This window comes from Amphiura filiformis, chromosome 6 (assembly GCF_039555335.1).
Source record: "Amphiura filiformis chromosome 6, Afil_fr2py, whole genome shotgun sequence".
Lineage (NCBI taxonomy): Eukaryota > Metazoa > Echinodermata > Ophiuroidea > Amphilepidida > Amphiuridae > Amphiura > Amphiura filiformis.
Genome location: NC_092633.1, coordinates 20,979,516 through 21,123,694, shown reverse-complemented (window position 1 = coordinate 21,123,694; position 144,179 = coordinate 20,979,516). Strand labels below are relative to the sequence as shown.

Here is a 144,179-nt window from a genome sequence, read left to right as displayed (position 1 = left end):
TTAAAAATATTGTTGTAGTGTGTTTTCATACAAAACGTGTTAAAACGATTTCATGACCTTTATAATAACCCGACATTTTAATGTTATTAAAACGTTTTTACCTAAACCAAAACCCAAAATACAACTTATTTAAAGTACGGACTAGCCAGTTCTAGTGTAGTTCTTGCTCGGATCTTCAGAGAGGTTTGGAAGGTCTCCGTGCAGCTCTTTGCTACTTATGTGCTGTTTCCCGTGTACGTTATCATGTTATTGTTATTTCTAGGCATTCATAGTAAGAGGCATCCAGATCTTGGATAGTTTTGGATTCGTGGTCCTGGCTTAACATCCATTAACACAGACGCCACTGTTGTACTGAAGACACGCAGGTTTTCTTTGGTAGGTCAAGCAGACTTCCAGATCTTGCTTAAGTTGTTTCATGCTCGCCAAGCTGCTGTCTTATATGTTTGACATCATGATCTGTACTATCCATCCATTGCTCCATAATATTTGAAGTCTTTCAACTTATCTAGCTTTTAGTTTGTAGCATTATTTATGTTGATGTTAACCTGTTGATCTTGAACATAAACCATGTTTATGTCTGCATTGTCTTATCCACGGCGATATATTATTTTACTCCAGCTTGGAGCATTTGGAATGAAGTCCACGTCAAACCCAATGGTCAGGTTGCACAGAAAATAATTTTGTTGGTATTATGTTTTTAATTGATTTTGAAAAGGCATTCGACAAACTTGAATGGTCCTTTGTGTTTAGGGCATTAAAATTGTTTAATTTTGGTGATGATTTGATTAATTGGGTGAAAGTTTTCTATACAGATATTACCTCGTGTGTTATGAACAATGGACATGCTTCTGATTTTTTAAAATTGTTTTGTGGACTTCGTCAAGGTTGTCCACTTAGTCCGCTGCTTTATATAATTAGTAGTGAGATTTTGAATTTGGCCATCAGAAATGATAATAGTGTTAAAGGTATCATGGTTGAGAATACTGAAATTATTATTAGTGCTTATGCGGATGATACCACTATTTACTTAAAGGATGTTGGCTCCCTTCACAGAGTTGTTCACATTCTTGAGACTTTCCAAATTTATTCTGGCTTGAAAATTAACTTGGATAAATCTGAGTTACTCCCTTTAGGTTTGTTTAAGGATAATCCTCCTGATTTAAACAATGATGATTTACATTTTACTGCCAATCCTGTTCGTCTTTTGGGTGTAGTTTTTAGTTCTGATCTGAGCAATATTTTTGAATTAAATTTCGTTCCAAAAAACTCAAGGAAATCTTGCGAATTTGGTCGATGAGAGATTTAAGTCCAATTGGTAAAATTACAATTGTTAAATCCTTGGGTCTTTCTCAATTAATTTTTCTGTTTTCTGTTTTACCTAAACCACCTGATAATTTTTTGAAGGAGGTTGACTCGATAATATTTAAATTTATTTGGTCAGGAAAACCAGATAAGCTCAGCAGAAAGTCCATCATTGGTGACTATGAGAAAGGGGGCCTCAAGATGGTTCACATTCCCTCAGTTATTAATGGGCTTAAAGTGGCTTGGGTTAAACGTCTCTTGGATGTGAACAACAATGGTAAATGGAAATGTTTTTATATGTTTTATATGAAACAGATTGGTGGTAATCTTTTTTGGGAATGTAACCCTAAACCAGAGGAGAAATGTATTAAGCTTTAATATTAAGAATGTGTTTATTGGTGAAATTCTCAACGCTTGGTGTACAATTACTTATGATTCTCCTTCAAGTCATTTTAGACATCAAATATTATGGAATAATTCATCTATTGTTATCGCCCAAAACACTGTTTACAAAAAAGTCTGGCATGAGAAAGGTATTAAATTTATTTCTGATATTTTAAATGAAGATGATAGTTTTCTTCCCCTTGATATCTTGAAGACCAAGTATAATTTACAATGTAACTTTCTGGAATATTTTGCTCTAATCTATGCCATTCCAAATGTATGGATCAGAAGTGTCGAGAGGGGGGAAGACTTGGGAACTGTTCAGAATGATCATGATGATATGCTTGCTCTTATCTGTTCCTCTAAGAAGGTCTGCAAATTGGTTCACAAAATTTGCGTTGACAAGTTGTTTAAGACGCCCAAAGCCGAGGCCAAATGGGCTGTCTTTTTTGATGATATGAATTTAAATTGGAACGATATTTACAGGATTCCCTTGTCTTCCTCCCTATCAACCAAACTTAGGTATTTTCAATTCAAAATTCTGCATAGAATTATAGGTATAAATGAAAATCTATTTAAATATGGTTATGTTGATTCAAATCTTTGTACTTTTTGTAATCAGGAGTTAGAAAATATCCCACATTTATTTTGGCAATGTGGTACTTCAAACCCAATGATCAGGTTGCACAGAAAATAATTTTGTTGGTATTATGTTTTTAATTGATTTTGAAAAGGCATTCGACAAACTTGAATGGTCCTTTGTGTTTAGGGCATTAAAATTGTTTAATTTTGGTGATGATTTGATTAATTGGGTGAAAGTTTTCTATACAGATATTACCTCGTGTGTTATGAACAATGGACATGCTTCTGATTTTTTTAATTGTTTTGTGGACTTCGTCAAGGTTGTCCACTTAGTCCGCTGCTTTATATAATTAGTAGTGAGATTTTGAATTTGGCCATCAGAAATGATAATAGTGTTAAAGGTATCATGGTTGAGAATACTGAAATTATTATTAGTGCTTATGCGGATGATACCACTATTTACTTAAAGGATGTTGGCTCCTTCACAGAGTTGTTCACATTCTTGAGACTTTCCAAATTTATTCTGGCTTGAAAATTAACTTGGATAAATCTGAGTTACTCCCTTTAGGTTTGTTTAAGGATAATCCTCCTGATTTAAACAATGATGATTTACATTTTACTGCCAATCCTGTTCGTCTTTTGGGTGTAGTTTTTAGTTCTGATCTGAGCAATATTTTTGAATTAAATTTCGTTCCAAAAAACTCAAGGAAATCTTGCGAATTTGGTCGATGAGAGATTTAAGTCCAATTGGTAAAATTACAATTGTTAAATCCTTGGGTCTTTCTCAATTAATTTTTCTGTTTTCTGTTTTACCTAAACCACCTGATAATTTTTTGAAGGAGGTTGACTCGATAATATTTAAATTTATTTGGTCAGGAAAACCAGATAAGCTCAGCAGAAAGTCCATCATTGGTGACTATGAGAAAGGGGGCCTCAAGATGGTTCACATTCCCTCAGTTATTAATGGGCTTAAAGTGGCTTGGGTTAAACGTCTCTTGGATGTGAACAACAATGGTAAATGGAAATGTTTTTATATGTTTTATATGAAACAGATTGGTGGTAATCTTTTTTGTTTTTTTAACACTAAACCAGAGGAGAAATGTATTAAGCTTATTAAGAATGTGTTTATTGGTGAAATTCTCAACGCTTGGTGTACAATTACTTATGATTCTCCTTCAAGTCATTTTAGACATCAAATATTATGGAATAATTCATCTATTGTTATCGCCCAAAACACTGTTTACAAAAAAGTCTGGCATGAGAAAGGTATTAAATTTATTTCTGATATTTTAAATGAAGATGATAGTTTTCTTCCCCTTGATATCTTGAAGACCAAGTATAATTTACAATGTAACTTTCTGGAATATTTTGCTCTAATCTATGCCATTCCAAATGTATGGATCAGAAGTGTCGAGAGGGGGGAAGACTTGGGAACTGTTCAGAATGATCATGATGATATGCTTGCTCTTATCTGTTCCTCTAAGAAGGTCTGCAAATTGGTTCACAAAATTTGCGTTGACAAGTTGTTTAACTGCGCCCAAAGCCGAGGCCAAATGGGCTGTCTTTTTTGATGATATGAATTTAAATTGGAACGATATTTACAGGATTTCCTTGTCTTCCTCCCTATCAACCAAACTTAGGTATTTTCAATTCAAAATTCTGCATAGAATTATAGGTATAAATGAAAATCTATTTAAATATGGTTATGTTGATTCAAATCTTTGTACTTTTTGTAATCAGGAGTTAGAAAATATCCCACATTTATTTTGGCAATGTGGTACTTCTGCTCAATTTTGGAAGAAGGTTCAAGATAATATCTTTAAAAAAAGAGTTACTCTTACCATGAAGGATGTTCTGTTGGGCATATTAGATGTTGATTATTGTCATTATAATTTTGTTGTTCTTCAGGGGAAAAAGTTTATTTATAATGCAAGATGTAATAAAAATAAGCTGGACATACAAGGTTTTAAAGGTATGCTTAATACTGTCGCCGAGACTGAAAAACACATTGCAAACAATAAAGGTAAAATGTATGAATGGAATAAAAGATGGAACTCTATAAATATGTAATAACAGTTACTTTCATCAATGTAATATTATTGTTATTATTCTGTATAATTGTGGCTTTTATAACTATGTATAACTGAGATCATGTTTGATAAATAAATACACAGGGCACCTTGTGTGCTCTGTGGAAAGATAAAAAAAAAGTTGCACAGAACCTTTTTCTTTGATGTGTGCACAATAGCAAAGGGTTTATTGTACACAATTCTACGCGAATTTGTAACGAACAGGTGCAACTTCAGACTTATCAACTATGACTTTATAAATGAGCATTGAAACACAATGACAACTCAAATCTTGGTTTATTTTCGTCTTATCTACTATTCAAAACAGTTAGTATATATTTCTTGTATTTCTCAGGGTTTTCTTATAAGATTTATATGTGTTTGGTCTGTGTTTCTTAAACCAATAATGATTAAGGATTAGTAAATAATTCACTTATTGCGATGCAGGCAGGCCTAATTTTGTGATGAAGACAATTTAAGATAAAAGAACCGACCATATCATAAGGTAAAATATTTGTAATTGAATATCTAGAGTTAATGGTTTGTCATACTCATGTGAATACAAAGCACACAATTGAATCTTGACTTTTGTTAATCCCTATTCAGGACTGCGTAATTGGAGAAATGTATTGCTTTATTCCTCAGAATTGAAATTACATTACCACTTAAAAAACCCTTAGCAAATTGTAGCATATCCTCATAAATATACTATAGGTTTTATGGTACAAAACTGCAAATTTGGTGCCATTCTTAAGGGGTGGGGTATGAACGTTTAGACAGTATTTATTGTGGGACATTAGAGCACATCAGACATATCGAATTGCATTCTGAATACGAAGAATGTCCTTCTGATATCAAATAATTTTGATTTTTTGAAATTCGCAATGTAATACACATTTTATGGCAAATGATTGAAAATTGATATTTTTGTTGAAACAGCACTCGAAGTAAACTTTATAAATCTGATGATTTATACTTAAAGTGTATGTAGGTGGGATGAAAGGTCAAAATTTTCAATTGATCGTCGGCTTTACCTCCTAGCTACATACACTTTAAGAATATATCATTAGATTTATAAAATTTACTTCGAGGACTGTTATACATGTATATCAAAAATGTGAAAAATATCAAATTTAATAATTTGTCATAAAATTTGTTTTATATCGTGAATTTCAAAAAAAAAAAATTGATATCAGAAAGACATTCTTCGTATTCAGAATGCAATTCGATATGTCTGATGTGCTCTCATGTCCCACAAAAATATTGTCGAAACGCTCAAAACGCTCATTCCAGATCCCTTAAGGTTATTTATTGTTGGTAATTCACAGTTATGTTTAAATTATACAAAAATGTTGACATGTCCAGGGTTGTAGTAGGATGGTCATATTAATGTCTGAGATCCGGCACGGATCATTGCATTGCGATTGCTTAAAAATGGTTGATAAATTAGGGGAATGCTCTTAAACCATTTTCATTTCAGTAATGTCGACAAAATATGAAGAAAACTGACAGGCTCCGTCCGTCGTTGGGATCGCGTCTCCCTTTGTACGTATTTTTTCTTATGACCGCCTTAGAGAACTTAGGATTTTGAAAATACAGTGCTTAGCTGATTCATTGTAGGGATTACTTCGTTAGCACGTATTAAAAAAGCGACATGTGTGGGGAATGTCTGAGTGTCGACTTTGTTTTAACTTGAACAGAAACTACATAATTTATTGTATACAGAGTATTATTAGTTACTTTGAAAACCACTTGTAAGTTTGCTTGCATGCTTAAGGCATGTCCGGAGGCCTTCTCAGTGGATACTAACAAATGAGGTTTAAAATATTGATCAGATGCATTCCTGGGGCTGAGTAGCTCCAAGAGTATGGAGGAATATACAAAATAACATAACGAAACAAAACACACGAGAAGTGCATATTGTAGGTATGTTATTTTTAACTGAATTTAATCCGAGACTTTGCTGTAAAAATACAGACATACGTCGGAGCAGTAGGAAGCTGAAAGCATGATGTATACACAACGTTATATGATGTTGATCCATTCAAAATATTGGTTAAGCACCATGGACTATTGGCCCCGGTGGATTTAAAATAACGCAATGGCTATTTTGTGTTGGGCAAAAATGAAACCCTTTTAAAAAAACCTTAAATAATAAATCCACACACGTGGAAAAGAGGCGGTAAAATATAAAATAAATAAAACATCTTCAAGAAGTATACAGTTCAAATAAAAAATAAAAATAAAAAAAATCTAAAAAGAGTCGTTAAGGTAAAATCGTAACCCTTTCACTAAACATGTTTATACTTAAAATTATAATTAACATTATCACGGTTATTTAATATCGTTTTTTATATAACGCATGTAGCTTGAGCCGTTTTCCAAGGTCAAAGAGAAAGAAAACTATATCGGGCTACTGACCGCATCCTTGTATGGGGAATCATTAAGGCAGCGTAACGTTAAATTTTCGTCCTTGTCCTTGTCAATTCAGACAGTGCTTCCAAATGAAGTATTATTTGTACTGCTTGTTATTAATCACAAAAAATGGTGAAGTATTTTACAGACATTAAGGAAAATAAACGTTGAATTGAACTCCTGTAAGAATATCGCCTTATATGAGTCTAATGGCAATATTCGGCGAGACACGACAAGGAAATTTGAACGGTTGCTTGCACTAAAATATTCAATCATACATGTATTATTGCCTTTTGATCTTTGTATGAGGTTGCGAGCTTACTATTTCATTAACACCTGTCAGCTCATGATGACTTGTGGTATCAATTTGTGTAAGCCTTTATATATTGACACTGAAAACATCACTTTTAACATCACTTTGTAAGCTTTTGCATAATGACACTGAAAGCATCACTTTTAGCATCACTTTGTAAGCTTTTGCATAATGACACTGAAAGCATCAGTTTTAGCAATACTTTGCCAGCTTTTTGCATAATTACACTGAAAGTTGCACTTTTATCATCAATATGTATGCTTTTGCATAATGACACTGAAAATTAGTATATAAGCCTTTGCACAATTACAAAGAAAACACCATTTTTAACATCAATTTTTAATCTTGTGCATAATGACGCTGAAAGCATCACTTTTAGCATCATTTTGTAACCTTTGTTCTTGAAAATGGAAGAATACCGCCTTAGTAGTCTAACTTGGCAATATTCGGCGAGGCGTGAAAAAGCGGACTTACAGTTTCATTGGCACCTGTCAGCACATGACTATTTTTGGTGTCAATTTTTGTAAGCCTTTACACAATGACACTAAAAGCATCACTTTAAGCATCACTTTGCACTGAAAGTAGCACTTTCAGCATCAATTTGATCAGCATCACTTTGTAACCGTTTGCATAGTGACACGGGAAGCATTACTTTTAGCTTTAAAACAATGCCACTGAAAACATCATTTTTAGCATCACTTTGTAAACCTTTGCATAATTACACTGAATGTATCATTTTTAGCATCTAGTTGTAACAATGTGCATAATGACATTGGAAGCATTACGTTTAGCATCAGCATTACTTTGTAAGCTTTTAAATAATGACACTGAAACTTCATTTTTAGCACCACGTTGTAAGCCTTTGCACTGTGACACTGAAAGCATCACTTTTAGCACCACTTAACCCATTTGTAAGCTTTTGCATAACAATGCTGAAAGCATCCCTTTAGCCGCACTTTGTAAGCTTTCAAACAATGACACTGAAAACATTATTTTAGCATCACTTGTAAACCTTTGCATAATTACACTGACTGTATCATTTTTATCATCTAGTTGTAAGGGAGGACAGTTTTTATGGTCTACTTAGCTCAGCAATGCTTTGCTGTCTTCAATAATGGTTCATGTACGCTAGAGCGTTCGATAGGAACAAGCGAATAGTATACGGGTTTGCTGATATCTATCGGAGCGTTCAGCAGAGCAGCAGGATTATAAACACGGTCGATGGTAAAACCATAATCAATTTCCTTTGTGTTCAGTAAGTACATAACGACCCACTTAAATCAACTACTCAAGTGGTCATTAAATAAGCATGTCTGGGGTCGTGTTTTGTGGTCAATAGAAAGTCAATAATGTGTGTAAGTTTAATTTTGTTTGTGCCTGACCAATACATAAAAATTAAAAGTGGTGCAATTAGGTTTCAAGGGGTTAATTCAAGCAGGGTCGTAAAATAGATTCGATTGATATTTGGTCAACGTGTCGTATCGGAGCGGGGTGGACAATTGAGCGGAGCCTGACAGAGTTGGCTACATGCTTTTATGGTTTTGGGCTTTGATAAAAGCCAGGTACCTCTCCGATACAATGCGCTATCGAAGACGCAAAGAATTGCTGAGCTAAGTAGACCATAAAAACTGTCCTCCCTAACAATTTGCATAATGACATTGGAAGCATTACGTTTAGCATCAGCATTACTTTGTAAACTTTTAAATAATGAAACTGAAAACATTATTTTAGCATCACGTTGTAAACCTTTGCATAATTACACTGAATGTATCATTTTTAGCATCTAGTTGTAACAATTTGCATAATGACATTGGAAGCATTACGTTTAGCATCATCATTACTTTGAAAGCTTTTAAATAATGAAACTGTTAACTGATAACATCATTTTTAGCATCACGTTGTAAACCTTTGCATAATTACACTGAATGTATCATCTTTAGCATCTGCTTGTAACCATTTGCATAGTGACACTGGAAGCATCACCTTTAGCATCAGCATCACTTTGTAAGCTTTAAAATAATGACACTGGAAACATAATTTTTGGCATCACGTTGTAAGCCTTTGCATAATTACGTTGAATGTATCATTTTTAGCATCTAGTTGTAACAATTTGCATAATGACATTGGAAGCATTAGGTTTAGCATCAGCATTACTTTGTAAGCTTTTAAATAATGAAACTGATAACATCATTCTTAGCATCACGTTGTAAGCCTTTGCATAATGACACTGAAAGCATCACTTTTAGCTTTCAAATATTGACACTGAAAACATCATTTTTAACACCACGTTGTAAACCTTTGCATAGTTACACTGAAAGCATCATTTTAGTATCACTTTGTAACTATTTGCCTAATTACAGTGAAAGCATCACTTTTAGCATCACTTTGTAACCTTTTATATAGTGACCCTGAAAGCATCACGTTGTAAACCATTGCATAATTACACCGAATGTATCATCTCATTGTAACTATTTGCATAATGACACTGGAAGCATCACTTTTAGCATCAGCATAACTTTGTCAAAGTTTAAATAATGACACTGAAACATCATTGTTAGCATCACGTTGTAAGCCTTACACTGAATGCATCAGCTTTAGCATCACTTTGTTTGTATAATTACACTGAAAGCATCACTTTTAGCATCTCGTTGTAACCATTTGCATAATAACACTGAATGCATAATTTTAGCATCACTTTGGAGCCATTTGCATAATTACACTGAAAGCATAACTTTTAACATCGCTTTGTAAACTTTTATATAATGACCCTGAAAGCATTACTTTTAGAATCACTTTGTAACCTTTGTAAGCTTTTGCATAATAACGCTGAAAGCGTCACTTTTATCATCATTTTACAAGCTTTTGCATAATGACACTGAAATAGAAAGAAACTTGACCTTAATTTACTCTATCAATCCATTTTATGGCCTGATGATAAGATCATTGGGTGTTTTTTTGCTTGTTTATGAGCAAGTTTGTGTTCTTTTCCTCAACTTAGTCAACTTATTCATCCCTGTTATTAGACCACATTCCTTGTGAACATTACAACACAAGATTCCTTATTGCTTTTCGTGTAAACCAAAGAATAAGAAAATGTCTTGTGTTTTTGTGTTTGTTGACTTTCTTCTTCTTATCGTGTCTTCACACGCTAGATATTGTGTTTCAATCAGAGCTGGACACAATTCTTAGCAATGTCATTGTTCTCTGCAATGTCTCAGCTTTGCATTTTGTGTTTGGGGGAGAAGGTTGACATTTCGCACGGTTGTTCAGGGAACGGAATGCCTATGCTAGTACTAAAGTTGTTACTTAAAGTCGTGGTAAAGAAGAGTGGTAGTATGAAATATGTGGTGGGTGTGGGTGTGTGTGTGGGGGGGGTGGGGATGGGGGTGTGTGTGGTGTGTGTGGGGTGTGTTGGAAGGTGGTGATGTGGTGGTGGTTGTAGAGAGGTTCGTGTGTCTGTCCTTTGTATAGCTGTACATACTGACAGCAAAAAATTCCTCTTTGAAAATCCACGCGATATTTTCTGGTACCACTCAGTATTTGTCAGTATAATACGCGTTAAACCACATTTGTAAGATTAATTAATTGTTTTACATAATGCATAAATAAAGATATCCTTAAAGAGAAGTTTTCAATTTCATAGTTGCTTTAGTAGTGCAGAAGGTTAATACAAAATGCAACCGAGTTTGCGGCCTGACTGACAGGTGAATTTCTTCAACTTGCAAATTCTTGAAATAGAAGCAGACATACAGTAGATTATCTAACAGATATTCGAAACGAACTATTCTTGTACTCATATTGTTGCTCTATTGATTTGTCACAACTATACCAAATAGAGAGTACATATGAAGCAGGTCAGGTTCATTGGGAAGAAAGATCAACACAAATTATTTTTAAATCATTATTTCTATGACGATACAGTTTATGTTTGAAGGAGGTAATGCACATTGCAGTCGCTGTAAATGATGCCTGTATATCAATGAAATATGTTCATGCACTTAATCCAAATCAGACAAAAATGGTTACTAGGAAGACCAAAACGAGGTCTTAATGACATGTTTTGTAAACATATTTCGAAAACCAATTTCAAAACCAATATTTTGTAGCACTTTTTTAGATCTAATCATCACAAAACCCTTCTTTCTGCAGGTTGGTTTTACATATTTTTGGAGTTATTATTAAGTAAGGTCATTGCAAGAAGGTGACAAAAATATCCCACAATTTGTCCATAGCTATTATATAAATAGTTTCAGGCACATGTGATTATTATGTGTTCAGCATGTGTTCGGAATGTATTGCTGAACTCTGTCTTTTTTCTTAATGTTCCATTAAATCTCTATCTTTTTCTTTCCTTGTATACATATTGTCAAATTTGGCTTCACAGGAAGTAATTATGGATTAATAATGAACTTAGATGTGAGAAATACCTGTATGTATATATTATATATAATACGGTTATCTGCACAACAAAAATATTTGAAGCAGCAGTACTGAAACAAGAATGGATAACAAATTCTACTATATAGCATACTGCTTTAATAACGCGTAAGTAATAAAACAATGTAAGGAATAGTATCAATTCGTCGCAGAAGTAGTGATGTAACAGGATTAATTACCATAGCAATGGATTTACACTATTTTTTTTTATTGTATTGGCCTGCGCAAGTCGCGTTACGCCATTCATGCCGTACATGGATAAAGACCTGGATCGTAATTATTTAGAATTAGATCATGCTGATCTCCAACACCTGTAAGATTAATGTCTTTGAAAAGAGCGGTATCGTAGTCAATCTATCATTGCAAACATACACAGATGATTAGTACATCCTGCATATAGTGCAGGACATTAAAGAATAGTGTAAACCCATTGCTATGGTAATTAAACCTGTTACATCACTACTTCTACCGATCTATGTAAAGAAAGTAAAGGTTCCTTAAATTAACCATAGAATAGAGTGATCAATGCCTCACATCAATATCACGAAGCTAGCTCATAAAGAGGAGTGTAGATGTTTATTTATAGACTCTGCGCCATATATAACTGTATCTTTAAAGAATAAGTAAATCTGCATTGTTTCTTTTAAAAGATCGGTAAAAGCCATAATATATGAAAAACATCCACAGATAACCAGAAAATCCTCTATATATTTCTTAAACCGGCCATGTTATGTTATCAACCAGGAAGCCCCGAGATGAGCTACAACTTCGCGATAAGGGCTCAAACAAGTAAACGAGAAATATCAGACGGCTATCCTGAAAGGCTATTATAAATTGGGAGGGACAAATTATAAGTTGAGTGGGTCCTCAACTGCTTTATTAGCCATAGAACCAAGCAACCTGCATATTAAATCAACATCTTGTGGGAAGAGGAGTCGATACCAATTTCCATAATGAGGATACCATCATCTAAAAGCTCGATGTAAAATGTTATTTTGAGTATGTCACAAGTATTTTCATTAGTGCTGTAAGTTATCATATCTATACTCATATGGTGCAGTGGTATCCCAGAGACGTACCAAGAACCTTTGGTCGCTTACGTGAGTGAATATAAACACGAAGTCTTTCATAAAGCGTAACAACAAGTAGAATTGATTTTACAACATTAAAATAAGTTCATGTAATTCTTTTCTGCTCATATATTTAGTATTGATGAACCATGTAAAAGGTGTTCAATGTTTCGCTAGTGTTAATTTTGCTATTGAGTAGTTTGTTGACATCCTGAGGCCTGTATAATTGGTTATCTGTAACTAGGACATGATGACATAGCCAGAGGCCAATAGCATATGCTTGTTATTGCTCCAATTGCCAAGTCACAACCAAACCACGCCACTTTGTAACACCATAAACGAAATCGATGTTAAGTCGATGCGTCTCTTAGCAATTGAAGCTTTATGTGCTGCCCACACGATATTCAGTTATCTACACGAGACCTTGCTCTGGACATAGCTTCACGTCTAGATAGATATTGAAATTGATATCACCCCAAGGCAATTACGTTTAAAATTTCATACAGTTTGCATTTCCGTCAAGAGTCTATTTTTCAAGTTTCAATAGGTTTTTTATTACTTTGCTTTTAAGTGCATTTTCATTCTGGCCAAATTAATTTTTATAACATTGTGACAGCGGAAATGTTACAAGACTTCAGGAGCTAAAAAGAGGTTGTTTTTAGTTATTCTAAAAAATATGTAATGTTATTACACTGTTATATCGATCGCAGACGATATCATACCTATTATATTAAAGCCTGTAATAGCGGTGACATGCATTAGTAATATTTAAAACACACCAGCAATATTGAAATTAGCAAAATGAGATGGTCTGGGCGTCTTACTCTTTGCTGTATTAAACCGAGATATGACTAGTTAGTAAATCTCTGGATTCACCATATTTACTGGCCTGAATACGTGTAATTGAGAACACCACCTCTTTTCTGATATTTCCACGCTTTTGAAGAAGTTTGTAATAGCCGATATGAATGACCTAAATTGGTTCCTCATTCCAAAAAGGTCTCAGTGGTGGGATTACGGCGGCGAAATATTTTTTCTCATCAGTGGAGCGATTTTGTTTCGGCTCACTATTAGTCGAAGTTATTTTTTCACAACAAATCCCATGCCCCCTGGAAATCAAATGATGTATATATTCAATAAGTTTCTATTTTTACCAGGTGGCAGACGAGGTTAGTGCAATGACTTTTATCACGTGAAGTCTGACTTTTGAGTACTACTAAAAACAAAGTCGTTTATACCGATAGTTTACTACATCTTGCTCTTTACGAATTGAATGAATAGTTTATTGTTTTCTTGGTAAATATGATATAATAGCTTATCAACCTCTCTTTGGTTTAACCAAAACTGAGGCTGCTTAAAATCTATAAAACGTAAGTGCCAAATGAATGTTTGAAGGAAATTATTCAGAGAAAATATTGTTGATAAAATAGATGAAATTATTTTAATGCTGCAAATCTAATTTCAATCTGTTAGCGATACAATCAAAACTCGACGGCCGGTTGACCGGCAGTTATCAGCGGTTGAACCGCGCTCCATTGTTTAGAACAACAGAAACCGGATCAAAGCGGACGGAACCGGCCGTCGACCACAGGACGAGTTTTGATTTCATCCCTAACATAATAAAGATCCTATTACAGGGATCTCATACACACTAACTGGTACTTGGCAGAAGAAAGCAAAGGTTAGTATAAGTACATGTACGTAATTATCGACATCAGCTAAACTCTTTTTGAATCTGAATACTGATCATCTCGACCGCCGAAAACATTGAACTCAATACACCCATGCACTCACTTAGTACTTGATGAGACGATAACGATGGGGGCAGTGTGACATAAGTGTTGTGTAAGAAGTTTCGAACACCTTAATATGTATAAATGTAGTACCTAATTGAAACAGAGTAGCGGATTTTCTTCAGAAGTGATTGCGTCAAGCCTTAGATGTAACCTATTACAACATCAAACCGTCTTTCATTTCTTGAACATGAAAGAATATGATCATAGGTCATTTTGTTTTTAATCGTCATTGAATAAAACTCGATTTGGAATACAGCGGCGGAAATGTCACCCAATGTTACCAACAATAAAAATAAAACCTGTGGAAACATTATTTATACAAGAACGTGTTAAATTACGCTTAGCATGAGAAAATAGTTACATATTCCAACAACGACAAAACCTATTTGGTCAATAAATAAAACAAAATGGAACTACATTGAGGTTATTTCCAGTGAACGCAAATCAACAACATTCTTTAGTGAAGCTTTAGAAAGATGACATAAATCTTAACATTGTATGACTTTCTAGTGTCAAAATATCAAACCATGACATATTATGATATTAATTCCACTACGTTTTTTGGTCATAAATATAAATATCCAGTTTCAGGATCTCAAAGATCTGGAATAACCCCATTTGAAATAATGGGATGAACCTCTGTAATACATGTACACATCAACAGGGAACTGTATTATAACACCTGCCTATCTGCATTGTCACTATCCATTCATTTACCATTACACAATAAACCAAGCCTAGTATATCCGTGTGTCTCCTAAAGTTTACTTCTTAATCCGCGTCTGAAATTCCTTCCTGTTTGTTTCCTTATGTATTTTGCATGTCTCGTCTACGTGTCCATTTATAACATTTCTTGTCCCTTTTTCCTTTTCTTTTACCTTTGCGGAATATTTACCCTACTAGAGGTTTTACAATAATCCTTATTCTACAACATGTTTACTTTAGTCCTACAGCGATATATTATTTTTCTCCAGCGTTGAACATTGGAATGAAGTCCACGTCAAAACAATGGCCAGGTGGCAGAGAATTCTCTTCTTTGATGTGTGCACAATATGGCAAAGGCTTTATTGTACAAAACTTTACGCGAATTTATAAGTAACAGGTGCAACTTCCGGGTTATCTACTATGACTATATTATGAATGAGCGTCAAAACAGAATGACATCTGAAATGTACATTTTTCGTCATATTTGCTATTCAAATCAGTTAATTGAATCATGTATTTCTTATGTTTCTCAGCGTCTTCTTATAAGATGTATATGTGTTTGTTCTGTTTTTCTTAAACCAATAATAATTAAGGACTATTAATTAATTCACTTATCGTTTAATCCGAGTATTCAAGTGTGATGTTGGTAGACCTAGTAGTTTTGTAATGAAATCCAATTTAAGATAAAAGAAAATATAATATAGAGTTAATGGAACAAAGCAAACAATTGAATCTTGACTTTTGTTAATCCCTCTTCATGGTCGTAATAGAATAAATGTAGTTATTTATATCTAAGAATTTAAATCACACTAACACTTAAATAACTCTTAGCAAATTGTAGCACATCTTCATAAATATTAAATAGGTTTTATGGTACAGAACTGCAAATTTGGTGCCATTTAAAGCTTATTTACTGCTTGTATATAATTCACAGTTATGTTTAAATATACAAAAAGTCAGAATTTGACATGGTTGTAGGATGGGTCACATCAATTTCAGATATTCGGCAAGGGCCAAAATGGTTGATAAATTGCTTAAAATGATTGATAAATTGGAGGAATTCCCTTAAACCATTTATGTTTCAGAAATGTCGACAAAATATGAAGAAGACTGAAAAAGTTATGCTCGTCTTTGAGATCGCGTCTCCTTTTGCACCTAATTTTTTTATGACCGCCATGGCCCGCCATAGATAGGATACATGAAGAGTTGACTTGCAAAACAGCTTACGTCCACTTTTGGTCAAAATGAGTTATTACGGCGGTCAAAATACATATTTTGGTACTTATTTGACTTTTATACCACCTTCCTTTACTGAGATATCGCTATTTCCCTTTCGGGAAATTTCGGGAATTTCTGGAAAATGTCAATTAAAGTTGTCTAAAATCTAGAGAAAATATTTTTTCTTATAATGTTTTGAAGTTTTATGATAGCATTTAATGTTCATTAACGTTTAAAATCAAAATGAACTTTTTTGGCCATTATAATTGTAAGAATTACTAATTAATTAATGAACAAAAGTTGGATTATTGAAATGACGGAAAATGGCATTTTCACGAATTTAATTAAAAAATCGTAATTAAAAAAGAAAATGAGATTTTTCAATTTTTTCTTTTGATTTTAAAGGCATTGATCAAGATGCATAAAGTAGACGTCAAAGCTGGAATCAAATTGAGTTATTACGTCGGTCACAATACACATTGTGGTGCTTGTTTGACTATCATTTCACCTTCCCTTACTGAGATATCGCTATTTTTCCTTTCGGGAAATTTCGGGAATTTGTCAATTAAAGTTTTCAATTTTCAATTTTTCAATTTTCAAGTTTCAATTTTCCCTTTTGATTTTAAAGGCATTGATCAAGAAGCATAAAGTAGACGTCAAAGCTGGAATCAAATTGTACTGCAAAGGTGGTTTCTAGAGAAGTGGTTATTTTGTTGAATTGCAAAACTGCTTACATCCATAAAATCCAAGAAATAAAAGAAATAATAAAATAAAACTGAAGACTGAAAATTTGCATCAAACTTATTATTTTAGTTTCTATCCATGGAAACTTTAACCCAAGTCAAAATTAATCAAATCGAAGGGAATTGCAAAATCACAAAAACACGTTTTTCTCCTTAGCAATTCAACTCTTGAAATATGATTTGTTTCTCTTGACATGAAACACAGTTTAGTGTTTAGCTGGTAGGGGCTAGTTCATTAGTACGTGTTTATTTTTTTTTTAATGCGACATGTGTGGGGAATATTATGTCTCGAATGTTTCGTTTTGAACTGAACGGAAAGTACATTACAGACTTGACATTGTATGGACTATTTCTTCACGAAGTGCCAAGACTAATCTGGAAGGGGTCAGCATAAACCGCACGGACTTAATATTAATTGGGGTGTGTCGGGAGATGGTATAAAATAATTGTTTTATAGAAATTGTGTTTCCCCATGAGATTACATTATGGTGCTCAAAATGTAGTGCATTTGCCTAAAATGGCGGATTTAAAGGAATGAATTTGATCTTTGTGGGGGATACAATTTCGGACTTAATCCAACATTGTTATTGTTATTATCAAATTCATTGGAGTTTAAGGTGATATTTCCTTTTTGGCTTTCATCAGAGCTGAAATGTACTTGCAATGCGCAATTTTCTTTTAAATGGGAGGAGCTTAAAATATTTTTCCTAAACGTGGTACGTACTCGGCGTCAAAAGTCAAATGTTATAAACTTACGGTACAAAAACAACTGCGCGGATTTCTGGTTGTCCAATGAACTCACGTGTTTCTTTGTGCACAGTAAGTTTATAACATTTGCCCCTAGGGGCCATTCAAACACTCTTAGAAAAAGGGTTCTTCAAGGGTTCTTCAAAATGATATAGGATTCGTTTAAGAACCATGTGCGCTTGAAGAACCTCTAGGCTAGAAGTCTCAATGGGGTTCTCGCAGTGAAAATACGATTCTTTATGGCTTTTGAGTTCCACAAGGAACCCCTAATTTACTTGAAAAGGGTTCCTAGTGTATTACATATACGACTGAAACGCAGGGAAAACGCTATTTTTAAATAGCCACGGATTCTATATTTTCAAGCAAATATATAAAATTTTCACGGATTTTATATTTTCAAGCAAATATATAAAATTTTCTGGCCGTTCACCTTTAAGACCGTACTTTTAAGGACAATTTCTAGAGTACGTGTCACCATACTTCAAAGAACCTTATTGCAAAGGTTTTTTGAAGAATCATAGGGTGCAATATATGGGGACAAACTAGAAGAACCTTTAAAGGTTCAACAAAGAACCTTTTTGATAGGGTTATTCAAAGAACCCATATCATGATATCATGAAGGTTCTTTGATGAACCGTAGGGTTCCATATACTGGACAAAATTGGAGAACCTTTAGACTTCAATAAACATGTTAAAGAACCTTTGTGATAGGGTTCTTCAACAAAGGTTCTTTGGAGAAATTATTTACAAATAATAAAAAATAGGTGATATTGACATACCTCAATGACGTTCCGTGCTGTAACACAGCACTTTCTCAAATTGAATGAGATGAAGCAAAATAAGACATTAAAATCAGCAGGAAAAGAATACACATAAAGGAATCAATTTGGATAAGAAAGAGGGGTAGCTTGAAACACTCAACAGGGATTGTGACAAGTACTTCCTTCCGCACATATATGACCAGTTACTAACAGCTTTGACCTTTCTCGTCTGTTGCCTCCTATTGGTAGCAGACGTAGATGGCGCTGTTCCTTGGAAGAAACCTTGAGGTTCCATATACGAGACAAGGCCAAGAACCCTTAGGGGTTCCAATTTCTTCTATGATTGAACTTTCTGAGTACGTACTACTTTTAAGAGCCATTTTGTTAAATTTAAAAATTCTCCCACTCAAATTCAGTCTCCTTAAATCCGCCGTTTTAGGCTAATTCACTACATTATGAGCACCATAATGTAGTCATGGAAAGCACATTTTCTATAAAAAAATTATTTGACACCACCATCTCCCGACACACCCCAATATGAAATATTTAACCCGTGCGGTTTATGCAGACCCCTTTCAGATTAGTCCTTGCACTTCGTGAAGAATTATCCCATACTTATGTCAAGTCTGTATGTTGATATAATTTATTTTATACAGACGTTATAGGCCTAGATACCATGACGAAACCTTATCATGCTTTACGTTCGTCATGAAAGAGCTTGAAAGTTTGAATTGCTTGAATAAACACGTGAAAATATGCAGAGTATATTGGCTACTTTGAAGACCACTTGTAAGTTTGCTTGCATGCTTAAGGCATGTCCGGAGGCCTTCTCAGTGGTTACCAAGGCACTCAATGAGGCTTAGAATATTGATCAGATGCATTCCTGGGGCTGAGTAGCTCCAAGAGTATGGAGGAATATAAGAAATAACATAACGAAACAAAGCACACAAGTAGTGCATATTTTAGATATGTTATTTTTAACCGAATTTAATCCGAGATTTTGCTGTAAAAATACAAACGTACGTCGGAGCAGTAGGAACCTGAAAGCATGATGTATACACAAAGTTATGTGATGATTCAAAATATTGAAATAGCTTGGAACATTCGTTAAGCACAATTTGGTCGACTTTGAGTCCCTCCGGTTTTAAACTAACGCAATGGCTATTTTTTTGTGTTGGCTAAAAATCAAACCCGTGAGTAATGAATCCACACACGTGGAAAAGAAGCGGTGAAATATAATATGATGAAAAATATCGTCAAGTATACAGTACAGATAAACCTATCTATAAAGAAGAGTGTTATTTAGGGAAACAATCGTAACCCTAACATGCCTTACATTAATGTCTCCTTACATTTCACTAAACATGTTGCTTAAAATCATATTAACACCATCACGATTATTTAAAAGGGTTTTTATATAACGCATGTAGCTTGAGCCGTTTTTCAATATAAAAGAGAAAAAAATTATATCGGGCTACTGACCACATCCATATATAAGAAATCAATATAGCAACGTAACGTTAAATTGACGTCCAAAGTCCTTATCATTGCAGACAGTACTTCCAAATGAAGTAGTATTTGTCCTGCTTGTGATTAATCACACAAAATGGTCAAGTGTTTTTACAGACATTTAGGAAAATAAACGGTGAATTGTCAGAAAAAAATGCGAACTCCTGTAAGAATATCGCCTTATATTGAGTCTAATGGCAATATTCGGCGAGACACGACAAGGAAATTTGAACGGTTGCCTGCACTAAAATATTCAATCATACATGTATTATTGCCTTTTGATCTTTGTATGAGGTTGCGAGCTTACTATTTCATTAACACCTGTCAGCTCATGATGACTTGTGGTATCAATTTGTGTAAGCCTTTATGTATTGACACTGAAAGCATCACTTTTAACATCACTTTGTAAGCTTTTGCATAATGACACTGAAAGCATCACTTTAAGCATCACTTTGCAAGCCTTTTGCATAATTAAACTGAAAGTTGCACTTTTAGCATCAATATATATGCTTTTGCATAATGACACTAAAAATAGCACTTTTAGCATTAGTATAATGCACAATTACAAAGAAAACACCACTTTTAGCATCATTTTGTAATCTTGTGCATAATGACGCTGAAAGCATAACTTTTAGCATCATTTTGTAACCTTTTTGAGTAATTGCACTGAAAGCATCAATAATTTTCATTTGCATAATGGCACTGAAAATAGCACTTTTAGTATCAGTGTGTAAGCCTTCATAATTACAAAGAAAATACCACTTTTAACATCACTTTGTAAGCTTGTGCATAATGACCCTGAAAGTACCACATTTAGCATCACTTTTTAACCTATTGCGTAATCACACTAATAGTATCACTTTTATGTAACATCACTTTGTAAGCTTTTGCATACTGACACTGAAAGCATCACTTTTAGCATCACTTAGTAAACTTTTGCGTTATTAAACTGAAAGTATTACTTTTAACATCACTTTGTACGTTCTTGCGTAATGACACTGAAATAGAAAGAAACTTAGCCCACATTGACTCTATCAATCCATGATTATAATATTGTAGGGTGTGTTTGTGCGTGTTCATGAGCAGGTGTATGTGCTTTTCCTTAATCTAGTCAACTTATCCCTCCCTACTTAATAGACCACATTTCTGATTGCTCTCTCCGTGTAAACCAAAGTAACCTATTTTACATTTAAAAAAATGTAATGGCTATTTAAAAGAATAAGAAAATATCATGTGTGTTTGTGTTTGTTGGTCTTCTTCTTCTTCTTCTTATCGTGTCCACAAACGCTAGATATTGAGTTTTTCTCAGTGCTGGACACAATTCTTAGCAATATCATTGTTCTATACAAGGTCTCATGTCTGCATTTTGTGTTTGGTATGTGTAAAGGCTAATAGAAAGCCTACGCTAGTATTAAAGTTGTAAGTTACTCATACTTGTACACAGCCTGAAGAAATAAGTGATCGAGAAGACGAGTAGTATGAAACAAAATGGTGTTTGTGAATATTATGTATTTTGTTGTGGCGGTGGTAGTATGTGTGGGGTGGAGGGTGCTGATGTCGGGGGATTTATATGATTGTGGGTGTAGATCATATTGACATTTTATTTTTAAATACCCTGTCATCCTTTTTAAAAGCAAGAAAAACCTCTTTGAAACCCACGCAACATTCCCTGGTACTACTCAGTATCCCTGGTACTACCCAGTAAAACAACATTTTTAAGTTTGCCTTACTGTTACTTTACAGCCATAAACAGTGTTATTTATAATGAACCTCTTCAATAGCAACAGTGTTATTTGTTCTACATAATGCATAACCAAAAATATCATTAATGAGAAGTTTTCAATTTCATAGTAGCTTTAGTAGTGCAGAAGGTTAATACAAAGTGCATTATAACCGAGTTTACGGTTTGATTGACAGGTGAATTTATTGCAACTTGCAAATTCTTGAAACAGAAGATGTACTGTAGATTATCTAACAGATATTCAAAATGAACAATTCTTGTTCTCTTCTTGTTGCTGTATTGATTTGTCACATCATATAGCAAACCTGTTCATTAATGATTATAGAATCACCTGTTGTAACGTTTGGTTAGACTAAATATGAAGCAGATCAGGTTCATTGAAAAAAAAGAGCAACATAAATTATTTTTTAAACATTATTTCTATAAATAGATACAATTTATGTTTAAAGGAGGTACTGAACACTGCCGTCGCTGTAAATGATGCCTGTAATGATATGTGTTTACTTAATCCAACCTTTAGTGTGTTAATAGGAAATTATCGAAAGCCGTTCCACTGAAACTTAGTATATGAGTGGGCAAGAACGATGCAGAGAGAAACGAGTGGAAAGGAAGAAGGGATATGGAGGGTTGAATGGAGATAAAAAGAAAGATGCAGAGAGAAACGAGTGGAAAGGAAGAAGGGATATGGAGGAAGAATGGAAATAAAAAGAAAGTAAGAGAGAGAGATGAAAATACCAGATCAAATAAACACGCTATTCTTCAACTGAATCACATAATAGATGTATTCTTTGTATCCACAGATGCGCCTTGAATAGCAAAAATGTAAACACACTTCTATCAATGTTGCAGAATGGATTGCATTACCTGACACTTGTACTAGATTGCATAATGTTGAAATATAGGTTAACCAAAAAAAATCCGACTTGGCACCAAGTTGGTGAGCTAGGCTACTATTTAATATGCCTATATGCACATATTAACTCATTTTTTATGCACCTTACATGGCCGGTTAGTGATAAAAAGGTTTACGGCTTTTGTAAGTTAATTAACCAAATAAGTATGATGATCAAATGTATATAAAGATAGGATGTGACTCATCTAAGTATGACACTTTGAAATCATGGAAGTGTATATAATGCATAAATCCATTACTATTACCTATTTATGGAATTACTTGAAAGTATCTATTGCCCTTCATACGGTTTAGTTTCCTTCAATGGATAATACCATATTATTAAAGAGCGCTTCAGTTTACACAGATTGGGGCAATATCTGCTTGATTGTCCTTGTAGGCTATCTTAGCTGCTTTTATATAATAGTGAAATATGAGTAATAAACGGGAAATGTAATGATACTTCAACATCTTGAATATAAGAAAAGAGTCATACATAATGCTGCAATGTTTTTATTGTCTACATAAGAATGTTACCATATTACAAATCAATACGCTGGCGAAGTTACGTAATTAATCGGATTAATTACCATAGCAATAGGCGAAAACAATTTTGAACATATCGCGATGCACTACAAGCAGGTTACACTCATCACCTGTGTATGTCTGCAATCATAGATTGAATACAATACTGGACTTTTCAAAGATACTAATCTTACAAGTTCAAGTAATCATCATGATATGGTTCAATGAAGAGGTACCGCGTGAACAGTGCAGCGCGGTATATTCAAAAATTGTTTTCACATATTGCTAGGGTAGTTAATCCGATTATTACGTAACTTCGCCAGCGTATATTCATTCATATGTTTCATTGTCATTCATAATGTTTCTCGTGACAAAAAAGTCTTCTCGGACAAAATAGTTACCACCATGATAGAAGGGGTGTTAGGTTTCTATATTTTTGGTGTACAGTTATAGAAGGCTAAAAACTATTTGCAGAAATCAAAGAGTAAAATGGAGTAATCATGGAGTAAATAGTATGGTGTAATTAATGACTGACGTTATTTTAACCCACCAAAAACAAACATATTTTAATGTCAGCTTAAGGACATCAACAAACGGTTCAAAACTCCTCTCATGTTCTTTTTAGTCAAGATTATTTTACTATAAACCAGCTAGTCATTGTTGATGCTACTTCAACAATGTTTACAAAATTTGTTATTTTTATGTAAACAAAAGAATAAACAAAACATTTTGAGGCTTATTTTTTTAAAATCTACTTCTCCTCTATCAACTGCCTAATAGTTGGCGTATTCAGTATTTTATAGTTTCAGATTTACAACCAACAGAGGATGGAAGTACCAGCTGGTTCGAGTATATCATTGAACCCGTGAGAACTATTTTTATTTTCACAATGTATGATTGCATTCCAATTAATAAAATTTTAAGCAGCAGGATTGCTAGTATACCCTTCATGACATTTTAAGGAAGAATATGATGTTTTTATGAATTAGTACAAAAACACGATGTTTTGAGGTAATTCCTTTGAAAATATCCGAGTACGCTTTATCACGAACCATTGTAAAATATACCTTCTTTCGCCATATTGATTTTACATGGTTATTGTGTTATTATTGAGATAAACTTGATTTCAATTAGAAATGGTAAAAACGTGACAGATTATTCTACACTTTTATACATGACTGTAAAAAAAGCGCAGTGATTTATAGTGCGCTATATACGCACGGGCACAACGCCTAGACGTTGATTCACAAGCCTCAGCACACTTTACAGGTTGTAGCTGACTACTACGGCCCTACGTCATTCCATTAACCATTCCATAAACCTAGACATTCCATAAATATCCTTCGCAACCAGGATCAGCTCCCCGAGTTTCGTACGTGTTACAACGAGACAGATATGCAGTAAGTTCATTGTCCAGGGTAATTTCCCCCGGGGGGGGGGTCTTCGAAAAATTTTGTACGGGGTGTGCCACGCAGACTTTCGGATGCTGACTTTCTCTATACCTGCTTTTTGCTGTTTTTGCTACCCATCAGTATACCAATTTTCAAGAAAAAGCACCAAAAAAGCACCCAAATTTGCCATAATTGGGCGCTTTAATGGCATTTTTGACCAAATGCGCCCAATTGGGCGCATTGGTATCCACTGAAAACCCACACATCGATATACCAAAATCGCTGAAAAGGTACCCCAAAACCGTGGCACATCCCCGTATACCTTCAACCAGGAAGAACCCACCCCGGGGGAATTTCAAGCTAACTTAATTTTTCCACGAGAGCGTACTAGGCACCGCTAGAGCTCGAACCTGCAACCTCTCGCACCACAGTCGATCGCCTTATCGATTGAGCTATCTTGACTGACAAAGTATACATAGTTGCAGGTGCATGTGGTTATTATGTGTGCAACATGTGTTTAGAATATGCAATTTGTGTTCCTAACTGTCCATTGCGTTCCTAGCTTTTTCTTGATGTTCTATTGCGTCCTTGTCTTTTTTCTTTCGTCGTATACATAATCAAATTTGGCTTTGTATGAAGTAAGGATCGACTTAATATTAATGAACATCGATGTGAGAAAACATATAGGCCTAATACATGATACGGCTGTCTTCACAACATATAAAATAGTTACAACAGCAGTTACTGAAACAAGAATGGATAATAATTCTACTAGCATGCTACTTTTATACGACATAACTAATAAAACAATGTGAAAAATATTATCAATATGTATACCGATATAATCATATAATCTATGTCAAGAAAGTAAAAGTCCCCCAAATTGACATATCAATAGAGTGAAACGCATCACAGGAAACAGTGGCGTAGCGTCCCAATCGATGTGAAAATTTGAAAATGCCATGGGAAATTGCCGAAAAAATAGGTTGTGCCCCACACCCCCCCCAATCAGCCCGGTGCCGCCCCCATCATGGTCGGTGCCTTCCTCAATAGGATGATTCACGCTACGCCACTGTCATGAATATGATCAATATCATACAGAAGATTTTCTGGGTGTAATTGTTTATTTTTAGACTCCAAAACATGATTAAATGTATCTTTAAGAGAATAATTCAATTTTGTTTCTTTCAAAAGATTTGATACATGTTAACGAATAATAGTCGCAAAGTTATGCTTTACCAATTTTACGCGGGATTGGCTTCATTTAACTTTTACTATGTAAGTGCAAGTACACTATGGTCACTGCATAGATCATTCCTATAATTGTGTCTTTTTAGCCGTTGATGGGGTAAATATCAATATCACATATTGTAAAAAAAAGAAAGCGAAGAAGGATATCATGTGATATCCCTCTTGACGATCAGGCGGTGATGGAAGCGATGTCGCCAATTTTGAGGTCGCCATTGGATTAACACATAATCATGAAATCTTCACAAGCAATTCTAAATTTGTTATGTGGTGTTAAAGCAAAATTATCTTACTCTAAAACTGTCGGGGTTCTACAAAGTACCCCACTGCAAGTATGTTAATTTTCTATTTGTAATTGCTAACCGTGTATTTTGAATGGGGCTGTCAGCCCTGTATCTTCGCCAGCCTCGTACGTCACGTGTTGCGCTTCCTATGCCGCCTGTTGACGATGTGATATCGATGCTCACCCCATCAATGCTAGGAAAGTGCCAATTATATGAATGGTCTATTCTCCGATCAGTCAGCACCACATAGGCTTCATATGTGATGCGATCAAGCAAAATCAGTCTGAACTCGGAAATATTATTTTTCAGCTTTGTAAATGCATTTTATATGATAACAAAAAGCATTTACAAAGCTGCATTTTGCAGAAAACCCCATTGAAATTAAACAGCCAGTTCCAAAGATATGAGTATAATTAAAGAGTTTCCAAAACAGGAGGAAACAAACGGAAATATTTCCTTTGTGTGGCTATATCTCAAAATCAATATTTCCGAGTTCAAACTGATTTTGCTTGATCTCGTCACATATGTGGGTTTAGTTTATCTTTACCTGTAAAAGTAGACCCCTGTTTTGCGCAGATATACTATATGTCCAGTTTGTTTTAATTAGCACAAAGAATGATAAAACTGATACACTGTATGCTATATTTCTATCGCTCTTAATGTTAAAGCAGTTAAGTCACTTAGAAGACCTCAAATAAAATAAGTTTTATTTGAGACACTGACATCAAACTGTACATTTAGCACAAACTAAACACGTACTGCTACTAGGTATATCACCCCAAAAATAAGCGCTGCAGAAACATGTTATTTGACGCTTTTAATTGAATCATCGTTATGAATGCTTCAAAAAAAAAAAACAGAATTAAAATCGGATAATGCAAAGTGATGTAACGTCAACTTGAAGATACCCGGAAATCGGGTGAAAACCTGCCACAAATTGCTATAAATGGCAAAATGGTAATTGTTGGGATTTGTAATGCTTATTCGGACACTTACTTGAAAAGGTAGCATTGATTTAAGTATCACAGATTAATTGCATATCTTTCCGGACTTCGTTAAAGAAAACAAGATTAAAAAATCTCTCCTCGAATAAATGTAATAAATCCGCCAAATATACAATTTGAGCCATTTTGACCAATCTGCAGACAAATAAAAGCTTAAAAATGACTAAGTCCAGCTAATTAATATGCAAAAATAATGCCAACAGAGAACCGTACATGATATGAGGATGCGGTTTTTTTGCACACATAAGTACCCAAAGTTCTTTCATTTGGTAACAAAAAATACACAAAAGTCATTAATTATGCAAATTAGCTAATTACATCTAATTATATATTTATGCCATTCTTATGTTAATTAGGCATATGTAATTTTTACTTTTTTCAATGTTTTATTTATGTTTTATTCATACAGCATGATTTTGTCAAATATGAACCTGCTGTGATGTGGAATAAAGAAACTGCAGTTAATTGCCTAAGTGCACCGAGTTTTCAATTGGTATAGGGAAGTGTTTCACTCATTGTCCAAGGAAAAAAAATACATAATAACAAACACTGGTATTTCAGACCGGTGGTACTAGGTCCTCTATTTCGAGAGACCTATATTTATTGATTTATGGACGCTCTAAAAAATTCATAAAACAGGTCTTAACTCTTAAACTAGGCAGTGTTTAATTTCGGCGGAGTTGATAGTGATTTAGGAAATGTTTCACCTACCATATATTAAAAAGACAAATTATTGTGATCAATGAAACATAACGAGGAAATCGGTTTTTGACATGTATGTTTTCAAAAATTGGCCAACTTTGATCCGCGCGCTTTTTGATTCACTGTTATGTATGCGTGCACAGTATGACAGAATTATTGTGCAGCCACTGTGACATACCTACTGCTACACACAATTAAATAATAACAGTTGCTCTTAATCCATTGAAATACACATTATAGAATACTTACCAAATTACTCTATACGATATGCGTGAATATAAATAGAGAAAAAAATAAAATAAACGAGTCATTAAACAAAATAACACAGAAATTCATTACTGTTTTAATGGTCCGTGAAAAAGATTCTGAATTCAGCGTCTGTCAAGAAAGGTCTCAGGAGTCCGTTTTGACGACAAGCACTCGTGGATCCTTCTTGACGGACAATATCAAATCCTAGTTATTATTAAAGTGTACAAACCTAACCCTACTCAATGACACAATACGCAACGTATTATACAACTGCAGAACACCAGTTAGCAATTTTTTATTACCAGGCTTGTAAATAATGAAGTAGCTTTGCGCGCTGTTAGGACTTTGTCTATGACATAGGCCTACTTTGGCTATAAATAAACACACTTACATCATATAATTCTGAGAATTTCATTTCAAGTACTATCATTTTTATATAATATAACAATAAGTTGACGACAAAATAAAAAAAAATACAGTATGTGATAAATGTAAACAGAATATGGGCCCACCTCAAAACATATGGTCGTTATCCTTTATGTACATCAGACTAATCTACAATGGGGGTATTCCAGAAAATAGATGCACCCCCCTATAGAGGAGTTCGGATTTCCGGACTTTAGTGGCGCTGCTCCAAAAAGATACCAATATACATTTGCCCTCACAAAACGGTCAAATTATGGTGTTTTAAAAGGAAATATGCACTATAAGACATCTTTTCACAGGAAGCCATCATTTATTAGTGTTTTCCATTGAATCCAAAGCACAGTTTAGAAGAGAGTTGAATAAATTGATGATGATCTGTATATTAACATGTATATTGCGTAAAATCTCACACAAAACTACTCAAAATGGCATTTTGATCGTTGTCAACACATCATTTCATTTACTTCATGTCAAGGTGATAGTGATAGCTTGTCAGCTTGTAACAAACTATGTGTAGCAAAATATCAGACTACATGGACTAAGTCAAATTAAACTTGGACTAAATGTTGTATTTTTAAGGAAAAATGCCTCGTAACAACCATCTTTGAATGATCTATAAATGTTTTCTCAATGTTGTCAGTTTCTATTAAGTGCTGTGTTTCACATTAATTCTAATATAACAAATATGTAGATTGCAATGCAGTGTGAAGCAGTCTGCCACACTGGTTTTAAAAGATCTTTGCCTTTGGTGCGAGAGCTCCCAGGTTCAAAATCTCCACAGGTTGAAATAAATTCGCTCTCCCAGTGGCTCATATGAAAGCGAGGTAGATGACCCAAGATAAAGACTGAGTCATTCAGCATAATTATTCAGATAGCAGCCAGCTGCCTTCGAATATATTCGAATACATATTTATAAATACACGCGCGACCCGTGAGCACGACACACCAAGACCACCAAGCGTGACAAAATCATCATGCCATTGAAAAGGATAGGAACTCTTTTGATAAATATCATCAAATTATGTATTAATTGAATAGCACAATTATTACACATGGGGATTCCAAATTTGTAATATGTTATCGAAAATAACATTTTGAAAGTATTTGCCGACGGGAAAAAATATTTATCGACGGAAACGAATACAATATAATCACAAAGTTGAACAAAATAAAACAATTTTGCTGCACAATCTCGCGTTGTTTACGGCCTTTGCATTCAAATGTATAGGAAGACCACCCGCTATGTAGAAGGTCACTTCGAGACTTACTGTCTACAAGTTGTTATGGCAGCGCGGAGGCGGTCACTAGCGTATTTATGAATACGTATTTATAAATACAGTCGAAGCATACTGGCAAGTCTGATTTATGTTGAATTAATTTAAACAGGGATATGAGTTGCGTTGTCTGGAAGAAATTGAAATACCAAAAATTGAGAGGTTGAGGTTGCTTGCGCTAAGAAATCACAGTTTCTCAAATGAGAGTCCTTAGAGCCTTCTTGTCTTACGAAATGTTCATGCCCTTCTTGATTGATGGTCTTTATTGTAGGTGCTACCATCAACTTGATTCCCTAATCTTAACATGTCGCTTATTATTTTAATTTGAAGAATGAATATTCAATTAATGCATTGGGTATGTTATATGCCCAACTACTATAGTTGTCAAGAGTCGACTACCTCCGCGGCAGACGTCAATCATGCATCTCAAATGCAATATTGATACCATACAATTTTAAAATTTTATGATAAAAACCAGTTTAGATAATTATAATTTGTAATAGTTTTTACCAGCATGTATGTTTAAACAATAAACATATGTGATATATTTGATTAGAACATTTACACAATGTACTTGATACATTACTGTTTTAATCAAATTACAATTCAAATTTATATTACTGATAGGCTGTCATGTTCATTCCTCTAGGGCATGTGATATCCCCCTGAAGTGTTAGCCATAGGAAAAGAGGCAAAGCCATATCCCCCAGATGAAAGTACAACTTGCTGTAGTCTATTATTTGAATCAATCTTGGTTAATGTAGATATAGAAAGCAAATGATGTTAACGGAAAAATATACTCTATTAGGTACAATACAACATCTGAAAAAGTAAAAGACATTTCGAATGTAAAAGTACTTGGTTACCTTTTATTGTTTAGGATTTTTTCGTTATTGACTTCTTTCAATCAACATCGGTCTCTTATTGTTGAAGACACAACATAATATTTAATAACATCTGCGAGTTTTATGTACAAGATAGGTCGCTGTTTGAGGATGGGTTATGCAAGGAGGGAGGAAATTCGATGAAATCTTTTTGATCGTAAAGATGACGTGAAGCTAAAATTAGGAAATTATCATCAAATCGTGGGAAATTGTGAGTAGGTAGATGGATTACGAGGATTAATGACACAAATAAGGTGGTAATAATTTTCAAGATGCTTACTCTAGTTTTTGACACATATTGCTCATTGCACTGAGGTGGCATAACTTATCGGGACTTGGGTAGTACTAATGATATTTTCAGTCCAAGATTAATATAGATATTTGATAAAGAAAAATGCAATTTGAAGGAGATTTAATGTTAAAAGAGCACATCATCACATCATCATCCCCCCTCCACTTTTCTCAAAAAAAGTTGAGATTTTTATATCACTGGAATTTGAATTTCATTCTGGTATACGAAATTACAACACATTGTCTATGGAGCAGTGTAATACACATAATCATGCATAACTCGCAAACGCAGATCGAAATCAACTGCAATTTTGAGAATAAATCTTTTCGTGGATATCTACTGAAAAAAATGTCATAAAAAGAGGATGCTAGGATCACGAAATACTCCTTTAAATCAGTTCATTTTTTTAAAACTTTATATGCAAGGATATGTATAATATATTCAAAACTGAGATGTTGCTAACTTGCTGGAAAACGAAAGTCTGAGTCAAACATCCATAGAATAAATTGAAACTTCCGCTATCCCCATGGTTCCTTTTCTTAGGTAAAAGAGCCATGAGAGTATTTCGACAGTCATTATACCTATATACTCGTATGTATACCACATTCAAGCTTGAAACAACCGTGCCAATCCATCCCGATTACATTCCAAATATGATAAGCATTCCCACGGAAATGATTTTTTTCTTCATAATAAGTATAGATTTTAACAAAGTAATCATACAAAAATACTACATTTTAAGTCAAGAGCATCCGCCTTAATGTGTTAATGGAAACTTATTAATTCGATTTATGTTGAATGAAGGTTAAGAAATGTCGTTAAATACAAAGTGTTTCCTGAGTGAGGATTTAGAGATTTTGGGGATTGTGCATTAATGAAATTAAATTTCATTTAGATATCATGAACACTGAGAATTTAATATAGTTTAACACTAGATTTCTGTTAATGCTTTACATCACCAGAAACCTTTCGATATGGTATGGTGGAATTGTAACATAATTATTACTAAAATATTTTAATATGGTATGGGAAAGATCAATGCATTGAGTATATTAGATGTTTGACTCGTAACTGCTGTTTTTCTGTGCTTGGATTCTGAGGATATTGTGATATTGTTATATCGTGAGGACATCATTGACTACCTCTGCGGAAAGTGTCAATCACGCATCTCAAATGCAAGGTTTATTGATACTGTACATTTTAAATTTGAATTGATACTGTACATTTTAAATATAATTCGTAATATTGTTTTACCAGCATGTATAAGATTATGTTTAAACAATAAACATGTTAAACCAATGTTATATATTTGATTAGAACATGAAACAGAGCTTACTCGATAAATTACTGTTTTAATCAAATTACTATTCAAATTTATAGTACTGATAGGCTGTCATGCTTTTTCCTCAAGGGAATGTGATTTCCCCGCGAGGTGCTAGTCATATGATAAGAGGCAAAGCCTTATCCCCTAGATGAAAGTTCAACTGGTTATAACTTGCTACTTGAATCGCTTTTGGTGAATATAGAAAGCAAAGGACGTCAATGGCAAATATGCGCTATGTGTACAATAAAAATATCTTAAATGGAGGACGTTTTGAATGTACAAAGTACTCGGTTACCTCTCATTATTATTATTATCATTCCTCCATTATTAACTTCTTTCAATCAATTTCAATATTGGTCCTTTATTATTGAAGACACAATATTAATACTCATTAGTATTATATAGTATTAGGCTCAAAAAGAAACTTATAATTTTTCACAAGGTCATATCTTGAAATTCTGTCCATAAAAATGAACACAGAATTCCATAAATACTCTACTCTAAACACTGGTCAGTAACCAAACAATTGTCCAACTGACACAAACAGCAAAATGCACTGACATGGAACAGCTTCCTGGACCACATTCACAACCCAATAATTGGCACCCAACACAAGAAATCTGTGAGTAAGTGGAATAGTGTGGAACAAGACCTTTTTTTGAAAAAAGGGTGTGAAAAGCAGAAGCAGCCCGTTCCACACTATTCCACTTACTTTTTGGAGATAATCACCTGTGTAAGGATCTTGTACGCATTCTCACATATATCTTTTGCTGGGTGGCAATTGTTTGCCTGTGAATGTGGTTCAGGAAGCTGTTCCGTGTCAGTGCATTTTAAGCCCAGTTTACAAGATGGGTAGCTGTTTAATAAATTGTTTATACATGGAGAGAGGAAATTAGTACACAATTGAGTAATCATGGTAATAAGAACAGATTAAACGTTTTTGACATCTATCGCTCATTGCACAGAGGTGGCATAACTTATAGCAACGGAACTAAATTTGAATAGTAGGAGTATCATCAGGACTGGGGTATCAATAATGAGTAAGAGACTTAGATATCAATTAGAAATTTTCGCTTGACAAAACCAGTAAGTTTTTACTTACTCTCTAATATTTCGTCCTACACGTCGGAGGACTTCTTCAAACTGACCACAACCGGAAGTCAGTTTCCCGGGAAAGTGGATCAGATGTTTCACATCTGAAGAAGTCCTCCGACGTGTAGGACGAAATATTAGAGAGTAAGTAAAAACTTACTGGTTTTGTCAAGCGAAAATTTCTAATTGATATGTCTTACAAACCTGATGAATCTATTCACTGAGACTTAGATATCATAAACAGGTAAATACGGAGAATTATGACAAGTTAATAAATTTATAATGTAACACTGGATAAACACTGTAATATCATGGAGATAACGGAGATTCTGTGTACATGATGTACGGTATTGTAACAAAATTATATTTAGAATGCAGGATGACAAGAGGAAGTAAGGAGATAAGTTCTTCGTGGTTTTATACGATGGGGGCGTTGTAAGCTAAGGTGATGGATTTGTCAGAAATTGTAAGTAACCATGAACGTTGGTGGGTTGATGAGATCTGAATTGATGTTACATAAGGTAAAAGTTCTGTTTGATATGATTGGATTTGACTGGATTTGAGATGATATAATGTAACAATTTTGAGTAAAATAACAATTCTTAAGCAAAAAATCCATATCGATTTGTAAACCCTCTTTAGCAAAATAGTAACTTTTTGCACAAGATTTGCAATCTAAAGAGAATTAGCCATTGCTCATTGAAATGAGGCTAATATATGGACAGTGTGTAATATATATAAGTGTGCTCTTTCATTTAATGACATAAAATTGTGAGATATTGTAAGGAACACTTGAGGTTTTGAGTTTTTAAAACATACATTTTGGCTCAAAATGTGCTTGGATAGGTAGTTTGCAACAGATTTACCACATTCGCCTTGCTATAACATTGAATTGCTCTATCTGTTGTCCTAATGGGGAAAAGCGTTTTTAGGGGAAAGTGTTAGCTTTCGTTTGATTCTGATTAGATGAAGGGAACACATGAGGTTTTGACTAAAATCAATCACAAGAATCCTATTTTCCACTAGATGTCACACAGCTCTTATGATGTTATGCACTCAACCTTGTACAGTATAACACAGACTGCGTATAGGGTAGACTCTTTGTGCTCGGGTGTATCGAGGTGGAAACTGTGCGTATAGATGTATTTATAAGAGTATCGTTTTTGTAGTTAAACCTTTTCATATGTAAAACGTAAAGTTCATACACATAGCTGTAGTTTGTTTACCTGTTGTAGCCAGTTTCTAAATTGGTTATGTTTCAGGTCTGATATCAATGTCCTAAACATTGCCAGGGTTTATTGACTATAGAACAGTGTGAATAAACGAAAGGGCTGAATGGATAAGATTTGGTCAATCGAAAGAGGAGCAAAATGACCCTGGTGAACGTCCTTAGTTCAATGACTGGTCAATAGTGTTGAGTTTTCGCTGGAATCCCCCATATAAATCATTATTATTACTACTATTGTTACAATTATTATTATTATTATTATTATTATTATTATTATTATTATTATTATTATTATTATTATTATTATTATTATTATTATTATTATTATTATTATTATTATTATTATTATTATTATTATTATTATTATTATTACTTTAATAGCTCTACAGTAACAGTTACACAGTTACTTATCACTTTGATTTGTTATATTTACTTACATTTCTTTTATCATCCTCCCTTTTTTTAATGTACTATTTGAGGTGATTAGTGAGGTGAGATGATATTGTCATTTAGAATTACAATTGAAAAGGTCAGGTGCAATTTTTTTACCTTGTGGTGCACTTCATTTTGAAAGTTGTGGTACATTTTCACCTGATGCAGCGCAATTTGAAGTGCCTCAGAACAGTCAAAATAAATATACAATTTTGTTAGGACACTTACGTTCAACCAGAAAAGTTGAGTCAACTTTCCTGGTTCAACATGGCCTAAATATTTTGCACAGCACAGTCCCTTAGTTGAATAAATCTAGGCCTTCAAGACATCCAAATGCTTAGCCTTACCAGACTTGCACCTGCATTGCTGAAAAATCACCCAATTTTTTTCTTAACCATCTGTTCCTATGGGACAGGAAATTGTCGAAAGTCTCAGGGAAAATCTTCAAAAGTGACCCATTTGGCCTACCAAACCACAGGTTTGGCAACCCTGATTAATTTGTCCTTCAACACAAAAGCATCAAACACTTGAACTAATTCAATAAACAAACACTCTACTGTTGACAATAGGTTCTCCATAAAAAGCAGTTACCATTGAAGAATGTTGACAAATTAGTTGAATAAACAATACATGTTAATGAGTTTCTACTGTGTGATGTAATAGTTGATGCAGTAACCGGAGCATGAGACAAAATTGAGTGTGCAAGTGAAAAATATGGCATTGTTATTTTATGCTGAAAGGCCTTTTCAGTGCTTTTGGAACTAATTAACTTAATTTGATCCCCTTAACGTAAACAAAAACAAAATTCGATGTTTTATTGAAGTGCGCACAACCTGTTCTTCGCATTGGAAAAGTCCGTTTTCCGAAATATTGTAAACAGTAAAAGTTTTTAGCCTCACCAATTCGCCAGTTTCAGTAATTTATTATAGATTATTATCATTATTACTTTAATAGCTCTACAGTAACAGTTACTTATCACTTTGATTTGTTATAGTTACTTACATTTCTTTTATCATCCTCCCTCCACAATGTGTCGAAAGCTCTGCCGTGCACTGACAATAAAAGAGAAGAAAAATTCATAAAATTAGACAAAAATAAAATGTTTTGAATATATCACCGGAAGATTTCATACACTGACTAATTTGCTGATTGAAAATTAAGTCAGCCAAATTCAATTTTGAATCGTCATATTATATAGCAAATCCCCAACAGCAGTGGGACCGGTATATTGTTAAAAACCTTACTAATATTCCTGAAGTTTGGAAGAGAGGAAGCAAAAAAAGAGTGTCATAATTTTTTAGCTTTTAGTGGTTTTGATGAGAAAATTAGATTGTGTATTAGGCAGTAGATTACCATTTTGTTCTCGTAAGAAGACGAGGTAAATGTAGATTCAAATAGAAGTTTAATTTCAAATTATAACTAAAAGATATTATACAAATATTTTGCATCAAAACCAGAAGAACGTGGCTATTTATTAATAGAAATATAACATAACATTGAGATTAAAAGACATGTCAAAATTGATAATCACATGATGGTTGAAAAATTTATATTACAACATTATCACCAAACTGCGTATTTATACTACGTACAAAGCTTATCCGTACACTTAAAATAAAACCGATTTCGTCATGTTGTTCTGCGTAATTTGATGCCACTGTCGGCATATTACGACCTTATTCCCCCACGTTATACTGATTTGAATAAAAAAGAGAGCATTTCAAAAGTGATAAAATTTTAATATTTTCTCTTTCAGGGCGATTCCTGCCGGCGTTTGTTACGGGCTTAATACGGTACAATCGTGTGAAGTTTTTGGAAATGACTTTAATTTCAACCCTTGTACCGATATTTCTATTATTTGACCACTATAGCTAATAATAGTGGCGCTGGTTTTGGTGTAAACTACTCAGTGGCGTAGCCAGGATATTTATATTGGGGGGGCAAGTTTTAGACACAAACAGACAAGTAATATTGACAATTCGAGCGTAGCGAGCGAAGCGAGAGGAGCGAGCAACGTGTGGGGTCCAGGGGTCCGCCTTAGGGCCCCTGGTAGGGGTCCAGGGGGCGAAGCCCCCGGAAGCTTGAGAAAAAAATTGAGTGAAAATCACTATAGAAGGTAAGGAAATAATGTTTTAACATGTTTTAAAGAGAACGGTTGCTATTTAATATAGTGTTTGGAAGTTTGAAATAATTTACGTAGGTTACACAGTGCACCGATGTACCTAAATACCATACAAATAAGTAATGTTGAATCAAATTTTCACATTACTGACACTTTTAGTCGGACCCAAGTTCACATGACCGACGATGCAGATGCATGATTTGCAGACAGAAATTCAGATTGCCATTTATGTGCTACATGGTTGTGTTTATTGCAATGGTTCCTTATTAAAAGTAGAAAAGGTTCAGATCCAAGAAATCTGGTACTCTCTCAGAAATTCGTATCAGTGATCAACTCTGTTGTGGTATTTCTAGATATTTTAAGGTGTTTTTAAACGTTTATAGTGGTTCAAGGACATGAACTACCCTCCTATACTTCCTAAATTACTAATTTTTGTTGTGCTAGCTGCATTATTTACATCCGTGTCCTTTAACTTTTATTAAAGTGCAGTTTAATAGCTTGTATATTCTCAGTAAAAACCTTTCACCAAAACAGTGTGCAATATTCATGTATCATTATAAAATTCAATCAATATGAAAGTTGTTTTTTGTGTGCAATAATTGAGCTCCCTACCAGTGTACTACTCTTACCTCTTTGACTTTTTATGAATTTGATTTAAATTGTGTTTTTATAATTCCTTTTTCTTTTAAATATGTTTTTTGATGTAGTAATATATTACTTTGAAATTGTACATAGATATATATTTTTATGTTGTATTATTTAATGTGTAAATTTTGATGTTTATAAATTGTAAATTGTGTCGCAATTCAGTGTTTTAATACTGCTATGACATTTAATAAAATATACCTGAAATATAATATACCTGAAAAATGCTAAAGGCAACCCGAGCGAGTAGTACCGTTAATTTACTTTCACATTTTTTAAAAATCCAAGTGACCAATGTTCGAATGACAAATATAGTTTTGCTGTTTATTTTATTGTGTGTGATGGTGATGATTATTTTTTACCTTTTATAAACCTGATGTCATCATGCTTATTTTATTAAACATTAAAATATGAATTGTATGTTAATAGCGAACAAATCGTTCGATTTCCATACAAAAAATAATAAATCCTCTATGAGACACATAGAATGAACGTCTCTGATGTTTGTTTAAGGTAATACATCTTTCAATAGCACACGCACTTTCACCTCCTTAAAACTTTCCGGATAATGATATTGATACGTGTATATGCTTTTACTGTACTGAATCATATGCCTGTCATAGCGTAAAGGCAACAGTAACGGATTTCAACACATAGATTGTGAAGTAAGTCAAGGAAGTCCCGAAGGGAAGCAATAAAGCAGGAAAGTACTTGGCTAAATACACCCTAGATTCATAATGACCTTTCTTCTGCTCTTCGTAGAGCACTATGTGGTTCTTTTAGGTATTGCATTCTTCTATTTGTCAGAATTCTCTTTAAATTGAGTTTTACTTTGACAGCAAGCAGGAAATGAAAAAGTGGCATCGTTTCTTTGTGTCGCTGTTTGTAAATGAATGTGTAGAAATCGGCTATTTTAAGATACAAGTGATTTTAATTACGAGTGAATGAACACTCTTGATGCGGTAAAACCAAGGAAACCAAGAATGGGTTTTAAGGCGTGGCTCTTAATTGTATATGGTATATGATCTGATAATCAATATCGAGGACAAAACTAAATGTCATGAAGGAAGTAAATTTTTCATCAAAGACATACCGACAATGGCATTTGCAATAGTTACGTGTTCATAATACGGCCCATACACGATCAATTTTATTTATCAACATTTGGGAACCTAAAGGTAGAAGTGGATACAAAATTTACCATTGTGCACTTTTAATGTTTGTGCGTACAGTGCACAATGGTAGATTTTGCATCCACTAGTACGGTCTTTGACATTGATCAATCAAAATTCAAATTGAACGTGTATGGGCAGTATTAGGGGTGAACATCTTTTGAACTGAACGAACCAAGTTTCCATAGTTCAGGGTCAGTAATTAGCAGAATCTGAATACAACAATCTGAGTACAACATGCCTCTAAATATGATATTAAATCTCACACTGAATTATATCACATTAGCCTATTAGCAAATAAGACAGCATCCAACAAAAAAGATCGCACCTCATGTAGTTTGTCTATGTTTGTAACATGATTAAGACCTGATATATTGCCAACAACTCATATCGCCCATAAAAACGAATTAATACAGCGGTCTTTCAACATGCGATATTCAAAATGCCCAGGGGCCGAAATTGTGCAGTGCAATGGCATCCCATAAATACAATGAAGGTTGACAACAATTGAAGCACAAATAAAGCACGACATTGCACTAGACAATTTTGGCGCGGGAATTGTGAATATCGCGAGTTGAGAGCTGGCTGTTTTTATTCATGGTCAATATGAGTTTGTTTTAAATAAAACCATGTCATATAAGGCATAATGTTGTTATTGCCGGAGACATCCTTTAAGTATTAATTGAATAGTAAAATTATTACACATGGGGGAGGAGATTCTGTAATATGTTATCAAAAACAACATTTGAAAGTATTTGCCGAAGGAAAAATATTTATCGACGGAAACGTTTACAATATAACCACAAAGTTGAACAAAATAGCCTATTTTGCAGCACACAGTCTCGTGTTACCGCCTTTGCATTCAAATGTACAGGAAGACCACCCGCTGTGTAGAAGGTCACTTCGAGACTTACTGTCATGGCAGCGCGGTCACGTGCGTATTATAAATATGTATTTATAAATATAGTCGAAGCATACTGCTCATTAGGAGAACATATTTTGTACTGATATTTCTATTGTCTGACTACTAGCTAATAAATACGCTGGTTTTGGCGTAAACTACCAAATCCACTCTGAAAGTAATTAATAATTCAGGCTTCGTCCTTTATTGACTTAATTTACAAGTGATTTATTATAAAATCACAAGCCATTCTCATTAATTCCATTAATGGTAACTTAAAATGTCATTTCTCTTCTAATTTTGAGGTATGATTTTGTCATTCAGGTTTGAAGATGTTTTTTTACACAACTAGTTTTTGCGGTTCTTAAAATTAAAATGTTTACCGTTTCAAATCGTAAATGAAGTCGAATAGAAATTAATTGCATTTAAAGAAGTTATAAATATAAAATTAATTGTGGACTTACCTAACCTAATATTGATTATTTAGCTCAAATCAACTTTAACTCTCACAGTGGAAGCTAAAAATAGTCGCGTTGATTTGTTGAATTACAATTTAAAATTGAATCGACTTTCATTACAACAAAACAGTAGACATAGTGCATTTTTAATTTAATAGAGTCATATGTTTAGAAAGGATATTTTGAACGTATAATGTCACTTTAACAGTTTTGGAGTCTCTGCGAGGTAGCCATAGAATACACATCGTTTGATGGAATCACCAAAGATTTTGTCACTAGCTGATTAAGTGGGAGTTCTTCAGAGAGATACTGTACAGATTCAATTCACCATTGTGCAAGACTATGCTCTGTTAAAACAGCTATGAGAGACAATCGAGTCATTAAATTCATATTGACATTTCTTTTGCTCTTCATATAGCACTACACGGGCTCTTTTACACGTGCTCTTTTAGGTCTTGTATTGTTTTACTTGAAATAAATCTCGCATAGAAGAATTATCAGAATTTCCGTGTAATTTTATTGGACTTTGAAAACAAACAAACAAACAAGTAGCATCATTTGTTTGCGTCACAGTTTGTGTATGAATTTCTGTAGATTTTATGTTTATGATGTTAAGAAGAGCATGTAATTTTAATTAATTGCAAACCTAATACTCTTGCTTTTTTTTATAAAATGCTAAAAGGAGCAATAGCCCATGATGAGTGACACAGATCAAGAACTTATATAGGCACATAGGCACTATAAAAGACAACCACATGGGCCAATCAGTGATTCACAGCAGCTTAGAGTGGGGGATTGCTGGCCGCCTCACCCCAGATACACACCTAAGCGGTACGGTGGGGGGGGGGGGGTGCTCTATACACGACCTTAACTGAAAGCATCCTGAGATTCAGAACAGTTCGGGCATCCAGATGGCAGATGATACCTCTCGGTCAAGAATAGGGTGGTCAATGTTTTAGGTTACATACCCTCTTTGCTGCTGTACTCAGTAACAATGTGGAACCAGGAATTTGATTCAGGGCGTGGTTGCTTTTTGTATCACCGGGATGGATTGTTCCTGATATTAGGCCTGATAATAAATACCGAGGCCATAACTGAAAGTGACCCGAGGAAAGTAGATTCATTCATCAGAGCCAACAACGACATTGGTAATAATTACGTGCTTATAATTGCCTAAGGCGGGAACAGTTTTTTAACGTCTGAGCACTAGCAAGTCTCTATAATTCAGGGCAGTGAACAATGGTGAACAGCAGAATTAGATGAGCATAGTTTGAGGCGATTATTAAACAAACTTGGCACGTCTGGGGCTATTCTATTCACAAAAAGAATCATTTTCCCGTGAATCTGGGACCTATTAGTGTCTGATACCTGTTGTAAGGGAGGCGCGGCGGTATTTTGTTTGCAATTTAAAGTTTGTAGGACACTACTTTTGATTAAATCGAAATGATGATAAAGAAGACTGAAAGAAAGACAGGCGGAAGAAAGAGGAAGAAGAAAGAGGGAGGAGGAGGAGGAGAATGAGAGAAGAGGAAGAGAAGATGAGAAGAAAAACAAGATACAGAAGATGATGAAAAGGGAAAGCCAGTTATTTTTATTACTTTATTAACCACGTTGAATTTGAACTATTGTTTGTCATAACAGAGACAGACACGTACTCAAAAAACGTCAGTTACCCTTCACTTTCTCGATTCATCAATGGACTTGTATCTTATGCCTATTGCTGTAGCAATGCATCTGTGTTCATCTTTCAAAAAATTATATTACAAGAACATTGGAAGGTATCGCTGGAAAAATGCATTAATTATAATACATATAACTAAATTTTATGACTTTGATTTGGAACTGTGAATGAATTATCTATACCATATCAGGGTTTTATCAAAGCTAGAAAGACATTCAACCACAAAATAAGTGATCTTTAATCCCATCCAACTATTCTGAGTCCGCACGAGCTTAAAAATCTTATCTCAAAATATCATCGCCATTCTCTTCTAGTTGTCTTGAATTAGCATATTTTATTTGTGTTAATAATAAATTGCTTCTTCCTAAAAATAAAAGTTGTTGGTGACTGAGGTTATTATCACAAGAAAGAATCTACAGAATTCAAGGTCGTACTATAACAAAAAGACAATGTCGTACTGGTTTTGACGACAAAAATAATAAACGAAATTTTTAATAGTATGAAGTACAATCAAGCCCAGCAAACACAAAACGTTTTCGACATCATTCGTAAAAGGTTATAAAAGGTTGTCAGAAAACGTTTAAATGTCGGGTTATATAAAGGGTATATTAAGGGTATAAAACGTTTTCATAACATTAAAAATCATCTTTTGATAATCTACTGCTCAGCAAACAAAAAATGTTTTAGAGAAAACGTTTAAATATCGGGTTATATAAAGGGTATAAAACGTTTTAATAACATTCCAAAAACATTTTTGAAAACTTGATACAAAACATTCTAAACAGAATGTTATTTGGGGGTTGAAAATATATTTTGCGAAAAATGTTTGCCCAAAATATTTGCAATGACGTTTTAAAAACGTTTTCATGACCTTTATATAACCCGACATTTAAATGTTATTAAAACGTTTTGAAAAAAAACATTTTAAGAACATTTCTGTGTTTGCTGAGTGCAAATATTTTAACATAATGTTATTTAAGTGTTGACAAAATATTTGGCAAAAATGTTTGCAAAAATAGTTTACAATAACATTTTTGAAAACATTTAAAAAATATTGTTGTACTGTGTTTTCATACAAAACGTTTTAAATCGTTTTCATGACCTTTATATAACCCGACATTTTAATGTTATTAAAACGTTTTTATGTAAACCAAAAGCCAAAATATAACTTATTTAAAACGTTTTTAAAACGTTTTTGTGTTTGCTGGGAAGTTGTACTATTAACGAGAAGTTTTTTTTTGCATTGAGCCTTACCATTAAACAATATTAAGCTGTATTACTCAAGCGGTTATGATATAAGAGGCAAAAACGTGTATATGCCCCATAGGATAGTATTTCCGGTTGTGGTTATCACTCTTCGCCACGTGTTTGTTTAGGCGTTAAAACTGAGGGTAATGAGTAAAATGTGAGCTTTCTTCTGATACCAAAATCTTAGCGTTGATGAATAAATATGGGTAATGAGACTGTCAGTTTGGTCAACCGCTTTAATAGCTATAATAGGTTAGGTGTATCCCACATAAATAGTGTGTATTTGTAATTGAAAGGTAAAATAATACTTAGCGATGAAATCAAAACTCAACCGGCGATCGGCTGCCGTTTCCGTCCAGTTGAAGCCAGTTTCTATTGTTCTAAATAATGGAATGCGGTTCAACAGCCGGTAACTGCCGGTCAACCGGTGGTCGAGTTTTGATTTCATCTCTTACCGAAAATATAACTGCCTTAAGAAATAAATCCGGATATATGACCTAATTTCTATCATCCTATATCATCGGGTTAGACTAGACACAAGCAATGTTTATCACGCCAATCAAAGACGCATGAAGCGGCGGCTAAAGAACATCATTCCCGCAAATCCGTGGATTGACTCAAGGGAACTTTAATATCGTGACATATTATGCCTTTAATGGATGTGTTTTTCGCGTCTAACAATATTCAGCTTCAAGCAATGTGAATATGGCTTCAAAAGACTTATAAAGAATTAGAGTAAAGACTCACCATACCTGATACCAGATGAACAAAAACAGAAAACAAACAAACAATTGAAGCAAACGACCTCTTACTGAACCACTTAGTTATTTCACCAGAAAATTTCAGGATATATTTGGTTATTTCTTCAATGGATGATGTTGGTATGTTGCATACGAGCATTTAATCATCGCACATTACGAGTGATGATCTGCTTAAGCATAACATTACTCTTAATCAAACCAGGAATATAAAAAGCTGATACAGGGTGTCCCAAAAGAAAAACCCAGAACCCTCATTGCGCCCTCTTTTACTCTTATATCAGAAAAGTGGATCAAATATATTTTGGTATGTAAAGACACCTGTAATCGTTAATAAACTGAAAAAAATATTTCAATCGGCTCACAACTTTTGTAGATATGCTCTTTTTAAGAAATGTACCCGTTTTTCACTCTGTCCAAGGAGGAGGTTTGGCTACTTCAAAGATTGAAAAGGAGCAAAATGAGCATATTTTGCAAAAATTGTGAGCCAATTGATTTTTTAGTTTATTAAAGCTGACGATTACAGGTTTCTTTACATCCCAGCCAAAATATCTTTGATCAACTTTTCAGAAATGGGAGAAATAGAGGGCGCAATGAGGGTTCTTCTTTTTTTTTTTTGGGGGGGGGGGGACACCCTGTATTTTGCCAATAAATTGATTATAAAATCACCAAACACATTAACATTAATGGAAATATATGGGGATGTAAGAGGACCAAGTTTGCACCCATTCTGGGAATTAATGACACCTATTTTTGAAATGGTAGTGGTGCCTATTACGGTAATGTGACATGTTTCTAAAATTAAAAAGTGATTCTAAGCGTGTAAGGGCTAATCAAAGATCAACACAGGGGTCCAATTTCAAAATCGCCCAATTTATAAACCATACCAAAGTACTGTTCTGCTCTCCGGCAAGAATTCCGAAAAATGTATAGTTTGACAGGCTACCCGCGTTCTTGAGTTATAAGCAATTTAAGGTCCAAAAGGGGCCATAAATGGGTAAAAAGGAAAAAAAGGAAAAAAACAAAAAAAAAAACAAAAAAAAAAGAAACACACAGAAAACAGAAAACAGACAGGGGTCGTGAGCCAAAAATATAAAACAAAGTCCACACTAAACACCCAAAATGGGATGTCTAACGCGTTTGACGAAAGGTCTTGATAATAAAAGAAAATCCCAAAGCTGGTTAAGGTATAACGACGCTTTGCATTGGTGAATACGTGTAATCAATACATCACAAATACGCATGCATTGCACCTACATGTAGGACACACCCACAACCTTTACCATGCTTACAACACTTCTAACACACAGACACAGATTGCATTTTCCTTTGCTCTCTTCGTTTGCATTTTGATATCTTGTTGCAAACAAGTCAAACAACATCTCACAATTAATCTGTATCTTCCCAAATGATTTACAAACAATCAAATACAACATGCCTCTGAATATTATATTAAATCCCATGTAGATTTGTATTTGAATATATCAAATTAGAGTCAGCAAATAAGAAAGCATTCATCAAAAGAATCGCGTCTCATGTAGTCTGTCCTATGTTTATAACATGATTAAGACTTGTTATATTGAGAAAAAAATTGAAAAGGACCTTTAGTTTACGATTCTTTTTAATAGAATTAAGTCTTGTGGAACGTTTGGAATGGACACGACTTTAATTTTCAACACACATGCCAAAGTTTCTTATATGGCATGTTTGGGGAAAGTATTTTGTACCGATAAGTTGCGTGACTTCTGTCTAAACTACGCTGGTTTGGCGTTAACTACTAAATCCATTGTGACATTAATTAACCATTTAGGTTTGGTCCAACCACCTCGGGCACCAATGAGAGTGCTAAATAAAAAATATTTAAAATATAACCTGTATTGTCCCTTTTACCTTAAAAGACATAGACATTCATTTATGTGCTGCATGACTATGTTTTTAAGACATTTGCTCCTTATATTATGCTAGCTCAAAGGCATGTATGCTCAAATGAACCCCAACGGGCAGTCCCTGGATAAAGTATATATTGCTTGAATCACTTTCACTAGCATTTGTTTAAAACAAAAATACTGTTAAGCAATTTTCAATCCAAATAACTCTTTTTTACATTGACGGATTCAATATTCTCATACTGCTCTTTAATCATAGGCTCACATATTCGAGCGTCGTATATTTCCAAATAGCCCGTATATAGTGTGCTGTAATTGTTATGGTATCTGATGATGACCTTACTTTTAATATTTGGCAAACCTATGGTAATTGCTCCAATATCATCATGCTTAAACATTGAGATACGAAGCCTCTATGTGAATAGCGAAAAAAAATGTCGTTTCATAAATTCTATTTCCATACACAAAATAATAAAGCCTCAATACGAGACACGTGCCTTTCAGTAAACGTCTCTGCTGTTTATTTAAGGTAATACACCTTTCAGTAACACACGCACTTTCGCCTCCTTAGAACTTTCCGGACAATGATTTTGATACGTGTATATACGTGTATAGATATTGTTTTACTTTATTGAATCATATGCCCGTCATAGCGTAAATGCAACAGTAAGAGATTTCAACACATAGATTGTAAGTCAAGGAAGTCCTGAAGGAGAGAACAAGGCACTAAAGCGCTTGGTGTTGTTATATAATACACAGACATAGATTCATAATGACCTTTCTTCTGCTCATCATAGCGCTGTACGGCTCAAAAATGCCGATGCGGCTCTTGTATTCTTTTATTTGAAATAATTTGCATAGAACAATTATCAGAATTCCTGTTAAATATATTTTACTTTGAAAGAAAGAGCTAGAAAGTAGCCAATGAAAAACCAAGTAGTATAATTTGCCAGCGTCGCTGTTTGTAAATGAAAGTCTGGATTTCTGCTACGGATGCTGGGCGTTCATGATACTCTTGCTGCTGCACTCGGTAATACCAGGAACCAGGAATTGGATTTTATTAAGGCGTGGTTGCTCTTCGTATCACCGGGTTGAAATGTTCCTCATAACGTATATTATCTGATAATAAATACCGATGATATAACTAAAAGTGTCCTGAGGAAAGTAGACGCGCTTATCAAAGACAACCCGACAATGACATTTGCAATAAGTACGTGTTCATAATTGCCAAAGGCGGCAACAATTTTTGAACGGATGAACACGTGCAAGAATATGATGAGTATAGTTGGAGTTGATTATTAAATACTAGTAAACCCTGGCAAATGGGACCTAGTGATGTCTGACACCTGTTATAAGGAAGACGCAACATGGTTTGTAATAAACTGGTATTACTTGCACTTTTTAGGATACTGTTTTAATGCGAGATGAGAAGAATGGAAAGGAGGAAGATATAGGGAGGAGGAGGAGGAGGATGATGAGGAGGAGGAAGGGGAGGATAAAAATGGAAGGAATATAAGTAAAACCTAACAAGAAAAAGAAGGATCAGGAAAACCCTCGACCAATTTCGTTTTACAGAAGTTGAATTAAGACTGGAGATGGATACGTACGCATTTCTTTGCAGTCAATGGCAGTTGACTTAGCCTATTGCCTTAGCAACGTTGAAATCTGTCGCTACAGGCAACACACATTACCATCAAAAACAGGCATTCTACATCAGAGTTATTTAAGTATTTTAGTCGAGAGCTGTTTAAATATCAAATTTATTTCGAATGGAAATTTAGAAAAAAATTCAAAATTCATGATAACTAGAACCAAATTTTGATGACTTTGCTCTCGAACTGTGAATGAATCATCTATACTATATCAGGGTGTTGTCAAAGCTAGAAAGCTAGAGTCCCAAGGAGCTTAAAAATCTTATCACAAAATTACATCACCATTCTTCTGTTTTTCTTGAATTATCATTATTTTATTTGTGTTAATTTAGAATAGCTTCTTCCTCAAATATTTAATGACTGGGGATTACCACAAGAAAGAATATAAATAATGTAAGTAAGAAAAAGACAATGTCGTATTGTTTTCGACGACAAAGATGTAAAAACAAGTTGTACTATTAATAGCTATGGTTATGTGTTATAAAACCTATAAATTATGTATATTTATATTAATTGAATGTATGAATACTTATCAAAACGAATAAATCCGAAAATATGATCCAATGTTTCATAACATTAAATCATCAGATTGGACGAGACACAAGCAATGATTATCACGCCAATCTAAGACGCATGCGGTGTCTAAAGAACGTTTATTCTTGCAGAATTGGATTGACTTGAGGAAAATAAATGGTATTGTGACGCATTTAGAAAAAATTCAAAATTCATGATAACTAGAACCAAATTTTGATGACTTTGCTCTCGAACTGTGAATGAATCATCTATACTATATCAGGGTGTTGTCAAAGCTAGAAAGACATTGAACCTAAAAGAAGTGCACTTTAATCCCAACCAACTATCTTGAGTCCCCAGGAGCTTAAAAATCTTATCACAAAATTACATCACCATTATTATTTTATTTGTGTTAATTTAGAATAGCTTCTTCCTCAAATATTTGATGACTGGGGGATTACCACAAGAAAGAATCTAAATAATGTAAGTCATATATATAAGAAAAGGACACTGTTTTCGACGACAAAAAGAATTTTAAGAATTAATAACATTTACTATTAATAGCTATGGTTATGTGTGATAAAACCTATAAATTATGTGTATTTGTATTAATTAAATGTATGAATACCAAAATATTACTGCCTGGAGTTATCCAAAGGAATAAATCCGACAATATGATCCAATGTTTCATAACATTAAATCATCAAGTTGGACGAGACACAAACAATGATTATCACGCCAATCTAAGACGCCTAAAGAACTTTTATTCTTGCAGAATTTGATTGATATGTGACACATTATGCTTAGTCTGTTAGTAGGCCTAATTGATATTTTTTATGACTCTGCTTATACGGTCTGCTTAAACATAGTCATTATGGATATTCTGATCAGACCTATCATAAAAAAGTACCTAAAGTACCTGAAATTGACTTTAACTCTCACCGTAGAAACTCACGGTAGCGCTGATTTGTTGACTATCATTTGAAATTGAATCGAGTTTCATTGCAAACAAAGTAGTACAGTTAAAATGTATCATCTGGGATTGGATTTAAATGTTTAATCTAATTTCCGTATGAATATGGAGCGCATAATATGTTGTATAGGTGACCGTACAAAACCGTCCATTATTATAATCAATTTACAAAATATAAATCACGTAAATATATTAATAGAGTTAATTAGTTATCCAGAAAACATTTTCAAAACTTGATGCAAACATAAAATATAATAGAAAGAAAAATTAAACTATTTTTCTGTACCTTCTCGGTTTATTTTACCATAAAGCTTCGGAAAATATTGGTTCACACATTACTCGTTCGATTAAATAAATACGATCTGCTTAAAAATAGTCATTATAAATATTCTGATCAGACCTGGAATAAAAAAAGCACATATTTTGCCAGTAGATCTAAAGTCCGTCCGAGTCAAGCACAAGATTTTATTGACTCAATTTTCAAGTGATTGATTATAAAATCACAAATCATTCACATTAATTCCATTAATTGTAAGTTAAAATGTCACTTCTCTTCAAATATCGAGGTTTGGTTTCATCATTTATGGACAAATGTGATCAAAAGGTTTGAAGACGATTTCTTTATACAGCTAATCTTACAAACTAAATTTTCTTTGAGGTCTTAAGATGTATTCCTTTTCAAAACGCAAATGAAGATTGGTCTAATTGTATTCCTTAAAAGTAAGTATAGAGGAGATGAATTGAGGATATGCATTTATTGACTACCCATCAAACTGGCAAAACTTTTATCAAAAACGTTTTAATAACATTTAATTGTCGGGTTATATAAAGATCATGAATACGTTGGGCAAACATATTTCCAAAATATTTTGTCAACAATTAAATAACATTCTGTTAGAATGTTTTGCATCACGTTTTCAGAAATGTTTTATGAATGTTACTGAAACAATGTTATACCCTTTACATAACCCGACATTTAAAACTTTTCTGTAAAACGTTGTGTGTTTGCTGGGTATTTACCTAAAATTGACTTTAACTCTCATTATTTAAGCTGACGGTAGCGCTTATTTGTTGACTATCATTTCAAATAGAATTGGATTTAAATGTTTAATCTAATTTCCGTATGAATGTGGAGCGCGTACACCTCGCGTGGCGTATACTGTACATTATGTTGTATATGTGACCGTACAAAACGTCCATCATTACATTAAAATCCATTTACTAAATATAAATCACGTAAATACATTAATATAGTTAATTAGTTATTCAGAAAACATGTTAAAACTTGATGCAAACATAAATAGAAAGAAAAATTGAACTTCTACGCTCCTAAAAGTTGGTACAAATACCGGAGTGCTTTTACCGGGTCAACCGGCGTCTTCAGCGGAAGTTATTGCCCTGAAGATTTTGTGTTTCAAGACTGGAGATGGATACGTACGCATTTCTTTGCAGTTGGCTTAGCCTATTGCCTTAGCAACATATCTATGTTCATCTTTCATTAAATTGTAAGAACATTGGAAGCTGTCGCTAAAGGCAACAAACATAACCACCAAAAATAGACATTGTCCATCAAAGTTATTTAAGTATTTTAGTTGAGAGCTGTTTAAATATTATATCTATTTCGAATGGAAATTTAGTAAAAATTCAAAATTCATAACCAATTTTAGATGACTTTGCTCTCGAACTGTGAACGAATCATCTGTACTATATCAGGGTGTTGTCAAAGCTAGAAATCTTATCACAAAAGTATATCATCATTCTACTGTTTTTTTTGAATTATCATTATTTTATTTGTGTTAATTTAGAATAGCTTCTTCCTCAAATATTTGATGACTGAGGGATTACCACACGAAAGTATATAAATAATATAAGGTCCTACTATAAGAAAGAGACAGTGTCGTACTGTTTTCGACGACAAAGATGTAAAAACAAGTTGTGTTATTAATAGCTATTGGTTATGTGTTGTACAACCTGTTATAAAGTCTACACAAGTAACCCACTTTTGTTAACAACTATAAATTATGTGTATTTGCATTAATCAAAATATTACTAACTGGAGTGTTTTAAAGGTTTAAAGTAATAAATCTGACAATATGATCTAATGTTTCATAACATTAGATCATCAGGCTGGACGAGACACAAGCAATGATTATCACGCCAATCTAAGACGCATGCGGTGTCTAAAGAACGTTTATTCTTGCAGAATTGGATTGACTTGAGGGAACTAAAATGGTATTGTGACACATTATGCTAGTAATTGATATTTTTTATGAGTCCGATAATATTCAGCTTCAAGCATGGTGAATATGGCAGACAATCAACAGACTTTAATACAATAGTACTAAAGTAAAGATGCACTTCAGAACAGGTATGATCTAAAGCAAACAAAAAAATCGTCCTATTTTTCTGTACCTTCTCGGTTCATTTTACCATAAAGTTTCGGAAAATATTGGTTCACACATTACTAGTTCGATTGAATAAATACGAGCTGCTTAAAAATAGTCATTATAAATATTCTGATCAGACCTGGAATAAAAAAAAGCACAGATTTTGCCAGTACATCTAAAGTCCGTCCGAGTCAGGCACAAGATTTATTGACTCAATTTCCAAGTGATTGATTATAAAATCACAAACCATTCACATTAATTCCATTAATGGTAAGTTAAAATGTCACTTCTCTTCAAATATCGAGGTTTGGTTTCATCATTTATGGACAAAGGTTATCAAAAGGTTTAAGACGATTTCTTTATACAGCTAATCTTACTAACTAAATTTCTATTGATTTCATAAGATGTTTTCCTTTTCAAAACGCAAATGAAGGTTGGTTGAATTGACGGAATTGTATTACTTATAGGTCTTATAAGTAAGTTATTAATAGTTGAGATGAATGCATGATTTACGTATGCATTTATTGACTACCCAATAAACTGGCAAACTTTTATTCAAAACGTTTTAATAACATTTAATTGTCGGGTTATATAAAAATCATATACGTTTTTAAATTTCATAATTGTGAAATATGGATAGGCCAACTGCACGTATCCACTCTTTTTGAAAGCCTTATCTTGCTAAACAAATGTATTTATACCAAAATATCACAATTAATATGTATTTGAATATGTCATCTTCATATTTCATGCCAAGAAATTAAAAAACTTTAAAAAAAACACAAAACACAAAAAACAAACAAACAAAACGACACAGGTACCGATGTAATTTCAACCAAGCACTTTACTGTTTCGGCGTGCTACCATTCATATTACAGTTCATTCATAAAAAATATCAAACTCACTCGATAGTATCGCCCATAAGGTATGTTCGAGCCAAATTTGGACACCAACTGGGTATTTTGCCTTCAGGTACCATGCAATATTCATAAATTTACCACTATAATGCCCATATTTGGCAAACCATTACACAAATATTATACACTAGCGCACTTGTGTATAATATTTGGCAAACCATTACACAAATATTATTATTCTATGTCATTTTTGACACGGAAAACAGCTAGCTTCTCTTTTGATGTTTTACTCAGGTTTGGAGAGTGTGGCCTTCAACACGTAAAATTGGGAAGGCTACTTAGCATAATAAAGGGGAAGTGGTTGTTTGCATAGTAAATACACTATTCAATCACGGCGAGATGTAAATTGGGTGATGATGTCATAGCTCATTAGAGTTTGTCACTCCGTCTATTGCAACTTATTGTAATGGTCCAGTGTTGATAGCCGCTCTCGTGCAACACCTCCTTCACATGTCTTATCTCCTTTTATCTGTCATCAGGATCGGTAACAACCGTCTGCGCTCTATATAAAAGGGGTTTCACAACACTCAGTTTTGTGAGTTCAAATACTGATCCGTGTGAGTAGGCTTGCGGTACACTTGGAGTATCGAGAAAAGGGGTTGTCCGTCCCCCTCTTCCTCGAGTGTGAATTTGATATTAGGGTCCTGACTGTTTATGTGATTAGTGAAATCTTCTACATGCGCCGATTTAATAACGCAGAAGGTGTCATCCACATGACGATACCACGTACGTGGTGGGTGAGGAGACGCTAGAGTAATACGGTCAAAGTGTTCCACGTAAGCATTTATGGATGGCGGATACCTTCAAAATACGCCTAAGAATACGCCTAAGAATACGCCTAACCTTAGACGTCTAAGATGCATTCTTAGGCGTCTAAGATGCAATCTTAGGCGTCTAAGATGCAATCTTAGGCGTCTAAAAATTTCGCGGTATACTTAAATCAACGAATCACAGGACCAGAAATCCCAAACAACCAATCATCTTAGACGTATTCAATTATTGACCAATGAAATCTTAGACGCCTAAGATTTTACACGTCTAAGATTTCTTACACGTCTAAGATTGATATTTTAGTGGTGGACGGTATCACCAATGTGATAGCTCGCCTAGCTCACAAAGCACCTTAGAAGACTTAAGATCTAGCAGCTCATATTACAGATACCATGCGCAGTGATCGATCATAAATATTCTTACTAGTCCCGTGACTTGAAATAAGTCTACGTCTCTAAGGGAACAACCCAGAAGTTCGAAAGTCCTTTCGTTAGAAGGCTAATCCCCTCCCCCTCCCCTCTATTAAACGTAAGTGTCAAATATCGAAAATTCCAACCCATATTCATTGGGCATATGGCCGTCGCTTTGGTCGATGGGGTTGTGGAGGGGTGCGACATTGCTAGGATATTGATCACGTGTAAGAAACAATAATTCCATTTATTTCGAAATATCTTTCTTCATAAAAATTAGGACTTGCTGGATTTTCAAATAAAAAAGAATCAAAGTGCGGTAGGCCTACAGCTGCTTTAAAAAAATGGACTTACAAGTTGCAGGTTGCGAGTACTGCACTCTATATTTAGTTGAAATCATTTTGAAGCAACCACTGTAAAATGTCAATATCGTAATTCAGAAAATACTAAAATTTTACAATGTATAATTATATGAAATCCTTTAAGTCCGAAAGGACTGTCGTTTATAGGGCTTCATCGAACTTTTGGGTTGTTCCCTAACACTCGAGGCTATCATGGTCATTGGTGTTTAATAAACACACACATGGTCTGACCACTGACTTCTACACAGTGGGTCTGACCTAGACTTCTCCGTAGTCCACTTGCCAATTGTGCACTACTCTGGCTATTACATTTAAGCTTAAAACTCTGATTTAATTAATGAGTGCACAATTGATAGATTTTCACAACTGATCTTTTCAGTCACCGTACGCCCTCTGTTTGTTAGCTTCCCAAGTTTTTCGGATAATAAACTGGCAGATTCTAAAATTAGAATTGTTCAGTATTGAAGTGTCATTATAATTATGCCATTATGATATGTTGCATTCAATAATATAAGCCTACGTAGGGCCTATACCCCGGTACTTTACTTTTACTGTCACAAATATAATTATATAGCCTAAACTTTTTCATAACCATTTTATACTAGTATTTTGATGTAGGCCTACTAAATATCAGTATAATTTCGAGTTCAACTGAATGCGTTCATCATGATTAATGACATTTTTATTTATCAAAAATCGACTATGGCATAGTCTAGGTCTGACCATGCGGTCTGTCAGTCACACAAAGGAACACGTGAAGACCAGCAAACGTAGCGGGAAGCGAGCAGATTCTTGGACAACTACCAGTATTTTGTAACTCAGCCGAGATTCTGCTTGTGCGATAAAAAGGGGAATTAAAAAAAGGGGAAATTTAATATTTTAAAAAGGATAAACTATTTTGAAGAAAAAAAAGTTCATATTAAAAAAAGGGGAATTGAAAAAAGGGGAAATAATTTCAAAATAGAAAAACTATTTGATATGTTAACTATGTTAATATTTATAAAAAAAAAAAGGGGGGGGGGGAAAAGAAAAAGGGGAAATTATTCCAAAAAGAATAAACTACTTTGGAAAAAAATATGAATGAATGAATGAATGAAAAAAAGAAGATATTAATATTTTGAAAAGGAGGATTAAAAAATGGTGGAATTCAGTTTTTTAAAAAGGGGGAAATAAAAAAAATGCGGGAATTAAATAAGAAAGGGGAAATTTAAAAAAAATCGCGGAATTGAATAAAAAAAATGAAATAAAAAAAAATCGGGGAATCAAATAAAAAAGGGGGAATTGGCGGAGATGGTACACCGTAATATAGGCCTAAGTTTTGAATATTTTATTCATTATTATCAGGGAAGTGCCATTATAATCCGGCAGAATTATGGCTAATCGCCGCCCCATTTTTGTATCAGGCAGTAGATCAGTTTGACCAAATAGCACGACCGCCAACCATGCCAACACAGCCTGCAGCATCATCTACAGGGTCTGACCAACAACAACAGGCGCCAGTGAGAGCATCTCTACAGCGAGCATCCGTCGTACGTTTTGATCAGATTTGCGATACCGTCCATCACTAGTCACGGTCAAATGGTCAATCTTGGACGTCTAAGAAAAATCTTAGGCGTGTAAAATCTTAGGCGTCTAAAATGTCATTGGTCAATAATTGAATACGCCTAAGATGATTGGTTGTTTGGGATTTCTGGTCCTGTGATTCGTTGATTTAAGTCTACCGCGAAATTTTAGACGCCTAAGAATGCATCTTAGACGTCTAAGATTGCATCTTAGACGTCTAAGGTTAGGCGTATTCTTAGGCGTATTCTTAGGCGTATTTTGAAGGTTTCCGCCATCCATAAGCATTCGCTGAAAACAGGCTACAAGGGCTGCCCATAGCACACTCATCTTTTTGCTTGTAATTTTGGCCCCTAAACACAAAGTATGTCGTATTGATGCAAACAATTATAAAATAATAGCGTTGCTAAATATTGTGCAAAAATGTTTGCTAAAATAATTTGTAATAACATTTTGACAGTTTCTTAGTGTTTTTGTCATATAAACGTTTTTAAAAATGTTTTCATGACATGTATATAACCCGACAATTGAATGTTATTAAAACGTTTTGCCCAAAACAAAACACGTTTATAACACCTTTATAACGTTTAAAAACATATGTGTGTGTCTAGGTTGGTGGTCATGGTATGAGTCACGCGGGTATTAAAAATAATGTGAATTTTATAAAATAGCCAAAGATAACTGCCAGCACGTATGTGTGTGCCTAGTTGTTCCCCAGAATAATAGAAGAAATTTCTTTCTGTTAGCAGCCATTAGTTTAGGATTTATGCATGATATAAGCTGTGTTCTTTTTAGTTAAGTTATAATTACGTTATTTGGAGGCTTGGAGCACTTGTAATAAGCCATTTCCATGTAAATACTACACAATTTCAACTTGTCTGCGTATTACGTCCGTGGTGGTGTGACACAGCAGCCAAATAAGCTTACGTGGATACTTAGTCGACCCCTTGACTTAAAACTGGCATCACAATTTTAATTTTTAATTCTTTTTCAATAATTGGATACTTAGTCGACCCCTTGACTTAAAACTGGCATCACAATTTAAATTTTAATTCCTTTTCAATAATATTTTCATCAAATACTCATAGAAAAAACCTTGCAACTTTTAAAAATTGACCTTTGAAATTGGGTAAGGTAGGTTTTTGATCGACCCTTTATATATTATATAGCGTCATTCTAGTAGCTTTGGAGTCTCTGAGAGGGTGCTGGAGGATACACGTACCAACATAAAAACTAATTTCACTTCACCTGATGAAGTCACCAAAGATTTTCCACCCTCGGATCAGACAGGAGTCCTTCGAGGAGATACTTTGAATAATCATTTCATCATTGTCCTAGACTTGTCCGAGGCTTCAGATGTGAGCCAGGGAGAAGACGTCCGCTAATGATAAGAAACCTAGTTTTGCTAATGACATTGACTTTTTGGCAAGCAACCACAACATGCAGAAGACTTGTTAAACTATATCTTATGGAAGAGACCCCATCTGAAATATGAATTCTGATAGCTGGAAGTAACCGTAACGCAGTTGAAGAGCCAGTGTTAAAAAGGCATTTACACCAGGAAGGCTTAGAAAGTTAGTAACATAATTGGTGAATGTTGCTATGAATAGCTGGTATTACTTAAAGTGTGGCGCAAAGGCACAATGAGTAAGGTAGTGTATAAGCAATTTTTTATTCACGCAGGTTATGTGCATGTAATGTGCAATATCACAAAAATATCTCAAAAACATTCGTGGTAGCAATCAATTATCTCTATGACGTTTTGTCAGTCACAAGTGAAGCGTGTCACGTTTGCCATATTAAATCGTGATTGCTATCTGCCACTCACATCGAATGATGGACTCCACGATGTACTTTGATCCACATTGATTCAGATCAATGTTGACAACCATACAAGTGAACTAACTGAATCTAAATAGACGACGATCAACGGGACAAATGTGGGCTACAAGTTGCTCCCTTGTGATATCTGTATTAATTCTAATATTCCGTGATTGGTAACACAATAATTTATTTCCCCCAACTGGGTGCATTTCTCCTGACTGATTAACAAAAGAGGGGGAAGGACCCCTTTGCGCACTCCTGACTGATTAACAAAAGAGGGGGAAGGACCCCTTTGCGCACTCCTGACTGATTAACAAAAGAGGGGGAAGGACCCCTTTGCGCACTCCACTGCAGTTCAGTTCTACTGGGCGTAAATCACAGAAAAGTGTAATGTATAGCCTTGTTATAAACTCACAGATTATAGGAACAATTTTAAGTACCTTACCGTGATTATTATTACCAAAGTGGAAAAAGTATGGACACGGTATAGACACTATATAGCCTACAGGATATGGTAATTGTATAGTGTTAAAGTGTGATAAAACCAAATACCACATGAAACATGTAAAATTCATCGTTTCAAATGGAGGAAAGCAATAATTATTATTAACTACAAAATTCGAACAAAAAATGCAGTAAAATGGCCACTTGTCTTCAATTTCAAAGATGAATTCTGGCTATAACCATGATAACGATACTTTGTTTGATTTACATTTAACTATATACTGGCAGCCTGAAAGGAGGATGATAGTAGGTTCATCAACGTGGAACATTCAAAGTACACCCGGAATGTGAATTTGCTTTTCAAATGGTCATGAATAGAATCTGAAGGCGCGTGGGCTTTTATAAATCAACCCTGAACTTTAAATATTGATAATTGAAATTATAGGGATGTGCGTTTGTATTCGCATTATTGCTTAGAATTCTTCCTGACATTTAAAATGTGAGTGAATGTTAAATTATTGGTTGTTAGAACCCAGAGTAAAATCGTTGCTTAAAGAGCCTAAACATTCAAACGAACATATAGATATGCTATTATCGGTGTGTTAATGATATACCTGTTGTCTTAAGTTACTTAATGAAGCTAAATTGATGTATAAACATGATAAACTGATCCCAGCAAACACAAAACGTTTTCGACATCATTCGCAAAAGTTTATAAAAGGTTGTCAGAAAACGTTTAAATGTCGGGTTATATAAAGGGTATATTAAGAGTATAACACGTTTTCATAACCTTAAAAAACATTCTTTGATAATCTACTGCTCAGCAAACAAAAATGTTTTACAGAAAACGTTTAAATGTCGGGTTATATAAAGGGTATAAAAACGTTTTAATAACATTCCAAAAACATTCTTGAAAACTTAATACAAAACATTCTAAACAATATTTTGCGAAAAATGTTTGCCCAAAATATTTTCAATAACGTTTTAAAAACGTTTTCATGACCTTTATATAACCCGACATTTAAATGTTATTAAAAGGTTTAAAAAAACATTTTAAGAACATTTCTGTGTTTGCTGGGTTCAAATATTTTAACATAATGTTATTTAAGTATTGACACAATATTTGGCAAAAAAAAATAAAAAAATAGTTTACAATAACATTTTTGAAAACATTTAAAAATATTGTTGTAGTGTGTTTTCATACAAAACGTTTTAAACGTTATCATGACCTTTATATAACCTTATAACTTTATATAATGTTATTAAAACGTTTTTTACCTAAACCAAAAGCCAAAATATTACTTATTTAAAACGTTTTTAAAACGTTTTTGTGTGGGATGGCATCTGTGGGTTATTTAGACAAGTACATCAGTGTTATTCTAAACACAGGAGATGCTAAAACAAGATGGTACAGATAAAAGAACTTGAAGGCCACCCCATTAAGTACAAGAATACACGCGTTTGTGGCTGTATTACATTAAAATATCAATTTATGCAAAATGAAAAACAAAATGTTATTAACTTTATAACAACGTTTGCAAAGTATTTTTGTGGGACCTGAGAGCACATCATACACATCAAATTGCATTCTGAATACGAGGATTTTTGAAATTCGCGATATAATACAAATTTTATGGCAAATTATTAAAAATTTATATTTTTGACATTTAATTTAACAGTCCTCGAAGTAAACTTTATCAACCCCCTAATGTTATGTACTAAAAGTGTATGTAGCTGTGAAGAAAAGCCGTCCTTCATTTGAAGATTTTGACTCTTCTTATAGAAGATTTGTTTTAAATTTAAATATTTTGGGAAAAAATGTATATCTTCAATACATTTGACAAATTTAAGGTACTTTCCTTCAAGGACCACCAAAAATCAGTTATCGGTAGTCGCATAAAAATGGTTGATAAATTGAGAAAACACAGTTAAACAGTTCTCTTTTCAGAAATATCGACAAACCACAATGAAGAAAACTGATAGGTGATAACTGATAGAAGACTGAATTTGTTTTAAATGGTTATCGACAACAGCTGTCAAAAGTTAATGTCCCACATATTACAATAGGAGATTCTGACATCACTCCTTCATTGAGTGCACGTAATTTAGGCGTTATTTTGGACTCGTCAATGTCTCTTAATACTCATGTATCAAGTATTGTACGTTCAGTTTCATTCCATATCAGAAACATTGGTAGAATAAGGAAGTACTTAAAGCCATATTATAACATTTTCAAACAAAATAGATTAGCATTTCTTTGCCAAAAATGTTAGCTTTTACTGTCAGATATATCCCTTTTATTTTTGAGCCGAACAACTACGGCAAAGCAAAGAAAATTGGAATTTACTACCAGCGCACATGTCGCCAATACGTACCACTCCTTCGGTCATGTTATAGTACGACCTTTTGTTGTGTATATCACCGTCCCGCACGCCGTGTACGTACTGTGTGTTATGAACATCGTGTATGCGTTCGACTAATAATTCCATCGTAATAATAAAGCGCCGAATCCGGCGTTTTATTCAAAATCTCGTATTTTGACAAAGCTACAGCACCTAGAGTCTTGATTTTTGCAGGCTATATTGGTTTAATAAAGTACAATTTAATCGTGTAAAAAAATGAATTAAAAAATTCAGTGAGGGCGTCCTCCTCAGCAAATGTTATAATATGGCTTTAAGGCCTCATGCTACTGAACAAATTGTTCACAGTTGTAACCTCCCGGCTTGATATGGGCAACTCCCTCTTGTTTGGCTTTCCTCAAGATCAGATTGCACGTCTTCAGCTTATTCAGAATACTGCTGCGCGCTTGGTCACTTTAACCAGAAAGAGATCTCACATCACTCCAGTTTTACGAGAGTTACATTGGCTGCCGGTTGGTTACAGAATTGTGTACAAATTGTTGCTCATTAAATGATCTTGCGCCAGAATATATCAAATGTCTCGTCCAACCATATAACCCTCCTCGTATGCTCCGTTCCAGTGACAAATCACTTCTCTGTGAACCTCGTTCAAAACATGCATGGGGGGACAGGGTTTTTTCAATTGCTTCACCACGTCTCTGGAATACTCTGCCAACCCACATTAAATTAAGTACATCTTTAGCACAGTTTAAAAAATCTTTAAAAACTAATTTAATGAAAGAAGCATTTTACTGATGTGCATCACCATATTTTTGTTCACCTATTGATTGTTGTTCATGTGTAGATTAAGTTGTAAATGTAAATTAATTTTATTATGTAGTGTAAGATAATGTCTGTATCGCGCCTTGAGCGCCATTGATTTGGTGGAGATGTGCGCATTAGAAATTCACATTATTATTATTATTATTATTATTATTATTATTATTATTATTATTATTATTATTATTATTATTATTATTATTATTATTATTAGGTTAGATCCGTTTTTGAGATCGCGTCCCTTGCACTATACATAACCCTCTTACCCTCATAACATTGTGGATTAGCGTGCACCCAGTAGGGCGCAGCGCGTACTCTAATTTTGCTTTGCGTAATACGTGACTGGCGCGGGCTTATGTGAATTTTGTTTGGACTTCATTGACTCGCACAGTAATGAAAAACAATACTATTTTAAAAGTACACTCAACCATTATTTCTATTTGCGATCACATTGTTATTGAGCCATAAATCATGTGCAATGATCTTTGGTCTGCTCCCCTCTACGGACTACCAAATGGAGCAACTGGTCTTACTGAAGTTGAAGCAGAAACAGGGGACTGTCAGTTCACAAAGCATCCCGTGATCTAAAATATCTCACGGTTATTAGGTTTCACACGCAAAAAGAGTAATTAATATTTGTTCGCAGTCCCACAGGCCATAAATCTAACACTGGCATGTATTTTAGATCAAAGATGACACCCTTTTTGTATTCTCGAATTGTTTTATTCGAAAAGGTAGTTGGATTTTAAAATACCACAGTGTTTAGTATTGTTACAGCGTTAAAAAAAATCAAAATACCTTTTTTGGTCCTCCTTTTGGTCCACTTAAAATGGCTTAGGAAATTTCCCTTGCTTTGAAATGATGTATTTCCTGTACTTAATGTGTGTGGTGTTATTATCATTAATTATTATCCCACAAAAGGGAGACACCTTATCCCGGTGTCGAGGAGCTGCAAAATACCTTTTGCCAGCATTTTGGCACTTGTGCCAACTCTTCCCATCTATGCTGGATTTTCCCCAAATGGGTACCTATACCTTGTCCCATTTGGATGCTCCTGCCTATACTCTATATTTTCATCTTTCAACCTGTCTACTACCTTCTCTACCTTGAAACTTCCTTTCGCAACATAGCTGGTTAGGAAAGATGAGCAAAATTAGTTGGCTTGGTAGCTTGTTTGTGTCTGGTGTTGTTTTTGGATGGAAGCTTTCTGCCCTTCCCAGGAAATGTTGGTGTTTGAAGGGAAATTCTGGTATTGAGAGGGAAATTGTGTCTTTTTTGAAAACAACAAATCCATTTAGTTTCAATTGTAAATGTTATATGGAATGTTAAACCATGTTTCCAAGATTGATTTACCTGATTTGAACAAGAACTTACTTCAACAACAATAAGAAACAATATCAGATGTCTTGATCAAGTAAAAGATGATTTATGGGTCATTTTTATTTGCACATCTGAGCTAATAACTACATTCTGGCGTTTCACTTTCTATGTTGCCATCGCAGATAAGTAATTTATAATCCAGTATGTGCATGGATTATATCCAGTTTGTTTTTTGTTTGCGCATATTTCAAATAATGAAATTACATTAATACACTTTTATACATAATCTCATAGCATTCTGAATAAAATATAATATTTGCCAATACATTATTCCTTTATATTTGTTGGGTAGTATTATATGATATGCATTATTTAAAAATAGGATGCATCTCGGATTATTGATAGAAATTGGAGTTTTCAAGTATTTTATTTGCGTACGCGTGATTATAACAATAAGAAATATATCTAGTTAAACATGACAAATGTAGATGAATATGTTAATAAGTACCTCCAGGCCTATCATGAGATTTTCCAATCAAGAATCAATAATGTATTAGGTCAAAAGCATATTATCATTATTGACTGTATTAAAATAATCCACAGTTTGGACCAATTGGATTTTGCGCTTATATAGTTTCATTTAAAAATGCTGTATCTTTGAGTGTTTATTTTCAAATTCAATAAAGTACAAAGCAATGTGTTATAATATGGGGCTAACGAGTAACATATGTTTTGCTCATTATTCTTAAACTGTAGAATCTGGTAGAAGAGGACACTTTCTGATGTAATTATTTCCAGTCTGGGCGTTCCAAGGCTAATCATTTATAAATGTTTTGTTCCAGTTGGAGGGCCAACAGGGTCCTAAAGGCCTGATTTAGTTTTCTTTCTTCCCCGTTCTGATTAAATACGCTGTTCGCCATGTAACTTTTCCTCCAAAAGTCATAATATTGCCTATTACATTTTTTTCAAACTTTCACCTAATACATAATAATATATATACGAGTGGATATAATTTTGGCCCTGTTTTACACGCTCGGAAATCAAAAATTACATAGCCCCCCTTGAATACATACAGATGATATATTTTGAAAAGAATTAACTATTTTCTGTGCACAATCAATTGGTCTATTTTCATTAGTAAAACCACAAACAACGTTTTAGTGTTGTAAATTTTGAAACAAGACGACTTCAAGGACACTTTATACTTGCCAATGAGTAGAAACATGATCACTTGACCACTTAATGGAAAATATGAAGCTCTCTGTACATAATTAAAGTTTTCCTCTGAAAGGTAAACATGGTTATCTCTCATCTTAAAAGCTGTGGTCAATTTTATACTTTTTGATTTGAAGGATTGCTGACTAAAAATCAGACTAAATCAGTATAATTTCAATAATTATGAATAAATATACGATTTGCTTATCTATAATGTTTTTAATAAGACACTAGAATCGAATATGTATGATTATAAAACTCCTATTCAAGATGCACTTGTGATTATTGATAAAACGTTTTTTATTATATCAATTAGTTTTGAAGCAATTATTGTAACTCACTTAAGAAATTAAAGTTATTGTACTGACTTAATCTTTTTTGCTCTATTAATTGGAGTGTTACAATACCATCTGAATACTAAACGTTCTACACTATAATTACATGATCTCAACTACAATAGGCATGTGGTCTCCAATGATACCAAGAGTACCAATACAAATCATATGACGCCACGTGTGAGTTCCCTTCATAGGATTGGAAATCACAGATACTTTTTTGCCAGCTAAAGGTACTGTCAGTAATCCCAGTAAAAGCAGGCCCAAGACTCTTTCGTCAGTTTGAGTTTGAGAACAGTACAAGCATGATGTCATTACGCTATTTTGTGATTCTTATATAATTTATAGCTAATTATCGTGCAAGGTAAAGAAACTCTGCTCTGTGATTGGTACATACAAAAATGTGACTCTTACATAAATTCAATACAAAATTCGTAACTGTCTCTTCAGTGCTCTATCAGGTATCATCTCTCGTAGCTCTCGTAGTAAGAGCTGGTCGGTACATACGGAGTGTCAAAGCGTAAAAGTGTGCAGGGTAAGGTCAAGTTACATGCCGGAGCAATGCTCACAGGTTCAAGTGCTCATCTCCTTTTCCTTGGCTTTTGGACTAGACTCCCTGATGAATTGACTTGTTGTGGGGAGGGGTCGCTATGATCCGGAACAATGAGTTTCTTTCTTTTACCTTCCCATCGCTGTATAAGCCGGCTCCTATTTATACACCTGGGTGGAGAGAGACAATAGAGGTTAAGGCCCTTGTCTAAGTGTACAGCACGATGGCACCTCCGGGGCCCGAACCCGCAACCCTCCGATTATAAGTCGAAGCCAGTACCATAACAGTATATAGGAGTAGCTTAAAAGTTAAGTATAAGTTATAAAATTCTTATATGACTAAGAGGAAGAAAATGCCATTGATAAATATGAAGCATCATTCATATCATTGCTTGTAACTCAACAAATATTGACCACAGTATGACATTATACCGTTATTTAGTAGTTTTTGGTCTTATCACATGTAATATATGTTGACACACCCATTTTCGTCACAACAAATGCAAACAATAATCTGATTTGTTTAGATTTTCTGATTTTGCGAATCAGTGCCGTTCAAATTATGGGGAGAGTGGTATGGAATTTATGAGCTTAAATATCCCACAATTGGCCTAAGCTATATATTATTGCCAATCGTAATTGTACAGGTAGTTGATTATTATAATGACTATTGTACTATTTCATTTTATTTTATCACGATGATCCCAGACACGTAGTTTGTAATTAATTATCCAAAATGTATTTTCTAGAAAGACGTGAAGACACTTGAAACTGGTCGGAGTGATTTGACAATAGGCGAAATAAATAGACGAAATATTAGTGAGAACTCCATTTGATATGCCTATGATCCTACCCTAATCACTCGTTTCCAATTCCCAGTTTGTACCATACGGTCCGTATTTTCACAAGAAATAATAGAAAAGGAGAAAACACTTTCAAAGTTATTTTAATCAACTCGCCCCTCAATTATACATCTCTGATATCGTCACTTACTACAAGCCAGTTCGCAATATTCGTTCATCAAACAAGATATCTCTGACTGACACAAGTCGTCCATCAACCAAATTCTATAGTGAGCGTGCATTTGTGTATGCAGCTCCTTCACTCTGGAACAATCTACCGCTTCAAGTTCGCTCTTCTGTTACGGTGTCGTCCTTCAAGAGTCGTCTGAAGACATATCTTTTTAATATTTAATTCATATTTGTTTCAACCCTGCCTGTTTTCCATCTCACAGGAGCGAGATGCTGAACATCTCGCTGAGAGTGATGTGCTGGTAACCTCTCCTCTCCAGGATTATCATTTCTGCGTGGTTTTTCTGCTTTGTTTATGACCCTGCTGCATTTGATTGAGCGACTTGCTGATGAAGCCGCTGAGAGTGAAGTGCTGGCAACCTCTCCTCTCCACGCTTTTAAATCATCGTTTCAATTTTATATATGTGTATCGATGTAAATGTGATAATGATATTTAATCTGTATATTGTGAAATTGCTGTTTTTGAATTATTATGTCTTCACATTGGGACCTGGATCACTATTTTGAATCTCTGGGGTGTTTCGCCCGGGAGCAAATTTTTGGCTGGCTCAGGTAGACGATTGTCTGTTTGGTAGGGGCTGGTCGACGGTTATCTACCTTGGTCTGTCGGGATGATTTTCGTGTCGGGCATCATTCCTGGGGACTCGAGTAGTGATTTGGATTTTAGTGTGTTGTTTATATCATGCCTTTGTGTATTATATGATATTTATTCTGCTGTTCTGTTTTTCTTATCAAGTGTAATTGCTTTATAATGTTTTAAATGTGTTTACTTTTGTATTGGTTGTATCTGCCTTTAGAATATGTACTTTTGTAGTTTTTGCATAATGTATTGTAGGTTTTAGTTTCTCTGTTCAGCGCATTGAGGCCTGGCATAATGCGCTTTATTTATTATTTATTTATTTATTTATTTATTTATTTATTTATTTATTTATTTATTTATTTATTTATTTATTTATTTATTTATTTATTTATTTATTTATTATTTTTTTTATTTATTTATTTATTTATTTTTTTATTTTTGTATTTATTTATTTATTTTATTTATTTATTTATTTATTTATTTATTTATTTATTTATTTATTTATTTATTTATTTATTTATTTATTTATTTATTTATTTATTTATTTATTTATTTATTTATTTATTTATTTATTTATTTTATTAGTCTCACAAGATATTAATACTTTGATGGCTTGTTGACATTTTAGAATTGCTTCCAAAATATTTGATTTACATTTAAACGAATTTGAATTTAGTTGCCAATTCTACAGTGGACTTTAAGTAAAAAACCACATAAAGCTACCTGAACGTGTGTTTGACATCCTTTGTGTATGATGTTTAGTTATGTTAAAGCTGAGATGATTTTGTTCCATGATGTGGAAACTGTTCCACAAAGCAAGTCGTTGAAGCTGGCATGGTCGCACATTGGCTACGCCAAAGCACGGGATTACATTAAACATCAAACCACAACACTGCCACGAAAATATTTTGCTTATCGTTTTTATAGCCAACTAGAAAGTGAACTAGAAACTGAGAGTCGGCAGAGTCCTCATATGATGCCATCAATAACCACTCCCTGATATCTAAATTCCTCCAGATCAAATAAGATCTGACTGATTATGTTACATAATATAGGAAATTTTAACTCTCTTGCTCAATTGTGGGGTTTCCCCTTATTGCTTTGATTTGAAGGGTTCACATTACACTGTCTTCTGCAAATTCAAATTCGTTTAAATGTAAATCATAATATATTGGAAGCAATTCTTGAATATCAACAAGCCATCAAAGTATTAATATCTTGTGAGACTAATAAAATAACTTTGAAAGTATTTTCTCCTTTTCTATTTAATGTTGAGAAGTGAAATGCTTATAAAATACAGGTAGAGTTTTCACATGTCTCAATTTATCGCTTGGGAATGGGTGAATACTGTAAAAACTGACGAATAGCTAAATGTGCCCCGTACAGCTTAGTTGTGATTTATTTGGTAACCGTAAGTTTCAAATGATGTACGGAGATTATTTTTTCCCATAACCGAGTCTTCAGGATGTGGTGATGCATTACATACATATTATATATTATACCGCGCTTATTCACAGATCTAACCGCCCTATAAACTAGTGTATGAGGTGAGGCACGAGTTAAACCAACTAAATTTAAATGTACGGAGATTAGTAATGCCATAATTGAATAGGACTTGATAATTGTAGTTCAATGTGGTACAACAATAAATACATTAGGTTTATCGCTCCTGTCACAATTCTGATGAAGTCCAACGGATGTGGTGATGAAAAATAAAAAGTAAGTCAAATTTTTGTTGAGAGAACTGTTTAAAACATTCATTTTACCAGACATATCCATTCCTATTGCACAACTCGCGATTACGAAATACAATTAAGTCAAGTGGCTCTTTCATTAAACTTTCTTGTTGTACACAGGAATACATTTATAAAAGATCATTTACAAGCACAAATTAAGGTTTCCAATATCTGTCTTTATTTTGTGTGTCAATTCTACCTTGCACCATGTTCACTATATTAATGGTCTACGGGCTTCTCATTTTACCAAACTTATTTTAATAGCAGATTGAGAGACAACGTAACACTTGTTAAGTGCCTGTATGGGACCATGACAACCCCTCTCTGACATTACAAAATCCACTAGTCTTATCGCGGCCATGCCCGCTTCGCGCGCACCCCCTCGAGGAACTAGAACTGGTTCTAAGACAACGTTACAAATGGTCTTTATTACATTCTATTAATGTACACCAGTAGCAGGGTGAGTGATTGGGGACGTGGCATATTTAAGCAAATTCCGGTTGGTATTATTTTGGCCCTGTTTTGCTGCCCCACGCGCGAAAATGAAACACTATATATACATGTATATAGTCCCTTTACAATCTAATGGTGATTAAAAGAACACCCGGAATTTGCTTTTCAATGATCATGAAAAGAATATAACCTTGCGTGGGCTTTTATGAATTTACCCTGAACTTCAAATATTGATAATTGAAATGATAAGGATGTGCCTTTCAACCTACATTTATTTCTTAGAATTCTTACTGACATTTAAATCTGAAAGAATGCGATTACTCTGTTTCACACGTAAGCAAGAAATATAAATGAAAGGCGCTGAAGTTCATTTCGCTGTACTAGTAGATATGGTTTTCATATATTATGACAAAAGGGTACGAACAGATTCTCTTGAACACAGAAGATATCGAAGCAAAATTGTGCAGTTCATGCTTCAAAGAACCTGAAGAGCAACACCCATTTACAATTAAAACAGATATAATAAAAAAAAATAATATCTTCCATAAGTTCCATTGTTTCGAGACCTTCCCAGACATAACATCATAGATCAGGAATTGCAAATAATTGGTATTTGAGCTGATTTTTAAGACAACTCTCAAAGGGCAAATCATAGTTTAAGAATTATTTTATTATTGATTTATTTTATTGCAGATGTATATGCAGATGCAACAGGACGTTTTCTTCAGGTATAAAAATGTCATAAACGTAAAAGGTGTCGGCCTACTACAAGCTATCCAGATTCATGTTGATTTGCCCCGGAGAGGTAAAAAACTAAAATTCAAGCATCGCAATGGCGTCTTGCAATCGCCACCTGCGCAATGTACAAACTCATCAGGGAAAAATTATTTGAATTGAAAGTTTAATTCATGCCCTTGTTTAACTTTCACAACGGTAAAAGGTTTTAGTGACAGCAAAAATGAAAAATGTCAAAAACAATTTACAAATTTAAACAACAATATAAAGTAAGAGAACAGAGTTACGATCAGAATTGTTAACATTGTAAGCAATGATGACAAGGTACTTATACAAACATGAAATATATTGAGAAGGTGTAAGATGGGTGTCACGAAATACTGACAAGACTTCCTATAGTTGTTAACATTTATGCCTACACCTTGTCACAAGAAATGATGCATTTCAAGAGGATATTATAGTATTCCAGCAAACAAGGACCCATTAATTGAGAGTAAATGTGACGTTTGTCAATGAATTATCAGTTATGTCTGGAATTATGCGTGACTGACTGAAAAGTGTCATTTTCCGGTGTTCGAGTTTTGCATTTTTGTGTGTCTGTTTGTTTGTTTACACACACATGGGTCCATGGAATATCTGTGGTCCAGACCTATGTAAACTGCACAAGCCAGGCCATCTTAGTCTATAATAAAAATTCCTTTAAAAAAGGAATGTGGCGCCCAATGTGAACTTGGACGTGATATGGTGAATTCCATGGTGTGTAGATTTGGTATTATAATGATTTTTCTAGGGAAGAGTAGAAGATGATCAAATGCAAGAGAAATGTGTTTGATTGGGGAAGGTGTTCTGACAATCCAAATATAAACTTAGTCCACCTCAAATGACCTGTAACAATTTGTGATTGACATTACTTAATTCACCTCGGATGACTTTGATCTGACATTCAACATATTCGCGCTTACACCAATCATATCCATAACAATTTAACTCTTACAACTTCCTGTCAACTCTCTAATTTAAAACTCTAAATTTCTGTCTGTTTGCCTTTTCTGTCTTATACCATTTAGTACACTACAGTTTGTTACAATTATTAAGATAAGCAAACATTGCTGGGTAGATAACAGGATTTAGTTATTTACTTAATCCAATCATGGAGGTAGTAGCTAGACAATTTTGGTCTTCAGTGTTTTAAAATACAACAATGTAGAACATGTATAATTAATATGCCGTGTTGTTTGCATACAGTTTGCCGCCCAATTGTGCCACCATATTGCAACCGCTATATAGATTCTATGGTATAATTAGCAAACAAAAGCCATCAATTTAAGAGGCCTCGTTAATTGATCTTATCACTATGGACCACAAGAGTATCATCCCAATGGCACAGTCCAATAACCTCAATTACATAATCATAGTGCAAAATTTGACCTCAAGTTGCAGAGTATGAGTTTGTGTATCCAAATGTTCAAAGGATGAATGTACAAATGTATTAGGGTTTAAGAACTGTTCCCATGATAGATGAGCATGTTGTGGATCCTAGTGTTTGGTCAAATGTCACCGTCTATCGGGTTCTAAGGCACACGGTAAACTGGTTGAACGCATACAAAGGTCAGGATTTATTTGGTGTTTTTATAAATCCTAATTTTGTATTTTAAACAAAGAATATACGCTCACCATTTTATCCCGTGCATATCAGAAAACAATAATAAAATAAAATCCAAGCAAATTGTGGTTTTATTTCTGAGCTGGGCATAATTTTAGCAAAACAATTGTGAAGTCAATCTAGCAAGAGTGAAATTAGAATCTTTTCACAAAGTCATGCCTATATTGTGGCGCGCCTCCGTAGAGGGCGCCACAAAAAGCATGTTGGCTATTATTATGAAAATCTACTACATATCAGTCCTACAGTAGAATGGAGAGGGGTTTATTTATCTTGCTTCCAGTGAGAATCGAACCATTAACGTTCTTGAATCTGCATATATACATTTGGTTCTATGACCTAACATGTTACAGGAAGGTAATTAGCAATTACAGGTTTACAGTTCTTAACTTATGTTGATTTGCCTGATATTATTATAGTTGTTACAATCGTAATGTAATTTTTGACCAAAAGTGCAGCATTGTTATGATCTATTGTCATAATGTTTTTAACCCATTAACAAGTTTTGGTCCGAACGAAAGTTGTGTTATAAAAACAGCTTCAATTTTGTATTTAAAAAATGTATTAAGAAATAATCAGAAGTTTCTATGCGCATTTTTAATACATTTTGGTCACCGAAAATATTATCCTGATTCGTAGGAGAATTAGTTAAACAATTACTAAACCACTGAAATTAACCTAGTTTTGAAGAGATTTATTTCCTCTACTTAATTTGTCCACTATCGTCTTAAAAACAACAAAACATGTTTGTGAGTTATAAACGTAATTGGTTAAACCAAGAACAATGTACTTGAATAAAGACAAGTTTAGCTTAAAGGATAATAATAGTAACAATAACAATGATAACAATAAGTGGTTTCTGAAATTAACCTAGTTTTGAAGGGATTTATTTCTTGTATTTAATTTGTCCACTATCGTCTTAAAAACAACAAAACATGTTTAGCTTAAAGTGGTACTACACCCCTTGATAAATTTGTGACTATTTTTCTCAAAAAATAATAACACACTGGTGGCAAAAGTTATGTATATCCAGTTATTACACTGAATTTCAGTGACTCAAGATAAGCGGTACGTTATTTATGATAAGAAAAGAGGTAAAACTAGAATGTACCTCATTTCTTAATATATATAATGAACCACTTGTCTTGAATCACTGAAATTTCAGTGAAGTATTTGGTTTCCTTGCCCCTATAATATACTTAGGGATTCAATCATGTTTCACCGTTGTTCATCACCGATTAACAACGATGCGTCACGTCGTCTGCGTGGTTTACTTCGCGAGGGCAGCTTTAGCTGCCCGAGCGAAGCAAACCACGCAGACTCGCCGGACGCGAGTTTCAACAACGAAAACAAGCTAAAGATCGTATAATTCATATGATTATTTCCCTGATTATTTCATGAGGAATGTCAGTTAATCAGTGACAGTCAGACAAAAAGATCGGTGATTTCTGTTGATATCAGAAATAAAATTGAATAAAACGGCAATCTTTATCCGATACAAAAGGTTATAAAAGGTTGTCAGAAAACGTTTAAATGTCGGGTTATATAAAGGGTATATTAAGAGTATAAAACGTTTTCATAACCTTAAAAACATTTTTGATAATCTACTGCTCACCAAACAAAAATGTTTTACAGAAAACGTTTAAATGTCGGGTTATATAAAGGGTATAAAAACATTTTAGTAGCATTCCAAAAACATTCTTGAAAACTTAATACAAAACATTCTGAACAGAATGTTATTTTGGGGTTGAAAAAATATTTTGCGAAAAATGTTTGCCCAAAATATTTTCAATAACTTTTTAAAAACGTTTTCATGACCTTTATATAACCCGACATTTAAATGTTATTAAAAGGTTTTGAAAAAACGTTTAAAGAACATTTTTGTGTTTGCTGGGTTCAAACATTTTGACATAATGTTATTTAAGTATTGACACAATATTTGGCAAAAATGTTTGCAAAAATAGTTTAGAATCCCTTTCAACAACGAAAACAAGCTAAAGATCGTATAATTCATATGATTATTTCCCTGATTATTTCATGAGGAATGTCAGTTAATCAGTGACAGTCAGACAAAAAGATCGGTGATTTCTGTTGATATCAGCAATAAAATTGAATAAAACGGCAATCTTTATCCGATACTTCCAAAATACTGAATTCAACTTGTAAGCGTGATATGCACACAGATTCCAGACATGACGAATTTTACGCGCTCACGCGTAACGCGGACGTGCGCTGGCGTTCGCGTATGCACTTACTGCAAAAGTGTTTATTCATCGCGGATTAACAACGGTTGGCTCCTGTACAAAAGTATAGGAAGAGTTGTTGAAATAACATTTGTTACCATCAAATATCAATACGCATGGTGAAAACAATAGAAGTATTTAAGAAAACTAGCTGTGAACATGACTGTGTTCGTGAACATGAATATATTAAAACATTACCTTCAGACAATGTGTTAGGTATTTGAATAATTTGCCTGATAACAGCCTAACAAGGATTTTCCAATGAATAATCAATATGACTGATAAAGTCAAAGCAAAGTCTTAGCCAATTTTATAGGTATCAAAATGTTCCAAAATAAGTAGCGGTACAAATGACGTAACTTTGTGTGAGTCTTCCCATTCACAGGCTAGGGACATAATGTGAAGAGCTTAGATGCAAAAACGTGTTAATAAAATTTGTATTATATAGTGAATTTAAAGAAAAATCCATATTATTTGATTACAGAAGGACATTCATCGTATTCAGAATGCAATTTGGTGTGTCTGATTTGCTCTCAGGTCCCACAAAAAATGCTGTACAAAAGTTGTTATCCGATTCCTTAAGGACAAACCAGTACTGAAGTTTTTCAAACCAGCAAGTACTAAAGTGTTTTACATTTGCTAGGGCGGACAGAATATTGCAAATAAGTGACGTACAGATAGTGGTATATTATTTCTACTCTTTTACTTTATTAAATAATCCCAGACTTGTCGTTTCTAATAAATTATCCAAAGGGATTTAAACATTTTCTAAAAAGAGAAACAGCCATTTGATACTGGTGGTACTAGTAGAGCTTAGCAATCAGTTGATAACAATAGACAAAGCATGGAAGAACTTTCTTCCATGGACGATGTAAAGCCCTAATTGGTGAGAACCAATTTTGACTTACTTGTGATCCTACTCTAATCACTCGTCTCCAATTCCCATTGTGTTACCATCCTACTCACTCCTGCTACATCCAAGTGAAATATTGGAATGAACTATAAACGAAGAAAAACACTTTCGAAGCTTTTTCATGATCGTGTGGGATAGTTGTATTTTTATTAACTTGTTGATTTTCTAGACTCGCTTACTAAATATTATACCGTGCATTTGTTTCATTGGGTGGGGTCGAGGGAGATGAAACACTATAAACAAAATACTGCTGCTGTTGTTCGTTGTTGGCGATATTTTCATATAATTATACTTGAACAGGCAATGACTATTGAACTTAATATCATACTGCTAAACTTATTTCATTAACAACAACTCAGGTCACATATTGCAGGTCAGTATTACTGCAGATAGATATATTCATCCAAGTGAACCAATGTGGTGAATGCGTATAGATTTTCTTTTTATTCTTTTTTAATTTCGGACTAAAAATAGGTTCTCATTGTTTTCACACAAAGTGACCCAACATGGCTGCCCATTTCTTCACATGGTTCACTCAGAAAAAGACGTGTGAGTGTGGCATTTCAACGATGAACATACAGTGTACTTTAATTTTTTGGGTGGGAAAATAGGTTCAGATTGTAACACACTTAGCCAGAACATTTAGTCAAGTGGTAAATAGGGCAGATGGCTTTGCCTCGATTTTGGCCGAACGTTTCATCTCCAACAATTGTCAAGGCCACGGTGTAAACGGAAGTATTTGTATCATGTGCTTATTCCTGTAGTAAGCAACGATACTCATCTATCCAAAGCAAAATGTTGAAAATGGAGCAGCACGGCACACCGACATCGCCTGGCTAATAATTACTTTCTCTGTAGAGATACTAAAATCAATACCCGGGATCGATACACGTGAATGTCCTATGCACGAGTTTGATATGAGACGAAAATCTTTGGATACCGGGGTAGAAAATGATGAATATCTCCCGTAAATGATTTCGTATAAAGAAACCAGATATGGTTCCTTGCACTTGAATATATATTTTGAACAGATATGATAGTCGTTAGCTTGCGTCTTGAGATAGAAGCTTGCGTCTTGAGTCAGAAACTGACAATAATTCTGATTTATATGTGCCGAATTATATAGCGCAGTGAAGGTAGTCTAAAAGCATATGACCTATGGCGTACATGTACCATGCTCGACTCGGCGAGGTCAGTCACCGGCCTAATCGGGGCTATTGTCAGTAGCCTTAGTCAGATGTCCTTCGGCCCATTATGCGACTCAAAACTATTAAACAGGTCGATACAAAATGGCCATGCGTGGCGGTGGATTCAACCTACCATGGCGATTTCTGCCATGAAGATATCGGGGCGATGACACTCTGCACGGGCAGATAAGGAGGTTTATCAAATTTTAAATCAAATGTGTAACTTTACACCTGTTCTCTTTTAACGTCCATCAATAAAATATTAACATTAGTCTGCTGCAGTTTCTACTCAATTTAACGATGGTATGATTCAAGCGACCATAGTGACGCATGCATACTTCTATTTGTGTTTTCAGAACATTACAACTGCCACCGTATACTTCTGTTTCTTAAAGGAAACAAAAACATTACTACATTCAATACGCTTCTTTAAAATGAAGCTGTCTACAAAATGAATGAATGAATGAATGAATGAATGAATGAATGAATGAATGAATGAATGAATCTTTATTACCACAATCAAAAACAAGCAGAATACACTAAATTACACATTAAAACATAAAACCATACAAAGACATTTTAGGAGGAGATGGTCGAAAGGTCAGCATTGACCAGAGTTAATTTAAAATAACAACAAAAATTATATAATATTAAGGCTATCACACAAAAACATGAACTGGGCTCCAAGAATAGAGGTTATCCGTGTTCTATAAGCTGCATATCATATCAGCGACTGCATGTGCAACCATCACTGTTTCAAAATAGCCCGCCAAAGTTATGCAGGCAACTCCAAGGTCGTGCATTGAATTGTTTTGAATAAGGAATACTACATGAACCAGCACCTTTTGTTAGAAGTCACACATGTATGAGTAAAGTGGATAACCTCTATTAGTAATAAAATAAGATGAGATGAAATTTATATTTATTTTGAAAGTGGTTGCATTTGCTACTTTAAGGTAATATCGTTGAAGAAGTTCCATAACAGTGGTCTGATATTACTTATTTCTTGTTTAATTACACTTATCACTGCTTATTGCTGTTTTTTGTGTGATAGCTATGAATATCGGCTCGTTTCACAAAGAAATTATCAAATGAAAATGGTAGTTGTTGAACAGAATATTTATATAATGTATAAATATCGATAACATACATGTATACACCCCGTTCTAATTTGTATGTGCCAAAGACATATGGTAAAATATAGTATTTTGTGAAACAGTGGTCTAGAATGGCTTCGATATTGACTATTTGATATGGTTCTCATTGCACATTATTGGAGCAATGTATTTTTTGAAATTGTTTTGCATTCCTTCCCCATGTTAAAGTACTCCGTAATTAATATGGCAAAACAAGTGTACAAAAATAAATCTGTCAGGGATGTTATATTGATTCATTATTAATTTGCAATTAGTATATTTAGTTTCTGATCAAGCTATTCATCCCTTTTGTTAGCATTCTACTTCTAATAATAGTTACTAGCTTGGTTATATTAAATTATAGTGTAGACTAATCCGACATATCTGTGCTTAATTATCACAATCTGATTGATTTTGTCCTGTGGGATGTGAAACCTATATCTTGATTGGACACCTACCTATTTCTTCTCAAGGACATAATAGAAAAAAACGACACGAAACGCGCGAAGATTTCATTTATTAGATTAGTTGGTCAATTTGGTTTTTATAGCTTTAAAATAAGAATAGTTATAATATATAAAAAGTACGAATATTTTCTGTTTGCCACTGAGTCAAATAATGTATGCCCTTTGTTATTTCCTACACTCGGTTTCAGAGAAGAACGGCAGCCCCTTGCTCAGGTTTCGAGCGCCCTGTTAATGAGCGACATACGCGGAACTTTGTTTGCGTCGACCAAGGTTTTAATGCGTAATCGGCCAATCAGATTACCGCGTCTGTTGTTATGATTGTCAGACGATTGAATCAGCCAATCAGAACCCCACTTTACGCTGTGCACGCTCTCAAAATGTAAACAAGTGCCGCTCTTCTTTGACAGAAACTGTAGCATGTGCCATTCCAAAGTGTCGTTAATTTAACGACATTAAATGTTTTATTTACATTCAATATTTAACGGTGTCTATGTTTACACTGCACTCACCCTTTCGTTTGTTGCATCAGACTATATTTGTTTATCTATCAATAGTGTATTAATCAAGTCCATGTAGAGTCACTCATCACACCGATGCACTCAATCTAATTTCAAGATAGCTATCTTCAATTTTATCTCTTTGTAATGATACTACTCTCTCGAAGATATTTTTGAAGTAATTATCTCTAGCTTTGGAATATATTGATTGGCCTTAGTCATTCATCTTTGTTTTGCCATAGAACGTGGCATAGAATCTGCCCGAAATTACTTTGTGCATTGCGTAGGAAACCTATAATCACTGAGCCGAAAATAAAAACAATATAATGTGTTTGTTTACCGCAGGAGAACAAAAACAAACAATAAAGTAGCAACTACTAGTAGTAGGTTAAGTAAAAATGTAAAATGATTTTAATGGATTCATAATATTATCACCTTATAAAACAGTTTGTATTAATTTGTTTGTTTGTTTTATTCTACAAAGACGGTAAAGTTTTCACATGTATAAACCCTTTGCCCCCTAAAACACCTTACATAATAAAACTAAAAACGTCTGATTGAAATAGTTTAATTGTTTCACAGACTTCAAAATAAAAGAAAATTAACTGAAATTGCGTTGAGCGCAAAGGAATGTCATACTCCTGCTCCATCTAAATGTATGTTAGGCAACGCACGTTTAATAACACCCGAACGTTGACACGTTTCCTTCATGTCTCTTCTTGCCTCCTCAGAGAGGGAAGCGCCTTGGGGCTAAATCATAGGACCTCATCCCTGAGGTTCTTTGAACAAGTCGTGTAAGAGTTTGACAGTTTTATACAATATCAATGTTCATTTGCATGCCTCAAGTGTTCTCCTTGTAGAGTGAAATGATGCTTCATTTTACCATACCAGATATACCCAATAAATGTCATGGTTAAACGTATTACCTGTGTCCTGAAATGTAAAGAAACTACCTGTTGCGCACAAATATTACGATAATTACTTTCGAAGACAAAAATGTGGTTTATTGAAGAAATACAATCCAAAGATTTGAACATGGTACCAAAAAGATTGACAGTCGGGTCTTGTGGTTATAATATCGGTAGCTTTAGGGCCAATTCCGGTGGAACGTCCCCGTCATTCTTATCGATAGCTTGAAGGCAAGTTACTATTTTTTCAACAACTGTAACTTTATCCCGTTATGTTTGTGTGACATTAAAAAAAGGCTTCTTCAAAGGCAACGTTTGTTTGGGTATGGTTATAGTAATGCTATTCAGCGAAATACTCATTCTACTTAAATTTTTGCATGCTAAATCGTGGCGATAATACTCAATAAAATTGCAGGCCCTAAACTTGAAAAGATGAATAGCATTTAATATTAAGCAGTTTTTATTACTATTTTTAGAATGAAACATGCAGTTGAATCTGTTTTAAATGGCAATATCCTTCATGCTGTAAGTGGTAAATCGTTGACAACCGTTACGCGTTATGATGCTGTTTATTTGTTACCAGACAATGATGTGTGTACAAGATGGTTTTCATTGTGTCAAATACCTAGGTTAAGTTCTAAATATACCATATTTAAGACAAAACTTTGTTTGCTTGTTTCCAGTTGAACTCTAGTTAACATTTCAGTAAGTTAAACTGCTTGCATCATATCATAGAGAGTAAGTACAGGCCCCATGGTATTGATATAGTAGGTGAACTTCTTTGTGTGGAAGCCAATGTATCATTTAATTACAAATAAAACAAGAAAGTAGTAGATTGATACTACCAGTCTCCACAACGTACATCACTTGTTAGCATTACGTAAAGAGTATGGACATGTTTCTACGCTCAGTGTTTTCTCTTCATTTACGATGACCTAAAGTTTTCATTGTGTCAAATACCCAGGTTAAGTTCTAAATATACAATATTTAAGACAAAACTTTGTTTGCTTGTTTCCAATTGAACTCTAGTTAACATTTCAGTAAGTTAAACTGCTTGCATCATATCATAGAGAGTAAGTACAGGCCCCATGGTATTGATATAGTAGGTGAACTTCTTTGTGTGGAAGCCAATGTATCATTTAATTACAAATAAAACAAGAAAGTAGTAGATAGATACTACCAGTCTCCATAACGTACATCACTTGTTAGCATTACGTAAAGAGTATGGACATGTTTCTACGCTCAGTGTTTTCTCTTCATTTACGATGACCTAAATGGACAGAATGATAAAATACAAATCGATCATGTCCTAGTAATTGACTGATTTGAGACAGGTTACTTCCGAGAAGGTACCTTTTTATAGATTTCATTATTTTTCCATTGGTTACCATGGTTACCTATCAAATTTTAATACTGGTCATATTTTATATACAATATGGCATTAATTGTTAAGAGCCGCGAAAAGGGCCCAACGGGGAGAAAAAGTATCAATTGCTTTGGACAATAATTATCATGATTATTGTTCAATGCAATTCAAAAAAAAATTTTTTTATATACTTTAAATTTGCAAAAAGCATAATAAATACATTATCTAACAATCCAAAGAACCATCAGACAGTAGAAGGTTCCCAGGACGCGGACGTGTAGTTCTTGATCTTTCTGTGATGGACCTATGAGTAGGTCAAAGACCTTCAATATTTTGAAAGTACTTGGATAGATTTTATATTGATCTTATATTGAAAGGGAACAGCAGCAAAGCTTAGGGTGGAGTAGCATACAAGGAACAGAAATGTCATAACGCTAACAAAAGTCTGCACAAAAAGTAACTCAGCTGTTATAAATACGCCTATAGATTCAGAACTAATGATTGTTTTCACAATATTTTAACATAAAAAGAAGGATGATTTATTTACGCGCATTTTGGTACCCCATTTGTCCAATTTTGTTCAATATTGACAATACAGCAGTGTTTTGAAAGAAAAATATCCCAATTTAAAAGTTGCAGTTATTTGTATATTGATTTGAAGTAAGCGCGAAGATAATGGCGGGCTTTACGTGTTTACAGTGCTGGCATTATAACCATTGATCGCTGTAAACTGCAACTTTTAAATTCGGGTATTTTTCTGTAAAAGCACTACTGTGTTGTTAATATTGAACGACATTTGACGAATGGGGTATCAAAATGCGTGTAAATAAATCATCCTTCTCTCAATATATTGTGAAAACAATTATTAGTTCTGAATCTATAGGCGTATTTATAACAGCTGAGTTACTTTTTGTGGTGAGTACTTTATTTTAACGTAATATGTTATTCCATAGCTTCAAATCGGAATTGAAAGAAGTTTCACCCTACCAATCAATATTATCATGTACGATAAGCGTCATGGTGAGCATCTTCATTTCCTCTGTTGACGAAAACAACTGTATCTCTCTAGTGCTCAAGGAAGTCTTCGACGTCATGTACGTGATTGGAACAAAATACATCGTACTGATATCAACCAAGGTGCTTCGTAAATACGCAATTGACATTTACCGGCATTTACGAGACAAATAATTGACCATTCGAAAATTAATGCTTTATCACTGGATTTCTGAATATTTTCACTGAGTGTCCCAGAAGTCTTGATACCTTTTATAACTGATAGTAGTATACAGCAACCGACAACAAACATGAAGGTATTATTGCACAGAGAAAACTCGTGCAATTATTTTGACACCAAATTGGACATATAACCTCACTAATTTAATAAATAATCCACGGTGGAACAGTTGGTTACAATACACATAAAACCATACAAAAAGTTTACAGCACTTCTCCGGATTCCAAGTATCCAAGTGCAATTTCCTCAATATCTAGAAAATTTTCACCTATTTTTTTAATTGCAGTATTAAACAGTTATCGTATTATCATGATTATAGACTATCAAGGTGATATACAACACCAAGAAATGTGTGATTTTATTTAGTAATCAAGCCAGTAAAAGCTATCTTCTGAAGTTGTGTAATATTTCATCCTTCAATTCTCTGCTCTGTCACAAGACTCCTCCACCAGGAAAGTCAAAACATAACACTCAATCTCGGCTCTCAATAACGAACCAGAGTAATACAGGAGACTTCGTTAATAGCTGTTCATGTTGGTAAAATTAAAATAAAATGATTTCATGCACGTCTTGTTGTCTATCTAAGTCCGTCGTCGTTCGTCTGCATTCGGCCTGTCATGCCATTCAATATGACGTGAAAGACGAGAACAGGGGTTTTATGAAAATTATGTATTTTGTCATCAGATATTAGTTTTCACTTATTTCTATCTATTGGTTTGTATGTGGAATGCTCTAGAAATTCAATGGAAAATGCTAGTAAACAATAATGCATCATGCAAACCACTAGAATGATCATGATTGCTACAGGATGAAGTGGTGGCGGTATTACAGTAACCATGAGCACAGGGGAATGATTATGATTGGTTTGTGTTGAGGTAATGAGCTATTTTTAGAAATGATGCAATATGCTGTAATACGCCATAATTAGGGGGTGATTATTCTAGAATAGTAACAAATTAAACATCTACCAAAACGTAATTACCCCCTCTAATGAATGACCATTATTCCATAACAGTTAATTGTATGCCTAATGGTGGATATGCATTCAAAGCAGAATTTATTTCTGCGCATTGTGACACCTCATTTGTTGGAATGGTCCCAATATTGTCGCAGCGTACATTTAAATGAAAGTAACACACGATTTGAAAGTTGCAGCAAAATCTTATTGCCTTGTATTCAGTGTCCATGGAAGGAAATGTTTTCAGCTCTCATTGGATTAGTATTATTGTTTCGTAAATTTGGAGGAGGTCAAAACATATGATAGTCAATAAAAAATATATTATTCACATCACTGGCCCTTATTCACTTAATCCTATATTAAAACATGACAAGTTCAATGTTTTTAAGAGAGAAGCTTACGGTCAATATAGAAGACCATTTGGAAAACACTAGCATAGTAGCTAGGAGATTGAAAAAATAGTGGTCAAGACTTGGACTGAGACTGTGATAGACCAGGGGTTTCCCTGGTAGTCAGGATCTTGGTCATTGCCGGATAATGAAGAACTGAGACCATCAAAGGAATCTCATCAGAATGTCAGTTAATCAACATCTCCAGGCTTAGATAAGTAACCCTAGATAAAAGAAATCAGAAAATAATTCTAAGTTTAATTCTTGTATGATCTTATGTTGTATTGTGATTGACAGCCATACTGCACTAATTAATAAATAATCATAAGTTGTTGATTTTAAGTGAGCTCGGTAATAGGTGATTTTGGCCTGGGTTATTTTAGTGAATGTAACAACAACAAGATTATATATTGTGAATAATATTTTATGCACTAGTCACGCTAGTGGTATCATTAATGAAGAAACCTCTCCAACCCGTAGGTCGGGTTGAAATATCTCCACATTACATGTTACTTGGGCAGAGCATTTTATGTATTGAAATGAGCATTGAAACGAACTATTTCAATCAAAGGCCGTTGTTAATGGTGAGTCAAAGGTAAGCAATTGATACTGAAAAATGTAGGCTAAGCGTGACATCTGAGTTTTCCCATGTATTTGCTTATATTGTTAATAAAGATGTTGAAATAAGATTACCATCCATTACTTTATTACCATATTTTGCAACATTGAAATTATATACACGGTGCTTTTGATTCCAGATTAATCTAGTCTCTCTAGATGTGGATTACAGCCACAATACGACGAGTTACAGCTATAATATGGTTTTAGGGTTTTCGTGACCGCGAGAGCAGAAGAAGAAATTATACATATCAAACTAACCGTCACAAGGATTCAAAAAATTACAGTGGCTACTATCCTAGGATTTTCTTGTATAAAGACTATTATCTATTCGAGCTCCAGTGACACCTCATTAATTTCTCTGGACCTTTTGGATGCATTGCAATATGTATTGACATTTTATATTTGGAACAGATAATATTAAAGGACCTAGAATAATGTTGTGAAGGGTGTGAAGTAATTATGAAGAAAGCAAGTCTGAGAAAAAACATTTGAAAAAAGGCTTCCTCTAGGAAAAATAAAAGATTAATAGCATAATATAATAGTAACGTGTTCAAGTTCTGGTGTAAGAATAATTATTTATTTGTGTGGGGATTTTAGTGGGTATCAGCATCGCCCACTGCAGTGGACGCGAATCACACGGATGCGGATCAATTTTGTTAAACAAAAGTTTTTTTTTTAAATCGGATAATCCTTTTATATGATTATACATCACCGACATTCACCGCACCAACAACATTACCAAATTACTGCCTGGTAAAGAATACCACGATACAACAACAACATATAAGCTATATAGACATGAAATATATAAAGACTTTTTATGGTGTATCTTTTGACAAAAGTAGGCTTCAGCTGCACCTTATTACAATGTAATGATGTATGCTAATATTTCACAAAATATGACAAAGTGACATTTATACAATTTAACCAGGATTATATACTGTGCTATTGTGATTCACGCGCGTCAAATTGCCAAAGCATTTATAATAAAAATAATTATTTTGAAGTTTCTTACAGTGCATAATCTTGAATCTTGCTTTATTATCGTGACTAAGCAAAAGTAAGACAAGATAACTGGTGGTGTTGAAAATAAATTAATTAATGATAGGTACTTAAGAGCTCTTGAACATAATTTTTTAGAAGTGGCTCTATACCTCAAAAAATAGATTTTTCTGATATCTTGTGCAATGATGCATGTTAGGGTGTTGACTACTTGTGTGACTAAAAAAAATTCAAAAATCGGCTCGTTGCCATGGAAACGGCCAAAACCCAGATTCTGTCATTTTGGGCCAAATTGGCAGTGAAATTAGTTAAAAAACATGTTATTTCAAGTGTTCGCTGCAACTAAGCCATATAATGCTGGTACATTACATTAAGTTCTTGTTAAAGGACATCTATTCATCTGATGATCAGCATATTTAGAGGTCAATAAGTTATTCTTAAGGGTACGTGCAGAGCCCATCTGCCAGGTGTATTTTCACTTTTTCATAAAATGTCATTTTAGCACCTAAAATATCATCATGAAAATCAACAACCCGGTGTTGCCAGGAATTTGTCCATTCTAGTGTGGGTAGTACAAGCTAGGTACTTTACATTTTAGTAAAAATCAGCTTGGGCAAATGTTACTTCTAAATACAGTGTTGCCAGAAAAACCGGTATTTTTGCAAATTGACATTTTGTCAAATTACGCCTTTTTGTCACAATTTTGTGCATTTTGACAAATATTTTCCTTCAAGGTGAATCCAAACCACACTTTTTCGTCTTTGTAAATATCTAAATACTGAAAATTCAAAATTAGTGTTGCCAGAGTTCTTGATAAAACACCCAATATTAGTATTTTACTGATAGTATGATTTGTTGTTGATGGTTTGATTGGGAAATGCTTATTTCTAATTTTCATACATCGAGTGTACATAGTATAGATTGTTATATGAATGTTTAAACACCTGAGCACAAAGTAAGTGTTGCCAGAATTCTTGATAAAACACCCAAAATCATAATGCCATGATCCAGTCCTCTCACGCTAAAGTTGACAACGTCAAAATTTGGTTTACTATCATCAATAGCTTGTCCTAAAAAGCGTATTCAAATTTTAAAAACCCCATGGTTCTAGTATTATCTAGTACAAAGTTATAGTCAGGGTAATTATGGGTATTAATTTTGTTCTTTGTTTTCTGGATCAATAATAATCAAAAATATTGATATCAATTTCAGCAATAATTAAAATTATATAAATATCGTTGTCAATAATAAACAAAAATATTATCATCAATATCAACAATATTAACATCAATAATATCAATAATAATCAAAAATATTAACATCAATATCAGTAATTTTCAAAAATATTAATATCAATGTCAATATAATCAAAAATATTAATATCAAAAATAGTCAAAAATATAAATATCAATTTCAATGATAATCAAGAATATTAATATCAATATCAATGATAATCCAAAATATTAATATCAATATCAATAATAATCAAAACTATTAATATCGATATCAATATCAATAATAATCAAAAATATTAATATGAATAATAATCAAAACTATTAATATGAATAATAATCAAAAATATATATCAATATCAATAATAATCAAAAATATTAATATCAATAATAATCAAAAATATTGATATCAATTTCAGTAATAATTAAAAAATATATATATATCGTTATCAATAATAAACGAACATATTATCATCAATATCGAAAATAGGCAAAAACATTGACATCAATAATATCAATAATAATCAAAAATATTAACATCAATAGCAATAATTATCAAAAATATTAATATTAATATCAAAAATAATCAAAAATATAAATATCAATTTAAATAATAATCAAGAATATTAATATCAATATCAATAATAATCAAAAATATTAATATCCATAATAATCAAAATATTAATATCTATATCAATAATTATGAGAAATATTAATATCAAAATCAATAATGATCAAATATATTAACATCAATATCAATAAAAAATAAAAAATATTAATATCGATATCAATAATCAAAAATATTAATATGAATATGAATAATAATCAAAAATATTAATATCAATATCAATAATAATCAAAAATAGTAATACTAATATCAATTTTAAAATATTAAGATTTTGATATTGTTGATATTGATATTAATATTTTGATTATTATTGATATTAATATTTTGCTTATTATTGATATTAATATTAATATTTTGCTTATTATTGATATTGATATAAATATTTGTGATTGTTATTGATATTGATGTCAATATTTTTGATTATTATTGATATTGATAGTTTTGTTTATTAGTGTTATTGATATTGGTATTAATATTTTTCAATATTATTGATATATTGATGTGAATATTTTGATTATTATTGATATTAACCTAGAACTACGAAGTACCACCCCAAGATTTCTTATCCGTCATAAAAAAATGTGCGCATTTACGCCCCGACCTAAACTAATCATAGATCCATCCTTTGCGCTCATATTAGTGTAAAAATGTTTACCATGAGCACCTTACCTGGGGTAGGACCGGCTGTCAAAGATGACCATAGAGGGGGTATTGGTGAGGGCCACCAATGGTTTCTACACTAAAATAAATTATTTTCATTTCGCTCATGTAAAATTATTATAAGCTATTGACTTTTTACTTGTTAGTTTGAGGAGAAAATTCGGTCAAATTGCATTTTTTGTAGAATTTTAGCCGAAAATCAATTTTGCCAATACTTTTGTAAATAGCTGAAATTTTCCAAATTTGCATGGGCGCCCTCACATTATGACGTCACAGCGACATTATATGTGAGGAATGTTTGTACTTATTGGTATCACTGGGGTAGAGGAGACCCATAGCTATACATTGATTCCAAATATAACGGTATATGACGTTTATAATTGAAAATTAGGGGTTGCAACCCCCTTCGTAGTCCGTGTTACAAAATATGGCTCAGTAGTTCTAGGGTTAATGTTAATATTTTTGATGATTGTTGATAATGATGTTAATATATTTGATCTTATTAATATTATTGATGATAGTAAACCAAATTGATGTTAATACTTTTGATTATTATTTATATCGATATTAATAGTTTGGATTAGTATTGATAATGATGTTAATAGGCCTACATTGATATTATTATTAATATTGATGATAGTAAAAAAATTTGATGTTGGATCATGGCACATATATATATGATTTTGGGTGTTTTATCAAGAATTCTGGCAACACTTACTTTGTGCTCAGGTGTTTAAACATTCATATAACAATCTATACTATGTACATTCGATGTATGAAAATTAGAAATAAGCATTTCCTAACCAAACCATCAACACAAAATCCCTAAAATGCTAATATTGGGTGTTTTATCAAGAATTCTGGCAACACTAATTTTGAATTTTCAGTGTTTAGATATTTACAAAGACGAAAAAGTGTTGTTTGGATTCACCTTGAAGGAAAATATTTGTCAAAATGAACAAAATTGTGACAAAAAGGGGTAATTTGACAAAATGTCAATTTGCAAAAATACCGGTTTTTCTGGCAACACTGTATTTAGAAGTAACATTTGCCCAAGCTGATTTTTATTAAAATGTAAAGTATCTAGCTTGTACTACCCACACTAGAATGGACAGAATCCTGAGAACACCGGGTTGTTGATTTTCATGATGATATTTTAGGTGCTAAAATGACATTTTATGAAAAAGTGAAAATACACCTGACAGATGGGCTCTGCACGTACCCTTAAGAATAACTTATTGACCTCTACATATGCTGATCATCAGATGAATAGATGTCCTTTCACAAGAACTTAATGTGATGTACCAGCAATATATGGCTTAGATACAGCGAACACTTGAAATAACATGTTTTTTCACTAATTTCACTGCCAATTTGGCCCAAAATGACAGAATCTGGGTTTTGGCCGTTTCCATGGCAACGAGCCGATTTTTGAATTTTTTTAGTCACACAAGTAGTCAACACCCTAACATGCATCATTGCACAAAATATCAGAAAAATCTATTTTTTGAGGTATAGAGCCACTTCTAAAAAATTATGTTCAAGAGCTCTTAAGAATTTAATTTGTACAAACAGCAAATCTAGTTCAATCATGTTAATTTGCGGTGTCTCAGAGGAACAAGGAGTACACGTATGCTTATTACAAATCAGAAGTATAATTTTAATTAATTGAATCAAATGTCATTCGTGCCATTACAATGTCACTGGAGACCTGTTCCTCATATTGTTGATTATTCTGACATGAATTCCTCCTCGATTTAAAAACAAGTCGTATCGTTTGCCACTTTCAAAGCAGCTGTACATAAACCGGTCACTCACAACAATTAAGCATGCTCCAATAATCAGAGCACTCCGTATATTATGAGATTATTGTAACTATAGTGTGTCTGTAAATTGTACTCAAAGTGACCAAAGGAAAGTACATGAAAAAGGCAATCAGAAAATGAATCAGATAAGTGATTAAGGATCGAAATTTCCTCGCATTTTCAGTCAAAAACTTTTCTTTTAAAAAAATCATATTTTTACCCTCTTTAATGAATGACCATTATTCCATAACAGTTAATTGTATGCCTAATGGTGGATATGCATTCACAGGAATTTTTTATGGACCTTTTTAGGCCAAAAAATATGATTATTTTTTTCGATATGACTTTTGTGTGTATATTCCCTGAAGTGATTGTTGTAATTTTACTTTGTTTTATAAAAAGAAGTGATATTCTGCATGGAGTCGTTTTATCATTCGGCTTTGTTTACGTTTCAAAACCAACACTTCAGCAAGCTTGAACTTCCTGTTTCGCGCATCCGCCGTGAGTTTGTTACTAGTTAACTAAATTTCAAGTATTTCGCCTTCTTGTGACCAGATCAGATATTGGTCGTTGTCTCAGCCGCCTCATGCTCCTTCGTGACGAAGAAGCACAATCCAGCTTGGAACCGAGACTAGCAATATATGCACACGTTTTGAACACCGTATAAACGCACGGTCCACATCTCTCTAATGACTGCACTGAGTTCAGAATCTACATGTGGTCAGTCAGAATATCCACACGGTCCTCCAATGGACGACCTACATCTAACGACATGATAGCGAATATTTTTAAGAGAAGGTTCAAGTCAACACTATCATTGTGTTCCAAACATTTGAAGTACACACACCTTACGAATGGGCAATTAGCATCGCGTTGTTAAGATTGAATATAAAGAGTATGGATATGTGTCTACGCTCAGTGTTTTCTCTTTATTCACGATGACCTACATTGACAGAATGGTAAAAGACACATCTATCATGTCCTATTAATTTACTGATTTGAGACATGTTACTTTCACGAAGGTACCATTATTAATTTTCCGTCCATGATTACTCATCAAATGTATGATGACAAAAAAAATAATATCAGGTTACCGGTAAAGGTGATCGACGATTTTCTGTCGTCCTATTAAATACACAGTTTACACACTAATCAGTCAATTAAATCTATTTCGTATCTACTTGTCATGCACGAAGATTGCACCGCAACATAACCAAATTGCGAACATATTTGTCCTTACGGGGAGAAAAAGCATCACATTTTGATTTCAACAATAATTATCATGATCATTGCAATTCAAAATATAATAAGACTGCAACTCTCTTGTTATACAAAATGTGAATGATAAAAATAACAAACTCAAGTTCACACAACCTCCAACATCTCTCTCCGCCTTAACAAATTCTTGGAGTTATCTTTGACCACAACATGAAGATGTCTGATCACATCACATCTGTCCCGATCTTTGAAATGGCAGATAGGTAACCTCAGGAGGATCATTCGAATTCTTGAATTTGATACTTGCAACAATGCTGTTAGGTCACTTGTCCTTTCCAAAATGGACTATTGCAATGATTTACTAAATTGCATTTATCGCTAAAACATAACCCGTCGGCAATATATACCAAATAGATGTGGGAAGACCATCTGTTTGAAGCCAAATAACATACATACTTTCTCGTGGCTTGAACGTTTGCATTAGCTTCCAGTTGTGTTCCAGTCATGTTCCGCACCCTTGTCCACACATTCAAGGTTCTTCAAGATTTTACTCCTGAGTAATTTGGTCTTCCATTCTACAGCTGGCATCCTCTTTTTTTTTGTTTCTAGGTCTCGCATGCAGGCTGGCGACAGGAGATTCTCCATTATAGCTCCTTTCTTATGGAATAGCCTACCTCTCAATAGCTGTGCTTTCACGAGAGTGCAGATCTTCCAAAATAACCTGAAGGCCCATCGACATAAAGTCTGTTTTCCTCCAACGTTATTTTGGTTAATAAGTTTTTTTCCAAATACGTGTAGAGGTAATAGTCATACTATGGTAGTAATGATTGAAACAAAATACATCGTAAATCCAAGGTGCTTAGTAAACATTGACATAATCGTGAGACAATTAATAATTGGCAAATTTGTGCGGAATCACAGGATTTGTAAATGAGTACTTCCATTTTATTTGGAAATATTAACGGGCCAGGCAAATGCAGCAGACTGCGTTGATGTTTATATAATAAGATTATTTGATAATTTGATGTCCGCCTAGTATCCATCCCCGCTTGAGTGGATTATTCCTCTGCATATGTTTTCCTGTCATCCAATTCCTTATAGTGTCAAAGGCGAAGAAGCAGACGTTTTGAAAACGAATTTTATCAATTATTTATAAATTCAACCAGAAAGTTATGGTTTTTGGAAAGCAACCATACACCTAGTCGACGGCGTCAGTTACGGATCACGTGATTGTGCACAGAGTTGAGCAATTTATATATTGAATCGAGTATAACTATTTGAATCAAGGGCCCTTGTAACGGTAAGTCAAGGGTAATTTAGGAAGCAACAGCTAGCAACAGATACTGCTTAAGTAGGCTAAAGCGTGATATCCAAGTTTTGACAAGTATTTGGTTATATTGTTAACAAAGGTGTTGAAATAAGATTACTCTCTATTTCATAGGTTATACTACCATATTCTGCAACATTGAAATTATATACATGGTTCTTTTGATTCTAGATTAATCTAGTCTGTATAGATCTGGATCTAATACAGCTACTACGACGATTTACAGCTGCCACGTGACTCTTCATAGTACCGGGAATCAATATTATCATTTCTCATTTATCAAGAGTTTAATATGCCCGTGTATGCCATGGTGGCCCTTTTTCGTGCGAGTCCAAAGTAGCGGGACAAGAACTAAATAATCTGTGTCGTTATCTGCATCATGGACTTACGAGCGTGACATCACCGACCCAAGAATGGAAATGATGCCTTAGATCATACACGACCATTATGTAGTCTACGACTTAGTGGAAGCACAAGAGTTTTTTCCGGGGGGCATGGGTCAAAGTGCATTTTAGGGGAGGGCAAAATAAACTGTCGCAAAAAGTTGAAATGTTCGTAATTTTGAGTTTTTACTGGGAACACAGAGGAAAGAGTTCTGACTGGGGCCATTACCCCGTGTCGCCGCCACTATTACGACTATGTCGTGGTCATGTGTTCTATTGTTAGAAAGATTGTTAGAAAGACGCCCACCTAGAATAAAACATTTAAACAGTAAAATTTGTGCCAAAAGGCTTCCTCTAGACAAAACAAAGATAACGAGCATAACATAGTGACGCGTTCAAATTATGGTGTAAGACTAATGCAATGAGAACTGTCATATTGAAGTATACGGGGACTTGCAGCCCCAATGGACCTGTATTTTTAAAAATAATTTAAGTACCTCCGACTCCTAAGACGTCTACAAATTGGGCATTTTTGTGGGTACCAGTAGTGGACGCCAACTAAACGGAGGCAGATCAATTTTGTTTAAAGAACTCGCGTGGATGATATATGATTGTTTTTATAGCACCGACAACATCATCCTTTACTGCCTAAGATCCCGATGCAACAACAATCTCACGTACGAGCTATATGAACATGAAAATAACAAAGACTTTTTGTGTTGTACCATTTGCCACAAGTAGGTTTCAGCTGATACCTTTTCAACAATGTAATGATGCTAAAATTTCACAAATCGCGCCGAGTGACATGTATTAAATTTCACCAGCTTTTTAAGTAACCGTGATATTTTGATTCACGCGCGTCAAATTGCCTGAGCAGGTATGGGGAAAAACAGTGCAGACACTTGTATCTTTGTGTATGAAGATAATGCTGGGCAAGATGATTGTATTGAAGAGAAAGCGTTATTTTTGATTGATTAATGACAGGTATTTAAGGTTTTAATTTGTACAAACACGTGAATCGAGTTCTGTTCGTTTACGGTGTCACAAGGGAGACCGGGAGTAAACGTATACCTATTATGAATCAGAAGTACAATTTTAATTAATTGAATCAAATGTCATTCATGCCATTACAATGTCACTGGAGACCTGTTCCTTAAATTGTCGATTATTCTGACACGAATTCCTTCTTGAATAAAAAAATAAATACGTATCGTTGGCCACTTTTAAAACATCTGTACGAAAACCAGTCACTCGGAATAATTAAGCATGCTCCAATAATCAGATCACTCCTTATTATCATTGTGATTAGTGTCTCTCGTTATTGGACTCAAATGCAAGTGAGCCAAAGAAAGTACATGATAAGACAGGTATAATCAACCAAATAATGGCATTTAAACTGCAAATAGGACAACTCGTGAAATGAAACAACACTATCTATATTTTATGATTTCTGAGAAGTGACTATTTTGTGTATCATCTGATAGACCAATCAAATGGTTTATACTCACTTTCTGAGCTTTCGATGACCGGTTATTTATGCCATCTTGACCAGGGAGTCATAGACGTGGTCTAGAGAATACTATGGATGGCGTAAACCTTCAAAATACGCTTAAGAATACGCCTAAGAATACGCCTAACCTTAGACGTCTAAGATGCATTCTTAGGCGTCTAAGATGTAATCTTAGACGTCTAAGAAATTCGCGGTAGACTTAAATCAACGAATCACAGGAACAGAAATCCCAAACAACCAATCATCTTAGGCGTATTCAATTATTGACCAATGAAATCTTAGACGCCTAAGATTTTACACGCCGAAGAATTCTTAGACGTCTAAGATTGATATTTTAGTGATGGACGGTATCACCAAGGTGATTTTCTCTGAGGACTTGCAGCAAAATTGATTAATTGGTTTGATTTTATTTTCGTTGGTTTGGTGTGCTGTTTGGTGTGGCTAGTAGTAGTCAGGTATTAATGTTGATGAGCATGATGACGACGACGACGATGATGATGATATGATGATGATGATGATGATGATGATGATGATGATGATGATGATGAAAATTAATACACAAACACCAAAGAGGAACAAACATGCCTAGCATATATTTATATACCTCCATGATTCTATTTTTAACATAGAAAATTTGACCTCTAATTGTCTTCTTGCACTTTGCAGACTGAAATTATGCATATCTGATCTCTTCAATTATAAAAGACGCTTTGGCCTTGGCCCGGGGGCCTTCGCGAAAATATATCACACGCTGTTCGAATTATAAAGACATAGTTGGTTGACCTTATAATGTGTGTGCAGTAATAACTTGACCTCTGAACGTATTGGATATAAACGCATCATACCCTACACCGTCAGGTTAACTTTCTTGTTGAATGGAGGTATCGAGGTCTCTTAACTGTGTATTTTGGCTCAGTCATAGCATACGTGTTAAAAAAAACATACATGAAAAGTGAGCAGGGTGACACCATAGACATGTGCTCTTTGTTTAAACATTACAAGTAACGTGAGTGGCAAACATTAATGTTTCATATTCAATCAATGTTGGAGCCAATACTAGTCCGTTCCTATCTCAGTATCAAAACAACATTGATTGGGAGGGTGCGGGGCGGGGGGGGGGGCGTGAAAATTTCATACTAAATTTAATCCCTCATCACTGCCATCATCATCACCACCACGACTCTAATAATAATCTGACATCATTTGTATTATCCATAATCATCATCATCATCATCATCATCATCATCAACAACAACAACAACAACAACAACAACAACAAACAACAACAACACCGTCATCAACTCATCATCATCATCATCATCATCATTATCATCATCATTTACGCTATAGCCACACAAATAGAAATCTTACATTAACTGCAAGTCATCAGAAAAACAAAATATTTAAAACAAATTAAAGTTTTATCAGTTTACAACAACAACATCAACTGCTAGATTATGTTCAAATGAAAAAAAGCCTATTATGTAAAAATACATTGTTCCGCTTGAATTGTCAAAAAGTGGCTGAAAAGAACAAAACAATGGGCCATTGTGCCGAAAGGTGGGAGAACATGTACCCTATCCCCCTCCCACCCCATCACCCCTTTCTCTTTGCGATTGACGTTGTACGTTTTGATCGAATTTACGATACCGTCCATCACTAGTCACGGTCAAATGATCAATCTTAGACGTGTAAGAATTCTTAGGCGTGTAAAATCTTAGGCGTCTAAGATTTCATTGGTCAATAATTGAATACGCCTTTAAGATGATTGGTTGTTTGGGATTTCTAGTCCTGTGATTCGTTGATTTAAGTCTACCGCGAATTTCTTAGACGCCTAAGATTGCATCTTGGACGCCTAAGAATGCATCTTAGACGTCTAAGATTGCATCTTAGACGTCTAAGGTTAGGCGTATTCTTAGGCGTATTCTTAGGCGTGTTTTGAAGGTTTCCGCCATCCATAGAATACATCGTTATATCTCGATAATAGACAAAGATTCGAATAAATTTACTTGAAAAATCCGTGAAGCCATGAGAAAGGCGACTAAAACCATGAACCGAGATAATTTTGAGGCAATTATGTGGTCAGCCAGAAAATTTGCAAGGTCAGCCAAGGTACGTACATTTGTGTCAAGTGCCTATCCTTTACTGCGGGAGGTAACGTTCTGGTTTGTTTAAATTCAAATGGATACGGCCAATATTATAAAGCTGTATCTAGATCCAAGAGTAAAACCAATTGGATCCAGATTATATTGGCCGCTGCCTTTCAGATAGAAATGTGATTTCTTTAGGTATATTGTTTCCCATTACATCAGTACATTCTGTTGTACAGCCCAGGTCAAATGTATTACTGTCCATATTAGGCGTTGTTAAACAACAAGCTTAAAACAAACACGGGTATGATTTTTATTCTTTATTCTTCTCGCCTCATACAATAAAGACAAAAGTCGTAAATGCATATTATTATTATCAAATGAAGGACGATCTACATAATCTAACGTCATATTCTTGCGAATAAGAAGGTTCAAGTCAAGACTATTGTGTTACAAACATTTGAAGTACAAACCCCTTACGAACGGGCAATTAGCATCGTCTTGTCAAGATTGAATATAAAATGTGTAAAGAGTATGGACATTTCTACGGTCAGCGTTTTATGATGACCTACATTGACAGAATGGTAAAAGACAAATCGATCATTTCCTATGCTGACTTGAGACAAGTTACTTTCACGGAGGTACCATTATATATGATTTCATTAATTTTCCGTCCATGATTACTCATCAAACGTATGGTCAAACAGAATATAAATCTTCAAACTGATATGATCTCAGGTTACCGGTAAAGGTGATCGACGATTGACTGTCGTCATATTAAATAAATGTTTGCACACTAATCTGTCAATTAGAACATGTCATGCAAGAAGGTTGCATCACAATAGTATAGGAATATTACAAACTGTGAAAAGATGTTGATATCATATTCCATATGTAAACTGTTAAGATTTGCAAACAAAATGGGCCTTACCAGCTTACGGGGAGAAAATGAATCATAACTTGCTTTAGATAATTGGTGAATGCAATTGAAAATAATTTCGACATATCTGTGCCATTTATTTCAGCCTGCGACAAAATGTGTCGACGATAATGATAATATGCCTAGTCCATAAAGTTGAATTGTTAATCCGACGAACCACCAGACAATCAGTGAAATCACAGTTGGTGTAAGGTTACCACATTTTGCGATCCATGATCTTTTATTCACGCCCTGTCATTCCTTTGTATATTCTGTGATGGACCTATGGATCAAGAGGAGGAGGGATCCGGTCCTGGTGTTATATTGACAGGAAGCAGTAACAAATCTTATTATGGAATGCATGCAATGTCATAACACTCCCTTTGCGTCAAATCGGAATCACTATCATGTGTGATAAGCGCCATGCATTTCCTATGTTGACAAAAATCACTCTGGTGCTCAAGGAGTCTTGGATGTAATTGTAATTGAATCAAAGTACATTGCACTGATATTATGCTATGTACTTCGTAAATACGCGATTGAAATTCGCGAGACAAATATTTGACTATATTCGCAAATTCCCGCGGTGTCTCTAGATTCGTGAATGAATATTTCTACTGTGTAACACAGTGTTTGAAAAATATTGTTAGACCAGGGCATTGCAGCACATCAGACAGCGTTAATGTTTATATATAAAACCATCTACGCTACCAAAAACTAATTACCCCGTTAAATGATGGCCATTATTCCCTAACGATTCATTATATGCCAAATTTGGGATATGCAGTCGAGGCAGAATTTATTTCTGCGCATTATGGCACCTCGTTAGTTTCCATATAGTCCCAATATTGATGTCGCAGCGTACCTTTAAATAAAAGTAACCCAAGATTTGACAGTTGCAGCAAAGTCCTATTGCCTTGTATTCAATATCTATGGAAGAAAATGTTATCGGCGCTCATTGAATAATTCTTCTTGTTTCGTGAATTCGGAGGCGGTCAAAACATAATCAATCAAAAAAATCAGATGAAATTACACCACAACTTTCAAAATGGAGTACAAAATGTGCACCCCAGGGTAAAAAAAAACACCTTGAACTCTGAAATTGCACCTGACCTCTTCAATAGTGATTCTAAATGACAATATCCTCTCACATCACTTATCAAATTAAAAATATCAGTAACGTAAAAGACGGTGACCGCGAAAGACGGGTGACCGCTAGTAAGATTTGATGTCCGCCTTGTGTCCATCTCCAGTTGGGCGATTCCTTAGCATTGCCCAAGTTGCATATCCCCGGGGCATATATCCCATCAGAGGTGAAGAAGCATGAGTTTAATTATTTTATATTTTTGTTTGCATTTTGAATGAAAATGATAAAAAAATTAAACATGTAATCAAAATATTATCATTCTTATGTATAAAGGTACACGAACAAAAAGATGAATTATCAGAAAATTTAACATCATTGTAGAATATATTACTTGGGTTTAATGGTATTTGTATTTTGCTCGTGTTTCGTAATAAATTTGGACGTAACAGTTTACGTTATTTGAATCCGTTGATAACAAATTAAATATGGCACCTTTTAGGTACCATGTTACAAATCAGTGCGTAATCCTGTAAATATTATCACGGAATACTTTTAGATGACATTCTACATCAAAGCGAAAACGCTCGACTACCTTCAAACGCTCTTATAATTGCCAAAGCTTAAATGAAATATTATATTTTATCTAATTGGATTATAGCCATCTTTTTATTATTTTGATGTCAATGAGTTGCTTTTAGTCCAGTGCCCATGGAAAGGGCAACCTCTATATTATACAACTCGTGGGTGGAGGTAGCCAAATTGTGTTATCTGATAAGGAGTTAAATTGATTGAACAGTTTCACTGTCACGATGCATTCCTATTAACGCAAACAAAATTATTTCTATGTATAAATAGTTTCAGATACAATCCAATCGTTCAGGCAATTCTTATAAAAGGCAACAGAATAAATATCAATTAAAATGAAGATGTCTTTTAAAGGAGAACACATTTTCAGTTTTCTTGTCTTTTCAACACATTAGATTTCCTGTAGACCTCCTTTTATCATGTTTATCAAGGTAGACGGAACCACCATTCCATCATGTGCATGTTTCCAACGATTGAATTAATTAAGGTGGTACTACGTCCCTTCATAAATGTGTGACTATTTTTGCATTTTTCTCAGAAAATAATAACACACTGGTAACAAAAGTTATGTATATTATAGGGGCAAGGAATCCAGTTACTACACTGGAATTTCAGTGACTCAAGACAAGCGGTACGTTATTTATGATAAGAAAATAGGTACCGCTAGAATGTACCTCATTTCTTAACATATATAATGAACCACTTGTCTTGAATCAGTGCAATTTCAGTGAAGTAATTGGATTCCTTGCTCCTATAATATACATAACTTTTGTTACCAGTGTGTTGCTATTGTTGAGAAAAATGCAAAATAAGTCACAAAATTTATCAGGTGTAGTAGCACCTTAACATTTAAACAAGTGGGTGATGACCAGATGGAACCTCCTTTGTGCTCGTGAGCCACAAATCAATTTACAACTATGACGTCATCAATGGTCACCGCAAAGTCATATTGAACTGTTATATATGTTGTACTGAGAATAAATACATTACCAAACAGGTAGCGTTATATCGTTCATAAGGAAACAGAAAAGATTACAGTGGCATCATCCTTAGAAGATTATTATACAAAGATCATTGATGGATAACATATTACAAAAGAAAATTTTACCACAGACGAAAATAGGAATACCAATACCGTCGCACGCATGCCAAAAGACTTTTAATAAATTGGGAAGGTTTTTTTTAATATTGATTTCAACAGTTGAACAAAGAAATGATTGCATGATATCTACAAGTGCAAAGTCCTTTCACAGTCAGTTGCCAATGTTCAATATATCTATTATTCTTGTCTGTCGGATTTTGTTTCCTCAAATTATATCAATACTAGAGATTTCAACCTTGAGCACTTTGAATACAAAAGTGTCAGACTTCTCCAATGTTAAAGAAAAAATAATTTGAAGACAGCCAAACATCATCAGATAATTATGATCGTCAAAAAAGAAAAATGTCAACATCATCAACAATTAACATCTGAAAATGAACGTTTACATGTATATTAGTGCAGCTGCTACGCTGCCAAACTGGGAATTACTGCATTGTGAACTTGAAACAACGACCTATCGTTATTGAAGGATCATACAAAAACCTCATTATTAGGTAAAATGCCACATGTTTGGTTGTGCAGGGGTATAAATGTTAACTTGCTCTAGCTTTTTAATTGTAAGTTTATATATAAAATCACTACACACGAAGATTGCTTCTTTGTGTTGAGTTTCATTATTAACTATCTCATATTGGTCTTTATTATCCAATGATCATGACAATAACAAAAAATGTCAAACTTGAAATCAATATAGACACTTCAACATGTTCAACTCACACCTTACGAGATGCTGTCGAACTTGTTCAATCTTATGACAAGACGAGCAATTTGCCACCAATTTTACCAATATATAAATATCTGTCTAGGAAATAATAATTTTCACTCCTTTATTTCACTCCATTGGAGTGATTACTGTAGGCACTCATGCTGTTTAGAGTGTATTACATTTAGAATGTACCTTATTTCTTAACATATAATGAACCACTTGAATCACTGAAATTTCATTGAAGTAATTGGATTCCTTGCCCCCATAATATATACATAACTTTTGTTACCAGTGTGTTCTTATTTCTTGAGAAAAATGCAAAATCAGTCACAACATTTATCACATCAATTTAAAACTATGACGTCATCAATGGTCACCGCAAAGTCATATATTGGACTGTTATTTAGGTTATACTGAGAATATATAACTATAAATGCATAACCAAATCGGTAGCGTTGTATCGTTCATAAGGAAACAGAAAAGATTACAGTGGCATCATCCTTAGAAGAATATTATACGAATGGATAAAATATTACAAAAGAACATTACAAAAGGCACTCTTCAGAGTGAATTACATTTAGAGAGTTATTAAACGGCTTAAAATGAGATAAAACCACAAATATGACGTTATTGCAAAGGTTTAAGATATTGATTAAAATAAGTAGTCGTATTATAATTACAAAAGTGGAAAGAGTAAGTAACGTAACTCAAAGTTCAAAGTCCTTTCACAAATCTTTCAAAGCAAGCTTTAGTTTTGAAATTAATCATGTTTACGATTAATGTTATTTCATAATAATTTTCTACCACATTGTCATTTGATGCAGATGTAAAGATTCAAGAACAAAGAGTAAATCTTCATTACTTCATACTTGTGTTGAGTGACGATAGAAGAGACTTTTCTTTCAGATAATCGATGACCTTCACGTCACTTGTAAAAGAATGAAAACGAACATAATGATCAATAAGAACGTGCTTGATTAAAAAGTAGTAATTCTGAACATCCTTAGCTTTTGGTTTCGAAATTGAAAACAATAACTACTTACATCAAAATAAAAATCAACAGCTTTCTTTCTATTATTTAGGGGCTTTCACAATTTGTATAATTATTTTTCTCCAATAATAAAGTCTGTCATTAACAGACAGAAGAGTGCTCAATACTTTTAACAAGTACAGCTAAATGATACAATATTTGGTTTAGTGCACTACTTCATTTATGTTGTGCTACTCTGAGTTTCACGCCAGCGAGCTGGCGATCATCAGGCACTAATAAATGGCATAATGAATGACATAAATGAAGTAGTGCACTAAACCAAATTTTGTATAATCATTTTTGTATATAAAATGACGTTAATCGTAAGCATTATACTCTTTGTTTATTGTTATTTTTGTATTTTTTAAATGATGGGAATGAAATAAATTGGATTGAATTAAATTTTTCGTGTATAATGCTCAAAATTTAATGATACGAACTATTTCACCCGTCCACTGCAATCACTCTTAAGCTGAAAAAAAAAGCTTAAGGGATCTGGAATGAGCGTTTTGAGCGTTTCGACAGTATTTTTTGTGGGACATGAGAGCACATCAGACATATCGAATTGAATACCTGAGTGGAAGAAGGGCCCAACTCCAATTTTTTTGCAAAAATGACCCAGCATTTTATTGCCAGCAGACTGTTCTTCCTTGTGTGTGAAAGATGAGCCAAAATCCACTCTCTAAATAGTCTTCCACGTACACTTAATCATGGTTTTCAATGAAGAAGGGCCCAACTCCATGGAGTAGGGCCCTTTTCCACAAATATAGGGTTGAAGATGAATTTTGTTCATCCATAAAATCTGCTTTTCACTACAATAAACTTTCTTTCTAACATATTACATGAGTTCTACTTGTGCATAATGGTGATTACCTAATTTCTGTAGCTATTTATAACACGGAACTGGCACTTGCAGTATATTAGTGGAAGAAGGGCCCAACTCCAGCTCGTATTAAGACCTGTACCGTTGCCATGGAAATATCATATATAATTTTGAATGTATGTAATATTGTATGTTCATGTATTAAAGGTCCCCTGAAGACGAAAACATTCTGTCGATAAAACTTTTCCAAATATTAGGTTTTTTCTTAATATCTCAAAAACAGTTTTGATGGAGTTGGGCCCTTCTTCCACTCAGGTATTCAATTGCATTCTGAATACGAAGAATGTCTTTCTGATATCAAATAATTTTTATTTTTTGAAATTCACGATATAATACAAATTTTATGACAAATTATTAAAATTTGATATTTTTCACATTTTTATATATAACAGTCCTCGATTTTTAATAATTTGCCATAAAATGTGTATTACATTGCGAATTTCAAAAAATCGAAATTATTTGATATCAGAAGGATATTCTTCTTATTCAGAATGTCTGATGTGCTCTAATGTCCCACAATAAATACTGTAAAATCACTTTCATCCAGTCACTGCACATCGATTGGAAAGTTGCCTATGTTCGATAAGAAAGGATGCATTTCAGTTGAAATTATTTTGAAAATATTCTGGACACCATATTTTTTCCTTGTAAATTTGCGATAATATATATATAATAGAATAATAGAATATTATAATAGAATAAAAAGAAAATAATAGAATATTATAATAGAATAATGTAATAGAATATCATAATTGGACATAAACCGTAATATATGATTTTGCTTTAAAACAAAAGTAGATTTCCTTAACTTTACTTGAATATTTGAAATTATTTGTCTTTTTTACACATGTCCTAACTTATATTTAAAAACTATCGACTTGAAATTTATTAGAAAACCGTTTTACAACTATTATTTTATCGCTTTGTGAACAAATAAATAAAGAAACACTGGGACAGAAATAGTTATGGCTCTAGGGGAAATGCAACGACGCAAGGACTAACAAAAAACTGCGGTTAATCTTTCAGTTGGTGTTATAAAGTCTGTAACATAAGATATACTTCAGGCACTTCAAAGAAAATTGAATTCATTAAGTGTCTACATCCAAATTGTGTATCCTTTCCGTAATATGTAGATCATTTCAAATGATTAGGCCCTATATATATACTTTTATTAATAATTTACATATATGGAATGAGAGAACATGACAAATAGCTTAATATACGTGCTTTCCTTATCAAGTATTTGTTTTAGAACAGGAAATATTATTTTCTTATGAATAATCTTTCGTCCGGATTCACCTTTGATTTAAGGTTTCATAATGCTATCAAAGTGAAATCAGATATACGGCTAGAAACTATATTCAGTCCATAATATCACTTTTTAGTTATTGATATCCTATAATGCAATAAATATCTTTGATAAAAAATGTTTACGATATCAGTTTTCGTTGTATATTGAATATAGTAAGAATCGTACGCAACTTAATAACCTAAGGAGCGAATATTAGCTTCTCTGATTTGACACCTATTGAGTATTCTAAAAGATGAAGACTTGAAGATGAAGATGGTATAGGAATGGATTATTGTGGTGTTTCACAATTAACACCGGGCAATGTCCAAATCAACCATCAATCCATCAGGTATGCAGATAACTAATGTAATCATCTTTTTAACTAATGGGTGCCATCAGCCTCACGCCTAGCGTCTTTGATGGCATCCACATCTCCTAATTATCAAATTGTGTATGTAATATGTTGTATGTATTATGTGAAGTGAGATAAAACCAAATAAATTTGAATTGAATTAAACGTACATGTATAACTGAATAACCGGACGGACGTTAAGGCCGCGACCTTGAATGAACCACAAAGGCACATATGATTTCACAGTTTCGAGAAAATGGTGCCTTTAATTTCAGTATAGATGCTTGTGGCAAATAGCTTATTATGTGGGTGATTGGAATTCACTCTTTTAAGAGTGATTTCCAACAAAGTCTGGTAACACAAAATACCCCTTCACCATGTCAGAAAATATGTCTTTTGTCAGAAACCTCTGTCAACGAAACCAATGTCAGCACACTCTTTGGAGCAACAAAAAATTTGCCCTCCCCTGAAATTCTAGTGCCACCATGTACCAGCAAAGTATCATGTTCAAAGTACATTTCGAATAAAAATTGTACGACTGAAACTAGATTTTGATCTCAATTTGAAACAGGGAACATGTTTATTTATACCAACGTGCCACAGTAAACGCTATTTTATCTCATGTTACCGTATTTCAAATCCACCAAACCACTTTTGTTCTCTTTTACCTATCATGTCATCATTAGTTATTAATGTAGTTATAATTCCACAAAGATATCATTTCAGCAAGATTCGTACAACGGTCATTGCCACTAGAACCATTGAATAATCCAAGCGTACAAGCGTAGGATAATCCACTCACTTCTTGGTGTTTAAAATTTGAAATCATGATTATGTAATCCAACTCAAACATCCTTATGTGCTAACATAAATGTGTTTTTGTAACTTGATAAATGCAGGGTCGTGATACTATTTGTAAGTCGCCAAAGTGTGTGAAATATAACAGTATTCATGGCAAAGTTGGTTTAGAGTTTAGAATAGTGATTATATTGACGACACAATACTGCAGTAGACTTCTCCGTAGTCTACTTGCCCATTGTGCATACTCTGGCTAAAACTCTGATTTAATTAATTTATGCACAATTGATAGATTTTCACATGATTGTTGACTTCCCGATTTTTAAGTCGGGCTTTCGCGATTAATAAACTGGTAGATTCTAAAATAAGAATTTTATTGTTCAGTATTCTGCCATTATAATTATGCCATTATAATGTTGCATTCAATATAAGGCTACGTATGCACTGTCACAATACAATTACAGTTTGTCCACTCTGAAGTACAAGTGACAACGCGCGCGTATACAGCGCGCAAACAGTGCGCAGTGCTGCGTCTCTGTTGCAGGTATGCGTGCCTTCAAAGTCAGCACAATGTGTGCGTCCGCGTCGGTACTTTGTACTTCAGAGTAGACTGACTGTATATAAACTTTTTCATAACCATTTGCTAATATTTTGATGTAATAAATATCAGTATAATTTCGAGTTCAACTGAATACATTCATCATGATTTTAAAAATATCATATTTTTATTTATCAAAAATCGACTATGGCATAGTCTACTACTACTGCAGTAGACACATGTAGTTTCCTAGGAGATATACATGTGCTTTTCTGGAATAAAGTTAGCCTGTCCCCATCCATGCTATCCATTAATATACATGTACATGTAGCTCCCAGGAGGCTAAGACAACCCTGCTTCTAACACCAAGTCGTGTGAATATTTAAAAAAAACACCCATCGATTTAATTGGCAATTATGCATTAAGATTTGTGTTTTTGTTTCCCAACTTAAATTTATTAGTATTCTGTTTTGTTTCTTTTCGTAATAATTTATCAACTTTTAATTTGACCAAAGGATATGTGATTGACATTCAAGAACTTGATTGCTTGCGTGTGCAAAAAGTACATGTTACATAATACATTGATCATATTTGCAACCGTAGATATTATTTCTTGATGTTTAAAATGTAACTTCTTGATTATGTAATCCGACTCAAACATCCTTATGTGCAAACATATATAATTTATTTTTGTAATTTGATCAAAAGTTTTTGACTATATGTTAGCCTACCTCTATCCCATGCTTAACAATATATACATATTAGCTCTCCCAGATTAGTATTTAACATGTCTCACAACCTTTGTGTTTCAGTAAACATGAATATTGCCAACATATCGATACGATGAATAAGTCACCCACGACCCGTGTTTTATAACCTTAAACATTCATACCTTAAACAACATTTACTAAGAACAATGCTTTTTGTAATTTTGCCTACAAAAAGAAAATCCTCACATAACATCGTTGCTTTAATTATAACACTTCATACAGTTATTTAAATTAAGAAAAGCTAAAATTATTATTTTTTCGTACGTCTGTAAATGCCAGAAAGCTGTTTAGATTGTATACATAACTGGTCGATTATATTTCTTCGCAAGAGCTTTAAGGCTGAAATGGATGACACCGCTTAGGTATATTATGTTGAAAATTGATACACCTTTATTCATTGACTTGACGATTTTCAGGTAGCCTGTATCTCATTCCTTGAGATGCCGTTGGATTATTTCAATTATAACGGTGCCATTTATTGTATGATATAATTTGCATTTAAGTATACATATTAAAGAGAAACTTGCATATTATTCAACATTGGTTCTATCTTTATGAGTGATTACTCTAACTCTAATCGGAGTTATAAATCATCAAATTGTTATAGAAAGACATAAATTATCAGATACAATTATTACTTAATTTTGTTTTCCTTGTAAAACATTTAGATTTAGAAAACAAATTTTGTCGATCCGGTAAATTGAGCGTTTGACTAATCAAATAAAGCCATAATTACTTCCCTCATAACGGATCGTAGTCATTCGGGTTGGGTTTTGTGTGAAATGAGGTATACAAACAGGATTGGAAACAAACCACTTCTTATAACAAAAAGTTTCTCATAACGTATTTGCTCTCATAAACCAGTTTCCTGCCAAACTACTAACGCTCTTCATATCAGCGTTCATTAACCTCCATACCCAACGTAATCAAAGGTCATTTTGTTAATATACAAACATACCAGGATTAATGAACTATGCCCTGTTAGATGAGCATTTTTGAGAATCTAGTGTGATGATGACAAAGAGAACGTATGTGTGTTTTGTGATACAATGCTGCTTCCTTTAAGGGAGGTGTAATGAGCGTGAACCTGGTTTGGATTTCATTTTTTTTTCTCAGCCTTGCAAAAAATAGGCAGAGGTGGGAATCGAACCCGGGACCTCGGTGTTGTAAAACCTACTGCGTTACCACTGAGCCAACTGACAATCAGCTATGAGAAGTTTGATAGTAATCCTTGATATTGCTGAATAGAATAAATCAATACTGATAGGTCTATTTATCTAATGTACGATGTTATTCAAATTGGCCTATAAACTAGGAATATAATGTGAAATGACTATCAATCGATCAATCAATCAAGTTGTCAAGTTATCAACAATCAATAATAAACCGACGTAGGCCTATCATGGAATATTACTAACTAGGCCTACTAACTAATATACCAAATAAATAAAATAAATAAATAAGTCAGTAAATAAATAAATAGGCATAAGCCTAAATAAATAAATAAATACATAATGCAGAATGCAGTTAGTATTTAAGTTGCAAAATTCCAAACATTCTATTCACACATTCTATTATAATTTTCTGCTATACACGCAAAGGACTTGTGCCTTTAATATGTCCGCGCCTAATCAATAATGAGTCTTTCACCATGCTCACACACCATGTTAAACTATTGTATCCCTGCAAGTATTATCTACTGACCAAGTCCTAACACCTCAATGAAATGGATGCTATAACGTACCTAGACTGTCCCACAGTCTCGGTTCGGTCCGGCCTGATAATGGAACGATACATAATTACATAATAGCCTACCAAAATATGCCATAGTCCTTCACCCCCCTCCTCAACCCCCCCCGATTCTAAATACACAGCCAAGTTCCTCTCTCTACACAAATTAGCTCAAATTGATGCCACTGCACTGATCACACCTCCTATATTGAACGCTAAAATTCAGTGACCGCTCCCCACGCCGAGACTGTTCCGAAGTGTTAGAGATTTCACTTCCAAATATTCGTTCAACGAAGCCCGGTGATTCTGATGTCAATTACGAAAGCCCCGCCCCAGTTTCAATTCAAATATGGTAGCACAAAGCTATGCCGCGGGATGTGACGCAAGATCGGATGGGACACTTGTCATTGCTTGTCAACAACTGAGAGGTATTGAGCTCAAGTGGCACGCGTCTGATAGACCCATGGTACGCGCAATAATAAAAGGCAACCACTCGACTCGGACTTAGGCCTATTGTCCATATTGCGTATATTATCGCGTGCGGTTTGCAAATGTTTGCACATTATTTAGCTAGGGAAGCCTTTTCAAATATCCCCGCGCTGCCAAGCTGCGTTGATTGGTCGGATACAATATCGTTGTTTTAGTCGCTTACACAAACGTTAATGTAGTGAAAACATAACCGTGGTATATAGAAAGATTGCGTGACTCCAAATCCGTAAAAGTGAACTCCCAGCATTTTGTGGGAACTGGAAGTCAAATTGCTTACAGACTGGGAGGGTCCATGTATTGGGTTGGTTTTAATGCTATGTAATCTACATTACCAGTCGTTCTCCATGGACCCGAGGGAGGGTCTATAACGTACCCAATCAAGCGAACATATCAAGGTCATATCAGGGCGTTATACAAAGAATGGTCAAAGGTCAACGTTTCCAAAGAAGTATAGTAATAGATGTAGACACAAGCTTTCGTGCGGGAAACATAAACACATAGTCGTCAGTCGTGTGGTTTTTATGAGATTTGATACGGCGCTGAAGTCTATTGGCTGTCCCAAAATCAGTACCAGACCCGGTTTCCAGACGGCAATGTGTGTGTTGTTACAAGGAATGCAAACTCATTTTATCAATGAGTGAACCACATAGAGGAATACGACATCTATCGTGAGCCAATCTGCATTCTGTTGCCTGCAAAAGCCGACGATCAGGTAAAAATGCTAAAAGCAGCGTGACTAGATATTTGCGTTAATTTCATGATACGTGTAAAACGCATTGAAAACGCCAAATTGCAGTCATAAATATGTAATATTAGTAAATCACCCAATCGAATGTTAACGTAGGTATGTGGAAAAGAACTGCAATAACAATAACAAACTATGTGCCCAAAGAGTTGTCTTTGGCATGTCGCTTTTTTGAAATATGACCAAAAATATCAAATTTTGGAAAAACGCCCCAAAATTTAAAACAAACACGAACCTTCCAAAATAAATATATATTAGCACTCGGCGGCCCAGTCACTACCTGCCGCTGTGATTTGGGGTAACTCATTGCTTCCCCTCTCCAGATACCGGAACTTCAAGGTCGCTCATACCCCAGCCCTTAAGGAAGATGACCCGATTTCATGGAGTGTTTACCTTCATGGAGTGTTTGAATAGACCTACTCCCTATTCTGGAAAAATACAGCAGTGTTTTTTTTGGGCTAAAATATAGTATCATGTTTTGCCAAATGAAACCTAGCTAAATCCTAAGTTAGTTAGTTCTAACTGACAATAAAAGTAAATTTTGAATATTTGGTCAACTTTTGGAAATACGGGCCAAAAATATGAGTTTTAGGGCGTTTTTCCTATGCTGTGATAATCAAGCCCAAGGACTTGTACAAAGAATAATTTCAAGTTATGCATTCTAAGTTTTGGAAAGCACATTGTCAAATCTTTGTCAAGATTTTGAATGCTTAGACTTGTGCTAAGTCTTAGAATTTTGTGACCACAATTGTAAGGAAACGTGCAAAACTACATATTTTTGGCCCATTTTCCCTTGAGCAGAAATGTTATAATTTTAATTTTATTGCCATTTATAACTATCAAAGGATTAGGATTTAAAATTGTTTTTTAATTCAAAACATTAGTGCTGCATTCATTATTCTGGATTCAGGAGTAACCCCTGCTCCACATATGTAAGGTTGCATGGTGGTACTTCAATTCATACTAGAGCGAAATGTGCATCAGAGAGACCCAAATTAAACAACGCAATATTGATGGAGAAAAGTAGGGATTAGGTTGTTGATCGAGTCGGCCTCCTTTAAGAAGATACCCATAATTATTAATATAAACAGTATTTAATGAAATACAACAGTTGGAACAATAAAACAGTGCAGATTCGGGTAGTTACATTGGTGCATTTGGTTTCAGTAGATGCTTTTGGCAAATTATAGCTAATTATGTTGGTTATAAAAAAAAACACTCGTGTGCAAAGTAAATTTCGAATAGTAATTTTACGAAACTAGATTTTGATCTCAATTTAAAACCTGGAAGAGTATTTGTACTAACGTACCACAGCAGACGCTATTTTATCTCATGTTATCGTATCTCTAATCCAGCAAACCGTTTTTGTTCTCTACCTTTCATGTCATTATTACTTATTAATATAGTTATAATTCCATAAAGATATCATTTCAGCAAAATTCGTACAACGGTCATTGCCACAAGAACCATTGAATAATCCTTTAAAAAGGTAAGGATAATCCAATCACTTCTTGGTGTTTAAAATTTGAAATGTTGATTATGTAATCCGACTCAAACATCCTTAGATACATTCATATAATATGTTTTTGTAACTTGATAAAATGTAGGGTCGTAATAACATTTATAACTCACCAAAGTGTGTGGAATAGAACAGTATTCATGGCAAAGATGGTTAGAGTTTAGAATATTTATTGCATTGACAATGCGAGTACCTGCTGTAGTAGACACATATATAGTTTTCCTGGAGATGTACTTTTCTGGACTAATGGTAGCCTTCCCCCATACCATACAATATACATATAGCTCCCCAGATTCTACCAATCTTGTACTTTGAAACTTGCTTTAAGGCTGAAATGGATGAAATTACTTTGGTATACTATGTAGAAAATTGATACACTTTGTTCATTGATTCGACGATTCCTGTATCCCATTCCTTGATATGCCGTTGGATTATTTCAATTATAATGGTTCCATTTATTATTTTATTTTATAATTTGCATTCAATATCAAATATCAAATATTAAATATCAAAGAAAAACAAACGTTACAAATGTTCATAAATTTAGCGTCAATACATATGAAATTTGCTCGAAGAAGACAGTAAAATCGGGTTGGATTTGCTCAAATCTAAATCTGCCAAACATAACTACTGGAATTTAAACCTAACCAAGACAGGTATTATGTATGCATTGTTAACCAGATTTCTCAGTTTTCTGACTGCATTTCTGGATTTTTTATACCGTAATAAATAAATAATAAATAAACAAATAAAATAAGCGTGACAAACAAGACTAGAGGTCATTAAAGACATTTAGTAACTTGGTAAACAAGATATGCTTAACGTACATTATTAATTACAGCATTTTATTACTCAGATTTCAAAATGAGACCAGTAAGGCATAGACAGAAGTTCTCTCTATAGTGTCTATACGTAAGTAAGGTAATTCTGGTTTTACTTCGTTATTTTTTTGCTCCGGGTGAAATTTTTTTTTCCGTACATGTATTTGAATCATTGCTCTACATTCTGTTAAATCCTTGGCCTATACCGAGTTTAGGAAAGCAGAAAAATATATTATTTTGCCAACGACTGATAACTCTACTTATTGTTACTTTAACTTACTTTGATTCGGATTGTATTTTATAAACCTTAAAATTGCTGTAAAAACATAGGAAAACAAATTTCGTTTTCGTGGTGCAGCATTTAATTCGACTTTGGAACGGAAAGACAAAATGATATATTTAGTCGCTCGGGTAAAATGAGCGTTTGACTAATCAAATAAAACTACAATTGCTTCCCTTCCCTCGTAACAGATCTTCATTGGGGTTGGGTTTTGTGTGAATTGAGGTATACAAACAGGATTGAAAACCAACCGCTTCTTACAAGAAAGGAAAAACAAAACTTATTACGAATTTGCTTTCATTCTACAGTTTTCTGCTAAACTACACCACTGTGAGCCCAAAATCATATCATTTTATTTCAATGACAGAGTTATATAACCATTATAAAACACTAACAGCTCAAAGTTTGACCTGAAAATGTGAAGTATGAGTATTCAAAGGTCACCCTGTTACTTGCAAATATACCAGGTTAAAGAACTCTGTCCTGTTAGATGAGCATGTTTAAGAATCTCGTGTGATGATGACAAAGAGAACGTATGTGTGTTTTGTGATACAACACTGATTCTTAAAGGAAGATGGTTCGATTTCATAGAATGTTTAGCTTGTGTGAATGGACTTAACCCCTACTTCTCATCTCACCAAGTTGCATGGTGGTAATTCAATTTCCATACTACAGCGACATGCATTTGAGAGACCCATATAGAGAGGTGTGCGAATAATAATAAGTTAAAATACGTCTTGGATTACGAATATTAATGGAGAAAAAGTAGTGAAAACTTAATTATTTAACATATACAGTATTTTAATGGAGTCGCTTCTTGAAATACAATGGTTGGAAACAAAATGTAGTTATGTATTTACCCCGCTTTACAAGATGGCATGGCATGTATCATGTGATTTACTTCCAGTCGTCAATCTGAAAAATATATATGAACTTCCTTCAATAATCTTTATTATGAACTGATATTATGTTTACCTTCTTTGCAAATATAACACATATTGCATCATATTTGCGATTAATCTCTTATTCCTTTTATTGACTGAGGAATATGTGAATAAAACATGTTGAATCTTCAAATTATTCTTTGTATGAATTCGTAATCGTTTGATAAATTTACACTTGCAATAATCTTGTACATCGTAAAATAATAATCCGTTTTAATGTGTACGAACTGGACACAAATGATGTTGTCACAGAGATAAAGGGAAGCCAAACATCGGTATTAAATGTAGCGCTATATATGTGCTCTATATTATGAATTATAGTTAATGAATAGATATTGCTTCTCAAGGATAATGCATTGCTCACTTCAGTTAATATTGAGTTCTCATGAAAGCGTGTTCTAACTCTCATCTTTGTATTATTTCTTTTATGTCTCTCTGTCGAAATATATATTTAAGCTGTCAATTTGTTTGTAATGTAAGTTTGAGGCACCTGTACGTCCCAGTAAAAATCACGCACCCACATAAGCTGCATTAAACAGGTGGTTTTACAGGTCGATTGTCCGAAGGGTCTTTAGTCCGAAATTCAATAAAAGTAGTTATTAACCCTAATCCTCACCCTAAACCTAATCTTCATCCTAACATAACATGTATTAACCTAAACTCTAATCCTAACCGTAGCTCTAAACATAACCCTAACCGTATTCCTAAACATAACTCTGGCTTTAATCGCAACTTTGACCCTTACCCTAACCTAACCCTTCTGATAAACCTAACCCTAATCTTAACTATAACCCTAACTTTAAAATCTCCAACCTTAACTTTGACCCTTACCCTAACCTAACCCTTCTGATAAACCTAACCCTAATCTTAACTATAACATATATTAACTTAACATTGTTGAAATGCCTAATGAATAATAAACCCTAACTTTAAAATCTCCAAACCTTAAATTTCAATCTGTTCAGACTTTGCCCCTTTGTACAAATGGGCCTTAAAACACCAAGTAATCTTTATCCAACATTTTTATATTTAATGGATTTGTTTTTATAAATCCAACAGTATAGTTGATCATTCTTGAACCAACGTTGGACACAAATTACTCCGCTTGTAAACATACTGATGTTTCAATCTTCTCCATGAATAGAATAGACCACCATAGGCAACATTCTACACATGAGGTCAAAACAAAATAAGTAATTTCAAATCACATCATCCTTAAAATCGTGTATGATATAATTACTCCCATAACAAATATGGAAAGCGAAACCCACATCATCCCTAGATAGTTTAAATTGAATTTACTCAGAATTAGATTACATCCAGCAGCAATTATTACGTCAAACCAAGTCATGTGATCTTTAATATGGTTAATGACCTTTACGCATTCAATAATATCAATCAATTTATTATGTTTAGATGTTTTAAGCTAATGTTCTAAAATGTCTATTGTATGTTGTTTTGAGATCTAATCGATTTTTTAAAATAATTAAACATTCAGCCTTTTTAATATTGTCCCGTCTAGATTCCATCATGTAAACATATTAGATGTAATAAAAGGAGATAAGGAACGCTTTCGTTTCAAATTAATTGAAATACTGGGAACTGGTGATTGTCCCTAGATGAGACATATCCATTGAGACTTCAGTGTCGAGGCAATCAATAATCCGGATTGATTGACTACATCTGTGTGGTTTTTATTAAACTAAAACGGCAAAGAGCATAGAGTAAATATGAAATTGGCGATGTTTGAATCATGATGATAATATGAAATGATGAGTATTAAAAAGGACGTGTAGAATAGTTTTGTTTATTCGCTTGATCGTGGACAGGTGCTCATGCTGTATGACGAAATAGTTGTCAACTAATGTACAATCAGAAACTGTCAATTATTTCTCGAGAATTTCAATAAAGGTTGGAAACAACTGTTGTAATTCAAAGGAGTCAACAGAGAGACCGTATCCAGTAATTTTATCCTTAGCCAACACTTAAGGTTAGCAACTATTTTAAACTGTTACGATTTGGTAGTTCACAGCATCTTGCGAATGGTAGTGACCTTGGCAAAAATTGCATTGATCATTTCATAGTGAGTGTGTAGAAGAATTCAAATATCACAGACATACTTTGGTAGGTCCCGTGGTTCTTGAGTTATGTTGATTTAGATAATTAAAATCGATTTGTTTGGATGCTCGACCAACAATAGATCGTGTAGCATTTATTCACTATATTCAGGTTACGCATTTAAAATTATCTTAACAACAAATCAATCGTTTGAATTCGTCAAGAAATGAATAAAACACAGAACCTGAATCATTTATTTACATTAAGATTAAAATAAATAATGCACTTAAGGGGGTACTACACCCCTGTGGTAAATTTGTGACTATTTTTGCATTTTTCTCAAAAAATAATAACACACTGGTAACAAAAGTTACACATATTATTGGGGCAAGGAATCCAATTATTACACTGAAATTTCAGTGACTCAAAACACTTGGTTCAGTATTATGATAGGAAAGAGGTACATCCTAGCTGTACCTCATTTCTTATCATAAATAATGAACCGCTTGTCTTGGGTCACTGAAATTTCAGTGTAGTAATTGAATTCCTTGCCCCTATAATATACATAACTTTTGTTACCACTGTGTTATTAGTTTTTGAGAAAAATGCAAAAAAAGTCATAAATTTATGGAGGGGTGTAGTACCCCCTTAAAGCGAATAAAAAGTTGGACTATTTAAATTAATTGTATTTGAATCTAGCATGAAAGGCATAGCTATTATATCAATAAAGTGGTGCCCGTGTAAACATTCCTAAGTAGTGGTTACGTGGGTAGATGTAAATATGTTTAATATAAAAATAATTTGATAGCTTTTATGTATAAAGCAACGAGTGTTAATGATTCGATCAATGATTAATCTATTACACTTGACACTGCTTATGAAATAATATACTTTGGAAATGTTGCAAGAATATTATCAGCTTTTCGAGGTATAATGTTATCAGCTGTATCTTGACATTGAACTTTATGTGTGTTAGGTTTCTGGTGTGAGGGAATGAAAGGTGTTGGGTATGTAAACTGGCCTCAAAATGAAACTTATAATTTTTGACAAGGTCATATCTTAATTAACCTATCCATAAAAATGAACAAAAATTACACACAGGATTACTTCAATACTCTACTCTAAACTCATGTCAGTAACCAAATAGTTGTCCAACTGACACAACAGTAAAATGCACTGACGCGGAACAGCTTCCGGGACCAAATTCACAGGCGAATAATTGGAACCCAGCAAAAGAAATCCATGAGAATGCGTACAAAATCCTTATACAAGTGATTATTCCCAAAGAGTAAATGGAATATTGTGGAACGGGTCTGCTTCTACTTTTCAAACACTTTCTTCAAGAAACAGGTCTTGTTCCACACTATTCCATTTACTCACAGATTTCTTGTGTTGGGTGCCAATTATTGGGCTGTGAATGTGGTCCAGGAAGCTGTTCCATGTCAGTGCATTTTGCTGTTATATCAATTGGAAGTATTGGACAACTGTTTGGTTACTGACCAGTGTTTAGAGTAGAGTATTGAAATAATCCTGTGTGCAATTGTTGTTCATTTTTATGGACAGGATTTTAAGATATGACCTTTCTTTTTGAGGCCAGTTTATATTGCGTATAAGGGTGAGGTGTAGTGATATATAGGGTGTGCGAAGATGTGTTTATCTTTATAATCTTGGTATTGCGAAGACCTAGATAAAGTATATCCAGAAACTGGAAAACTATATTAGTTGAGTATGATTACCAGTGAGGAATATTATAGAATAATATAATTGGCCTTCTGCTAGCTGAGTGCTGACTCTTTCTTTCTCTTACCTCCACTATCTCCCCTTTCATTTGTATTGTCCCTCTTTCTCTCTAGCGTGTGTGGCGCGTATGAACGTATGTTGCATGTTATAAGTTTCTCTACCTCTGGTTGCGTTTGCTTTGCAAGGTTATAACAAATTCATTAGACAGGCGATGTTCAGTTGTTGCACAATGGCTGCATTTTGAATTAATGCAAAATTAAAAACAGAAACAGATCAGAACAGTCAAATTATAAAATCACCCACCACTAATTGCAAAAATGCATTTCACATGCGCCCATCTCCCAAATCTAAGTCCAAATCTAAAATCCAAGTAGCCTAATTTGCATAAATCCAAAAAGGCCGCTTATGCAGTGGTCAAATCTGGTTAAATCATACCAACGTATTCCTCTCATCATAAGGATTGTTTGGACTCTAGATTAGAAGATCACCAGGAAGGGAAGAAAGTAGTCTTAAAGTAGGTCAAAAAAGACGTGTGAAGTATCGTCGTTAGATATTGATGGTATTTGAGTTACAAAGTAAATGGAGCATTGTTGCATATGAGATATTAGCTGCAGCAATACCAAAAATAAATGATAAATAATGCAAATCGGTTGTCACATGACCCTATAAAACCCTTCAAGTTATTCTAGCTGCCCACAAATTGACTGCTCAGTGCCAGAAGTGGGTAAGTGCAAATATGGCTGTTATGTGTAGCTGCCATGTGTAGATGAGTACAATATACTGTGTGTAAATTGCCAAATGTTCACAGAGCAGCTATTGCAGTTGAAATCCTGTCTCGTTTTTGCAATGCAAAGAATAAGGTTGTCCCCACCTCAATGAAACATTTTGTTTTTGTTTACGTTAAGGGTGTTAAATTATGTTAATTAGTTTCAAAAGCACTAAAAGCTCCCTGCGAGCTAAATATTTTCACACCAACACAATACACTAATGTTAACATAAGACTATCATCTCTGAAGATGACATGCCTGTAATCCTGAATCCGGTCACTGAATGAACTATATAATACCTCAAGCAATCAAACAGTTTTATATACTATGAACACCTCATTATAATGACCTAATTGGCTACACATCTTTAGCATTATAGTGGCCATTATCTTATTTACATATAATGAAGGCAATGATATTGACCTCTCTATTCATGAGTGCTCAAAGGTGAATGTCCTTTTTTTGGTGATCCTAATTTAATAAAAGTAGTTAACTTTGTCCAGCCTTAACGCCCTTTTTAAATTTATTTTTGTGATGTGTAGTCCTACAGCGGGAAATGTTATTTAAGGTAGTCCTATTAGGAGAAATGTTTTACTGTCAAGTCCTATGGTTGGAGGGGGGGCTTTTTACTACATGTTGTCCTTCCGGGTTGTCTGTAGAGTCTTTTTGTTGTTGTAATGTGAAGTCATATGGGGAGATGTTATTTAATGTAGTCCTACTGGGAGACAAGTTTTGACATGAAGTCTTGCAATGTTTTGTTCTTTTTTCACTGTGCAAATTTGTTTTACTGTGTAGATGACGATTAAGGTGGAAGGATCACTGTGTGTAATCCTACAGTGGAATTATTATACTGTGTAGTCCAAAGGGACACAATTTGGCAATAGTCCTATTTTTAGTGATTGTGTAAATGTACGGGGTACTTATATTCTTTACAGGGAGGGGACTAACATGCAAAGATTTCATATAAAACTTGCCAACAATCAAATCCAAACTCTATACTATGCATTTACGAACCGCGAAAGACGAGTGATCTCCACGTTAACCTAAAATAACCATTTAATTGAGAATACATAAACTTCCTGATATTATGACAGTTCCACAAAAGCTGGCCAAGGTGTTTAACATTGCCTCATCTTAATGACTACTGTTTTCAGGTTGTTCCTGCTGATATCTCTATACAATTACAAAAGAAATAGCAAATAGGGATTTTGTGATAATATACTGCCTCGGCAAAACATGCTCGGGTCTTACTAATATATTAGCACAATAGTAGTATATACCCTAGAAAAAAATCTCATAGTACCTTATCCGAGAAAAAAAGGTGTCAAACCCTATTTTGTAGACCTTATGCATAATGTTTTCCATTACGCGACGACTGATTGACATGGTTGAGATATTTATATTCACATCAATTATGGCGTAATAATTATTGATGACAAGTTCGATTCAAATCAATAAATCGTTTTTTTATGATATTGACTGATAGTAGGCAAAGTACACCATATGGTACTATGCTAATATAATTAATCTGTCATAATATTATGACAGGATGTACAAGTAGTTATTGAACATAATTATTGATATTTGGTTTAAAATCAGTTCACGGTTCGACCTGTATGTTACTTTTTTGAAAAGCATAGTGACTTTGAGCCTAGTATACTAACGCTGTTTCTTTAATTCTGTCAATAAAATAGCAATAAGTAATGCTTAGTTAGTTAAGCTTCATATGCGAGTCTTACCAATTTTAAGGAATCTCTCTATTTAAATAAATAAAGAAAGAAAGAAAGAAAGAAAGAAAGAAAGAAAGAAAGAAAGAAAGAAAAAAAAATGAAAGAAAGAAAGAAAGAAAGAAAGAAAGAAAGAAAGAAAGAAAGAAAGAAAGAAAGAAAGAAAGATAGAAAGAAAGAAAGAGTAAGGTGTAAGTTAATGTGTTTCTTGTTAATTTGAGTGCGCAGGATGGTCTCACAGTAATATTACACACAGTCGTTTGGCGGAAAATTTGTTCGTTTGAGAGTGGCAGCAAACTTCTGACAGGAGTTGTTGTATAGCATCCTTCCCCTTCTATAGACGAGGGTTAAGGACACCCAAGTAAGAAAGAAATAAAGAAATAAAGAAATAAATAAAGAAAGAAAGAAAGAAAGAAAGAAAAAAAAAAAAAAAAAAGAAAGACAGGAGTTGTTGTAATAGCATCCTTCCCCTTCTATAGACGAGGGTTAAGGACACCCAAGTAATAAATATTTTTAAAAAATGAAGCCTATTATTACTGCAATAGTGCAGAGAGCCTGTCAATTAAGTTTTCCATGACGTTTGTAAGTATCTCTGAACAACCATCGAAACAAGAATATTCAAGAAACATTTATTTAATGTGATAATGACAAATGCCAGATGTAACGACAATCAGACATTCAAATACATTGAACTGAATTGAATTGAATTGGCGCTAATTGTGACATATTCTTTACATATCTTGAGACATTCTATATATATGTAAATAAATTATACAGTTACATTAAACTATATTTTGGTAATTATAGTAGTTATGATGTTCTTGACAAATCATACATATTGCATAATGACATTGCCTGTATTTATTATTTAGTTATTATCACTTCAAAAGTCATACCCTTATACTATGAATTATTATAAAAAAAATTAATCATTTTTTCCAGTCACAACTTCAAGCGGTAATATATAAAGCACTGAAGCACTTTTCTATATGACTTTACTTCTTTACTTTTATAACATTTATTTGTTACAACAATAAGTATTGAATAACAGTAATACGATTATGATTATTGAAGTTGTCATGAACAGTTGTCATTTGATTTTGAGACCTACCATAGATTTGCATAAGAGCCTATAATTAATGTCTAAATTACAAAATTAAGTAGATGTACATCACTTTGCAATGTTGACACTAATTATTATCTGATGTCTAAAATATATTTGCGTGGTGGTAGGTAACGTACACTCGCCACGTCTTGTTTTAAAATGTGAACTATTTGTCCATTTTAACTGTTACTAACTAAACAAGTTATACAGCCTCGAATAATGTGGTTATATGATTAATTTCTGTGAGTGCTTTCATCAACGGGGAGAATATTTAACAACTTTTCTTTTGTCTGTTTCTGGTAAATTAAACTTTATACCAATTTGGTATTCAGAAATATTCTTTCATTGTTGTCACACAAAGGGAAATAACATGGTTACTCGTATATTCACATGCTTCACTTTATCCGTATCTTAACTTATCCGAATCCTTTTGGGCGGAAATTGTGGGCGTTTTAGCGTGCCAGCAAAAATTAAGAAAAGAAGCCTATTTTAATTATTACTGCAACGGAGCAGTGAGCCTGCCAAGTTTAAGACGAATTCCTCACATCAAAATGGAATGGACTGTGAAATTACGCTAATATATAATACTGTCATGACGTTTGCAAGTCTCTCTGAAAAACCATCGAAATAGGCATTCAAGAAACATTAACAACTTCAATATGATAAAATGACAAATGCCAGAAGTAACGAGAATCAGAAATTCTTGAATTAAATTAGCGCTAATTTTGAGATATTCTTTACATATCTTGAGACGTTTTATATGTAAATAAATTATACAGTTACATTAAAAGTGTATATGTTGGCAATTATAGCAGTTATGATGTGCTTGACAAATCATACATAATGCATATGACATTGACTGTATTTATTATTTAGTTATTATCATTTCACAAGTCATACTATTTATACTACAAAATTCAATCATTGTTTTAGTCACAACTTCAAGTGGTAATATACGTATAAAGTACTTGAAAGCACTTTTTGCCATGACTCTACTTCTATAACATTTACCCTATGTAACTTTATTTCTTAACTTTTATAACATTTATTTGTTAGAACATTAAACATTAAAAACCATTAATACGATTATGATTATTGAAGTTGTCATGAACAGTTGTCATTTGATATTGACACCTACCATATTTGCATAATAATATTAACATGCTTAATTAATAACAGTGTACTTCGGTTATGTATATAAATGCGCTTTTATAAATGCGCACATGGCCACCTTCGGGCTGCCATAACAGCTTATAGACAGTAAGTCTCGAAGTGACCTTCTGCATAGCGAGTGGTCTTTCTATACATTTGAATGCAAAGGCGGAACAACATGAGACTGCTGTGCAGCAAAATTGTCTATTTTGTTCAACTTTGTGATTATATTGTAAACGTTTCCGTCGTTGAATATTTTTTTCCTTTGTCAAATACTTTCCAAATGTTGTTTTTGATAACATATTACAAATTCGGATTTTGCAATTAATTTTGCAGTTCTATTAAAGGAGTATTTCGTGATCCTAGCATCCTCTTTTTATGACATTTTTCAGTACATATCCACGAAAAAAGCATATTCCCAAAATTTCAGTTGATTCCGATTTTGCGTTTGCGAGTTATGCATGATTATGTGTATTACACTGCTCCATAGACAATACGTTGTAATTTCGTTCTGGTGCACCAGAACGAAATTCAAATTTCGCGATATCTTTGCTAAACGAATTAATCTGCAAGAAATATTTTGTACATAAACATTATGTAGCCAGAGTATTCCAGTGATATAAAAATCTCAACTTTTTTTGAGAAAAGTGGGGGATGAGGCTATGGATCACGAAATGCCCCTTTAATTTGATGATATTTATATACAGAGTTCCCATCCCTTTATGTATAGTGGTCCATGCATGAGGATTTGGTCACGCTTACTGGTCTTGGTATGTCGTGCCATGGGTCACGTGCGCATTTATAAAAACGCATTTATAGATAACCAAAGTACACTGAATAAACTCAAGTTCGCGTCTAACTGAGTACGAGTCCGGACTCAATCGATACATCACTGGCAATTTTGGTGGCAAAATGTGATTTGTTTTAGGTAAGATTTGTTGTACATTTAGTAAATCCCATTTACCATTGTACGGTAAATATCTTTCCTACTTCCATTTTGGCTTAGCGTTTTAAAACCATAATCACCAACATATATGATGATATACTCCATCTAATCTGTAGCAATTCCCTCAATTGCCAAGATATTTCCGCACATGCCAAACGAAAGTACTTATATCGAGCGCTTTCATTTGTATCAGGATATACCTGCCTTAATCTTCACAAGAGGACGTATTAGATTGAAAGTGGCCTTGGAATTAAGGAAGGAAACTTGATATAGATAGCCTTATTTGTGTCTTTAATGATCACTCCAGGTTTTTTTTACTACTTCTTCCTGCGGCTTGAGCGAATAAGAATATGAGGTTTGCTATTTCAACAATGTTTATCCTGCATTTCGGTGTGTTGAATTTTACTTGTTCAAACCATTCTTTCGATAACTAGCTATTCAAAAGATATGTTCATAATGCAATCACAAAACTTGTCGCTTGAAGCACATAACTAAAAGCATCCTTTTGAAACTATTAAATACTGATGATTATGTAGTCCGACGAATAGGACCTGTTTTTTCTTAGTTACCAACTATACTCTAACTCTGATTGCTCGAGAAAGATTAACCACAAAAATACACTAACCGCGCCTCGTTGGGCGGCGCGGTCACTGGACTTTCGTGATTCGTCTTTCTTGGGCCATGTCAGATAGTGATCATAGGGTGAAATGAGGATAGTCCCCGGGTATAGTCTGGTAACTTAGAAAAAAAGGTCCTACTCGTCGGACTATGATTGTGGTACATTTTCCTGTAGTTGTCCGAATTGAAGCATTGTCATACGTGAGAAAGCGCTCCTCTATCATTTCATCTTGAACATACAGGCGATTTGAAAGAAACGTGGAGTTGGACAATTACTGTCTTAAAATACAGGTTACATACTGCTAAGAACAAATCTCCTGATGAAATTAAGGTTTCCCTATAAATACGATTAATTTATTTAAATTTGAGCATTTATTAAACATGGTAAAAGAGCAATTAAAACGCTTATTGAAACTGAGTTACAATAAGCCAAATCGGCATTGGAAGTTTGCAATGCATTGTGGGACAGTTTTTGCAGTTTTTGGGACACTTTGCCCTCTGACCTATTGGGAAATATCAGAAAAATTGGTTTTTGTGCGTACAAAGTATAATCTAAAATGTTTTACAAGAATGAAAACAAACCCCAAAAACATTATTATTGAATAAATTAATTATTTAATTGAAATGTATTTAATGATAACATTATGACAATAATAAATTAATTACAGCAATTTCACCGATATGTCAGAGGTCAAAGTGTCCCAAAACTGCTCTCAAAAACAGGAAGTTAGAATGGCGATTGGGCTTATTCATTTAAGATCAACCAAATAATGCTGTTATTACTGGATATTTGTTTTTAATCTCAGAAAGGTAACACACTTCCGTTGTTACTTAAACAAAATGCCCACAGAGAATTAAATATATCATGTTATAGAAAACCAGGAAACATAACTAGTGTATCCAGCCATGAATTTATAGACAGGATCTTAACCATGCTCATCTGATAACACGCAGTTCTTTTACCAAATAATGCTTATCATACACTCTTAAAATGAACTTTGAATGCATTAGGCTCAAAAATATACTCCATAAGCTAAATTTGAGCTATGAATGTGAAGTTATGGTTGTTGAATTCTCGCGTTTCACAATACAATGCGCCTCCAGTGGTCGCTGGGTCGAGGCCAAAATACGCAGTGCATCATGGAAAAATGTCGACATCCAAAGCCCGCGCAATACGAATACAATACAGGAACATACATCATTGTGGGTTTAAATGTCATTATCGTTATAACGATGTTACATGCGAATGCACACTAAAACAACAATTTACAATTATAGTAGATCCATTTTCTATCTATTGATCACATGGGATCCTTCGTGGAGCTGTTTTCAACATATTTATTATCACACTCGCGTGAAAATTCAATGGCAACTAGAACGGCGATGTCGACTCTGCCAAAATCAACCGCTGGCGGCGCATCGTAATGTGAAACGCGAGAATTGCGCCATTTTAATGAGAGTAACTTGGCTGAGAGTGGGAGAGTTTTACAATATGACTGACCACAGTCGGATGATTTGATAGATGATATTACATTATTTTATGATATTTGACGACTGCATTGGCGTCTGCAGTACATTTGATTTGCTATTGGGTAAAAACTTTTTACTACACATATGACCTTCTTTCCAAATTGAGAACTGTCCCTATCCTCCTCACGGACATTTGTAACAATACATTGTATTTCCCCAAGCATCAGAAGCAATAATGTTTTAACGGGGTTATAATAAAAATATGAATGATTATATCAAAATCAGTACTAATAGAATTAAAAACTGTGGAAAATCTCTGTTGTACACAAAATATAGGCTAAAATTGATATGCAACTAAAAATCATAGTTGGCTGAGTGCATAAAGAAATCACTATTCTAATCTAAACACGAAGTTTGAAATCAATATACCTTAAAATATTTCCATAAGATATATATAAAAAAAAGAAGTAAAAGGCATATGATTGGGTTGCATAAACCCCTCGGTCCGAGGCCGCCCTTACTGCACGTAAGGTGATAGGTTAATGTTTTTCTCGTTAAAATGAGTGCAAAGGACAGGCCCACAATTAGACCTAGTAGTTTGGCAGTATATTGGGGTGCTTTCACGTGACAGAAACATTTTGATCATAGGAAGTTGTGCAAGGTTAAAGATACGCAAGAGATAAATATTTATGAAACCTAGAAAATAAGAACATAAAATGAAGCCTATTGTTTACTGTACTAGAGGAGAGAGCCTGCCAAGGTTAAGACGAGTCACATTGTAATGGACTGTGAAATTACGATTTTAAGCTAAAAGTATATAATACTGTCATTGTCACGAGGTTACAAGTGCCTCTGAATAAGCATCGAAATAAGAACCATAAATTCACTTACGTTTGAATTAGCTTTATGTTGTATAATAAGTAATGTATCATATAACACTTCAGGTGAAGCTGATATTCATACATAATTCATATAGCACTGACTGTGTTTAGTAATCACAAAAACAGAGAAAGTGTTTTATGTAACAACGATTTATTTCTCACAATAGGTATTAAATAACATTAATACCATTATAAGTATCGAAGTTCTCATGAACATTTGATTTTGATACCTATCATAGATTTGCATAGGAGCTTTATATTATGTGTAAATTACAAAATTATTCCCACTTCCATTTTGGCCGAGGGTTTTAAAACCATAATCATCAACATGCACATCCCATAATCTGTAGCAACTCCCACAAGACAAGATTTTTGATCGCATGCCACACCAAAGTGTTTATACCGAGTTCTTATTTTTTGTATTAGGATGTCTCTGCCTTTTATCTTTACCAGAGAACATGATTATTGGGTTATTCCACTAAAGAAGGCACTCCCCCTAAAGAAGATATGGGATTCTCAAAAACTTTAAACCATTTTTTGCTCTGGGAATTCCCCCCAAAATGCCATTATTCTCAAAACCGTAAAGAAGACATGGGAATTCTCAAAAAAGGACCACATTTTTAGGCTAAAAATTTGTTGAAAATTTGCTTGCTTGTTTTCTTTAGGGACACTGGGAATTCCCAACTACTTAAATTGTTGCTTTCTTTCTGCAAAATGGGAATTCCCATGTTTTAATACAACTGTGTTCTGGAAATTCCCAAGAATTTATGGTAAAAATTAACGTCTCTTCTGGGGGGTACCATTAAGTGGCCTTGGAATTAAAGAAGGACACATGATATTATAGATAGCCTGCATTCCGGTTCTTATTTTATGTCTTTGTACTCCTCGTTTAAAATGATCACTCCAGTTTTGTTCACTACTTTTTCATGTTCAATAGCGAATACGAATATGGGGTTTGCGGTTTCAACAATGTTTATCCTGCATTATGATTTCTTAATAGCTTTTGAATTTTCACTTGTTCAAACACTCATTTTGATAACAAGCTCGTCAAAACTTCTGTTCTCATTACAATCACAAATGTTGTCGCTCGAAGCATAAAAATAAAAGCATCCTTTTTATAATGTTCAATACTGATGATTATGGTACATTTTCCTGCCATGTCCGAATTGAAGTATATTGTTATACGTGACAAAGCACTCTTCTTTTACTAGACTATACTTCATCATCCGTACATACAAGAGCTTTACACTATTTCCCAAACTGAATACAATCTACAGCTCATCAGGAAGGTATATTACGTGAATATTTAGCTTCTACTGTTAGTTGAAAGAAACGTGGAGTTGGACAATTAGTGTCTTAATATAGGTTGCATAGTGCTAAGAACGATTCTCTTGATGTAATTAACGTTTCGCTATAAGATACGATTAATTTATTTGAATGTGAGCATATAGTAAGAGTGCAGTTAAAACTCTGATTGAAACTGGGTCACGATTCATTTCAGACCAACCAAATTATGTTGTAATTGTGGGATATTTTTTATCTCGGAAAAAACACGTTTCCGTTGTTACTTAAACAGAATGCCCACAGGGAATGAACTCTAAAACACATCTTAATATAGAAAATCAGGAAAAATAACAAGCGCATTCAACCATGAATTTAAGGACAGTAGGATCTTAAACATGCCTAATTGTTAACACGCAGTTTTTTCACTCAAATAATTCACTAGATGCATGAGATAAAAGAATATACTCCACAAGTTGAGATCAAATTTGAGCTATGAATGTAGCGTTCTCGTTATAGAACTGTGTCATTTTAGTGAGATTAATTTGGCTCAGAGTGAGAGTGTTTTACGATATGACTTACGACATGACTGGCCACAGTTGGGTGATTTGACAGATATTACATTATTGTATGATATTTCACGACTGCATTGGAGTCTGCAGTACATGGTATTTGCTATTGGGTAAAAACAAGTTTACATAAATAAATATGGCCTTCTTTCCAAATTGAGAACTGTTCCTATCCTCCTCACGGACATTTTACAACAATATTTCCCCAAGCATCAGAAGCAATAAACCATTCACAATATTTTTGAGGTTATCATGGTTATTGCTGGAAGACGTTTTGCTCTTATGTAATTCCATGCACTACTGTTTTGATACCACAAAAATAACAGCATCTTACATTTATAATGCAGGTTGTAAAAATTAAAGCTGGCAGTTGAATATCAGATTCCTTTGATATAAAACAGACTAATTGTCTTTGATCATGGTTAAATAAAGAAAAGATGTTTATTGTCTACTTTCATTGAACATTTTGTCCAATCAGTATAAGTCCAGATAATAATTATTAAAGAAACACTCGCAAGGCAAGGTTCATTTCAATGTGTTGAAAGAAAATTAGAACTTAGTTGCGGTTGGTCGATTTTGTTATATTTGGTTTTCAATTTTATATTGAAGCCTACCAGTAGTATTTCCTCCCTCCCAAAAATGAAAAATGTTGAGTTATATTGCTCGAGGGTTTTGGATATCAGACGCAAAAACGTGTATACCAATTTCACTTTTAACACGATTTTGTTCATATCGTGTAAACAAAACATATTTCAGACTTAATATTTTACTGGGTTTATGATAAAAATATAACTAATTATATCAAATTCAGTACCAATAGTATTAAACACTATGGAAAATCTCGCCTGCACACAAAATATAGGCAAAACTCGATATGCAGCAAAAAATCATAGAAAGATACGATTTGCACTTTGGCACACTTTGCAAGAGTGCAATGAAATCACTATTCTAATCTGAATACGAAGTTTGAAATCATTATACCTTAAAATATTTCCATAAGAACCAAGAAAAGAGAAGCAAAACATATGATTGGGTTGCATTAACCTCCTTGGTCCGAAGCCGCCCTTACTGCACGTAAGGTGGTAGGTTTATGTTTTTCTTGTTCAAATGAGTGCAAAGGACAGGCCCACAATTAGCCCTAGCAGTTTGGCAGTATATTGGGGCGTTTTTATATGACAGAATTTTACGAAAGCTAGTAAATAAGAACATAAAATGAAGCCTATTATTCAGTAGACTTCGGTTATATATATAAATGCGCTTTTATAAATGCGCACGTGACCAGACGGCCAGCGCCATATTTGCATTACATCACTGTCAATCACTGAAATGGCGACCATTGAAGGAGTGGCTACAGATGTGACCTTGTTTCTGGCAAGGAACATTGGCTGGAGGTTCGATGCTATAAATTTGCAAGGATAAATCATGGATATAACTAACATAACTTATGTTTATTTATTTTTATTTATTTATTTATTTATTTATTTATTTATTTATTTATTTATTTATTTATTTATTTATTTATTTATTTATTTATTTATTTATTTATTTATTTATTTATGCGACGAAAAACGAAAGCCCTGTTCTATTTTGAACAAATTGGGAAACAATTTTTTTTCCTGTACAAATGAATGCCGACCCCATATTTCGGAAATTTCAGGACAATTTTTTTTTTGTATTTTCTCAAATTGAAATTTATTTACAGATTTTTGTGATTTTTTGGGTTATTTAAAAAAAAAATTTTAAATACCAACCGACCGACCGACCCTACTTGAAAGGTCCGTTCGCCCGTAGAACAGGGTTTCTCTCTTTCTCGCCTTACTTATAATTTTATAAATATTATTTGTCCCCTCCCCTTCCCCCAAAACCACCCCTCCCCCCTTTTACACTCATAAATTAATTGTTTTTTTGCTAACTTTCCCCTTCCGTGTAAAGTAAAACTTTATAAGCCGGTTGAATCAAACTGAACAAAATTGACGTATACAATTACAACATACCATGACAATAATGTGTATGACGAGATCTAACTTACTAGCTGAATAAACCTCAAACCATGCATCACATACGTGATTGTACGTCAAATTGTCATATAACGTATGAGCGTGATGTATAGTATACGAGTCTTCCTCAACAGCTTCCAGCCGGGATGATTAGATCATGTACAGTCATCTACGTGTTTATACTCTAAATTGTACGTCAAAGGGTGACAAAGGGTGTACAGATTACCGATTTAGCATGGGGGACACAAAAAGGTGCTTAAAAACACATTTTGAATTTGTTTTTTTGTCAATTTGCGAGCGAATGAGTAAGTTATAGTTGAGGAGGTCGGGCGGGGACATCTAGCCTATTAGTTTGAGAGGGTCATTATACCGAAAAGGGCTAAAGTTATAGTTTCCTCAATTTACGTTATAATTAGAGTTAAAATTAGGGTCAGAGTTATGTTCATTGGCGGCACTACGGGGGGCTTATCTTGACTCCCAAATAAATAAATCCATGACCCCTTCCTTCCGAAGAAAATGACAGCCCCTAAGTTCCCTACGTGCAAACATTATCAAATAACATCATCGGCAGCTACCCAGTTCTGACCTTAATGCCAGTAAGAATCACATTTCGTCATCAATATGGCCAATTGCCACGCCCATTTAGCACGGAAATAATGAAATATAAGTGTTTAAATCAGCTATATCTAGCTTTTCCGTCATAATTGTTTTTTTTCCGTAATGGAAAATCCAAATAAAGAGTTTATGTTTCGGGTCAAATTATTTTGCCCTTTGCAATCAATGCCACTATTTTGCAAAACCAATTTTCCTTGTAACCTGTCATTTTCGCCTATACTTTTGCGTGTGGAATTTGTGCACATCCGGGTACCTTATATCGTTGAACACGGTATGGCGACTTGTAGATGTCACGTGCGCATTTATAAAAGCGCATTTATATATACACCCGAAGTCCACTGTTATTACTGTACTAGGGCAATATGCCAATATGTTAAGACGAATCACATCGGAATGGACTGTGAAATTACGCTAAACTAAAAGTATGATACTGTCTGTGATGAGGTTTACAAGCACCTCTAAACAAGCATCGAAATAAGAACCATAAATTCAGTTATGTTTGAATTAGTTCGAATTTGGAGACAAAGCCATCCCTTCATATCTTATAGGGCCTTCTATATGTAAATATGCAACACTTTAAACGAAACTTTATGCTGTATAATAAGCTCCGCATATTAACAGAGCATTTTAGCCGAAACTGATACAACTTCTGTGTTATTAAATATACAGTTAGATAATATAAAGATGTATGTTTTGGCAATTATAGCATTATGATGTTCTTAACAATTCATACATAATTATGCATATGGCACTGACTGTATATATATAGTAATTAGTTATCCATTAATAAGTCTTACCCTTTCCTACAATTTTGGTCACAAATTCAAGAGGTAATATAAGTACTTGAAAACACTTTTGGTCATGACTTCTTTACTTCTAATTTTGTGAACGCACCGTCGGGTAGACGTGTGCCGCTGATATAAAAGCGTATGTTCTAATAATAAAATAAAATAAATAACAGAGAATATGTGACAACAATTTATTTGTCACAATAACTATTGAATAACATTAATACGATTATGAGTATTGAAGCTGTCATGTGTATATCCATATCAAAATGATGCACTTGTCGGCTGCTACTTATGTCTCATTTCACATAATAGCTAAGAATGAATACCAGACTCATCTCAAGTGTAGGTTACTTCAAATCATCTCAAGTCATATGGTTTAAGAATTACAGAGAACATTTCTAAACCATGTTACTTTGGGATGATTTGAAGTGGCCTACACTTGTGGTGAGTCTGGTATTCATTCCTAGCTATTATGTGAAATGAGACACATGTAGCAGCCGACAAGTGCATTGTTTTGATATGGATGTACACATATTTGCATAGGAGCTTTATATAAATATATAAATTACAAAATTCCTACTTCCATTTTGGCCGAGCATTTTCAAACCATAATCATCAACATACGCATCATTATGATGTATAATCTGTAGCAGCTCCCATAATACAAGATGTTTGTGAACATGCCCAACGAAAGTGTTTATACCGAGTGCTTATCTTTTGTATTAGGATGTCTCTGCCTTTGATCTTTACTAGAGGACATAATTATTGGGTTATTCCAGAAACTAAAGGCACTCTTCCTAAAGAAGACATTGGAATTCTAAAAAAGGACCCCTTTTTTAGGCTTGGGAATTCCTAAAAATTTTGGCGACAATTTGCTTGTCCTCTTTAGGGATACTGGGAATTCCCAACTATTTATTAAATAATTGTTGTTTTCTTTTTTCAAAATGGGAATTTCCATTTTTTTGGAAACAACTTTGTTCTGGAAATTTATGGTAAAAATTATATCTCTTCTTGGGGGGGTTACAATTAAGTGGCCCTGGAATTAAGGAAGGTCACAAGATATATGATATGATTAGTCTGCCTTCCGGTTCTTATTTTATGTCTTCGTACTCCTCGTTTAAAAGGGCATTTCGTGATCCACAGCCTTATCCCCACACTTTTCTCAAAAAAAGTTGACATATTTATACCACTGGAAACTTCTGGCTACATAATATTTATGTACCGAAAATTTCTTTCAGATTAATTCGTTTAGCAAAAATATCGTCAAATTTGAATTTCTTTCTGGTATACCAGAACGAAATTACAACAGTGACCTATGGAGCAGTATAATACACATAACTCGCAAATGCAAAATCGGAATCAACTGAAATTTTGGGAATAAGCTTTTTTCGTGGATATCTACTGAAAATGTCATAAAAAGGATCACGAAATCCTCCTTTAAAATTAACACTCAAGTTTTGTTGACTACTTCATCATGTTCTTATCCTCCATTGTGGTTTCTTAATAGCTTTTGAATTTTCACTTTTTGTTCAAACACTCATTTTAATATAAACAAGCTCTTCAAAACTTCTGTTCTTCTGTTGTTGCTCGAAGCATAGAAATAAAAATATTATATTTAAACTGTTCAATACTGATAATTATGGTATATTTTCTTACCATGTCCGAATTGAAGCATATTGTCAAACGTGACAAAGAACTCCTCTATTACTAGACTATAGTTCATCATCTTTACATACATGCGTTTTACACTATTTCCCAAAGACAATCTACAGCTCATCAGGAAGGTATATTACGTGGATATTTAGCTTCTATTGTTAGTTGAAAGAAACGTGGAGTTGGACAATTAGTGTATTAAAATATAGGTTGCATACTGCTAAAAACGATTCTCTTAATGAAATTACGGTTTCGCTACAAGATGCGATTAATTTATTTGAATGTGAGCATATAGTAAGAGTGCAGTTAAAACTCTGATTGAAACTAGGTCACGATTCATTTCAGACCAACCAAATTATGTTGTAATTGAGGGATATTTTTTATCTCGGAAAAAACACATTTCCGTTGTTACTTAAACAGAATGCCCACAGGGAATGAACTCTAAAACACATCGTAATATAGAAAATCAAGAAAAATAACAAGAGCATTCAACCATGAATTTAAGGGCAGTAGGATCTTACAAATGCCTATCTGTTTAGCACACAGTAAGTCTTTCACGCAACTCCCACAATACAAGATGTTTGTGAACATGCCCAACGAAAGTGTTTATACCGAGTGCTTATCTTTTGTATTAGGATGTCTCTGCCTTTGATCTTTACTAGAGGACATAATTATTGGGTTATTCCAGAAACTAAAGGCACTCTTCCTAAAGAAGACATTGGAATTCTCAAAACTTCATCATGTTCTTATCCTCCATTGTGGTTTCTTAATAGCTTTTGAATTTTCACTTTTTGTTCAAACACTCATTTTAATATAAGCAAGCTCTTCAAAACTTCTGTTCTTCTGTTGTTGAAGCATAGAAATAAAAGTATTATATTTAAACTGTTCAATACTGATAATTATGGTATATTTTCTTACCATGTCCGAATTGAAGCATATTGTCAAACTTGACAAAGAACTCCTCTATTACTAGACTATAGTTCATCATCTTTACATACATGCGTTTTACACTATTTCCCAAAGACAATCTACAGCTCATCAGGAAGGTATATTACGTGGATATTTAGTTTCTATTGTTAGTTGAAAGAAACGTGGAGTTTGACAATTAGTGTCTTTAAAAAATAGGTTGCACACTGCTAAAAACGATTCTCTTAATGAAATTACGGTTTCGCTACAAGATACGATTAATTTATTTGAATGTGAGCATATAGTAAGAGTGCAGTTAAAACTCTGATTGAAACTAGGTCACGATTCATTTCAGACCAACCAAATTATGTTGTAATTGAGGGATATTTTTTATCTCGGAAAAAACACATTTCCGTTGTTACTTAAACAGAATGCCCACAGGGAATGAACTCTAAAACACATCGTAATATAGAAAATCAAGAAAAATAACAAGTGCATTCAACCATGAATTTAAGGACAGAAGGATCTTAAACATGCCTATCTGTTAACACGTATTTTTTCACTAATATAATTCACTAGATGCACTAGGTTAAAGAATATACTCCACAAATTTGAGTTATGAATGTTGCGTTATGGTTATTGAACTGTGCCATTTTAGTAAGTGTAATTTGGCTGAGAGTGGGAGCGTGTTGCGATATGACTTACGATATGACTGACCACAGTTGGGTGATTTGACAGATATTACATTATTTTATGATATTTCACGACTGCATTAGAGTCTGCAATACATGGTATTTGCAATTGGGTTAGAAGAAGTATACATAATATGGCCTTCTTTCCATGTTGAGAACTGTCCCTATCCTCCTCACGGACATTTTATAACAATAATTTCCCCAAGCATCAAAAGCAATAAAGAGTTATTCACAATGTTTTTGAGGTTATCATGGTTATAGCTGGAAGACGTTTTGCTCTTATGTAATTTCATGTACTACTGTTTTGATACGACAAAAATAACAGCATCTTACATTTATAATGCAGGTTGTAAAAATTTAAGTTGGCGGTTGGATATCAGATCTTATATAGAACAAGATTAATTGTTTTTAATCATGGTTAAAGATGTTCTTTTTATATTTCCTGCGAACATTTGGCCAACCAGTAGATAGATAATAATTATTTGAACATGTTGAAAGAAATCTAGAAATTAAAGGTGATGGTCCGTTTTTGTCATATTGTGTTTTCTTTCTTATATTTAGGCCTAACAGTAAAGCAATCTTTTCAGAGATTGTAACAAGGCATTCCTTGCAAGTCCAAGTCAAGTTGTAAGTCAATCCTAGTATTTGCAGGTCAAGTCACAAGTCACAAACATAGCGACTCGAGTCAAAGTCGCATAACTCGAGTCTACAACTCTGAATCTTTTTAATGAGTTATATTGAGGGTGGGTGGTGGTGTATAAGATTACCATAATAGTTAGCAGCCATTTTTACGACTCTGGTTAAACTGTAATGAAAAAGAAATTGATTTTGATTTATCCAAGAAATTTACATTTACAAGAAAAAAGTACATTTACAAGCAGAATTGATATTTTCATTGAATGTATTTGGTCGAAGCTGGTGTTACAGAATAAAAGAACCACAGGGAGTTAATGAATTTTAATATAAAACACAATACATAACATGACCTTGACCTATATCTATATTAAAACGCTTCAAAAATTATGTCTCATATTTTTAAATGCTACCTTTGTCCCCTGGTGAAGTGGGCTGAAGAATGGTACATATCTTTTTGGTGACATTAATTGCATCAATGGACGCTTCTATATCAACTGAATAATTCACTTTACCTGCTGCTATCACGTAGAAGAAAATCAGACTGGGCAGTGAGTAGGTTGGGCGGGAGGATAATGTAATAGGGAAAAGTAGAGAAAAAACAACTTGAATACCAATTACTGTATCAATTGCTGTCCCCTTTCTTTTAAAAAAGCGAGTTGACATTTTCTGACTTTCTCTCGCCCATTTACGCACGTTTTACCGTCAAAGTAATGCGTACGCTCTCAGTAGAGAATGTGCAATGCTATGCTGTGCAAGTAACATTCGAGTAGGATTTTATTCCATTGCTACCTGCGAATGGCACGCAGTTATTTGCTTTTTCGACGTGCCCTTGGGATTTATTAAGTACCACAGGGTCGTGATTCGCGCGCTTCCAAACGGGATTTGATACGAATTAAGGGGCGCCCATTGGCATTTCATTGCTCTTAAGCATTTTATTTCATCATCATCTCCATTGCCATCTGTTAAGTCAACTTTGATTTATATAAGCCAAGATATCTAGCGCTTCTGGTACGGTAGCAAGCTCAATAACATACTTCCTTTTCTTTGAAAAGAACTATTTTTTTTGTGACTTAAAAAAAATAACTACAAGGCGGACAAGAACTGTTCGTTCGAAATCATTATGATGGATCTTTTGAAATTGTTAATAAGTAAAATCTGGTTTATTTGGATAAAATCTCACCCACTGAGATGAATCGGTTCAGCGCAAAGCTGATAAAGGTGAAACGTCAAAGAAGCTACATTTAATCATTACCACAGAGTGAAGGTGTACAATGCGTCTTTACCAGCTTTTCAATTTAAAGTACATTAGAACAGAAACCATGACACAAATTTAAAGTCTTTGTTGGTTCCGCTTTTCATTTTAGTGTCGTCATGTATGCTGGTCTTCAAGTACATATATATCGTCAACTATGTCTCTTCCAGTGTCATTTTAATTTCGAAATGCCACGCGATTGACGTTCGCTTTTATTGATGTCATTGCTTATACGTTTCATTAATGTCATATTGCTTATATATATGTTATGTTATATTCAAATCTGCCATTACCTGTTGTCAAACCAAGATGAGATTAATGATTACTTTTTGCTTCGTTTCGTTTTTTGTTTTTTCTGTTATTGCTGTTGCTGGTTATTTTTGAAATGTTGTTAGCAATAACCCTTTGGGAATTGAGCTGTTGGGGCACCAAAGGCTGTAAACTATCACATGAAGTAATTGACTTTTTTACTTTTTTTACATATTTATCATATGTTATCTAAGTTATAAAGTAAACATAACAAGTCATTGAAAGTCTTCATTAAATATATTTTAAAATATTTCTAAGTGGTATAATAAGCATTGGCAAATAGACCGGGCAAATAGAACTCTTATAAGTAAACAAGTTTAGAATTAGAGAATAAAGGTATTGTTTTTAGCCGCTGAGGTATCTATCGTCTCATATAACACGGGCGACATCATTATTTAATTCGCCGGTTGTATTAAGAAAAAAATAGTGATGTCGCCCGTGTTATATGAGACGATAGATGCACGACAGCGGCTAAAAACAATACCTTTATTCTCATTCTTAAACACTTCAATTCAAATAAAAATATCATACAAGTTTAATCAAATTAAATCCTACATTTTGTAAGGAATTACCTAGGGCTTAAAATCGATCAGTCCCGTTGTTGCTGTGCGCCTCCGATTGGTCCAAATAGCGAGTACGCGTATCGCGTCGACGCACACGCACTGACCCGTGTGATATCGTGTCATATCACACGGGTAAAGCTGGGTAAGAACCAATAAGATTGCAGGAACATTCTCAAGTGTTTAAGAATATATAATTTCGTTCATTATGAATCTAAGTCACGAGTCAAGAGCAAGTCTCTTTTTTTTAAAATCAAAATAGAAAGATCCATATTTACACACAAGCATATCCATTCCATATGTACGCAACATGACTTACAAACTCTGTTGTTGTTTGTCTCAACATTCAACTAAACCACTAAGGTACGTTTTTCTCCTGACGGGTTTCTTTTCCTTCCAACTTGAACAAAAGATATAAAGAAATTCAATGAATTAATTCGTTGCTCAGTACGTCAATTTTACAAATTTGTTTGGCGTGATGTAGATTAAAACTTTAGTTACAAATTACACACGAATACGCTCTCATAAAAAACATTGCAAATCAAACACAATAAAAAGTGCCCAACAGATATTGTTCACTGCTTTATACTAAATTAAATACAATGATGAGCAAAAACAAAAAGAGCAAACATATTTGAAGCATTAAACTAGTCAACCGTGTTTGCATGAGTTCAATAACCCCAATAGGCATACGGTATTTGCTTTAAATTATTGATTTGCGTGTTTCTGGGTGTCAGAAATGTTTTGCGCATCATAAGGGAGAGTGTGGTAAAACAAATATGATGTTGCCACTACGATATCGAACCGTCTCAAGTGGATTGTATTTGGGCATGTCTGGTCAATTATTGTATGCATAGATGACCCCTTGTTGTAGATGCCATAACGTAGCATTGGGGTTAATATTTCCGAGGCATCCCCGCATCTGTTAAGATTAAACAAAAAATGAGCAATCAAAGCGTAATTAACGACAATGTTACCCTTTTAATTGAGTGTTTGATGCGAGAGTAATATCTGCACTTTACAAGGGTTGTCTTATTTTGAGCGATGACGCTTGTTTTCCCCCTTTTCTGGACGTAACTTTAAGAGCTTTTTGGCACATCGAACTTACTGTGGGTGGAACACAACATAAAATGAGCAGCCAGAGTGTAATTAATGACAATGTTACCTGTTTTAATTGAGAGTTTGATGCGAGAGTAATATCTGCACTTTACAAGGGTGTCTTATTAATGAGCGATGACGCTTGTTTCCCTTCATTTTTGGACGTAAAAACTTTTAGCACATCGAACTTGCTGTGGATGGAACTCGAATCCACAATATTCTTGTTAAAGGCCCATTCAGTAATTTGCTTCTCCGGCGGATCGTAAAAATCATCAAAATTTAGATTTTGGCACCCTATAGATGCGCTAACATAGCATGCTGGTGGCTATGTCAAAAACCGTGTATTAAAGACAAAATGAACAACTTTACATGAACCTGTAATTTCTATACTAATTATCATTACTATCATTAAGTAAAGAAATGTACTACTGTATTTGAAGTTGTATTTCAACTTTGTCAATACTGCTGTCTTCCTTCTAATTTGAACAAATTTGTGATAGCAACAATACCTAATGACAATACGGATCCTTTACTCTTAGACAATTTATAAACAATTGCATTTTTTACACATTCGCTTGGATTACTGAATAGGCCGTTGTTAGCGCACCCTGATACTTAAGGTGGTACTACACCCCCCTGGTAAATTGTGACTATTTTTGCATTTTTCTCAAGAAATAATAACACACTGGTAGCAAAAGTTATGTATATTATAGGGGCAAGGAATCCAGTTACTACACTGGAATTTCAGTGACTCAAGACAAGCGGTACATTATTTATGATAAGAAAAGAGGTACCGCTATCTCATTTCTCCACTTGTCTTGAATCACTGAAATTTTAGTGAAGTAATTGGATTCCTTGCCCCTATAATATACATAACTTTTGTTACCAGTGTGTAGTTATTTGTTGAGAAAAGTGCAAAATTAGTCACAAAATTTATCAGGGGGGTGTAGTACCACCTTAAGTATCAGGGTGCGCAAACAACTTCCGCAACCACAATATATATAATTATTAGATATTCATTCAACTATACTTTCGTTCAGTGACCTTCCTCTTTCTATTTATTTTCATGCAGTTACTACCATATTCCCGCCCAAGGTGTTTATAATGTGTTTGCTTTTTACGTGCATCGCAACACCACAAGGTGACCAATACATAATGTAAATGTTTTAACATGAGATAAATATTACATTGTTTATTATATTACATGTAGTTCTTATTCTGTAGGATGTATCTGGTGAAACGTTGAAAATTATAGTGATTCTGAATCCGACTTCGTTATAATAATAATATGAAAGAAGTTGATTTAACAAGTAAATGACATTGCTGTTCACAATACTGATACGGTTGCATAAGCATCAAAGCCCGTCAATCATGCGTTAATGGCATGTTACAGCATTGTATATCTGATATTCCTCTTGCGAAGGAGGAGCCTGCTAAGTGTGCTCTCTACGTTCAAACTCAGTACATGACAAAAGAAGACCACAACTACCGCGCACTTCCAATATAACATACATTAAGTTCGTGTAAGGGTGTGATGAAGGCATTCAAGCAGAATAGAGAGTCAAACTTGTAAAATATCGATGTGCGAGAGATCTTGTGGTCGCCTACTCCGCAGCTAAAGGATGGATAGATGATGACGATGATGATGATGATATCTGAGCAACATTCAATTATCATACTCATGTTAATGTGTACTCATGGCTAAAATGATATGGTCGTATTATAATCTCTTTTTTCTCAGGAGTAGATTAACCGAATTTCAAAACCCTTAAACTGATTGATAAGTTCCCTGTTTTCCGCTGTAAACTAAATTTTTTCTCTAAAATATCATGAATAAAAATCAAATGTTTGTGTAGCCCTGGGTTAGATCATTTGAATAAAACAACCAGCAGCTATGATCAATACTAATTTTAAAATACAGTGTTACAGTTTCAAATCTTAGTATATCGTGTGTGAAAACGTGTGTAGATGGGAAGATATCTAGGTTTTTAATCAGTCTTCAAGTTAGATACCTTACATAACTTTATGTTTAAAGATAATCATTTGGGAATTTCAAACAAAGCCCGATTTACTCGTAGTATTAAATGATCAGATAAAACGTATGGATATGTCTTTGAATGCATGTGGAAACCTTGATATAATAGCTCTACTGAGATTTTTATCGGTATTGCCTAACATCAAGATAACACGTTTAAGATGTATTTCGTCTTTTTTTAAATTAATTTAAACACCAGTTTCCAATTATTTAACCAACTGTTACATAACAGCAACTATAATGAATGATTTTTCGATTCCCAATTTGTCTGTTGATGCATTCATTGTATAATAAAGCAATGATAAAACAACTTATATACATCGAAATGTTCAGTGAACCAAAATTCAATCAATCAGAGGTTTTTGCTTTAAATTTAACTTTGGGGTTGTTACAAAAATCGAAATAAGTTTTTACAAGTTAATATGCGCAAGAAATTCTAATTCAAAATTGTACAAATTAATTCCCCAGAGTGAAAAGCCGAGTGACACACAAACCATTGCAGTACGGGATAACAAAGCAACATGTTGCCATTGTAACTACATTAAACAGGTTTGAAGAACGCCTGCAAAAACAGTTTTCACCTAATTTAGGGTAGTTGTGTATGATAAGAATAATAATGTATACTTAAGGAGTGCGAATCATGACGCATTGAAATACATTTGAATCCGTAGCACTTTGCCATCATCCTACATTCACTCACTCATTTTGTTAATTTCTCCTTAGAGCATGTTCCTGAGAGCTATTAGTTCAAACAATGATATTAACATTTGTCAATGTTATACATTTATGCAAGTTTGATTATCAGAGGCAAAAGTATTATATTTTAATAGAACTGACTTTTTCCTAATACATGGAGAGGAAGCATAAACTTTTGAAAGTTTATTCTATTTAATAAATCTTTGAAAGAAATGCAATTCATCTCTAATAGGTTCTGTAACATATGCACTTTTAACGTATATAACTTTATCGCTTAAGCGAAAATTCTATCTATTACAATTGACATTGATCAAGGGCAACATGTTGACGTCCCCTTCGCAAACATACTACCAAGTTTTACCTGAATATAGAAATAACTTCATTACTCGACAAGACAAAACAACTTTTTACTTTGGACAGGTTTTGCTTGCCTACTCTACCAATTCCGATATTTGACGACAGCACAGAATATAATCATTTGCTTGAAAGCTTTAACATGTCAGAAAAACAACTTCTTTTTGAGTGACAAAGTCACAAGTTATTACATAGAATTGCCAAATGTTGCTAACGGCAACGAGAACGTGGAAAAACAACATTCAAACTCATACTCATACCAAATAACACCAATGTACTGATAGAATGTGAAGTCAATCGATTTGTAGGATTCATTTGGCAATATGAAGCAATGCGCGATGGTTAATGTATTTTTGCTTAACTCTGGACATTTACATTGAATTAAATCCTGCATGTTTCTCATTCTACCTTTTAATGCAATTCAATGCAATTACATGAAATAATTATCCGTTGTAGAGATGGAAACTCTACGTTAACATTTTCAAAGTTTCATCCTTTATTTTTGCATTTTTTCAAGTATTTGGTACATTTTCCTGGAGAAAAATACCCTTTTGATTTCTTCACTTTTATTACTGTCTGTTATAATAACTTTAAGAATATGGATTACTTTGATTTGACATTTGTTTTGAAAAGATATCATGTCCAGATAAGATCTAGATTGTTCAATAATACAATAATGCTATCGTGTTCACTCACCTGATGTAAAAATACACATTGACAGTAACCAGAGAAACAAGGTTGTGAGCAGTAATCTCATCGTGAGACACCTCCCTGGCAGGTGATGATGTTGTCCTGGCTTTATGAGCCCAAATGGTCGCCGCAACACGATCTGTTTATGTAAGCTTCCTCGGCAGGTTTAATATAATTTCGGGCAGGTTACCATAAAAATACCACTTATCCTTGACGATGTTGGAACCAGAAAAGCAGTAAGATTGAAGAAGACAGCTTATCCTTTTGTCTTGAATTTTTTAAATAATGATGATGCAAACACACTAGCAATTTATATTACAATCTTCGTTATCAAAATTGTTGCTATTGTATTATCTTTGAGTATATTATCACTTCGTATCGACGGATGATTTTAATTGACCGGCTTCCCAATATATCATTTAAAGTGCGTGCCAACAGTCCGCTTAGTGGTAGACTTATAGATGTTTTCTGATTGATTTGGTATCACTGTCATAAAGCGGTTTTACTCAACGTAAAGATGGAGCTAGAGCGCCACATATACTACCAACTAAATCCGCGATTTTCCCTTACACACACAATACGAAAAAGCAAGTAAGCGAGCGAATGAGTAAATGAGTGACTGAGTGGGAGCCAGATAAAAGTTGCGGATACATACACGTCATCACCGTCAAATTACGTAGCGTACCATGTGACTGGAGATATCATAATTCGGTTAGACAGAAATATGCTTAAATAATACACTTAACAAGAATGTACATAAATCAACGCTATTTATAGATGGAGTGTGTTTGTATAGATGGTGATTATTTTTTTAAAGTACTATAATATGTATATAATTATAAACTTAAGCTATTATAAACTTTATATTATTAGGAATGGAAAATATATATTATATTTATATAGATGGATAAAGAAATCAGTTGCTTTAAATTGGCTTTATTTTTATGAATGATATATTGATACCATGATCTCGAAAAGTTTCTTTTTTCATGTCAACTTGATGAATAAATGAATGGGGCTTTTTTCCATTCCCTTAAACAGATGCTGCTGTGATGTTTGTTTGTTTATGGGTTGATTGGTCAGTTGGCTGTTAGGTTTTACTGAACAAGTTGATTTGTAATGTATAATGTATTTTACGTACAATATGATCAATTGCTTCATTTATTAAATTGTATGAATGTTTAATACAGTAATAGTTTTTATGTTTTTAATTTTCGTTCGTTTGTCAGTTACTTCACCAGACGATCATAAGTTAGGAATCAAATATATAATACTATTATATGATCATGTCGGTGTAACTATGGTTCCTAAATTTTTCCAGCAGATGTAATGTAATAAAAATAAAGGAGAGTCACTTTAACATCTTTGCTTAATCCGGTCTTGGATTGTTTTTCTTGAGATTGACACACTTTTTGAAGCGACATTTTCTACTTGCATTCTGATCAAAATTGACTTGGTTTAAGAGGATTTTGTATGAGTAAGTGGACTTTGCACGGTACCTAGGGAAGGGGGGGATATAGAACTTATTTGTTTCCTCTCTGCAATCTTTACAGCATGAATGAAATATATTGTATAAAGAGAAATACTATGTCAAATGAACATCTACGTATTAGGAAATTAGTAACAGTTTTACAAGTTTAATTACAAATAAAATACGCTTGAACTTATATAGCAACCACTACAACTAGTATAGCAGAATGCTCTTTTTCCCTATTGCTGTGTACGCGTATGGATGTGAAATATGGCCGGTTAGAATAGTAAAAAAAAAAAAAAAAGATCTCAGCGTTTCAAATGCGTTGTTGGCGGAAGAAGCTGAGAATATCATGAAATGAACATAAGCCCAATGAAGGTGTTAGAAACCAAATACGAGAGAAAGTACCTATATACCAAAAAATAGAGCGCTACAAATTGCACAAAAAGGACACATAGAAGGTAGTCGAAGAAGAGGCAGTTTAGATGGACTAATGGAATTAAACAGTCAAAAGGTCTTTCTCTCGTCGCAGTACACCATCTGGCACAAGGCAGAAGCAACTGGAACACTGCACCATCATCAACAAGGTCACAAATTGAAGGCTCAGCCATGACCGATGCGACCACAACCAGAACAATTTCATTATTAATCAATCGATTAATAGCTGAGTATCAGTTAATCGAACAAAATTGGAAAATAGAAATATTTTATTGGAATATATATCGAGGGTCTGATCAAAATACGTTTCACATTAGCAATAACAAGATCAATATTTGGCATATTCTGAATGTTAATTATTTGTTTTAACATCAAATAATTAGCATACAAAATAGGCCATGTTTAACACATAGGCATATCTAGTTCCCACTAATACTTTTTTAAATAAGTCGAAAAATAGTTTACGAAATGTAAAAATGTAAAAAGATATGTATAGCCCTATTTGTTTTACCCCTGTGGACCAATTTTAGCATCACACATCATTGCGTTCAGTCACAATGGTTAAAGTTTTACACATTTGCATTTCGTCAAATATGTTGCGATTTATTTTAAGAGGTATTTAGGGGGAACTTATAAGTTGTGCACCCTGTATATGATTTTCATATTGGACACGGCTTTCTTAGTGCCCTTGTTAAATATATATCTTTACTGACATTAAGGACTTGTGTCTAGACATTTTCCGAACTTCGTCATTTCCCGTCAATTTACCATGTTTGTTCGAAATGCGTTCTACATAGCAAAATGTTTACCCAGATCAATCTTTGGCACAATTGTATATTTCAATTGTTTAATTTGGACTTTATATATTTTTAGCATATACTCAAGATTCTGAATGCTAAGCCATGTATCATGTCTTCACATCACACTTTACTGCCAGTTAGGGCTAACTAAAGGATTCGGATAGGCGTGTGTTTTATGTGGTAAAACATAATGGTTTTTTCGGTACTCAACTTTACTGTCAGCATTGGGTCAAGAGAATGAAAATTCTTCATCCGATCTCAACTGCCACGGAGGCTTTCATACTCGATCACTTGCTCAGAAAAGCGATTCTCACGCATATCGCGTATGCTCAGTGTTTACTTCCGTTTTTGTAGCGATCAATCCATACAAATCGCTAAGACAAAAACGACGTCGCTTTTGAGAGTTGAAGAAATCTCAACTTCTTGAGATTTTTTAACTGTCGTCTGCAATCGCGATCGCCGTGATTAGTATAAATGCAAATGCCATTGAGTACTATAAATTCAGCTTTACTTTCTCTTGAATTGAATGTAACCTGTAGCTACCATCTATTTTACCAGTTTTTGAAGTTCATGTGAAATGGACACTTTTCCTCAGCCTCATTAAATCTACAATTCTCCTTGAATAATTATCAATTATCAATGAATTATCAACTGTAATTCGGATTAGTATTTGAGTTTCTTATTGAATGGCAAAATTACAAAAGCAATATTAATTAATTGATTAAGCAATAATGAAACCGAAAACACCGAAGGCTATGTTACGCAGAACCAATCCGAAAAGCCCAGCGTGCTAATTCTTTGTCACATGCCGTATTGTACTGTCATATGTGTGAATGATTCTCCAGACTTCTCAGTGCGCAGACGTACACACATTTTATTAAATTCGCGGGTCAAATTGTTTAGTGTTGTTCTTTCATACAAAGTGGGGCTAACAGGAGATGGACGCTTGCATTCACATTGCCTGTTCTTAACAGATCCTACGTAAAATTTTCCCTAATGACATCATTTTTAATAACGGCACCAATGATATCACATGAAATGGCACCTGCTTTTTCAAGCCTATCGATTGGGTTTTAAGGAGTAACCGAACGCCAATGCAGGTAATCCTAAGTAAGTAGTTATCCAATGCAAATCAGCTATAATATGCATAAAAAGGATAAAAGGGGGGTAGCTAAGGCTTATGGCACCCAGGGCTAGATTTTTTTAACAATTTCGCGTGGAGCGCGCGAAAATTTACACAAGTAGGGTCTATCACTAATTAATATATAATGAAGTTGAATATCGGTCTAGTAAATTGATCTTTAAAATGATTTGCGAAAATTTTGACTTTCATCGCTTGGAGGGGCACAGAATCGATACTGAATTGGTCAATTCGGCGCCCCTTTAGAGTGGCGCCCAAGGCACGTGCCCCCACGCCACCCACTGGCTTATGGTTTAGCCAACATCAACCTCCAAGTTTTTAACCACACTTTAAAACATCTCTGCTATTTTTGCACCTTTGTGCCTTCTGCACTGCACTTTGGAGCAAACATCCTCAGCTACTGAAGGATGAATATCGCAAGAAGATTTATTGTCATGTTGGTCCGCTGTAGCAGGATGACGTGGTTCTTGAAACAAAATTTCCATCGTTTCTTATGGTCTTATGATCTAATGGTCTTAACGTGACCCTTTTTGAAGCATGGTCAAACCCCTTTGTTTCAGTTATTGGCACGCCAACATCTCGAACACAGATTTTGCATGTATCCTATTGTTAAAACGTATGATTTAAAATATATCATATTTAATGTCTAATATAAATGAACCAGATTTTATCGCTAAACATGCTGTATTGAACACCCAGGTAAAATCAGTTTTCAAATAAACTGATTAGTATAATCTGCGGGAAACTTGCCTTGCCTGTTCAATCATCTCATTTGTAAATATAAACCTGTTTATTCAATTTAGAAACATAAACACCAAACAGTAAAATAAAGATAAAACATAATTCAACCA

At 34.0% G+C, this 144,179-nt stretch overlaps 1 long non-coding RNA gene across 1 annotated transcript; it reads right to left on the bottom strand.

Annotated features, from left to right (window-relative positions):
* Positions 1-28,086: 28,086 nt before the first annotated feature.
* Positions 28,087-140,088, bottom strand: LOC140155136 (uncharacterized). Its single transcript, XR_011859344.1, has 3 exons — positions 139,485-140,088; positions 36,042-36,091; positions 28,087-28,096 (listed from the first exon to the last, which is right to left on the bottom strand). It is a non-coding gene; the product is annotated as an uncharacterized lncRNA (long non-coding RNA).
* Between the last annotated feature and the right edge of the window lie 4,091 nt (positions 140,089-144,179).